Source organism: Chlamydotis macqueenii, chromosome 2 (assembly GCF_036417535.1).
Source record: "Chlamydotis macqueenii isolate bChlMac1 chromosome 2, bChlMac1.mat, whole genome shotgun sequence".
Lineage (NCBI taxonomy): Eukaryota > Metazoa > Chordata > Aves > Otidiformes > Otididae > Chlamydotis > Chlamydotis macqueenii.
The window spans coordinates 155,998,042-156,142,220 of record NC_141557.1 but is presented as its reverse complement, the minus strand read 5'-3'; the positions used below and the strand labels follow the sequence as shown (position 1 = coordinate 156,142,220).

At 43.8% G+C, this 144,179-nt stretch overlaps 1 protein-coding gene across 1 annotated transcript; it reads left to right on the top strand.

The window, feature by feature from the left end:
- The first annotated feature begins 65,641 nt into the window (after positions 1–65,641).
- ST3GAL1 (ST3 beta-galactoside alpha-2,3-sialyltransferase 1) lies at positions 65,642–143,434 on the top strand. Its single transcript, XM_086741300.1, has 7 exons — positions 65,642–65,749; positions 116,990–117,828; positions 128,725–128,921; positions 130,556–130,735; positions 135,211–135,256; positions 137,981–138,100; positions 139,976–143,434. Exons 2-7 carry the CDS (start codon positions 117,517–117,519, stop codon positions 140,147–140,149), a joined length of 1,029 nt encoding a protein of 342 aa, XP_086597426.1. The 5' UTR covers positions 65,642–65,749; positions 116,990–117,516; the 3' UTR covers positions 140,150–143,434.
- The last annotated feature ends 745 nt before the right edge of the window (positions 143,435–144,179 follow it).

Here is a 144,179-nt window from a genome sequence, read left to right as displayed (position 1 = left end):
CTTCATAAGTGTGGATGTTTAAAATAACACTAGGGACCTAGAGGCCCCAGGCTGTTAAAAGAAAACAGATCAGTGGATCTTAGGTGTCACCTCACCTTAAGGTGGACATGTAGAACAGATTCACTAAAACACATGCTGAAAATTCCTTTCTCCACATTGCCTGAGTATGACTCTAATGAGCTCTGATGGATGTATTTGTATGGGTACCCACAATATCGCTAAGGCATCACAATTTTTATTATGACTCATAGTTTCAAAAGAAAAATGTATTTCTAGAGAACTGACCTCAGACTCGTAAAGATCATAGTTTTCTCAAGTCCATTTTTTGTTCTCCCACATAATAAGGTTATATAACACATTATACGGATTATATGACTTGATTGTTTCTGAAGAAATAGTTTGGAGGCAGTTAATCTCACCGAGCTCTTTTATTGCTCATTCACAATAACACAGTAGGAGACCTTTCTTATGCAAAGACCTCAGTGCGCTCCATACTATCAAAATATGTAAGTGTGCTATGGAAGAAGAAAACAGTAATAATATTTTAATGATAAGGTATGTGAAACAGAAAACAATTATAAGATTTAAACGAGGTCACAAAGTCAACAATAAATGAGTGGGTAGAGATAGGCAGGAACTAGAACTCTCTGCCCTTTGTGACCTCAAAACTTCTTCCTCCTATTGGCCAAGTAGTGAATAAAATGGGGGCTTATTTATAGTAACTGGGTTCTTTTAAATGCTTTGCAAATCAGGAACACAGAAGCAATTCCTCAGCCAACATTATCTTATTTCTTGTTTGTTATGAAAAATCTCCCCACATTCTTCAGAAGCAGGATAAGTTGTCCAATAGTGTTTGCATCACCATGGGGTGCTTGGCAGCCATCAGCACTTTGGAAGCACCTCAGCAATGTGTATTTGGGAACACTTTCAACCATAACTTTTCTCTTCCATGTACACTCCTGCCATTTAATGCATACTGGAACATGAAAGAAGTCACCTAAAGATGCTGCTGCTGTTGACTTTAATTTATCCTTTGTGTTGAATCCCAGGAGGGCAGTTTGAAGAGAAAATATGGAGAAGGGAGGTTGTCAAACCATAAAATCTTTTAAACCTTTTTTTTTCTCTTTTGCAATTTCCAAATCCTGTCATAAAGCAAGTATTAGAAACAATCAATCTGATTTCCTGAAAAATGCTACATTAATTATTCGTTGCAGAGCAGACGAGGTCAGAAAGCACCAAGTGCAAGGGGAAAAGGAACTAAACATGTCCAGGTAACCTGCAGAAAAACAGGATCACTATGTTTCTGAAGGTAAAGGAAACAGTGATGTTTTCAGTAAGAGAGCCTTGGCATTAACCCCACAAATGCCTTCTCTGCCCTAGACGTGAGTTATCTGATGGGCTTTCCTGCTGGGAATCTTACTGTTTCTCAGGAGGTGACACATACAATACATCAGACTCTATGCTCCTGCTTTACATACCAGTCCTATATTATAGTAATTTGATAGATGACATCAACTCTAATAGCCAGAGGAGTCTAGGTCTCATTGTCCTGTAAGTGCTCTTTGCCTTTTCTACCTCTTTTTGTGATGCTTCTTCCTAAATAACCTCAAATAGTCTATGAATTAAGCAAACTCATCTTATTAGAAGAGTCTCCAGGGTGTCTTCAGTACTTCAGCTTCTGACTTCAGACCCTGGACACAATCAATGAATGAATCAATAATAATCAATGCACAGAGCATTTCAGCAGGATTAATGACTGGCTGGGAGGTGCTGATGGGCAGAAATTAAGTCAAGGACCATTAATCCCAGCTGGTCATTTATCTCTAGGCAGTGCTTTGTGCCAAGGTCATTACCGCTATTCTAAGAAAAAAATAAAAGGAAGCTGACACCGGCATATAGATATTTTTAACCCGGCTTGTGCAGAGTCAGTTGTTTTGTATGACTCTTTCTATTAAATGCAAGCCACATTCTGTCAAGCACTTCTGTTGCATAAATTGTCCCAGCACCATTTTCTCCATCTGGTGAATCAACAGGCTTTTTCAACCACCTACAGGTGCATAAAGGTGTCCTAGGATTTGTGGAGCCTGGCAGAACACGGTCTCCTGCAGTGAGGATTTACTCACACCCTCTCCCCACTGTGGCTAGGATGACAATGGGGACATGTGCATTTTTGCCAAGGTGCTAGGAATTGTGGCAGCCACTTAATGTGTCTGCAAGTTCCTCAGGAAATCTTATCAGCTCAAGGCACAGAGGGATCACAGAAGCAAAAAAGTCTTCTGAATATCATCTTGGATAAGCCCCAGCATGTTCATCTAACTGCACAGCTATACACACACACAGAGGTAGGATGACATTAGAATTACAAACTTTCCCAAAGTATCCTAAAAATCACTGACCCATGATGTATGGCAGCATACTGTGTCTACAGAACATTTTAAGAGCGAACATTAAGGCTGAGTTAGGACCATATTTGTTGATCGGCTATGTTAACTGCTAGAAAGCTCTCAGAGCGTGTTTGGTAAACCCAACGGCTGCACCCCAGAACATCTGATTCTTCAAAGCACAGAGTATTCCTGTGTGCTCGATGTATCAGTTAATAATTATGAAGTCTGAGCCTCCTCATGTACTGCATAACCCCATAGCTGGATTAATTTTCCTGTCTAAATGCAAACATGGAAGCTCTAAAAATATTTTCAGTGGAGATGACTCTTTTGAAGGGGAAGATACTAGGTGAAAATACTCTGAAATTCTTCTGAGCCAGCAGGTGAAAAGAGCTTCAGTTCTGTTTCCTGATAATTGGGCAAAAATTTACCAGATATGTTACTTGCTTTATGGGAATTTTGGAAATCTTGTATCTGACGGGACACAGTTCAGGCTTGTAGCAAAAGGAAGAGCAGATCAAGAGACAATGTGAAAATTCCCCTGAGAGGGAGGAATTTTACTTTGTCTCATTTGGGCAGAAGAAGAAAAAAGCACGTGAAGCTTGCATTCAGTGCTAACATAATGTCAATAACAGGACAGATTCTTTTGAGTGCAAACATCTAGTTGCCTGGACTGTATCAGTTATAAAATTCAACTACAGAATGAGAGTAGATATACACTATGTGAAGTGGTAGTTACTTTTTTGCATGCTTTTACTCTGCCTCTCCATGGTATTATTTGCTGTAATCCAGTTTTTGCTTAAAACAACAACAGCAACCACCTGAACAAACCAGTTCCTGTCCACTTTCTCTAGGCCTTTCATGATTTATAGATATTGTCTATATGTCTCCTTTGGGCTGTCATAGGGCTGGTGAGAGAAACAGCTATATACAAGTATGTTTTCCTACATAATATCTAAAATAAATTTTATGTTGAAACATTAACAGAGCAAGTGTTAGCGATTAAAAAACATATTTAATGTTTCAACATTGCTAGACGCTGGAAAGAACCAAACAAAACATCGACAAACCACAAATGTCTCATTTTACCAGAAAAGTCTCTATTTTAAGCTATAAGCTTCAATAACTGTGAGATGGGTATCCTGTTTTTGTACACCTCCCCCGGAATAGAGTCAGACCCTGTGCATGAGCTCAGACCCTGGACGATACCAAGCATGCACACCACTGCCAAGTGACTGCACAATGGAGGCCAATTCTGGTGGGTGCAAAATGATTTTGTGGACACTGTCTTGCTGGACATTAGGTAACAACATGTTTCAGATAACCGAATAGCTTACAAGAAACAAGCAAGCTTTGCATTTGCAGAGGGATAACAACCACCACCATGGAGACAAATAGGCAGGATGCAGTAACCACAAACTCCTCTGCCTATGTCTGAGTCTTCAGAGGTGTGAAACCACAGGTGGAAAGCACCTGTCCTCCTATGATGGAGGGACCCACGAAGGCCCCCAAAGTGTCAAGAAGGAGGGGCTGATGCAAAGGACTGCAAAAAGGGTCGCCGCACGAATCCATGTGGAGATGTCCACCCCACCCTCTAAGACAGACTTTCGGGATGCCAATTCTCCCTGGTGGTATTTCCTCTCCTCTCTTTCTCTTTCTACGTCCACCTCACCCACTCTCCCTCTCTCTCCCTCTCTCTCCCTCTCCCTCTCCCTCTCCCTCTCCTCCCCTCCCCTCTCCTCCCCTCTCCTCCCCTCCCCTCTCCTCTCCTCTCCTCTCTTTCTCTTTCCCTCATTACCCTTTGTGTGTGAATGAAATAAAGAGCCAACATATGCATCTGACACCGTTGTGTCTTAATTCTGTGACCAAGAACTCGCATCTCATGATCAGACCTTTATTGGTTTGTGACAGCAAGCTAATTGTGTGTTGCAAGAGAAGCTGATCAGGTGCTATTTTAATGCTTGAAAAAGTTAATGGTTAGCAAATGCAGCAGTTATTTGTGTACACTTTGTGTCATATTGTTTAATGAAACTAAGAGAAAAAAATGAATGACTTAATGACTCAAAATACTGAAGAAGTCATGCAGAACTAGATGGAAATCTCCTGGAGTCTATGAACTGGAAAATGAAGCCTTTACCTTGTACTACAGAAAAGGAGCAAAACTCAAGAGAAGCAATGACAAGCTTGTGTTGTCCTAATTATCTTCACTAATAACAGGATCCTTCTTAGCCTATGGATACAGCCATGCTATAGGATGTTTCTGGTGTGATTTCAGAGTTGATGTTGACACCATTTAATTAGAAAATTGCTACCTCACCCTGTGCAGGCCCATATTAATGTACAAAAATGTATCTCTGGGTTTTGTCACAGCCTCACACCCAATGTTTAAGCCCAAGATATATGCATAGACAGGGGTATTCGATTAGATACAGTGTTTTCTGGGAGCTTTCTGGTGTGTAAGGTGCACTGCAAGTCCCTTTCTTGTTGGTACCATCAGCTCACACAAACCTAGCAGGTATTGCAAGCAGTATCTTGTTTCAGAGAAAAATCAGTGTGTTTTCCAGAGATTTGTGTCCAAAGACAAAGTGAGAGAATGTGGAGATGCTAAATCATAGAATCATAGAATCACAGAATGGTTTGGTTTGGAAAGGATCTTCAAGATCATCTAGCTCCAATCCCCCTGCCCTGGGCAGGGACACTTTCCACTAGACCAGATCACTCAATGGCCTTGAACAAGCTGACCTTGAACACTTGCAGGGATGGGGCATCTAGCACCTCTCTGGGCAACCTGTTCCAGTGCCTCACCACCCTCATAGTGAAGAATTTCTTCCTTATATCTAATATAAATCTACTCTCTTTCAGTTTAAAGTCATTATCCCCTATCCTATCACTACATGCCCTTGTCAAAAGACCCTCTCCAGCTTTCCTGTAGGCCCCTTTTAGGTACTGGAAGGCTGCTATAAATTCTCCCTGGAACCTTATCTTCTCCAGGCTGAACAGCCCCAACTCTCTCAGCCTTTCCTCATAGGAGAGGTGCTCCAGCCCTCTGATCATCTTCATGGCCTCCTCTGGACCCTCTCCAACTGGTCCATGTCCTTCTTATGTTGGGAGCTCCAGAACTGGATGCAGTACTGCAGGTGAGGTCTCACCAGAGCAGAGTAGAAGGGCAGAATCACCTCCCTTGACCTGCTGGCCACACTTCTTTTGATACAACCCAGGATGCGGTTGGTTTTCTGGGCTGCAAATGCGCATTCCTGGTTCATGTTAAGCTTCTCATCAACCAACATCCCCAAGTCCTTCTCCTCAGGAGTGCTCTCAACCCATTCTCCACCTAGCCTGTATTTGTGCCTGGGATTGCCATGACCCAGGTGCAGGACCTTGCACTTGGCCTGGTTGAACTTCATGAGGTTGGCACGGGCCCACCTCTCCAGCCTGTCGGGTCCCTCTGGATGGTATCCCTTCCCTCCAGCGTGTCAACCACACCACACAGCTTGGAGTCGTTGGCGAACTTGCTGAGAGTGCACTCAATCCCACTGTCCATCTCTCTGACAAAGATGTTAAACAGTACCGGTCCCAATATCGACCCCTGAGAAATGCCACTCATTGCTGGTCTCCACTTGGACATCGAGCCATTGACCACAACTCTGTGAGTACGTCCATCCAGTCAATTTCTTATCGGCCGAGTGGTCCATGAGAATGAGAAAGAGGTCCCCAAGAAAGAGGTGTGTTGCATGCTGTTTTACAGCTTGACTTTTCTTTCATATGAGTTAAAACAACCGGCTGCTGAGCTGCCCATTCTTGTCACTGTTCTTTAACTCAGTACTCAGAAAGCCTTTGGCACACGATGGAAGCAATGCCCATGCCCATGCCCAAGCCTCCTCGCTATTGCTGTGGTTGCTCCTGGGAGCAAGGTTGTCCTCATCAGGCTGCAGAGAGTAGAAGAAGCAGTAGCAAATGGTCAAACTAGAGTAAATGACGTGGGAGTAGGGCTTGATAGCAAGGAAGGGAAAGCTGAAATAGTCAGGCAGGAAATAGAGTCCAGCAGCCCAAAACCCAGTTAAAATATCACCCCAGAATGTTTTCTTACCTCACAAATATTTGAGATTGCTTCCTATGAGGGCAGATCTGAGACTTTTTGTGTTGTTTCTGATGAGAGAGGAACTCTGTTCTTGGTTGAATAAATTGTGTTTGCTTAGAGAGAGAGAAAGAGACTTTTAAATCCAAAGCAGTAATTAAATGTGCAGCAATTCTGAGAGTATTCATGCTGGTAAATGTTATTGACATTTCCTTTCTGCTTTTTCCAGCGGAAACAAATTATTAATATCCCATTGTTGCCATAATGAGCTCTTGATAGACATGGAATTTATTTTTTCTTGTGTTGATTTAGCCCTGAATCAGTTTTCACCAGTAACAAAAAGAGATCATTTTGCTTCAGAATCACTGACAGCGAAAGAAAGAGGAGCACAACAAGGGAACAATCGTGAAATGCACGGCAAGGCCCTTCTGCAATCAAGAAACGCACGGCATCAGTGGCAGTTTGCCACCTACTGCCTGAGTACCTGGAAAATGCTGATCTGGGTAAGTTGCAGAAGCAGTAACTGAAACCCAAACCTAATGAGATACAGAGCAGCTTCCTAAATCCTTCCACTCCTACTCCAGGTACTTGGGAATGCGCTAACATGAAGTTCCTGGGTCTACTTCCTGGGTCCTTTGGTATGTGAGCTGTTCTACACACACTTGCTCATGAGTAATTACAGCCTTGCTTAACCCTTTCTTTTAGTGAGGTTTGAGTTGTTTTGTTTTGTTTTTTTTTTTAATTTCTAGAAACAGATCCTTTAAAACATTTAGTGAAGGGCTCTAGAAATCTGGATAACTACTAAATTATCTTGCTCAGCCTCCCTCCAGTTTACCACTGATTATATGTCCTTAGGATGCACTGAGGCAATTACAATATTGATGGGGTTTTAAGAAGAATTGAGTCAAAAATACTTTTGTGCTGGAAAATGCCTCGTTGCTGAGTTAGAAAATGAAAGGAAATAATTTGATAATGTTTGTTATATAAAAAGATAGAAAATAAAACAGTCTCAAATAAAAATACACAATTCAACAGATTGATCTTAGAAGAACAAAACATACCAGGGCTGAAAAGGCTTTTTCTTTTTTTTTTTTAAACGTATTACCTTTTATAGCAAAGCCTGATTTATAAGGAGAAGTAATGTCTTTTAATAGATTGGATGATGCAGATTGAAAAAAAAAAAGATAGTCTCATATGTGTGCAGTCCTCCCTTTTCTTTTAAAAATTATAATACAAAGTGAAAGAAATGTTATGTCAAAATCTGAACAAATTGTTTCTATTTTTTTTTTAAATAAGACATTCAAAATCATCTGAATTCTGCTTTTTAACCTCAAATGTTACTTTACTTGCTGCTTTGGAATGGAAATTGGTTTTACCTGGAAAAAGTGTATTCAATTCAGCCATCCCAGCACATTAAGGATGAAAAAATTTCTATTCCTACAGACACCAGATTTGGATCCAAATGGATCCCTCTGCCCGACCAATGATCTGTCTAGCAACAGAGCAGCCCCTTTGTGCTTCACTCCATTCATTAAGACGTTGGTAATCTTGGTCAAATGATGCAACCGTAACAGAAAAGTGCAGGCCAAGAGTAGCATTAGCATAGCTGCTGTGCCCTCCTGGAGGTAGACAGGCAGTGTGATATATGTGTCCGGGCACAACGTACACCCTGACACTTTATCAGGTTGCCCATGTTACTACCTCCTTCATTCTGCCCTGAGGCAGTGCTCTCCTCAACCCCCTTGGGGTGTTTACACTGTCCTTTGAACACAGTTCCTAAATATTTCTCTACATAATCAGAAAATAAGACAAGCAAATAAAAAAGAGGCTGTAAAGATTTCCATCTGCCTCTGCCCCAGGCCACTGGGCACGCTGCACGTAGCTGAGAACTGCTGCTCCTGTTACTGTCTGCTGGGAACAGCCCACCTTGCAAGGGGTTCAAGCTGTTTTAGGAGGTGGCACCCATGCCACACAGAAACACAAAGTCCTTTGTGCCACTGCATCTGGCTTTGAAGAGAAGTGAGATGTGGAGTTTGTTTGCACAGGGCAATGCAGTGTTTTCTTTGATAATTTTCTGTATGGTGTTCCTTGGGGTTTTTTGGCACAGAAAAATCCTAAGGCAGAACTTACTGGTCATTTGCACTATCTCTAAATAACAGCCTCCTTAGAGAAAAAAAAAAAAAAAAAAAAAAAAGAAAAGAAAAAAGCCTAAGAACATTATTTCTCTGTGCACTGGAGATTGGCTGGATGCACATAGATATCACTACTTGGTTACTTCAAAACTACATTCATTGATTCTTTATTAGTGATAGGATGAGAGGAAATGGCCTCAAGTTGTGGCAGGGAAAGTTTAGGTTGGATGTTAGGAAACACTTCTTTACTGAAAGAGTGGTCAGGTACTGGAACAGGCTGCCCAAGGAAGTAGTGGAGTCACCATCCCTGGAGGTGTTCAAAGAACTTGTAGATGTTGCACTTTAGGACATGGTTTAGTGGACATGTTGGTGTTGGGTTGATGGTTGGACTTGATGCTCTTGGATATCTTTTCCAACTTCAAAGATTCTGTGATTCTATGATTGTTTCCTCTCTAGTCTAGGCTTGTTTTAGGCACTCTGGGAACAGTTAGGGCACTAGAAAAGCTCTCAGGAGCTACACTTGTGCAAAGTGGTTTGCTGGCCATGCTGTCCTCCATGCCCACTCTCCAGAGTGGAGACATTTTTACTCTTTCAGGTATCTTTACCTTGTCCCTTGCTCTTCTGCTACCACTGGAGTGAAAAAGTAACAACATAAACTTGCCCTCACATGAGACCCTATGGGCGGAAGGCAAATTGAAACCATCTTTGCTTCATTACTTCTTGGCTCCTATGAGTGGTCAATCTCTTACTTACCGTGTTTCTTTCCATGTATTTTGAAAGTTTTCCCAAGATACGCTAGCATCAAGAATACATAAGAAATAACTACTAGCTTTAAAGTGATGTACATTTTGGACATCAGCATTTGCAGACAATGTTCAAACCCTTTGCAGACTTTGGATGACACTTGCCTGCCAGAAACATTGCCTGCCACAGCTTTCCTCCCAGAAGCAGATGGCAAAATATTGTGTGCAAAATGCACAATGAAAGCACTGCCAAGGATCCTGCTCCTGTGGTTTGGTGGACCTTCTTATTAGCAAAGAATATTGCTGAGAACAAGACTTTGATAGATAAGGCTGTTGTAATGCTAGTAGAGATATCTGTTAACACTCTGTTATGCAGAGATGCCATTACATTTTTATGTAGCCTATAACATTATTTCCATGTAAAAACTTGACTGCAAATTATTTCTGGCTGCCTTCTCCTTCAGGGGAATCCATGAATACTCTACCTTGCCCCAGAGTGTGAAACCATAGTCAGAAAGTAGGCAGCTGCAAACATTTTGAGGTCTGTGTGTTTCAGGGTATGTAAAGTGACATGATGAGCCTACTCGCCATGGAGAGATGCGACACATATTGTTTGACCAACCTAGGGACTTACGGAGAGAAGGAAGTAGCACTGACAGGGAGAAGGGAGGAGAAGAAACACAGAGGCAACAAAGCCTGTTTCTGTGGAGAAGAGATAGGGACTGTGCTTGAAGAAGACACAGGAACAAAGAAGGAAAGGAAATTGTAGCACAATTTTGATTAATTGAAACCTTAAAGTTCCATTCCCTGATTTACACTTGAGAGTCTACTCTTAGCTTTACCATATGGTGATAATATGAAGGAAGATAGATGTTAGAACTTCAGGTGCTAATATTCCTACTGCTGTGTGGAGATGTGCAGCCTCTTGTTCTCCGAGACAACTGCAGTCAGCAGTTTCTTCTGGAGCAGACGCAGCACACTAAATGGCACAATCAGAGAATGTCTCTATTCCCCTTCCAAGCTCCAAATCAGGAGACATTGGGGACAACACAGGTCTAAGGTGCCCTCTCATCCATAACAAATCAATCATTTTAACAAGTAAACTAAAGTACCTGTTATGGGATGGAGAGGAAAATGCTGTAGAATATGCTTTACTGAAAAAGATCACACTTTTCACATGTTGGTTCTGTTTCTGTTTACTTAGATGAATGAAACCTCGAGAATAATGGGGAGTGTTTGCCTGTACAGAGTATTTTGTGCCTAATTAATTTTATGTATGGACAAGAGCTGCTTCACCTACTAGATTAAGTATTAGTTCCAATGGAACATTTCTTGCTTGTAGTTTGGGGCACAGGGCATTGTTTTATTAGCCATTTTAGATTGCTTGTTGGATTTTTTTATACTTCAATAAAACTTCTGGCATGGTTACTGTTTTCCCTTCTCTCATAGTTGAACAGACTACAATATAAAGTTTTCAAACAAAACCCCTGGAGGGTTCACTGAGCTCCCAAAGACATACAAAAGAGATGAGCACAGCCAGACTTCCAGCAGAAGTTCCTCTGTTTCAATGATCACTCTACTCCTTGCTGCATGACAAACTCAAAAGCAGCATCTCCCAGGACCACGGCACATGCCAGAGAAACATTACTAAGCCACTGATGTAGGGGTCATTTGACTGGTTTCATCTCCCCCAAGAAGCACTATAGGAGAAGTGGAACAAGAAATGAATGCTTTGCACCTTGTCCCTGAGAGGGGACTGATGATTGCCTGGATGGGACCATACAAGACAGTACTAGCCAAAAACGTTTCCTTCCTGCAACCATCCTACAACCTTTGTGCCAATACACTTGTGAGGATAGACCAAACCCTGCCACTCACAGAAAGGACTGAATATCTTGGTGACAGCTCTTTCTTCAACTCCAAATCATGGAAAAAAAAAAGTGCATAAGGAAAACCTAATGTCCAACATCACACAGAGCAGGAGCAGAAGAATCCAAAAGGGCTGAGACCGGTGGAAAACCAGAGGAGGGACTGCTTGCATTAAAGCTCAGTAACAACTCCCTCAGAGGCATGTTAAAATCACTCTACAAACTGATCAAGGAAAGAGCTTTGACAGTAGAGCTTAAGGGCTTAGGCTGAAACTGAGCTCAGTTGTGGGTGATAGGAGAGTTTGGGGAGTAATGTGGGCTTGAATATGCAGATACCTTATGATATAGACATAACCTAAGAAAGCCAGAAGAGCAGCAGAACTCCCACTGTGTACAAATTACCTGCTCTATATATGTCAAAGTATGACCTCCAGCTAGGATATAATAACCAGCTTTCATGCACAGCACTCGTTATATTGTGTCCATTATAAAAGTGCAGCTACATGAAAGTGCCATAGGCTATAATGTTCTCACTCAGAAGAGTTTCAATTTTCTTCCAAGACACAACGTCTCCCTTTTGCGAGCATATTTTGTGCGTCCTGTGTTCATTTTTATATGATGGGGGGAGGGGGATGTGAAGTCTTTCGTTGTTTTGCTCCTAAAACAAGAAAGGAACTGCACACGAAAGATCTACGTTGATCTGGGAGGCACAGCAGGGCAGGTATTCAACAAATGTAAATCAGTATGATAAACACCAGCTGAGGATTTTTACCAGACCACTATAAATTTGCTGGATCAAAGTGTTCATCAATGAGCAAAAGCATCCCACAGAAATGGCCTGGCTGGCCCTCTGTTGACGCAACAGAAGATATAACTAAGTGAGCAAGAAAATTTGGGTTTGCTGTGCAATTACTTAAATAAGGCTTTCTCAGCTACTCGCTCAACTCTTCTTCCTGGATACTAAGTGTGCGATAACTCAGGGAGGACAAGTATTTGACTAAGTAGTAGGAGAAACACCTGTGTTTTTTGTGTAGAAACACTTAAATGGTGTAGAACAATCCAGGCAGATCCTGGTAGAAGTTATCAGCTGAGAACAACTGCACTTCATCTGGTCCAACGTGGCCAGGAAGCCATAAAGCTACCTCCACATGTTGCTAGGCCTGTCCTATGACAACCTACAGATCTCTACCCTGTAGAAAGCTACATCCAAGGAAGCAGTCCTCAGCACCCTTTGTGCAATGAATGTGTAATTAGTAGGGACAAGGGGGTGCAGGATACAACTTATCCAGTCCTGCAGTACTTAAAAAAAACATTGAGAAGAACAATATCCCTTCAGTACCTAGTTCCTTCTTATTAGCCGTAAAGGAAGTGGAGAGTGACAAACTCCAATAGTTTTGATGTCTCCCCAAAGATCTGAGACCTGAGAGTCACTTTCCCTAGAGAGATGCTAGCCTAGGGGAGTGCATGACTTACTTTTCACAGAAGTATGAGGAAACGTGAGGGAAAGTCACACAGGAATCTGCTCTCAGAGAGACAGGACAAACAGGTTTCCACCCCAGGTGCACTAGCTGTTATCTTTCAGATCATGCAAATGTAAGGATTTTGTGATACATCATACACCGAACCTGAAGAGCACTCTTGAAGATTCTCTCTAGGATACAAATGTTTTCCACGCAACCAGGAAACTTTGAGGCTGTCTTGAGCACACACTGTTGCGAAACCCAAGGCAGAGTTCACACCAAACCCTGTCTTGAGTGTCACAGACACAAGGCTGGTGTTTCTTACAGCCTTGATAGAAACAGTACCTGGTTCAAGTTTGAGGAAAAGGGTGATTTCCTCAGGCCAGTTCAGTGTGATATCACCTGCAGTTGCCACTCAACCTGTCTTCTCTGCCTGGCTGTACTGGGTCTGGCTGGAGTGGAGGTCACTTTCCCCATAGCAGCCCTCCTAGCGCTGTGCTTTGTATTTGTAGCTAGCACAGCATTGACAACACACCAATGTTTTGGCTGTTGCTGAGCAGCATTAACACAGCATCAAGGCTTTCTTTCAAATCCCCGCTTGAAGATCAGGGCATGGGAAGAGCTTAAGCAGGGACACAGCTGGGACAGCTGACCCAAGATGACCAAAAGGGTATTCCGTACCGTACAATGTCGTGCTCAGCAATAAAAACTGGTGGAAAGTGGGAGGGAGGTGGGATATACGGTATTAAGGCATTTATCTTTCATAGAAACCACCACACATATTAAGGCCTACTTCCTGGGAAATGGCTGGACATCGTCCGTTCATCGGAAGTAGAGAATAAATCTTTTTTCTTTTTTTTTGCTTTGCTTTCATGCATGGCCTTTGCTTTCTTTCATGAAACTGCCTTTATCTTGACCCATGAGTTTTTCATCATTTTCTCCCCCTGCTGAAGAGGGGGAGTGGGAGACCCCCTGGGTGGGCACCTGACAGCCAGCTAAAGTCAACCCACCACAGTGGCCGACACAGGAGATGGTGTCAATCACTGGTGCCAACCCAACACATGACAAAGAGCTGTAAAACCCAGAGTGAAATGGCCAGTGGTAAATGAGCACAGCAGAAAATCACTCAACAGAAAGAAGGAAAGACTGGGAAAGGCAGGTTCACCTCTAGCTCACCACTACTAAAGCCATTAATGGAGATTTTGTGGTCTTCTGGGTCATCATTGATTGGGATGTTGCAAATAGGCATGCTAGTAGAGACATCACGTGGTTATCTTCTCCTCACTAGGATGAGAGCCCTTCTCTGCCTGCTGGGTGGACTCACTGGCCTCCCTCTGCCTGGCTCGCAGGAGGCAGCCCCAGATCAGATTGCTCTGCTCTGCCCTGTGCTAGTGGCCCTTCCCAAAGGATCCCAGTAACAGCTGTGTGAACTTTGGGAGATGATGGGGAGGTAATAGAAATTCTCTCACACTGCCTGAGCAATACCAGTCCCCTCTTTGTCCGAGTTTCCCAATAAACACTTTTTTACCTCTCTCTCTCTTTATTTAAAACCTTCTTTCACCAATGCGATTGGGTTTGTCTGATTAAGCTCTGTGTGTGTCCGTGTCATCAACACTAATAACCGCTGAACCTGCTGGCCAGGGGTATTGACAGACGTCAGAGCTGTGAAGTTCTACCACTTTATGGAAAAAAAAATTAACCCTGTCCATCCTAGCAATTAAAAATTGGCACAAAACTAACCTCTAGTGCATAAATGCTTCAAAATGCTTTGCTACGGCACTGTTGGGATTTTATTCTACTCAAGCCATCTCTTTCTCTGTTTGTAGTGTGGCTGTAGGGTGGGTTTTTTTCCAATGAGCTAAGGACTTGCTTGGGCAAATAACCCTGTGAAAACAAGAGACTTCCATGATGGTGATGTCCTGGAGGAAGGATACTCCGAAGATAACCCGTACTTTTTAGAGGTGATGCTAGAGAGGCAGAGGCTTGTATTATAATTTTTGACTGTTCTACCCACCCTCCTTCGCACAGAAGCATTTTATTTACAGACTAGCTGCCATCACAAACCTTTAGGATATGCTATTGGGATTCATGGTTAGATGATACAAGATGAAATTAAAAACTATTGCCAAAATTCCTGAGCTCTCCTTACCTTGCATTTCTCATAATGGTTGCTGCAGCAGTACCTGCCCTAGTAAAAGAGCACCAGTAGGGGATTTGCTAATAAGTTCTAGTGCCCAGGAGAGGTGTGGGAGGACGTGCTTGCCGCAGACATCTCTTGTCTCTAGGGGGAAACATATCAAATGTATTTTAGAAAAGGTCTTTCCATGCATTAATTAGAGCAACACTGAGTCACTCATCTCACTACACTGGTGATAGAGATCAGCAAATACTTCCTCCACAAGATTTTGCCATCTTCTAGGGGCTGCAAGTAACAGCACAGACATATGTACACCACCTCTTTCCACTGAGAACTTGTGTGAACTGTTTTCTAAATGCTAGCAGCTTGTGCAGGGTTTAACAGGGAGACTGGATCCTCTTCCCTGTGTCCAGAACAGAGCTCTGGGAGGTGGGGTCTTGATACCCTCCCCATCTGGCTTGATGGCACAAGGATCCCAGTGTGGTGGGACGGCTGATTGGTGTTGCCCAGTACTTGCAGATTATTTCAAGCCAGCGACACAGGCAAGGACTCCTGCTCTGCTGCCTGGCCATCCTCATCTAGCATCTTGCTCTGTGTCCCGTATAGAATGAAGCAGCAGATGAAGGATGAAAATGGCATTTCTGTGCAGTAGAAACTATTCTGAACAGGAGAAAAAAAAAGAAAAAAAAACTGCCAACAACAACAATAAGAAAAAACCCTCAGTACTTTTTATGGGACAGTGTTTCTCCAGAATTCTAGGAGAGGTCAAATGGCAGTTCTGTGGGTACTAGACTTTACTGAAGAAAATTAAACCCACCAAATCTTCCAGGCTGGCCAGAGGGTGAGAGTGCTGCTTCCTTAAATCTACTCTTGCTGCTGGAAGGGAAGGAGAGCAAAGGAAGGAGGTTCACCATCCCTTCTTTCATCCCAGCCAGTCTGCAGTTCCTTTAGCTGAAATGTTCATGACAGTTTTGCTGTCCTCTTGTGACATCTGTGAGACTGTAAAACAGCTTTTCGTAGTGACACATCAAAATGGCTTGGAAAACCTGATGTTTTACAATGGAGAAAAAGTTCATTTGGCCATTTCCATCAGAGTTTCTTAAACAGCTCTATCAAACAAGAAGGTAGAGTCAGTGATTTCAATTACAACATTACTTACATTTTTTTAAACAAGATTTCAGTCCTCTTAACTTACAGAATGTGTGATGTCCTACTACGCAGAAACTGAGGATGGTGTCATAGTTCATTTGAGATTTGGCTTAGGATTTTAGGAATCATGAAGCGGACAGTGTAAGGAAAGAGTATTTCCATAAAGCGCAATACTGTACACTAAAGTCTCACAGAGAAATGGCTACACTTGCAAGCACTTCCTTTTTTTTTTTTTTCCTTTTATAAGTCAAAGCACAAGCTACAGAGCCTAACATATATTTTAGAGCATCACAAAACTCCCTTTGGCAGATGACTTATTCACACTGAAGAAAAAGCACTTTGCCAGGTTCAAAAATAATTAAAAATGCCTACTGCAACTCTAGAAATCACACACTGAACCCCTGTGATACATTTTTCATGAAAAAATACTCCTGAAATTCATTAAACTTTACAGATTTATACCTTCCAAACGTCACCCGAACTAGCAATGATCTAATCTCCCAAATTGATAATTATGTGGAATGACATAAATAAGGCATTTGACATGCAGTAAATACTCCCAGATATTTTTTCACAAAAATAAATTTAAAAAAAAAAAAAGTACTAGTAATTAGAAAGACTGAAGGGGAATATGTCATTTGAAATAAATAAAAAATGTCAGTTCACAAATAATTCAGTGCTTCCATTATTGCACTTTATGGGTTCTGTAGGCCATACAGTACTGCTTGCTGCCAAAGAGTTCCACCCAAAAGGCAGGTTTTAGGGATAGCAGGTATGGAATTTCTGTATCCTTTTTTTTTTTTTTTGTACAGGATAACAGCAACTACTTAAAAGCAATAAAAAATCTGTAGAGTAACTTGTGATCCAGATTGACTGTATTTTTTGATGAGTGTCTTGAGAGACCTTGGAGGGACCTGGTTTTTAAGGATTCACCATGCTCAGCACTCTAAGTTCTTCTGATACAAGAAGCCGTGTACTCAGAATTACTAATCATGCCTTAAAAATTTGGGATAGAAACGTGCGTATTAATGCTTAAAAGGGGTCCATTTTGAAGTCTGCCATTGTTGGCTTCTAGAGAAACACCCACTGCTTATCCTGAAAATCATGTCATGTTTTTGTCATCATTCATGTTCATTGGAAAAATAAATCAAGCACTTAGATCCCAATTACATTGAGGAGATATAGGTATCTTTTAAGGCATCCTTTAAAAATTTGGATCCTGGTCTGTGCCACCATGGAAGTAATGAACATCTACAGGAATGAATAGCCTCATTGAGCTCCAGAGGGATTCCTTCCATGAAACCCTGCTACCGAGCCCAAGGAAAGGATACGCAAACTAGACCTTACCACAGGGGAAGACAAATATTTTTAAAACATAGCCAAGGTGCCAAGATTTGAAAGTTAAATGCTGCCTGTGGGTGATTTACTGGTTTCATGTTCAATACAGTAATAGTCTGGCTTGTCAAACAGGGTTTTGCAACACCTGTCAGGGTTGCACCTACACATTCCTGGGAAAAGCAGGGTAACAAGAAGGGGCTTGAACATTTTGTTTCCTCTGTCTCTCTGTAGTGCAACCAGCTGACTTATTTTTCCTGCCCACGCAGTTTTATCCAGGAGTCTTCTAGGTAAAAACTGGCAATCCAAGTGGAGAATCCAGAATTCTTGGGAATACTTGTCTACACGTGTGGTGTTTCCTTTTCCTTTCATGTATATTCTTCTTTTCTTTAAACTGTTAATATTATCCGACCAAAGCCATATCCTAAAGACAACTTCATGCTTGCCATTGATATTGCTATTGCTAAGGAAGTCCAGGTTTTGTAGCAATTTTAGATTCTCCTGTGTAGAAGGTGACTGATTGGTATTTAGTCTAAAATCAAAATTGTTATAGTCGTGGGGATAAGATAGAAGAAAGCAAATATATATACACACTGGCTTCTAGCATGTGACTGTGGGTTGAGGCCAGCCTGGAAGAACATCCTGACCTCACTGCTGTCAGTGGGGCCACAGAATTTTGCCCATGTACTGCCTAAGATGAAAATGTAAGAAAAAAAAAGGGAAAAAAAAGAAAGAAAAAAAAAAAAGGAAAAAAAAAAAAAGAAAAAAGGGGAAAAAAAAAGAAAAAAGAAAGAAAGAAAAAAAGAACAAAAATAAGCACTTCCCTTCTCAGAAGTGGGAGAGAGGAAGTTTTTATGTGAAATTCCACCTTTCCCTGTAGCAGATGCAGCCTCGCTGAAAAGAGTGCGACTGTGCACGTGTGCATTAAGAGCAAAATGTGCTGTTGGTGCAGCAGAAATCAAGGCATAAGGGAGAGGTAACAGTGGAGGTCAGAGAAGGAAACAGAGAAACAGCATTCCCTCCCCTCTCTAAGTAACAGCTTTCAAAGTGTCTTTAAAACAATAACACCAAAGAAAAGCCACCCTAACCCTTCCAAAGTGGGACAAAAGAGCAAGACTCAGCTTGTTCTGCAAGGAGGCTGGAGAGCCATCTCCAAGAAGGCATAGCTGTTGTTTTTGGCTTCCCCAGGAGTGTGAAGCAGCTGCTCAGCACTGGCAGAGCTGCCAACCCCAGGGCACAAGCAAAACCCACCCCAACTGTCCCTGCTCCCACCGAGGATCTTGACATTAGCAGGGAAGGTGCAGCCTTCCCTCCAGACTCAGAATAAATCCCAGATAGAGTCCAGCCTTCCCCATGGCAAGCAGCAGGAATATAAATTTCAGAGATCTCAACTGGTTCTGCTTTGTATTTACGCCAGTTGGAGATCGTTTCTCCATATCTCACAAAGAAACTTCCTGACCCAGGTAGATTCAAGTTTATAACTGTTTGAAATGCCCCTCCTCCATATAAAATATGACATTTTATAAAACATTTCCTTTATCTGGAGACCTCTGTGGGCTTTGCAAACATGTCACGGTTTTTAAATATTTCTTTCAATGGTTAGTATTTTTCACTGAAACAAAAGACAATTTTCACAAAACCACAAATGACTGTGGTCAATTAGGCATGCTAATACTTTCCACAAACATCTCAGATAGTACTTAAAAGAAAGGAATTTATTTTAAAAACCAACACCTGAAGACAGCTGCTGGGATTTTTTCACATTTTTCATGAATTACTTGGAAAAAAAAATGTTATATGCTTTTTCAGTGTGTTTCTTAAAGGCTGCATCTGCCTACAAAGTGATAATAGATTAAAAGCTGTGAAAAATTCAGGACAAACTGACAGATAAGATTTAATTAGCTCAAAAGGTCACATCCTGGAGTCAGATAATAGCCGAATATATTGTATAGTGTAACTGATCCAGACAATGAATGAATGTTTGATGTTTTTCTTGTAAGTGAATGTTATTTCTACGAGGTAGACATGTTATGAAAAAGCAAAAATCTCCACATAGGATGGGGTGGACTGTGTGATAAGGATGCTGACACAGCCCAGTCCTGCAGAACAGAGGCTGCCAAGGTGCAAGGAGAGTGAGCATCAATCCAGATGTCAATGGAGACATAGTGGTGGCAGAGGAGACTCCCATGAAGGTTTCACCCAAGAGCCCTTGCTGAAGCCCACGCAGCTTCTCCTTTGACCCAGCAGCCTTAGGGAGTGAGGAAACACACCTCCCAAGAAAAGCAGAAGGACTCGCCTCAGGTGATCAACTCCAGGTTGTGAATCCTGGGAAACCTGCAGTGCTCTGTCACTTCAGCTTGGGCATTAGACCAGAAATTCAAGTGATTTTTGGAAGTTTCCTCCACAAGGCAGGGACTGAGCCACCTTCCTCTGAAGGAAGCTAGGCTCAGTGCGAAAGCTGCTGGGGGATGCTGACTCGTTCAGAGCAGATGTTCATAATGCTCACTCATAGCGTTACCAATCCACAAGCTTTTCTTGAAGCACCATGTAGGCTTAAGGCCATTTTTACTTTGTGTTATTCCTTCCTGGAAAACTGAGCTGTAAAAGACTCTTTTGTTGAATCCAGCTGCTCTGACTTGTCACTGCAGGGAGAGCCTCTTGTGACAGGCCAACACGTGATCTCTGCTCTGGGCAGATGTGAAGGTCCCACATCGGTGCCCCTTGCCACCACAACTGGGCTGCATCTGCCTCCACCAATATCTTCTACTCTACCAAAAGAGCCAAGACAGGTAGGGTAGAGAGAGGCTTGATTTGACCTTGTAGCAACGTCTCTAGGCAGGCTGGGAGGGTGCTTTGCCTCAGAGATATTCATGGTTCCTGTTGAAGAAACTTGCTGCTACCTTCACTACAAGTGCAATCAATTTTCGTTCTTCTGTTTCCAGCAGGCAGCTCCCCGCTGTCAGCCCGGCGCTGCTGAGCAGACGGAGCTGGCCACACTGCAGCAACCGTCGCTGCAAACTGAGTGACTCAAAATAGAAGCCAAGGCCTGACTGGTCATGAAAATTGAATTGCTCCATCATCCCTGAAGTGTGGCGGTATCCCTCAAAGACATGGTTGTGCGGAGGAAGGTCTCAGCCTCTGGGAATCTCAGGCTGTTACCTTTTCATTATGGCTTTTTTTTTTCTTTTTCTTTTTTTCCTTAGTAAAATAAAAACTACAGGGCAGCATATTCATCTCCACAGTCTGAATCACAGAAACACAGAATGACTGAGGTTGCACAGGACTTCAGGAGGTCATCCGGTCCAACATCCTTGCTCAAGCAGGGCCACTTGGAGCCAGTTGCCCAGGACCATATCCAGATGGCTTTTGAATATCTCCAAGGAGGGAAACTCCACTACCTCTCTGGGCAAGCTATGCCAGCACTCAGTCAGTCTCACAAAAAAAAGTGTTTCCTGATGTTTGCGCCTATTGTTTCTTGTTCTGTCACTGGACATCACAGAAAAGGCCCCGAGTCCATCTTCTTTGCACCTTCCCTTCAGCTATTTTTATACATTGATATAAGCCTTCTCTTCTCCAGGCTGAACAATCTCAGCTCTCTCAGCCTTCACCCAAATGAGAAATACTCCATTATCTTAAACATCTTGGTGGCCCTTTGCTCTGCCTAATGCAGCCCAGGACACCATTAGCCCTCTTTGCTGCAAGCACACTTTGCTGGCTCATGTTCAGCTTGGTGCCCACCCTGACCCTCAGGTGCTGCAAAGGTGATTTCCAGCTGTCATTTCCCTGGTGATTTCCACCATGCAGTGGTACGTGGGGTTGTTCCTCCCCAGGTGCAGGACTTGGAACTTCCTTTTGTAGAAAAACTAATCCCATCTTTTAGCAATAAGCCCACTGAGTGATTTTCAAACAGAGAAGAAACTCAAGAAGAGGCAAAGTGAAAGGCCAAAATGTAGGAATAAATGGAGCAATATCAAGGAGATAGTTCTCTAATTGAGGGTGCTTAATTGAGGGTGAGTAGCATAGAGAAAGAGACGGTATTTATCTCTCCCTGTCCTGCCTGGGGCCTGTCCAGTCTGCTGGGTTACAGCTGCAGCCAAACCACATACCTCCAAGAAATGACATGAGGTTTGCTCTGTGCCAAAAGACTCCAACACAACAAAAGTTGCTGAGTGCCCTTCCACTGCATGCTGGGTTTTGCAGGGGAAAGGTTGCCACCAGGCACACAGCCAGCATGTCGGACCCCGGGGAGTGCAGAGCATGTGTGCCTCTGTGTGCAGGAGCCGTGCGCAGGTAGAAAAATGAAACAGGGAGAGCCATGATTTCTGTCATGGCTATTTCTGCTCAGGAGAGTGCCCGTTGGAGCTGATACTGGAGGAGTTGTGACAATACAACTTTTCTTACAGAAAAGGCATTGCCTTTCCAATTAAAATGTTTCACAAGCAGTCATAGCTTTAACAAATTACCAATTTTGGAAACATTTGTAATGGGAGAAAAATTGAAGCAAGTTTCAACTTTTTAGTTCTCATTCATTTTGCATTTACAGATTAGAGGAGTTTGTATTTTATTGTGCTGTATGTGTAACAGCAATAGTGCAGTAATCTGGGTTATGAACCCTTTACTCTGTCTTGTTTGAAGTCCTGCGTCTTCTGGGACTAGAGCTGTCATTTTATTCCAGTCCAAAACATTTAGTTTCCTTCTAGCTCTTACACCCGGCTGGGGTCACAGTGGCAGCAAGATGAGCAAAGGTGGTTGACTCCCACTGCTATTCTGTGTAAGGGATGGTTTAAGGTCTTGCAATCATTTTAATCAGCACAGCTAGAAGGTGAATTACTTCAGGGAGAGCTTCCTCGCTAGCTTCTGTAGTTCAAGTATTAGTAAGAATCTGTCTTCCCTATGACTGATGCTATTTCTATCCCTTCTTCTTGTGCATGCACGTTTGCCATCTTGCCCTTCCCTTTCTTTGCAGTGCTGGTCAGAAAGTTGAAGTAGAGACCTCCCTCTCTGCTTTTGGTGGCACTTCTCCCTTTCTACCATGGTCACTTAAAAGATATGGCATCCTAAAGCTTGTTCCTCTCTGTATAATTAATCTCACACATCAGCCAAGCATACTGACCTCCCGTCTCCATTTTCTGGTGCCTTTATGCTCCTTCTTGCTTTGAAAACTGCAACCAGGTGTGAGATCCAAGTAATGACTGGTACCCTTCAACTTGGAGCCCAAAGTTGGCAGATCTGTCTATCCTTTTCCATGTGCTGCCCAGCTCTGCCAACTGGGGCAGTGCACATCACTGGAGCAGAGGTCAAGAAACAGTCTCCACTGTTAATTGTCTGGTTAGTATTGTCCAGTGCTAAGAAGTAGGGCAGTGATGATTACCCACTGCTTCATGCAGAGAAGGTCTCCCATACCAAATTATTTTTGATGATCAACCCAAGGCTTCAGTAGCAGCAAGAGACACACATGAGCTAAGAACACAACCAGTACTATATAATTTCTGTGCTTCCAGCAAAATTCCTTGACTTCACTACCCTCTTTCATACTGCATCACTGTAGCCCAGAAATCCACCTGGCTAAATGTCACCCACAGATATCACCCAACAGAGTATATCCTACAGGAGAAACAGCAGCCTGTCATTTCAGCGTAGTTGAGGAAGCAAGTAAAATTTGGATGAAGGCTGTAAGTAGCAAAGAGCACTGCCCACCGCATCACCTGCAAACAAGACTGAGCAGGAGCTGTGCCCTAAAGGGCATTGGGTTTCTTTCAAGCCTGGTAAGGGAAATGCAGAACACATAAGCACACTGAAGAGCAATACATTGTTTGATCCCAAACGCTGATGTCTAGAAAGATGAGTCCGTAATGCAGCTAGAAAGAAGGAGGTAATTAAAGGAAGAAGAATGGGGCAACAGTGAACTGCTGCTTTCTGAGTCTCTGCCCCTGGTCAGTTAAAACAGAAAAGCAGAACTTCCTACCTGCATAAACACCCTGACCGTTAAGTTTCAGTTCTTCAACCCTCCTTTCTGATTTGCTGAATGTAGTTTCAGACACTGACAATTTCTCAGTAATTTTTTTCTCACCATCCGTTATAATTATTCAGGCTACCAGGTGCATCTGGAATAAATATATCTAGTGTTGTACTTATTATAATAATTAATCATATTCTCTTCACTGTTCCTATCTTTTTTTTTTTTTTTTTTTTGCTGTGAAGGGATTGATATAGAACATTTTGAGATTTAAATTTACAATATGTTTAGATTCAGGTGCATCAAGATGAAAAGTCTTAAGGAACTGGAAAGATACCTCTGCATTACATTGCAGATTCTGTCTTGCCATCTCTCTGAAACCACAGTTGTGAGCAGTGTTTACACATGGAGTGGAATCTATAGCATCCTGGACATACAATAACAATAGAAATTAAATTAAATCTCAAAATGAGTAAGTCAGGAACTGTCTGTTATTTTATTTAAGAAAAAAAAAATCAATCAAACAAAAAATCCCTCTCCCAACCTCCCTCCCCCAAAAACCCAACAACAGCCACACCAATAACCAAAAAAAAAAAAAAAAAACCCACCATGTTTTATTAAAAAGAGTGTGGATGCTAAATAGAATTATTCATCCTGCTGCCAGTTTGGACTCATTGGATAGCAGGAACCAGTGAATCTGGCTTGCTGCAGCCTGCACCACTAAAGCCATTTTCTAGGTGAAGACACTGAAGAACATGTCAGATTTATAGCGCTTTGGGAACGCACACGGTAGACTTTTCATTACCCAGGCCCCAAAGGAGATATAATTTGTTTCAGATATTATGTGCAATAAATCCTTCTGCTTGCTTATTAGTTAATTAAGACTTCCATTTATAATATTTTGCAGTGCCTCCTGTGTATGTCATTGCAATGAAAGTCCAGGTTCTGTGTGTTGGACTGTCAGGGCATCGGTAGCCCTGCAAACTTAGGTATGAAAAGAGTAATGCCACGTGCTGAGGCCAGAAAATAGTAATCAAGGGAGGTCAGAAAAAGCCTGCACCTTTCTTCTGTGCTGTGGACCATCCAGATGGTGAGGCAAAGGATGAGGTGTTTCTTATGGGAAGGCATATGAGTGGGCAGTGTTAGAAATATCCAGGTATAGGAGGAATGACTGGTTGTTCTGATTTACTGGTATTTCTACTATCAAAGTAGGTTTGTAAACCAATTCACATTTGTGCCTCCCATTTTTTTTCCCTCCACTATCCATTTTTAATCATTTCCATACAGAAAATTGCCATGCATTGATGTAAACTGTGAAGGGTCCCACTCATGGGACTTTTCACAGCTTGAACAGAGGGCTTGTCCATGGACACTGCATTTAGGAAAGCAAACAATCCTTCATCATGTATTGTGCACAAGCAAAGTCTTGCTAATCAGCTTTGGGTCTAGCTGCAGAACTATTAGGACACTTATCTTGGGCAACAGATGATTATGCTGAGCACTGCAGTTCAGAAGAGCTTCTCAGGGAAATTTTAACATACTGTGAGGATGATCTGTCACAATAGGAAAATCATTGTTCTTTTATACATTTTCCAGACTTGAAAGAAAGCACTTGGATTCAGCATATCTCACTCTTGAGGTCTTCATCTGCATCCCTGTGATTGCCATCCATTGATCCAAAAATACAAAATTAGTCTCAACCTCATCACAGGGTATTAGATCACAATGTCTGCATCTGGACAGAGAGTGAAAACCCATGGAGCTATTACCAAAAAAAAATTCCATTCCCTTGAATCGGTCACCAAGGAATGCCTGTCATATGCATGTTAGCACTGGTTATTGGAGAATGGCTTGGAGAAGGAAGGAAGGAAGTATGGACCTGTTAGACTTCTGATTTACACTGTGAAAGCCTAGTGAGTCCACAGGGCACTGTACTCTGTTTTGGCTCATAAATACCTTAGTGCCTCACAGACACTGGCTGGATGTCCAAGCCCCAGGTCTGTGTCCTCTCAGCAAGGCTCAGGTGTATTGTGAGGCCTGAAAGCACACGTGGATCCCTCCCTAGGACACACTGAACCCCAGGTGTTCAAACAACAATGTTTACATGTCATCGGGCTTCTCAGGTAAGCACACAAGTCATGCTCTGTCAGCTCTTTCTGTAAGGTTTAGGTGTAGCCACTATTTCAGGACAAAACCATAGCAATCACAGCAAATTTTCAGGTGAAGAAAGCATGGCTTTGCTATGGGCTTAGCTCTTTCACTGTGACACCATCATCATTACATCAGATGATAATCCCCTCAGGAATCAGACGTTAGCAGTACAAAATCCGAATCATAGACTCATAGATTGGTTTGGGTTGGGAGGGACTTTAAAGATCATCAAGTTCCAACCTCCCTGCCATGGGCATGGACACTTTCCACTAGACCAGGTCACTCAATGCCCCATCCAACCTAACCTTGAACACTTGCAGGGATGGGGCATCTTGCATCTCTCTGGGCAACCTGTGCCAGTGCTTCACCATCCTCATAGTAGAGAATTTCTTCCTTATATCTAATATAAATCCACTGTCTTTCAGTTTAAAGTCATTATCCCTTGTCATATCACTAGATACCCTTGTCAAAAGACCCTCTCCAGCTTTCTTGTAGGCCCCCTTTAGGTACTGGTAGACTACTATAAGGTCTCCCAGGAGCCTTCTCTTCTCCAGGCTGAACAGCCCAAACTCTCTCAACCTGTCCTCATAGGTAAGGTGCTCCAGCCTTCTGATTATCTTCATGGCCTCCTCTGGACCCTCTCCAACAGGTCCATGTCCTTATGTTGGGGGCTCCAGAACTGGATGCAGTACTCCAGGTGGAATACTCACGAGAGCGGAGTAGAAGGGCAGAATCACCTCCCTTGACCTGCTGGTCATGCTTGTTTTGATGTAGCCCAGGATGTGGTTGGCCATCTTGGGCTGCAAGTGGACGTTGCTAGCTCATCCACCAACACCCCCAAGTCCTCCTCAGGGCTTCTCTCAACCCATTCTCCACCTAGCCTGTATTTGTGCCTGGGATTGCCCCGACCTTGCAGTTGGCCTGGTTGAACTTCATGAGGTTGGCACGGGCCCATCTCTCCAGCCTGTCAAGGTCCCTCTGGATGGCATCCCTTCCCTCCAATGTGTCGACCACACTATACAGTTTGGTGTCATTGGTGAACTTGCTGAGGGTGCACTCTATCCCACTGTCCGTGTCTCCAACAAAGATATTGAACAGGGCCAGTCCCAATATCGACCCCTGAGGAATGCCACTCATCACTGGTTTCCACTTAGACATCGAGCTGTTGACCACCACTCTCTGACTGCTGTCATCCAATTCCCTCTAATTAGGTGACAAGGAAATATCTTACCCAAACAGTAGTTTAGTTAAGGGTTGGATTTAAAAAAAAAAGCAATGCATAAAGGTAATGCTCAAGAATGTTTCCCCAAAAACTGATTCCAGGAAGGTATTCTGGTTTTATGTAGTGAGGGGGGCTACAATGGCAGCTTCTGGGAGAAACTGCGAGAAGTTTCCCCTTTAACCAGTGCACTCAGCCAGGTCTACTAAGATGGACTTGCCACTGGCCAGGGCCGAGCAAATTGGTGACAGTGATAATGCTTCTGTGATAACGTAATTAGGAAGGGGAAAGTAAAAAAAAAGAAGAAGCAGCAGAAGCGGGGGTAGAGAGGGGGAGGCATGAGCCTTGTGGGCCTTGCAGCCCTCACCCTCTGGCCTCCCACTGAGCAGCCGACTGGGCCCAACTTGGCCCGGCCTGGCTGCAAGAAGTGGAGAGGAGATGAGATGTGAAGAGAACCTGAGAGGCGTCCGCCTGAGCCAATTGTGAGGAATTTCTTGTGAGAGAAACGGCTGCAGACGCCAAGATCAGTGAAGAAGCAGGGGGGTGAGTAATGCGGCTCCTGGCCAAGATTCCCCTGCAGCCCGTGGTGCAGCCCATGGTGGAGCAGGTTGTCCCCCTGCAGCCCATGGAGGTCCACGGAGGAGCTGAGATCCACCTGCAGCCCGTGGAGGACCCCACACTGGGGCAGGCGGATGCCTGAAGGAGGCTGTGGCCTGTGGAAGGCCCTCGCTGGGGTAGCTGTTCTAGAGGGACTGCACCCCATAGAAGAGATGACCCACGCCAGAGCAGTTTCACGAAGAACTGTGGCCCGTGGGAGGGACCCCACGCTAGAGCAGGGGAGGAATGTGAGGAGTTCTTCCCCCAAGGAGGAAGGAGTGGTGTAAAGTGATGTGTGATGCACTGACCGTAACCCCCATTCCTTCTTCCCCCCGATGCCTCTTGGTGGGGGTGAAGGATGTGGAGATAATTAAGAATTAATTATGAGTATCCTGTGTTAGTAAATCACTTCTTATTTGTAACTTTCTACCTCACTTCTAGTACACACTTGCCAAATTTAGACTAAAAGGTGTCTTATATTTTATAAGAAGTCATAGAATCATAGAATCATAGAATCATAGAATGATTAGGGTTGGAAGGGACCTTCGAAGGTCATCTAGTCCAACCCCCCTGCAAGGAGCAGGGACATCCCTGACTAGGGCAAGGAAAAATCAGATTTTGGAACTTACTATGAGTTAGTCTCAGATGGTTTAAAAAACACCGTAAGATAAATGGATGATACATGCCTACCACTGCACATTGATCATCATGACCCAGATTTGGGAAAGGTTCTCATTGCCTTCACTTCATTCCCTGTGGCCCTCTTTCTTTGAATCCTGCACAGCCTCTATGTATAATAAGAACCATCCACAGTGACAAAATAGCAAGAATTTTATTTTCCAGAAATCTAATTTATGACTGCCAGTGGTGCTCTTTGACTAGTGAATGTTTTGTTTAACTTATGTTGGAAAGGAAAGAAATCGACAATTTGCTATGCTACTAGACACGTCTTTGAGAGACAATTGCTCCAGCCTTGCCCTCAGCATGCTGAATGTGCATTAGCAGTGGCAAAAACTCGCAAGGGCCCAAGCTAAGTCCAGTGTTCGTGTTGTTCAGCTGTATCAATGGACTTGTTCAGGCAAAACCTAAGCCACCTTCAATACCTGGTGGAAAGACATGAGAGGAAGTGTCTAAAATGAATTTTGGTTTTGGTAAAGAAGTTGAATCCTAAAAAAATAACCCTGAGAGTTTAGTTGAACTCAAAGCAGAAGAGTTTACTCTGAACAGTTATCAAATGCTGGTCCTTCTTTTCACATCCACAGCAGCTAAGGAATTGCCAAGTATTATCCCCTGCACCCTGAACCACATCAGTAGACATCACTCGCAGCACATGTCTCCAGCACCTAAACCAAGCAGATCTGCAGGAAGGTGACATTTAAGCCTCTCTCTAATGAGCTGTAACAGCAGAGTGCTCCATTTTCTTCAGCCATAATCCAATTTCCACATAGAGAATAATCCACTCCGGCTTCAGACAGGAACTTTATGCATCAAGAGGAAGATTATCACCTTATTGAATGAAGCAACCTATCGCTCCCTAAATAAGCCCTTATCCATGTGTTGCTCTAGCTGTTGGCTGTATGCAGAAAATGACTTTTTGTCACTGCTACTGTCTTTTAATAAATGTCTGTAGTCCCCCTCCACTGTGATGCCACTGCTGCCTACTTCACGGCTACCCTTTTAATTTTGTGATCAGGAAAGCGACTTGATCGCAAACCCCTAAAATGGATTCTGGTTTCTCACTCAACAGAATTCAGGAGGTTACTTCATCTAGTTTTACTCAAGACAATTAGCAGAACTTTGTTTACATATTGGCTAAGAGCCTCTGGAACACCCCGGATGCATGAGGTTAAATATGAAGTGACTCAGTGCTCACAACTCACAAGGTTATTTTGTTTTCCGTTGTCTTTATGGTGCAGACAGTGGCAATATCAGATTGCTGTGTGTCCTGGAGTTTATTTACTTCCATTGCATTGAATTTGTACTGGGCACCAGTCAATTACTTATAATACAACACACTCATTCCTGTTTATACACTCTCCCTCTATCTAACAGGATATATCACTAGGATGTGGAGAGTGATTCAGGATCTTCATCCTCAAAGAATGACAATGGTTTACAACTGCCAAGAATAGCCTCCAAGAGGCTTTGCTACAATTGCTATAGCAATTAAGACAAGGGACTGTACTGCAGACAATTCTCTTCTTGGCAACAAACGTGGACACATTTCTGGGGTCTATTTTAAGGTGTCCAGGGAGAACTGCACCTAGGCTAGTTTAGCCACTGTTTCTAGTGACCTGGACATATACCATGGTTTTAAAACCTGTCGTATTCCTTCTCCTTTGTATATAACATGAGTGCAAGAAATAGGTCGCTGAGCTTCAATTCAAAGAGAACATAATACAGATTAAGCTCGATTTGGGGAGCTTCAGTGTGAAAGTCTGTCACACAGTTGTCCAGGTTCTTACTCCAAGACTCGTCTATGTTCCTGGGAAGATAAGTCCATGGTGTTGGTTTCAAACAGTTAGTCAATGTCTTTTGAAATAAGGGAAATGCTCATAAACTCTATTTGGGCTCTGTTGGTACCTAGTATGAGATCTAGTAATATTGAAAAAAGACAAATGTTATGGACAAGGTGGCTGGAGATATACTGAATTATGAAGAGAGATATCATACAGAGATATGAGCTACAGATGTTTAAATACACATACGTATACATATAAATATTTATTTTCCATAGTGCTCATTACTTTAGTATCAAAGCATGAATTTGGTCAGCACCAATTCCTCTGTGTTATAGGGCAGGCTGAGAGACAAAGACCTGGAGAAGGAAATGGGGAAGAAGAGTGGAGATTTAAGTGACTTGCTGGAGAAGATGGAGAAAGTCAGTAGCAAATATCTACTTCTCATACCATGCTAACAGGAGGATCATCTTACCTGTGAAGCTAATATAGCTTGCAGTTTGTATTAGTAAAATTACACTGTGGTTGAGGTAACCTTACCCTGTCTTGATCCAGTGCTGGTAAGTATGAGCAGTGTAGCACACCAGCCTAAATAACAAGTGAGAAAGTTCCTCCTCAGCCCGTGTGCTTTTCTTCACAGAGGACCCTGGTCCATGCAGTCATCTGGGCCAAAAGCAGCTGTGGAAGCAACCCTGGCAACAGTTGCAAGCGGAAGATTAGATTTAACTGAATGACATTTTGCTTCATAAAGATCACACAGATGGAGAGACCTCTTTTTAAGGAAAGCTAAAGGTCATGCACTGCTTTGGCAGAAGTGAAATTTGTTCACCCTGATAACTCTAAAACTAAACTGTGAGGAATGTAATAAAATTGGACTTAGGACTGGAGGCATTTTGATTATTTTGAAATGCTTACGCATGAGTAATATAGGACTGTCATGGTTTAACCCCAGTCAGCAACTGAGTACCACACAGCTACTCGCTGCCCCTCCCCCTCTCCAGAGGGATGGGGTGGAGAATTGGAAAGAAAGGAAAACTTGTGGGTTGAGATATAAACAATTTACTAGGACAGCAAAGAAAAAAAGAAAAAGCATAATAAAATATACAAATGCACAATTTCTCACTACCCAATGACGATAAAGCCTGTCCTGTGCAGAAATCATGGAACAGAACCAAAAGCAGTCTCAGAACAATCCCGAGAGAGAGATACAAAGAGGAGACAGAGAGTTACCCACTGGCCACCCCCACTTTACATACTGAGCATTATGTCTGTGGTATGGAATATGTTCTTTGGCCAGTTCGGGTCAACAGTGCTGGCAATACGCCTCCCAGCTTCTTGCACTTGCACATTAGCAAAACCTGGGAAGCTGAAAAAGTCCTTGATCTCTTAACAACAACTAATAACATCATTGTATTATAAATGTTCTTCACATACCAAATCCCACACTAAATCCAAAACACAGCAGCTGCTGGGAAGAAAACTGCCTCCATCCCAGCTGAAAAAAGGACAGGGACACATGTACACGACCAAGGAAACAAGGAATTTACATAGCAATTAAAAACATGGGCAAGAAGAATGTAAGTCTGCAAGAAAAAAAAAATTGCATTGCCATCTCAAGGCCACCTGTAAACCAGGACAATGATTTCTTTTCCCCTGCTTTAAGATGTCTCGCACTAGAGCAACAGCAATGCCTGTAACCTCAGAACAGTGGGTGCATGTGATCAAATCACTGAAACTGGTAAGGATTACAGGGCCTCGTCCATTGACTTCAAAGGTCTTAGGAAAAACCCTTGTTAGCTTATATGATATTATTTTTTTTCTAATTAAACTCCCTAGTAGATAAGATTTTGGATAATGAAAGAATTCAGTTTTCCACCTCCAAAAGAAAATATGTATCCCCATATCTACATCAGTTTCAACTAGTCTTAACAGGGAAGACGAGCCCTTCTAAAAAACTAACTCAGGAGTGCTGGTTTCTCTCTGGGTAATGGGTTTCTCTCATGGGTAATGACCATGAAAGAACTCAGAGCTCACAAAATTAAAGGAGCGCTTGTTTTTTTCTGACAGAAATATATACAAAGATACTGCAGCTTGCAAGCATCATTTTAGCCATGCATGCATGGAGTGATCATACAAATATCTCAATTTCTCATGCCTACTCATTTTGCTTGTCTCCTTCTGAGCCCCAGAACGGTTGCCAAATGCAGCAATGACACAGGATTTGGTGGGAGAGTTGCCTGAGCCACAAGCGCAGGTGTCACATGAGGGCCACCTACCTCCTTGCAGGTCTTATAGGGGATGGAAGAGTAGCAGATCTTAAAACAACTCTCACTGTCATGATAAAATACCAAGCAGTCATCATGTGAGGTACAATGCTTCTTTGAAGGTTATCAATTTAATGTGATATTTTGAGAAGACCACCTGCTACCAAAAAGCGTTAAATATATCATCAGAACTTCTACCCTAAGGGAGGCGTATTGTTCTCAGTTGTTTGAGGAAAGAATAGCTTAATGCAAAAATAAATATTTTAAGGCCTTTTAACACACCAGCATGAAATGAGGCCTCATCCTACAATATTCCAAGCAAATGCCAAACCATTTTCATCCTCTGCAAACTCCAGTGAAAGCTGAAGGTCTCAATTGCCTTGAGGAGCTTAGTATGCACAAGGAGGAAAGTCATGAGTGTGAGGATGGACATGTGCTCATTGTGGAAGCTTTGGCCATCAAATAACCTAATTTTGTTTCTCAGATGCAGAAGATCTTTTCTTACCTAAGCAGGATTTATCCTCATCATAATTTGAAACCCAAGTAGCAAATGCCAGTGAGATAAATTGGGAAGTACTGTCTTTCAGTGGGGCTTGCACAAATCAGAGTAGGAAGAAGAGTGGTATAAAACTGCCTACAGACTTTAAATATACTTCTCTTTTATTGCATGAATGTATGATTCAAGGAATCACTTCACCATGCATGAGAGTGGTAAAAAACAGACTGTTTCAGGGGCAGGTTTTGTGTGAAACAATGTCTGAGAACTGGGTAACAGAAAACAGGGTATCTGAAAGCACTTGCACTTACAAACTCTCCAAAGAAGAAAGTATACACGGGTAAGTCAAAGTGTCCCCACAGTATTTGCTGTATAGCAGCAAAACTTATTGGAAGTCTTTCTGTGCAGAGCTTCAGTCCACAGAGCCCAGGCTGCTTCACTGAAAACATCTGGCATTTGAGAAGAAACCTGCAGTACCCCAAAGCAGGGTGCTGAGCCCAGTGGGTCTTCTCTGCATCCCTGTGACCCTGGGCACACAAAGCTCCCTTTCACTGCAGTTGATCTTTGCTGTGAACCTGACAAGAACATCGGTCTGGTGGAGGGCAAAAGACTGGAGGATTTCCAGGTTGAGAAACCATGGTTTTAATCCAGGGTGGAGCCAAAAGTGGAGCAACACCGAAGAAATTACAGCCAACGGGAAAGTCTGATCATCAGTTGGCTATATGTACCAGCTCCTTAGGATCATAACCCAGATCCTTGTGTGTAATGAAACAACACTAGTTGTCATCTGCCAAATAATTAGTACAGACATGTATTTATGTATTTTGCTGATTTGTTGGGACTTATATTTTGTGCTAAGGATCAGGTCCTTTTGGGAGCTCTCAGTCTTCTAAACTAGCAAATTCAGAACTGAATTTAAGTTTATTGAAGGCTGGAAGTTCCATATATGACAGAATTGTTTTAGAGTCTCTATCTGTCTGGTTTAATAGAAATTATTCCCTTTCTTTTGTTGCTCTCAAAGAGTCTTTTAGCCCCAGAAGTGCAGCTGGCTCTAAGGAAATCAGAATGTGAACTCCTCAGTCTGTTGGGTAGTTGGCAGTACCCCTACAAACACACAAAAGAAACCTAGAAAAAGGAAGTGAGATGTGCTTATATCTTCACCACTCATTAGTGCTGCTTTGGGTTGAGAATAACACCTCACTTGCTGTGCTGTGTTAGAGCAAAGTGTGAGCTGAAGCAATTAAGTGCCAAAAGAAAGATCTTGTAAAATAGGACCACCTCCTCACTAAAAGCTCCTCACAAATCTCTTCTCCTGGATTCATTGCTCGGGAGCATGGTCTGCATACAAGCACACTGACTGGCAACTTGTTTACATGGAACTCACCACTTGATCCCCTTTTCCCTCTGTTTTCCCACACTTGCTCCTCCCTAAACCAGTTAGATCTCTCCCTTTCCCTGACTTTGGTTCCTCCCCTAACCCATCCCATCCAAGGTCTTGAGCAATCCCCAGATGCTCTTCCCCTGCATCCTTCCATGTGTCCCATACCCAGGCAGTGATCCATCTCTGACCCGTGAGATGAGCTGAGGAGCTGTTTCCCCTGGGGAGGGTGGCACCTCCAGCCCATGAGGCTCAGACTCTCCTAGGATAGCCCCAGCCCAGCTCAGGGGCTTGTGTCTCTGACTGGGATATTGTAGCTCCCCTGTCTGCCCTTGTGCCTCTGGGTTCCCTGTGTAGATGGAGATGAGTCTTTAATCACACAACCCTATACAGTGCTTCCAAAATATTTCACATTAGATGAAAGAGGATCCCAGGAACGGACCCCCGGGGCTGTCCTACTGCTTGCCGGGCTCTGCTTCTGTGTGTTGCAGCCTTACTATACAGCTCTGAGTAAGATACTTACTCGGAGTATACCATGGGGCATCATACACTGGGTGAGGGGAGAAGGGTGATGATGATGTGCATTCTTTCAATGCAGATTTGGTTGAGAAAAGGCTTAAAGAAGGGAATATAGATGGCTGTCTTCTTCCAGGGTATGTCAGAAATGAAAAGGAAAAAGAGAAACGGGACTGTCCTAAGACAAGGATACTGTCTGGGGACTTGGGACATCTGGGTTTACTTAAAGAGTACTTGGAAATCTTGGTCATATGGAAATGATCTGTGGTCTCTGCATCACGGAATAAGCCTCCAGGGGAGCATGGGACAGGATAAGTCCAGAATCCTGGACCCATGCTACCATGTACTACCACACACACTTTGTCTCATACTGCACAACTTTCAATATCAGCCCTGCTGCCCTGGAGGGCTGTAGTCTGTCCATCTTCCTTATTTGGGGCATTAAACCTAAGTATTGATGCTTCTTTCATAGTGTCCCTTGAGGGCAAGGGAAAGCACTACTACACTTGCTGAATTTGTAACTGTGTGCAAACTGTATTTATGTGACAGCAAATCTATATAACTTTCCTGTGTCCATTTACTCTGTTGTTTAGCTAGCAAGAAAAGGAAGCCCATCGGGTCCTTGCCAAAGGGCACAGTAGTTGTCTCTTTCTCCTGGTTCAGCATGGATCCTTTGCCCTGCAGGAAGCCAGACACCAGAGCAGCGGTTTCCTTGGGATTCTTTTTTTTTTCTTTCCCAAACATGCAAAAAAAGAGTTGGATTCTAACAAGTGGTTTGCTTTTTTTTTTTTTTTCCCCTCAGTAGTTTGTCTTTAACTTTTAACAATCAACCTGATCGCCCTATGTATGCCATGTTTTCCATAAGCATGTATAAATCAGGTAAGTTAAAGGAATGGAAGGAAAGCTAAAGCCTAAGCACAGCTAGTAAGATACATAAGGGGGAGGCGGAGGATCTTGGTCTGTCTGTGCCTTGCAGTCATGAGGTTATGGCAAAACACTACTGTGAAGACAGGCTTTGAGCAACCTAATAGGGTATTTGTAGGGAGCTGGAAACAAAAGTAGTCCCAGAATAGCAATCTAAGACTGTCTGATAGCTCTAGTTTGGAAACAGGGCTAGTGGATCTCAAATTAGACACTGAAGACCATTCTGTTCCTAGGAGATAGGTAAATTCCTAGAAGACTTCCTAATTTTCCTAGTTGTTGGTCACCTCGGTCTTTGCATACCATGATGTAGACTTGAGAGGCATAGGGCTTAGTGTTGTAAATTGAGTACAACTAGGAAAGAATAAAGATGACACAGTTTATAGAATTAAACTTTGCTAGAAAATGGTGATTTGAAATATCCATGGAAATGTATCTATTGCAACAATCCTTGATTAACCTGTAAATTTGAATGGTACTTTTGAATTTGGAAACTGTAGGAGGTCCCAGGACTCTTTACTGCACTGGTAGGTACTAAGGTCTTTAATCAAGCATCAGTTCCCAAGCAGTCCCAAATCCTTAAAAATGTTGTCTTGACTTTTGATTATCACTCCCAAGTCTATTGTAAAAGTTTGTAAAACTCGAGAGCCCCAGGTTGACATGGGATTTTCATACCTTCTGTGCTATCTGAGGTGGATGGAGGAATCTGGAGATTTAGATATAAGATTCCAATGCTAGGAGCTCTGGAAAAAAAAATCAAACCAATAAATGTATAAGAGACATTAACTCTTCCCACGTTGCCTGAATTCAGGCTGAGCCCTCCAGAAGCACAGAAACTCAGTGTCTCCAGGCAGTCTGGGAAGATGAACTACCTAAGGGTCACAAACAAACCTGACTGAAACTCATACAGTGCTCAGATCTAACTGGCTGACCACAGAAGATCTTCTCTTTCCAGCACACTACCTACCAGAGATTTTGAAATTAAAATTTGGTAGTATCAAAGCAATTGGAAATTGAGTTTCAGCCAGCGGTGTTTTTGATCTCCCTTATATCCATTATACTTACCTTTAGAGAGTCATTCCTGACATTATGTTTAGGGAACGATCAGCAGCAAAATCCAATTAGGCTGGAGTTGATTCACCTGAGCATTACCCTGCTAATTATATTTATTATGTAGCACAACATTGCTAAATCCGTTTTGTGCATAGATTGGAGATATTTGAAACAGTTTATTTTCATTAAAATTTAGTAACCGTATCTTTACAATTTTACTAGTACCACTTTAGGGAGAAGATGCTGGCAGGATAGGAAATGTCTGGTTGTGGACAGAAAAGCAACAGATGTAACCCAGCAGGCTGCTGATCCTTTTTTCCACTCTTTGGTGTCTTGCCTGTGTCTCACAGCTCTGCAAAGGAGTCCCACATAGATGAGATGAAGAAGAATTTTACTTCTGGCTAAATCTCTTCTTATGCAAAGAAGAGGACTCAGAGACAGCTTTTTAAAGCCTTTTTTTTTCCCGTGTGTCGTAGCTCAGCCCCTATCGGGACCAGACTACGCAGTCTCTCTCTCACTCTCTCCATCCTCCGAGAGAATAGGGAGAGATGATATAAGGAAAAACGGCTCGAGGTTTGAGATAAGGACAGGGAGAAAATCCTTAAAGTTACCGTTACGGGCAAAACAGACTCGACTTGGGGAAAACTATTCATTTATTTCTAAAATTAGCAGGAGAATGAGACAGGGAACAAAATAACCTCCCCCCATCCCTCCCTCTTCCCAGGCTTAACATTATCTCTACTACCTTCCCGCCCAAGCGGCACAGGGGGGAAGAGGGAATGGAGGTTGCGGTCAGTTCATCACGCGTTGTTTTATGCCACTGCTTCATAGTCAGGGGAAGAACTCCTCGCATTCCTCCCCTGCTCCATTGTGGGGTCCCACCCATACGCCACAGTCCTTCCTGAAACTGCTCTGGCGTGGGTCATCTCTTCCATGGGGTGCAGTCTCTCCAGAACGGCTGTCCCAGTGGGCCCTCCACGGGCCACAGCCGCCTTCAGGCATCCACCTCCCCCGGTATGGGGTCCTTCACAGGCTCCAAGTGGATCTCTGCTCCTCCATGGACCTCCATGCGCTGCAGGGGGACAACCTGCTCCACCATGGTCATCACCACAGACTGCAGGGGAATCTTGGCCAGGAGCAGCATTACTCCCCCCCACTCCTTCTGAACTGACCTTGGCATCTGCAGCTGTTTCTCTCACAATAAAAGTTCTTCAGTACAGGCAGGCAGATGCCTCTCAGAATCTCTTCACATCATCCAGCTCATCTCCTCTCAACTTCTTGCAGCTGGGCTGGACCGAGTCAGGCCCAGTAGGCTGCCTGGCAAGAGGCCAGAGGGTGAGGCCTGCAAGGCCCATGAGGCCTGTGCCTCCCCCTCTGCGCCTCTTCCCCCGCTCAGCTTCTTCACATCTTCTCTTCTCTCTTTTTTTTTTTTTTTCTGTTTTCTCCTTCTTAAATACGTTATCACAGAGGCATTATCACGGAACTTTCTGCTACCAATCGGCTCGGCCTTGGCCAGCAGCAGGTCCACCGTAGGCCCAGCCAAGTCCATTGAACAAAGGGGAGCGACTTCTAGCAGTTTCCTACAGAAGCTACCACCTTAGGCCCCCCCTCACTAAACAAAACCACAACACCGTGTAAGTTTAATATCTAAACATCCTGAAAAAATTTGCCCTAAGCATTATTCAAGCTAGTGTGAAAAATGGGTCTCAGTGAACTCAAGGGTTAACTTCAGCTTGTTGCAGCATATAAGGGGATAGTATCGTTTCTAAATGCCAAAATAATTTTTGAAAAAGCAATTCTCCTGTTCCCAAACCTTAGCCCTACTCACAGTATCCCCATTACTTCTAGGTTTCCCATTCCACTTGTTTTCATGAAATAATTTTCTCCATTCACCTCAGAGCAGCAACACTTGCAAGTAGGATGGGAAGAAGTCTGTTTGCAACAGAGGCAACACGACACTGGTGGACTTGAATGCTGTTGTCATTTAAGATTAAAAAAAAGTGTGGAGGCTGAATGGGTTTGGACAGTCAAGCCCTTCCCTAAAGCACTAATGCTTCATGTAAACATTAAAAAGCATGCAAGAATGATTTTTTTTTCTTTTTTTTGTCACAGTTCAGGATAAACTATTTCTGCTTGGCTTTACCATTACAGTGACCCCTGAGCTATGTAGAACCACCACACAGGGTCACCCCATCCTGTCCCTCTTTCCCTCCCTCCTTGTAATTGTTTGTCGTGGTTTAACCTCAGCCAGCAACTGGGGAGACTGGGATCCAAGGGGCAGCTATTGGCCAGAGTGTCTGAGCTCAACTTCTGGAGGAGTCCAAACTGCACGTGTGTGTGTGTGTGGCCATTGGTGCTTTCTGTGTTCTCTGTGTGTCTATAATCTGTGTGGCCCGCCATGCATGTATCTATATATGTGGTGTGTAGGCACGCTCTGCATGTGTGTGCCTGCAGGGAATACGTGCTCAGCCTGGCTACTGGTGGGACCTGGGGCATGGAGCTGCCCTAGCCTCACCTCCCTCGAGCAGCTGGATCCACCCTGCCCTAACAGCAACCGTTACCACTGGTGTGACAACACCTCTAGCTACAGATGGGAGCTGCTTTCCATCTCTGGCAGCCCAACATCACTGCCCCAGCAGAAAAGGTCAAGGAAAGAAGGAAAGAGAAAGCACAGCTATAAAACCCAGGCTGTGGCAGCAGCTGCATCCATTGGCCATGAGCCCATCTGATCTGTGGGTTTCATAGCCCCTTTCCTTTCTCCTCTGTCTGCACCCTAGAAAGCTCCTATCTTCATAAAGAAAAATGTGTAATTACTCCTCAAATCTAGGCAACATTTTACTCCTTCCCTCTTTCCTGCCTTCTCAGACCTAATCTGTGATCAAATCCACCCACCAAAGTCAGATGTCTTTCCAGGGATGAACTTTCACACAATCTTGGAAGCAATTTTCTAGTTCTGTGGTTGGTGAGAATAAAAAATTAATGCGGCTTGTTCCATGTAGAAGCATCAGTCACGCATTGTGTGTACACCAGATTCACAGGGTCATAGAAATTAGAGATTGGAAAGCCCAGGGGAGAAAGCTGCTCCAGCTAAGGAGCTCTGCAGAATTGTTCTCTGCATCGCATTAAAGCAAGGAAGGGCTTTGGGCATTCCTGAACTGACATGTCGTCCTTGTTTTCTTGTCACCTTCGTCCTGAAACATAGATGTGGGCATTGTCTTGCCCAGAGAAAGCAGCTTATTAATTTTAATGAGCAAGCAAGATGAGTGCTGTTGAAGAACAAGCTCAAATTAAAACATTATTATTGCGTAATCAAACACAGGCCTTTCACAGGGACATTTAAAGAGCCACATCCTTATTTTTGGTTAAAACCTGGACTGAGCTGGCTTAAGATCCATCAACATTCCTGTCTGAGGATCTGACCCAAGTCAGATGTATTTGATTTGATTCTCAGCCTACTACATGCTCTTTCATTACTGATCTAGTCTTAATGCCAATCAAATGGTATTGGAAAAGCTCCAAATGGCTTTGACTGAGTAGGACTGGGCCCTGTCACGTTCCGATTTCGGATGAGAGGAAGGCCCCCTTGCGTTCTAGCCGACCTCAGACAAGTCTGGGAGGCTAGGGGCGGCTGGACCAACCTCTCACACACCGGAGCGTGGTTTTGCTCATATTCTCAGGAACAGAATTAAGACTCAAAACGGAGTCAAGCACCAGGTAACTTTATTTACCCAAGAAAAAGTTCGCAAATGCAAGAGAAAAGAGAGAAAGAAAGGAAAGAGAGAGAAAACAAAAGAGTTTCAGTTGCAATAGCTACCACCATGGAGCTGCAGTGTCCCAACAGTCCAGTTCACTCAGTGGGGGAACGTTTCGTCCAACATTGATTCTGTCAATGTTGATTTCCGTTGATGTGTTGTTTGCTTGATGTTTGTTCCTCTTTTTCATGTTGGTGAATTTTGTCCTTTTATTGTTCGTTTTGTTGCATTTTCATTGTATTCCAAGAGCTAGTTTGCCTAGCCGCACCCCTCACCTGGCGGTGATATGCATGCCCATTACCGTCTCTGGGCCCCTCTGTTTTTTCCTTCTGGCCTCGGGTTTGGGCTCATGCCGGTGGGTAGGGCTAGATTTCTCAGAATCAGCTCTGCATTCATGTCCACAGGACAACAGGAGTTGGCTTGCAAGATAACGGGAATTGGCTTGCAAGATAACAGGAGCTGGCTTGCAAGATAACAGGAAGACTCTAGTAACTGAAGTTCTGTTGTTCGGGAGGTGGTTTGATGTTTCAACAATGTTGAGACAAATTTTTGACACAGTCTTTTACAGGCCCCGTTCAGACCATGTGCTTAAGGTCAGTGTCTGCTCTCAGGTATAAATCCTGCAGAGTGTCACTGAAATCAATTGAGATATAGCTGATTTATAGAGATGACACTGGCAGCAGCAGTCGACTCACTGCAAGAATCTGTCTGTAACCGCAACTCAGCCCAGGGCTCCTGGGATACTCACACAGGTGCTGAAACCAATGCACAACAGGACCTGTTGTCCAGTTATCTTCTGACTCTCGTTTGAGTTCTTTTTGGTTTAATTTTCTAACAAAACAACCATTGGATACACTGATTCTGGAGTGGAACATCATTATTTGATTGAAAAACATCATCCTTGCTGTGATTATTGCCATATGTTTGCCTAGCCCTGTGCAAATGGCCAGCAGCAGGAAGAAAGTGTCCTCCATCACTTCCCAGCTGAGGGTCAGCCAAAACACCCCTGTATTTCTGCGTGAAAACCAAGACTTGCCCTGTGGCATGGCTATGCTGTTCCCACCATCCCACCCCCTCATTCGGTCTCCACAGAAACACTGGTGGTGCCCTCAGATGTTCCCTCTGTTGCGTGATGCCTCCTCCAGACTTCCCAGCGAGGAGGGTGACTTTGCTGCTCACCTTGCTCATGTCCTGAATTCACCCTCCTTCATGGAATTAAAAGTTCAGCAAAGGGGCAGCCCCATGCAAGGATTTAGAGGGTTCCTAAGCTGCTGCTACAATAAATCTTTCACTCCCACTCCGAGTAGTGGAATGCTGGACATGACAAGAAATCCACGAGGAGCAAGACAAAAACATATTCATTAGCAGTGACTTGCTGATGATGTGGTTTCTCTGTCAAAACCTGTGACCTGAATTATCACTGTCTGTGCTGCCAGAGGGATTATTGGAAAATGGATAGCTTTGCAGGGAAAAGAAATCAGAGTGGTGGGCAGGGCATTTATTAAAATAAAAGTGAAAAAAAACAAACCACTTTCTTATATTGCACATAAGCAAAGAGGACATGGTCAGAACATCTGTAATGATGGATCAGGCTGCAGAGTGCAGCTGGTCCATGTGAATCACAGGTCAGAGATGCTGCAAATTGCCTTCATGCAATCTTCAGCTAATGCCCCCCCAAAATGCATTCCCCCACCTGCAGTTATTTGGATGCAGCCCTAGTTCCCTGAACTAAAAAACCACCAGCTGAAGAACTAAAGGTTGTCCTCAGACCATCTCCCATTTTTTTGTGATCATCCTCCCAATGGCGTTCTGCCGAGGTTTAAGGCTGCTGGCATCTTGGAGTCCTCACTCAGATGATGTTCCTGAGTCACTGCCAAAATATCAGAGGTGGAGGAATTTCTGGGGCAGCTGTGAGCATGACAGCCTGTGCCCTGCTCCACTTCTGGATGGATGCACTGCCAAGAGGACAGTTAACAGGCTCAGCCCCACAATCCCTTGGGTCCTCTGAAGGACAAACTTGAGTGACCTGCCAGTCCCATGGTATAAAAGCCATTCAAATCTGACCTGGAGAGCTAGCTCCTTTGCAATCAGCATCGTATTTATCACTGATGCCAGTTCTTCCATTCATCACCTTCCTTTTTTTTTTAATGCTTTTCTCTTCTTCCTTCTGACACCAAAGTTCCTGTATTAGTCACTCTTCTTTTTTATAACACTTCTGCAAACTTCTGACTAAAGGGGAAGTTAATGTGCTGCCAGACACCGATGCATTTTGGCAATTAGAGCAGTCAACAAGCCTTGTGCCTGCCTGCTCCCCTCCCAGCAAGGCTGCCCTTAAGTCAACTCATACGGACCAGAATTTCATACTCTGATGAGTATGGTGGTTTCATTTTTAAAAGAAAATAGGGTGGCCTTCTGGCAACAGCAGCAAAACGAGGATCCCAGCCCATCTTAGCTAGCTTCTTGTTTTCCCCATAAAGAACAATTCATCCTGTTTTATAGATATGAACAAGATGCTAAGCAAAACTCACCAGTGAGAAGGGGAATACTAAAACCTGCTAAATTCTTCTGTCACAATCACAATTTTTGAAAATTTCTCCAGTGCTGTAGAGGCTTTTTCATACTTCTGGTTTGTCCCGTATGGCTCAGTGCAGTGCTGTGCAGATATACCCAAGCCATATCTGAACCCACCAGCTCAGGTATTGCAAGCAGGCTAACCACACTAATGAAGTCTTCCAAGCAGACAATTAGCCCTCCTGAAAAGCAGGATAAACCAGACAGGAAAGTCCAGCTGTCTCATTCAGAACTGTTGTAGTTTCTTCATGTGCTATTGCGCTGCTCTGCGTAGATACCCTTTGACTTACAAGCTTCATTTATTTTGCTGAAATTAATGCAAGAGCATGCAGTTACTATGGTGATGTGGGCTACCTAACTATCTTAGGCTACATCCATTCTCTTTTGTGAGCTGGTTCTTGCTGTGCCTGAAGTTTGCTGGCTCCTGACTATAACCAGACTGGAAGCCAACGTGTAGGAATGGCTGGGTGATTAGGGAATGTCAATATAGCCTAAACAGAGACATGTGCTCTTCAGTATCTTTGGACTCGTGTGAGTGTCTGTATGTACCTATATACTCCATGTACCTTCAGAGGACAAGTACAAAGGACTTGTGATCTTTATGAAGATAGCAGTGACACAACCCATGCCTCCCAATCTCATTGCTCATGCACCAGTGCATGCTGCTTTCATTTTGCCAGGCTCCTGCCTTAAACACAGGAGATAAGGGTACTGCTGAGTTATTCTCTTGACTGCAAAAGGCAAGACTTCAGAGTAGGTGGAATTCACCCTGTGACAAGATCCTTAAAGTCTCAGGAATATCTTTGATGCTGGAACACCCTCTATTTCCAGGGCTTCAGAGGATTGAACAGATACCAAGCACTTACATTGGCTTTCTGCATAAACATAATTTGTAATTACCACAAGCAAGTAGAGAACTTCCAAGAGCTTTAACAATTTGTATGTGCCTAGGAAAAGGGTGAACTTAGTCAAAACCATGATTTGCTGTGAGTTACCCACTCAGCTGTTGATGATGTCTGGCTTTACCCTGCTGCTTGTTCATAATCTCTGGAGCCTCAGATACCTGTGCATTGCCATGGTGATTTTATCTCGCTCAACCTTTTATTCAGAAATAAATCTTTGTGTCCACTGATGGCTCAGTCAGCAGATTTGCTTGCCTGGTCCAGCTCACCATGGCAGACACAGTTGTGCTGTAGCATGTTACGAAAAAGAACGAAGTTGCTCTAAGATTCTGTAACAAGGGTGGTCTCCTTGCTAGGGTGGCACAGAAATGTTTACTCTATTCACAGATTAGAGGACATATATAGAGCTTTCCACTGATAGGAATGTGTCGCTTTGCCGCAGACTGCTTGCAGAAGCACCCTATAATTACCCAAACTGCTCTGTCTGCAGCTGTGTGGTGCCCAGAGAAGGAAAGAGAGGTGGGACCCATTGCACGGTTGCTGTTACAAAAAAAAAAAAGCAAAAAAAAAAGCATAAGCGTAGCTCTGGGAAGTGGTAATGGTGATGGGGAGATGTTGAGTCTTCCTAGCAGATCTGCTTCTGACTTACCTGCTGCTTGGAGCACTAATCAGTGTTAGACCAATACAGACTAGCAGCCTGGAAACATATTTATGTGTAGATTTTGAAAATGTCTGTAGATGCAAAAATTTTGCCAAAATTAGGGGGAAAAAAAAAAGAAGGGAAGGGAAGGTGCAGGAAGGTGCGGGAAGATGTGGGAAGGGAAGGTGTGGGAAGGGAAGGTGTGGGAAAGGAAGGGAAGGTGCGGGAAGGTGCGGGAAAGGAAGGGAAGGTGCGGGAAGGTGTGGGAAGGTGTGGGAAGGTGTGGGAAGGGAAGGTGTGGGAAGGTGTGGGAAGGTGTGGGAAGGTGTGGGAAGGGAAGGTGTGGGAAGGGAAGGTGTGGGAAGGGAAGGTGTGGGAAGGGAAGGGAAGGGAAGGGAAGGGAAGGGAAGGGAAGGGAAGGGAAGGGAAGGGAAGGGAAGGGAAGGGAAGGGAAGGGAAGGGAAGGGAAGGGAAGGGAAGGGAAGGGAAGGGGAATAAAGGAGACTGGGGAATAACGGAAATTGGATGCCTAAGCAGTTGGGGATCTTAAAAATCCCACTTCCTTTCTGCATTTGTAAGTATTAAGTAACTTTGAAAACCACAGCTGAGATTTATGGATGTATTTGAGGACTTTATCTGTGGAGGTTTGTATCTTTGGATGTTCTTCCAATTCTCAATGAGTCTGAAGCTCTTCAGGTGCTCTTCAACGCCCCAGGCAGAGATCAGAGGGACCTGTGAGCTGCAGAGACAGTTCTTTGTGGAGACCCATGAGGGTGACAAAATGTTCATCCATGGTTAACAGGGAGAAAGAGGAATGAATGGCTCGAGCTGTTTCAAAGGTGTTTCCTGGAGATGGGGCAGGGGTGAGAAAGTGGAAAGTCTGCGAAGAGGAGAGGCTTCAATGCATCAAATTCTCTAGCAAAATCAAGCCAACAACTTTAGGATAAATTCACAGATTGTTTTAACCAGTCTAAAGAAGTGCAGCAACCATGCAACAACAAGCCCGCTGGGACACGCACTGATGTATCTGAGCTTTCAGCTTTCCCACACCTCTGCATTTCTAAGTGAACCATCTCCTGCAAAACCTCCCCTTGCACAGGATGGAACAGATCCAGCTGGTTGACATGCTGTGCTCCCTCACACAGGCTTTCCTCTTATCCTTCTTTGTTTTGTTTTTCCGTCAATGAAAGAATTTATGTTAATGCCATTTAAGCTGAAGGAATCTGGCAGCTGTTACTGTGCACTGTAAATCTGCTGCCCTCTGGGCTCAGCGTGGTCCTCCCCCACCCACAGCAGCAAAATAAACCGAGAAGGAGGTGGGCATGAGGTCTGAGCTACACTAATAGGTGATTATTTTGAAAAGCTCATTGGGCAGTCCATTTGGCAATACAGATGTCACCTGCCATTTAAACGGGAAAGGAATTTGCTCTTTTCTCTAGCACACAGGGGTGATTTTTGTCTCACTGAAATGCGATACAGGTGACTGCCCAGTTCAGTATGTACTTGCCTGCTCCCAGCACTGCAGATCAGGAGTCACTGCTGTATTCAACTGCTTAGGGTAAGAAAGAGAAAAAAATGTTCCCTGAAATAAATAAAAGGCAGAAGGCTGGACCTCCAGGCAAAAAAAAAAAAACATCCTGTGTAACCAAGCAGTGCCTCTCCCCTTATCTCTGTATGTCCACATTGTCTCAGCGTGAGTTGCACAATCACCAGTTCACATCCCTAATACAGTGAATTAGGTAAACATGACTCCTCATACACACTGACCAGTCCAACCCACCCACGTCAGAGAAGAACTGAAGTTAGGGTTTGATTACTCAAAACAATTCATAGCCCTGAAAGCCTGAACTTAAACGGAAATGTTCTTTTTTGAGGTGCAGGAATCAGGCTACAGCTAGAAGGCAAAGTATTTAAAACCCAGAACCAAGCACTCCTAAAGCTTTCTCAAGGCTGATAGGACTGTGATGCTTGAGAAACCAAGAAGGTCTGAGGAACCCTGAGTCAGTGAAAGCATAGCTGGTAGCAAGCATTACTATGTAGGGCAAAAAGAAGAGTAATAGTGGCAGTAGGATTAGTAGGAGTCATCACAGTCATCTCCGCTGAACTTCTGCATAATGTACACCAGTGTTTCACCACTGCTTCCCACATCAAGCCCATAGCTTATGGCTGAGCATGAGTCTCTATAGGATGGCACAGAGCCAGCCTAAACTCTAAGCCTTGGGTAAAGATGTGATGGGTGACACCCCATTGCCCTCAGGAAGGAGATGTTAGAGAGTGGGCTTGGCTTTGGCCTGGAAAACTTCTCAACCCACAGCTCTCATGCCCTAACTAGGACTATCCACCTCTTGGCACAAAAATCAGCCTGGTTCCTGTCTCAGAAGGAAAATGGCAGGCCTTAAACTTGTTCAGAAGTTATGTTGTTAGTTGATATCTCTTAGCCAAGAGAAAAGACTTCAAGTACGTAATGTACCCTAGCCCTAGTTAATCCTCCTTGAGGAGGATGTTCCAGAGTAGAGGAGAGAAGGGAGCATGGTCTCCATCCATCAGCCTTGCTAAGAGGCAGCAGCCAATGGCACCCTATCATGGCTGCTAGTTGCTGAGTGTTTGTGTGAGTCTCTGTCAGCATCAAAGGTGGAACAAAACCTTCTCGGTGACTAATTTGATCTTTTGATGAGCCTTTGTTCTCCTTTTGCTGAAGAATTTTCAAGTCTCATCAGTACAAGATGGAGCGCTGTAACCAACACTCAAAGATGTTTAAGCACTGAGTGACATATGAGTCAGGATCCAGCCTCTGTCCCAAAGGTTGGTCTAGGTAGCAGCACACCTCCCTGATTTGTCCTGCTTACTCATTAGCCTTCTTCTGACAAACTTTCACCTTATTTACATTGTAAATATGTTTAGATTCACTTTCCAGACACTGGCCCTCACTGGGTAAGGTGAAGTTGGGGTTGTACATAGGAAGTATAAGGCAAGCTGTGCCTCCAAAATCTACATGCATACCTGCATAAGGAGTGGTACAAAAAGGGTGGGTTAAGGTGAGTTCAAGAGCTCCAAGGCAAAATCCAATTTGGCTGGCAGGATGTGTGAGGTACTCAGAGCCCTGTGCTTTGTCTAATACGGTTTCTGCATCTTGCCTGCAAGCTGAGCATCTGAATTCTCTCCTTAGACACTCAATGATGTGCTGTGATCTGCAGGCACCCAGCACTGCCCACTCCATGAGAGCTCTCTGCCACACCGTGCGGGGCTACCAGTCAGCCCACGTGGCTTCAAAGCGGTAGCAAGGGCTGGGAATGAACCTGCACTGGGGCAGTCTTGCTGCGGGATGGGGAGGAAGCTTTGCTGTGTGTTGGCTTTTCTCTTGGGTTTAGTGTAGCCAAATGAACTTAAAGTATTCTCATTGATTTTCACAATAATGCCAAATTCAAAATGGGTGAACTGGGTCATCCCAAAATCTTCAAAACAATGTTAAAATAATTCGGCATTCAATATTATAAAAAATGTTTGAAAGTTTTGATTTGCTTTCTGTTTTCTGAACCTTCAGGGCAGGTTCAGCACGTATTCTTATCAAAGCTAGAAATAGTACATATAAATAAAAATACAATTAATATACATTTACATTATATCTAAGTATTGTTAAAGAAATATAAAAAATATGTACATAAATATTAACATAACTCATCAAAGCTAAAAATACTTTTTTCTAAATTATCTAAAGATATTCCCCTGTATTGGTTTTTGCCGAGATAGTGTTAATTTTCTTCATAGCAGCTCATATGGTGCTATGTTTTGAGTTTGTGACCAGAACAATGTTGATAATGCAGAGATGTTTTAGTCACTGCTGAGCAGTGCTTACACAGCGTCAAGGCCTTTTCTGCTTCTCACACCACCCCACCATCAAGCAGGCTGGCGCTGCACAAGAAATTGGGAGGGGATGCTGCCGGGACAGCTGACCCCAACTGACCAAAGGGATATTCCATGCTGTATGATATCATGCTCACCAATAAAATCTGGGAGAAGAAGGAGGGAGGGGGACATTTGGAGTGATGGCATTTGTCTTCCTAAGTAAAGAGTGATGGAGCCCTGCTTTCCTGGAGATGGCTGAACACCTGCCTGCCAATGGGAAGTAGTGAATGAATTCCTTATTTTGCTTTGCTTGGGTACACAGCTTTTGCTTTAGCTGTTAAACTGCTCGTATCCCAAGCCATGAGTTTTCTCATTTTTACGCTTCCGATTCTCTCCCCCATCCCACTGTGAGAGGCTGAGCTGCCTACCAGGGTTAAACCACGACACCTCTAAATCAGCTATTTCCAGAAATGAGGGTCTATCGGTGAAACATTGATGAGAAGCTCAAGACAGACAGCAGCTCTCTGCACTGTGTTTGCTCAAACACTGGCAGTGATTTTTCTCCCCTTTGGATTCTTTAATAGATGAAGCCATAGCACAGACCAGTTCTAAAACTACCACACAAATATTGCATGTTACATCAGTAATTTGAATGCTGGATATTCATAAATGACAATTCAGCTTTCCAAAGCTGAGCATTAAAAAGTAAAAGCTATTTCCAGAAGTCCAGGCATAACTGGTGCATGCAATGACATCCACAAATCCACTGTCAGTTAAAATTTTAGCTCCACAGTCTTTAATTTGCAGAAACACACTCAGCCTCTGCATCTGTTACCTTGGGAGATGGAGATCCATCTGAAAATGTCTATAAATTTGAAAAATAACTCTCATAAAAACTAATGTGATTTATGTAAGCACATTAAGGGGAAAATACCCTGAACAGTTGGTTTAAGTGCTTAGACTTCCAAAACTTAATATTTCCATATGGTTACATTGTAATTTTAGATTTTTAGTGGCTTCATACCCTTCTTTGTTAAATTTAAGAAACAAATCAAGGTACTGGCACAAAGAAATTAAGGAATAAAGATGCCTGCAATGAGTGTTTGATTGTTCCCATGTGAAGCAATGATTCTTTCTACAAATTCCCCTAATCCTCTAGGAAGCATTATTCCAATTGTCACAGGGTTGTTTCTGTGATGTTGTGAACAGATGATTATAAAAATCTTCTGATATATTTAAGCAGAAAAATAAGGAAAGAAATGAACATGCTACTTTTTAATATTTTTTTAATGCAGGATTGTATTAGCTAAGTAAAGATTAGTTTCAAAATACCAGACATGCTTTGAATTCTTACTGAATTATTTCGTACCTCTAACACTTTCACATTTGTCCCACAAGATTTTCACGTTTGCCTAGTCTTTACTACCCCTGCAATGAACTTAAAATAGTTTTTTTACCTGTAGCTCTCAAACAGGCTTATGTGCCATTTTTTAACTGAAGGTACCAACATTTTGAAAATGGTTATTTAAACCAGCACAACCCATGATGTGAACTTTCTCAAGTCAACGAAAGTCCACATTATATTGATGTAACTTCAGTTGATTCCTATCAACTAAAACTAAATGGATACAAATCACTTGTAAGAACAATGTGGAGGGAGCTGCAGGAGAGGTTTGTGGTCTCACTTGAATCGTCTCAGCTCACTGACCGCAATAGTGTGCAGCAAAATTTAACAAGAGAAATAAATTTTTGAGAGGAATCTCTTCTCTACCATGATTTATTCTCGCTTTCCCAAAAAGAAAGCCATGGTATGAGCATGTGAGAAGACAACATCATAAATGGCCAATACAATCTGCCCTTATTATCTGTTTTGGACCAGTTTATAGGTAAAGATGAGGTCAATGTGAGAGGTAGGCTGAAACTTGGTTTTCTAACGTAGCCTGTACATCGGTGAGGACACAGGTACAGGTAAGAAAAAATGACAACACTTGTCCAAAAGTGCTGTCCTTTTTCCTGAAAGTGTCTGCAATCAGAGCTAGTAAATCTGATGGAGTGAAGAAGACAAGGATGGAGAGAGAATGGTTAAGAGAGAGGGGAGAGAGGGACAGATAGGGATAGGGCACACCTGAGCTGTTTCTACAGTTTGTGGTAGGAGACTCCCAAAGGCAACCACAGCAGGACTGTGATGGGGAAACTCCTTCTCATTTCTCCCAGCCAGCAAGATGTGCGAGTTCCTACTCAGCCATGTCTGACTCACAGGTGAGTAAGCAATAAATAAATACATTATATTAATCATATTTATCACACAATAATTTTACAACCAGCCATGCTTATAACAGGGATAAGGGATTGCAAAGAGAAAGGATTTTCATTACATTTCCTTCCTTCAGACCTAATAAACCACTACAGAGTGACAGTTAACACACCAGCACTTAAACAGACTTTGTATTAATTAAAGGGAACCTGCTCAGATTCACAAATCCTTTGTCTTTTGTTGCAGAGATTGTATAATTCTTAGCTTGTCTTCTTCAAGTGGCAGAGGAAAAAAAATGCCATCAAGTTTGGATTTGCTGTCTGCTTTATAACAAGACAGATGTAAGTATTTGTTTAAAAATAAAACATCTGGCAGCTCTCTGGCTAGGCTAATGGTTGAGCCTGGTATGATTCGATATAATGCTGGAATGCTGGAAACCAAGCTGGATGGCAGGAGCTGCAGTCCGTGATGCTGCAGGGGCTGTCAATATCAGAAAAATGGAAACCAGATACGGAACAAAAATATCAAAATTAATGGTTATGTAATCTGGTCTTTTTCCAAGGAGACTGTAATTATTAAGGCGTTTTCTCATCAGTGCCTCACACATCTCATTAAAAAGGTACAACCAATAGAAAGTACAGGCTGTGGACAGCATAGGTATTGAAATCCAGCTGTGTCTCCCTAACCAGATTTTCAGTGAACTGCCCCAGTGTGCACTCCCAGCACTTAAGAGTGAGGCCTCCTTGTACACAGACATTAAAGTCATGTATCTGCTGGAGATGCTGCAAGGTCTCATCAGTGCGATGTGCAGAGAAGAAAGCCGAGGAAATTATTCAGAGCTGGGGAAATGATTTAGTCAAAGAGTCAGATTCATCTTGCCTAAATACAGAGGTCTATAATCTAGGCAGTGACATGAGAGGTAGTCAGCACAGGCTTCCTTGATGGTTGCTAGAGAGAAATAGGAATGTTGCAAGGGACATTTGTCTGGTCTGTTTTAAACATCCACTTTAAGATGAGACAAAGTTCACCCTGGAAGGGCTCATTTCTCTGTGCTGACTCCAAAGGGATGTTGACTAGTGCTGTATAGCCATCTGTTGGGAAGAAGTTCACATCTGCTCAGATACTTCCCACGTAAGACATTGAAAAAGCTCAATAAAATTAATTCATCAGAAGCAGATCACAGTGCTAACTTGATTATAGCACAGAGGACCTTCTAAGGAAGACAATTCGGTTTCCAACAGGCATTGTTATCTAGCAGAAACAAGAATTAACAGCTGTAGGATGAAGCCAGATACATGCAAAGAAAATACAAAGTGAGGGGGGTTTTTTTTGTACAATGAGTGAGACAAATCATTGTCAAACAGTAGCAGGAGAAGAAGTGGCTTCTTGGTCTCTGGGAGCCTCTGATGTCTTTCCAAAATACCTGTTCAGACCAATGCTTCTTGTTCTACTTAATAAGAGTTAACTGAATAAACCCCTGTGGACTGTGTTTCTCCAGAAATCACATCAGACGATTTGCGCTGATCTCCTGACTGATCTCTGCCTTAAATTTATTTTAAAACTTGCATACTTTTCTATACCTAAAAGTCCATATTCTCCTTTGTTCTGCAGGGGAAATAAATAAATAACAAAAAATACAGCGCTTCTTTTTTTTTTTTGCTAAAAAAGAGAGCTAATCCCTTTTGAACAGAACTACATTCTACATAGTCATGGGAATGACAAGGATTTGGTCTGCACAGATAGGAACAATTTTGCAAGCAAATAGGACAAGTCTTCTCAGCTACTGTCACTGGAAGCAACAGTTCTTCAGTCTTACCTCCTTCAAACAACAAATGGAGACTAGAGGGATTGAGTTTGTTCAGCCCTTTTCAGGTGGTACCAGTCTCCATAATCTTCTAGTTTCTGAGATCAAGAGAAATGTTTGCCCTGAGCTCTGCATTTCAGACTCAATTCAAATCTTAGAGAATTCAGTAAAACATGTTCTACTGCCTCATGTGAACTGCTGCCAATCAGCTCTTCTGACTCCTTTGTGGAGCAGAGTTAACATAGCACTAGGGCAGCTGGGAGGTGATGTATCTGCTATGCTCTGTCCTTATGTCTTTGTACTCGTTGTTTCCTGCTTTGTTCATTTTCCTTGATATAGAACAAGAAATAGCTTTGTCGGAAGCAGCATCTCTCTTCTCAGTGCTCAGAGACATAAGAGCATCCCATAAGGATGGTGTCTCAGCTCCAGCTACTCTGACTGGAGTATGAGCCAGCTGTAGCAGGAAATGCATGTTTGTACTAAGTAGATCCCTGACTCTTGATGGGGATTGCTAGGAATGATGACAGTGTAAATGACACAGATATTGTCCAATGATGTCTATAGATAGGCTATAATGCAGTGAAGAGAAGGGAAGTGGAACAACAAAAAACCAGCATTGTGTATGCGTTAGGATGGATGTATCTCTGAAGTAAAGAGTGGCAGGGTATATCACTACCTGGATCTATATCTGCCTGGACTTGGACATGGATTTGACAGACAGACCACTTCGTAAATAAGTAATTGGCTGGATGTCCAAGTGGAGAGTGGTGATGAGTGGCATTCCTCACGGGTTGGTATTGGGACCAGCCCTCTTTAACATCTTTGTCGGCAACATGGACAGTGGGATTGAGTGCATCCTCAGCAAATTCACTGACGACTATGTGGTGCCGTCGACACGCTGGAAGGGAGGGATGCCATCCAGAGGGACCTTGACGGGCTAGAGAGGTGTGCACATGTAAACCTCATGAAGTTCAACCAGGCCAAGTGCAAGGACCTGCACATGGGTCATGGCAATCCCAGGCACAAATACAGGCTGGGCAGAGAATGGATCGAGAGCAGCCCTGAGGAGAAGGACTTGGGAGCGCTGGTAGACGAGAAGCTCAACATGAGTCGGCAACGTGCACTTGCAGCCCAGAAAGCCAACTGCATCCTGGGCTGCACCAAGAGGAGCATGGCCAGCAGGTCAAGGGAGGTGATTCTCCCCATCTACTCCACTCTCGTGAGACTCCACCTGCAGTACTGCATCCAGTTCTGGAGCCCCCAACATAAGAAGAACCTGTTGAAGCGAGTCCAGAGGAGGGCATGAAGATAGGAGGGCTGGAGCATGTCACCTACAAGGGCAGGCTGAGAGAGTTGGGGCTGATCAGTCTGGAGAAGAGAAGGCTCCAGGGAGACCTTATAGCAACCTTCTGGTACCTAAAGAAGGCCTACAGGAAAGCTGGAGAGGGAGTTTTGACAAGTGCATATCGTGATAGCACAGGGGATAATGGCTTTATAGAAAGATGGGGAAAATCTCTTTAGCAGGGCCTGTCGTGATAGGATGAGGGGTAATGGTTTTAAAATAGATGGAGGTAGATTCAGATTATATATTAGGAATTTTTTTTTTACAATGAGGATGGTAGAACACTGGAACAGGTTGCCCAGAGAGGTGGTAGATGCCCATCCTGGGAAACATCCAAGATCAGCTTGAATGAGACTCTGAGCAACCTGATCTGGTTGGAGATGTCCCTGCTTCTTGCAGGGGGGTTGGACTAGATGGCCCTGAAAGGTCCATTTCAACCCTAACTATTCTGTGATTCTATGATTCTATAATTCGATGATCACTGAGAAGATCTATGAAGATACCATGGGGAAAAAAGGGAATGTAGCAAACCGGTGTTTTATTTCTTAGACAACTATATATGTTCAGCTCCTAGTCTATTATCTATGTTCTTATGATATATACTATACATACGGCTAATATTGGGATGGAACTTTTAATTATGTGGATGGTAGAAGAAAGGCATGATGAGTGTCCTACAAAATAAAAGTTGAAGGTAGATTCCGGGATGACACAAATCATTATAGGTCTATGGAAGGTGCCAAAAAGCTGATTTATACTAGCTGAGGATGGAGTCCTTCTGTCTGAAGTTATCAATAGATCAAGTTTCTGTGCTCAGGCACACTGTGTGGGAGAGCTATCAACCAGGGAAAAATATCCTTTTGAAGAAATAGTGGAAGACTGGGACAATTGCAAAGGCATTGCAACCTTGCATATATTCATGAAGCTTACTTTGAAAAGCATCCCATTTAATTAACAGTGATGAAACTAGAATGTCAGCCTGCATTGTAGCAGGTTTTTTCCCCCCTCCATATCTTGATCAAAACTTATTTTGACTTCCCAAACTGCTCAATATAAGAAAGGAAAAAGATAAAAAGTACATTTGATGACACAAACTAGCAGTAACAGAGGAAATGGAACAGTAGCTCCCCTTAACGCTGTGGAAACACTACTGTGCTGTACCAGCTAACTTTATTGGTTTTCTTAATGAAAAATGATTCCTCCACCGAAAAACAAACCTTTACAAACTGCTTTTTTGAACAATTTATCTATGGGAAACTTTAACTTTGCATAGTATGTGACTATTTGTGCGAACGTATTAATAATACCAGTTCTCAACAGCACTTCCCATGACAAGCAGCTCCCTATTTTCAGCCTTCTTTGGGCTGGTCATAACTTCAGTGCTCTCGCAGGAGCAAACTGGGCATCCCTTTGCCCATCAGAGAGTTTGGGAATGGTCCTTGATGGTGACATTTGCTAGGGCCAGCAGAATCTCTGCCAGGCTGTTTAACGTCTTTGTTTCTTACTCCTTTTAGCACGATATAACTGGTGCCACTTGCTAGTGATGTATATCTTTGAGCATATGAAACATCAAGCTACATCTACTTCTAGAAGGAGATGTAGGTCTAATGCATTAAGGTAGGTTGTTTTCTCATATAGGAAACCATGTAAAAAATTCCCCAGGAATGCATTAAGCCCTACATGTAAATATCAGAGAATTTGTTCTCCTTTCTCCACTGGAGGCTTTCTTGCATCTTTGTGTCTCTTTGTATGATAGTTAGTAACATTATTTTAATTTAAAGCCTGAATACCTCCACCTGCAGCTGACACTCATTCCTCCCTTCCCTAATATTTACCTCCCAATCAATTAACAGCAATTGGATTCCCCCTCCGCTTTCATTGTGCAAGGCTGAGCAAATTTCATTTGCCCATTTCACAGCTTCATCCTGCTGGCAGCTTACAGCCAACCTGCACACCACACTCTTTCCCCTCCTTAATTGGAAGCAAGTAAAGAGCTCTTATCTCAAGGTAGATGGTTTAATTCATTCCTAAAGGCAAGGTTCACCTCACTTACCTGGGTCTAAAGTGCATCTTGACAACTCCCTCAAATTTGCTGACTACTTTCCAGCTGTGACAGAGGTAACTCCCGCAGCCCTTCCTACACCCCCAGGAGCTGTGCTTTAGCTGGCTACCTCCTCTTCCCAAGTGGTGGGCTTACCTTTTAGCTTGACTTGGATGACAAAACACCTTTCTGCCTCTGTGATAGCATGGAGATGTTCTATGCAGTATTTTAAACCACACTGGACATGCACCCTGCTCCACAGTTGGGGGAGAGGCCCATTTCTGCACTCTGGCTGCCTGCGGAGCCTTGTAGATCAGTTGAGCTGCTGCAGTGGTGAAGGTGAGCACCTCAACACCAGGCAAAAGCCATACATCCTATGAGATGGTAGGAGATTGGGAAAAGTGCAAATGTTATAGAATCATAGAATGGTTAGAGTAGGAAGGGACCTTCAAAGGTCATTTAGTCCAACCCCTCTGCAAGGAGCAGGGACATCTCCAACCATTACCCCTCATCCTATCACAACAGGCCCTACTGAACAGCTTCTCCCCATCTTTCTTGTAGGCCCCCTTGAGGTACTGGAAGGCTGCTATAAGGTCTCCCCAGAGCCTCCTCTTCTCCAGGCTGAACAGCCCCAACTCTCTCAGCCTGTCCTCATAGGAGAGGTGTTCCAGCCCTCTTATCATCTTTGTGGCCCTCCTCTGGACCTTCTTCAACTGGTCCATGTCCTTCTTATGTTCTCATATCTTCTTAAGAAGCTGTTTTGAATCCACTTTTACATAAAGCATCAAAGGCTCTGTCTGGAACTTCTAATAGTTCATGCTGAGCACACAGGGACTTTGGACCACCAGTCTTGTTCCACCCTTAGCTTTCAAGAAACCAGTCAATTGTCTGAGTAGCACTATTTTATCTGCTTCATCAAAGATCAGGTAAACACAATCTACTACATTAATCTTTTCTTGAGAATCACTTCTCGTCTCAAAAAAAACCTTATGAATTAATCTTGTTTAATCTGTCTGGTAAACACAGGTTTGCCTTTTATCCCATTTTGTATTTATGTCCAGATCTTAAATTAATTTTTCCTTCTAAATTTACCCTAAGAAAGCACACTGTATAAGCTTAGATGAATTGTTCTCTAGTTTTCTAAATAACTTCTTTTCACTCTCTTAGATGTACATTATGTTCTGAATTTAGCACCTGTCTAGTGGACAGAAAGACCATTTTCAAGTCTTTGAAATCTTTTGTCCCACTCTAATCATTAAAGCAGTTCCTTGATTTACTCAACTTTGCTCTTCTGCAATTGGGGAATTGTATTTGTAGTCTTGTTTTTGTTTATCTTACGTGCAACTTAAGTGGAAAAATGTAATGATCGGTTACTCCAAAGCCGTCTTTGATTATGGGCTCTTTTCTAATTGCTGATTTGTTAATGCTAGATCTAAAACAGCATTACAGCTTACTTAGTGCTGCTTTGGTGAAGAATTCTGCTAGCTTTTGCACACAGAAATAATGCATCCTAAGTATTTTCCAGTTTACATCTGGGAAATTTATTTCCAGACCTGTTTGGTTTTTTTTGTTTGGTTTTTTTTCTCCCTCTTGTAACATCTCAGATACTCTGTCCTACACCAAACTCCAAGCTATGGTTTAACAGCATCACAACCGCTCACTGTCCCTCCCTGGAGGGGTTCTGCCCACACCATTTACCTGTGCCCAGCCCATCCCACCAGCTGGAAGGGACTGAAAAATGTTATTTTAACCTATATACCTGGCAAGAAAAAACCTTTTATATCTAGCTTATTACGTTGCTTTTCTGCTGTTCCACATAAATGTCCTCTCATACTAAATTAAGCTATGTGACTAATATCTGCCAGGTGTGGTTCATTGCTTTACTCATAATTTTCCCAAGTGGTGTCTTCCACATGCAATTAGTGCTTTGGTTTCTTAGTGTATTTAACTTAATGCAGCCTGTACAGCCCTTGGTATGTGTGCGACGTCCTTTGAGGAAAGATATTTATCTCGAAAACTGCACGGTGTCACAGCTTGTGTGCTTCTATGACATTCAAGAGAGATGAAATGGTTAGCTGGTGCTGATTGGAAAAGCATGTAAGCCTGATTTTGAAAAAGTTCTTTTGTGTTATTGTATTTATTTTGTCTGAGCCACAGAAAAATGCATTCTTGTCAAAATGTTTCTTTAACAGGCTTTGCTTGCTATTCTCCTTGTGGGCTGGAAACTCAAACACAAGCCTAATAGACACTTCAACCTAATCAACAATGTTTATTTTCAGAATTTAAGTCTAATTTCACCTCCTGGTTTATTGCTGACTGTCCTGGGGGATAGCTGAAACAAAATAAAACAAAAAGATGCTAATAACTTCACAGTCAGTTAAGGCAGACATTTTCAAGTCTTTGCTTGGGAAAAGCTGAGGATTTTCAGCTGAAGTGTCTGGGAATAGATGGTACTCCAGGCACTACGGGATCAAGAAGCATGGAGGCAAATCAGCTGAATTTTACTGTTGTAACTTTCTGCAGGAGACGCCTGTACTGCAAAGAAGGGTCATTTATGCTGGGGAGATTGAACATGCTACATGTGCGTGAAACACCTAAAAAGTGTACCATATCCGTCTCTCTTTGTCAAATAGTTACTTACCTTTATCCTCATTTATGTGCTTATGCCATTTGTTTGTTCTGCAGTAAATTATTGATGGTGGATGAATGTTCCTACATGAATTTAACTTCTTGTATCCGGACAGAAGTACTAAGGTTTTATTTATTTTAATATCCATAAAGTGTTTTACTCTTATTTAGTGTTTATTGTTCCTCTCAGACTTTACATTGTCCTTACAGCAAAAATTGCATTTGTCTAAGAGTACAAAAGCAAAGAAGGATTTCATAGCTCAGATTGGGTTTTATGTGAGTTTACTTGAGCTCCAGATTTGCTGAATATTTCTGCAAAGCGAGCTTTTGGTGTTTACTGCGTGTTTTTATGTACTGCAATACTGAAAGGTTTTCCTGACTTTCTCAGATATTTATGGAGCGTAAGTTGTGCCGTGTCACAACCTTCATCCACAGCCGATGCTCCCGCATACAGCACTAATGAGTCCTAGAAGGCAAAAACATGTCTCTGCGTAATAGTTTGGCCTCAAAAGAAATCCTGCTCTTGTCAAAGCTATCTCAGATGTGGTCCTGCACACGGGTGCTGCAAAGCAGATGCTGAGAGCACCGGATGGATGTCAGTGACGCTGAGCTCTTGCAGCTCCTTGCCATTTGAACACCAAGAGCAAGCAGGAAAGGATGTTGTATGGGGGGTTTTTTTTGTTTGTTTCTTTTCTCTTTGCTTTTAATGCACTTCAATGCCAGAGTCTGGCTCTGTGAAGTATGGGGGCTGAGGATGTGATCTAAAAGCCCATTTTAAACCTCTGAGCTCTTATCAGCTGCCTTTAGTAGACTTTGGATTAGGGGAGACCGCCATGGTTCTCTGATATCTGTCAGAAGTGCAGGGTGCTGTTTTGCCTACACTAAATTAAAAAAGCCAAGAAGACCAAACCAGACAAGATAAAACTGTCCATCGATTATGGCAAAGTCAATTGCCATCAGGTAGAATTGTAAAGTTTGTTCTTACTGTATAAAATGCACTACTGCAGTAAGTTACGTAAAATAAGGGTGATGCCTCTTACATGTTCAAATAGAGAACACCTTTAATCTCTTCTGTGGAAATAAGATGTATGGAGACCATCTGTCGCTCTTACAAATCAGAACAAACAAATTTTCTAGAGTCCATTTGTGGTCACATTCTTAGTTTCACGTTCACAAAGTCTTCTTGGAAGTATTTAATCTTTTTCACAGCTTGTTGTGCCAATCAGTAGGTTTGTCTCTGTACAATAGGTAACAAATATGAATTATTAGCTACATAAAAACATGTAGACTTAGCAGTTGTGGTGGGCTGACCCTGAACTGATGCCAGGTGCCCACCAAAGCCGCTCTATCACTCCCCTCCTCAGCTGGGCAGGGGAGAAAAAATATAACGAAAGGCTCATGGGTTGAGATAAGGACAGGGAGAGATCATTCACATATTACCATCATGGGCAAAACAGACTTGACTCTGGGAAATTAATTTAATTTATTCCCCGTTAGAAGCCAGAGAAGGGTAATGAGAAATAAAAACTAAATCTTAAAACATCTTCCCCCTACTGCTCCTTTCTTCCTTAGCTCAACTTCTCTCGCAATTTCCCTACCTCCTTTCATGCCGAGCAGTGCAGGGGGATGGGAAATGGGGGTTGGGGTCAGTTCATCACATGTTGTTTCTGCTGCTCCTTCCTCCTCAGGGGGAAGACTCCTCTTCCCCTGCTCAAGTGTGGGGTCCCGCCCGTGGCAGACAGTCCTCCATGAACTGCTCCAATGTGAGTCCTTCCCATGGGCTGCAGTTCTTCACAAACTGCTCCAGCACATGTCCCTTCCATGGTGTGCAGTTGCTCAAGAACAGACTGCTCCAGCGTGGGTCCCCCATGGAGTCACACGTCCTGCCAGCAAACCTGCTCCAGTGTGGGCTTCCCATGGGATCATGCCTCCTTCGGTCATCCTCCTGCCCCGGCATGGGGTCATCCCTGGGCTGCAGGTGGATCTCTGCTCCTCTGTGGGCCTCCACGGGCTGCAGGGGAACAGCCTGCTCCACCATGGGCTGCACCACGGGCTGCAGGGGAATCTCTGCCAGGAGCAACATTACTGCTCCCCCTCCTTCTTCACTGACCTTGGCCTCTGCAGGGTTGTTTCTCTCACATTTTCTCACTCCTCTCTCTGACTGCAGCTTTTCTTGTGCAGTTTTTTTTCCCCTTCTTAAATACGATGTCACAGGGGCGCTACCACCATTGCTGATGGGCTTGGCCTTGACCAGCAGTGGGGCCGTCTTGGAGCCAGCTAACATCAGCTCTGTCAGACACGGAGGAAGCTTCTGGCAGCTTCTCACAGAAGCCACCCCTGTAGCCACCCCACTACCAAAACCTTGCCGTGTAAACCAAATATACCAGTAAACCACTTGTCTTGTAAAGGGATCCACCTGCATGGAGCTTGGTCCTTCCTGGACTGCGGACATAACTGGCAAGGTCAGCAACCACTCCCACTATGTTAACTGAGACAGCAATTATCCAACCACATTTCAGCCTGTGCAAAGAGTAGTCCCCTTCGACAGAACCGGTGGGGGAAGCTGGGGAGGGAGCATGAGCTGGCCACGCTCCTGCATCCTCTCCTCTCTCCTCTCATTGGGAGCACGGTGCCGCAGTAGCACTCAGCATATCTTTTAGAGCAAGCCAACCATTTCTGAATGACAATTTACTTACACAGGCGAGGAGAAATAGCTTCTTGGCAACTGTGTACACACCAAATGCTGATTTTCTATTTTAACTTCTTCTTCTTGGCCTAGACACAATGGCAATTGGTTTGTTTGAAAGATGACAGGTTACCTACTGAAGGGAGAGCAAATGAGGGGAGAGCAAACCATGCCTGGGCTGTGCTCTCCCAGCGCGGCACCTAGCCCTGCCTCTTGCTGAAATACTTGAAATTGGTTTTGGGCCCAAAGAGCTTTTAAAATAATCAAAACGATTTCTTTTTAATTGCAAATCTGGAGCAACTATAAAATAGAAGTGAAAAGATGGACAATCCAGAAAAACAAGGAAGAGTGTGGAAACAAGTCCATAAAACTGAAACTTGGGCAGATGCCTCTTCCCTTTGCTGTTGCAAGGAGTCAGGGAGGGGCAAGAAATGAAATACATAAAAGGTGAATCACTGGTTATTTACCAGCAATCAGCATTACCTCCTAAAACTGCCACGAGTGACTAAGCTGGCACTCCTAGCACTACATTGTTTAGGAAGTTAATAGGAGATTGGCAAAAAAAAGTCAACCTTAATAAAATAGCCAAAAATCAACATGTCTCATGCCTCCTTCTCCAGTGACACCTGGGCCCAACCCTTTGGCAGCTTTGGGTTAAACAAATTACAGCTCCTCCGTCTCTACGTCAGGATGAGGCTTTCTGAGAAAGGAGAGCCACGGTTCTGCGCACATCTGCTTTACCAGGGTGGGCAAGAGGAGAAAGTGCTGATATTGCTTCATTTCTTATATTTCCTGATCAGTGCCAGTGATAATGACTTCCTTGTTATGGCTTGTAGACTCTAGCACACCGCTGTGTCGATGCACAGGGGGGCTCAAATCTGAGTCTTAAATAAAAAAAAAAAAGGTTTTGGTTCCAGCACAGCATGTTTATAAAATATCTGACAAGACAAAAAAATTGTTCAGCATGGCCTGTAAAACATATGTTAAAAAATCTGCATCATAGACCAGCTTTAAATTATTCATTTTTAATCCCTTCAGCCTTGAAGGGCCTTTAAACATTGACTACTGAGAAGCAATTCTGCCACTGAGGGAACAGCTATAAAATAAAATACTGACTACTTAAAAATATAGAGAAAAGTGCTTTACCTAGACACAGTTTCTGCATTTCAAAATATGAATAAAGGGCTGGATCCCCACTTGGTGAAAGCTGATACAGCTCCTTTGATGTCTGCATAGCTATCCCCCATCAACAGCTGAAAGCCCCGACCCAGAGTTTAAAACAGACATTGTTTCTCTAGGTAAGAAGACAAGCGAGATTTGCATGGTTGGTTCAAACTATTTCACATTCACTGAGCTGTTGAGGAAATATTGTCTGTGAAACAAATCCTGGATTCTTTCCCAAAAACATTTAAACGACACTTCCCAGGGAAATGCTATAGCATAAAGGGGAGCAGCTCCAATTCTCTGGGTTGGACCTTGCTGTGATTCCTGCTGCATTAGTGGAGAACACTTGCTACCTGCACGCTCATTGAGGTGCATCGGTGAAGCTGTGAGCATCCAAAGGAGTTAACCAAGTGTAACTCTGGTATAACAAAGAAGAATAGATTCCAGACTTGCTGTTTCAGGAGGATTTGGTCCTGTTCTCTGCTCCTGGCTCAGCCTCCTGCTGCTCAAGGTGGCACTGGCAGAGACCTGAGGTACTCCTCCATGCTCCACCCGAACTTCTGTGTCACGCCTCCCTGAGACACCCCTGGGGCAAAGACCACACTCTTCTGCCTTGCTCTACAGAAAAGAGCTTTTCTGACCAAAACCAGCCACTGCAGAGCTCTCTGCTGTATCTCCTCCTTGCAACTTGTAACCAAGGCTGCTGTGGCTGGAGGGGTGCAACATGTCTTACCCATTGTGTACTCCAGAGAAATGGTGCAGAGATACAAATGAAAATGCAGAGAAAACTTCATATTATCTCCTGCTCCCTTTCTTCAGTCATAGAATCACAGAGCGGTTTGGGTTGGAAGGGACCTTCAAGACCATCTTGTTCCAAACCCCCTGTCATAAGCAGGGACACCTTCCACTAGACGCTCAAAGCCCCATCCAACCCAGCCTTGAACACTTTGAGGGATGGGGCATCCACAACTTCTCTGGGCAATCTGCTCATCTTGATTGCCCAGATGACACTGGGCAAGTGTCATCTTGATTAACTGTCATTAATTAGGACACTGGCAGGGTGCTTCCCTTGATAGACCCTGTAGACACTCCAGCAAAATGTTATATAGAATCATAGAATGGTTAGGGTTGGAAGGGACCTTCAAAGGTCATCTAGTCCAACCCCCCTGCAAGGAGCAGGGACATCCCCAACTAGATCAGGTTGCTCAGAGCCTCATCCAACCTGGCCTTGAATGTTTCCAGGGATGGGGCGTCCACCACCTCTCTGGGCAACCTGTTCCAGTGTTCTACAACCCTCATTGTAAAAAATTTTTTCCTAATATCTAATCTAAATCTACCTCCCTCTATTTTAAAACCATTACTCCTTGTCCTATCGCAACAGGTCCTACTGAACAGCCTCTCCCCGTCTTTCTTGTAGGCCCCCTTGAGGTACTGGAAGACCGCTATCCGGTCTCCCCGGAGCCTCCTCTTCTGCAGGCTGAACAGCCCCAACTCTCTCAGCCTGTCCTCATACGAGAGGTGCTCCAGCCCTCTGATCATCTTTGTGGCCTCCTCTGGACCCTCTCCAACTGGTCCATGTCCTCCTTATGTTGGGGGCTCCAGAACTGGACACAGTACTCCAGGTGGGGTCTCACCAGGGCAGAGGAGAATATATATACTGGATGATGAGAAATAATTTTATTTTACTGGAGTCATTGTTTTTCTGTGTTAAACTCATGGACAGACCAGGTGTGGTACAACTGGTAGTGAAATGCAGAGTGCTCAGACTTTTCCTTCTCCAGGCACTGCTGCTTTTATAGGACATTCTCCAGAGCCCTCATGGCCCTCTCGTTCCCTCCATCACCTCAAAAACACTCAGCAGAGATCTCCAAACCTGATGCACAGCCTTTTTTGCTGGTGAGCTGTTCCCCAGTGATTTCTTCATTAACAGACCCACTCACCCACAATCATCAGGAAGGAAATGAAGCAGCAAATTCAACTACTTTGCCTGAAGATACGAGAGTCTAAAATGGAGAGGGTTACAGAAGCCATCACCGGTGATCAGATCGGACTCCTCAAGGGCCCTATCCCACCTCCAGCAAAGTGGCAAGCAGCTCCTGGGAAACAGCAGTGAAGAGCTATTTAATAGACTGTTTCCCCCACACAGCAATTCCTTATGTTGATACATTCCTTGTAAAAGAAGCCTAGTTTTTGTGAGGTTGTTTTTTGGTTTTGTTTTGTTTTGTTTTTTTGGGTTTTTTTGTTTTTTTTTTTTTACCCTTGTTACTGTAGATTAAATCCCTTCCAAGTCCTGTTTTTGAAGGATGTAATACTATGTTGCTCTGCGGTATCCAGGGGCAGGATTTAGCACTGGGGTGAGTCCCGTGAAGGTTTTGCTCTGAAGCAGAAAGCTGAGCCTGTCGCAGGTGCTCACAGCTGAATGCAAATGTCTGCACAGCGCCGTACACGATGTGACACCGGTCTGAATTCACACTTAAGCTTTTACTAATATAACTCTATGGAAACAAGCTTGGAGATGATTGATGACTTACAGCTCCTACGTAGTGCGTTGCAGTTTCCAGTGGAAGTATGTTGTGCTGTGTGTAATAAACCAACAACGTGGGCAGTTTCACTAAGTAGATTAATAACCTGTAAACTCATCTGCTTCGCAAAGGGAGTTGTGCACCGGCTGTCCGGTGTTAAGGAACAGGTTTTTCAGAGCTCAGGCATACGTTCTCTCCCCTGACATGTGGTAGGGATGTTCACTGTGCGTGTTACCACTGCCGATGGGAGGACCGGAGAGAAGACCAGAGAGATCGTTTGCTTCTCTGGAGGTGCGATCACCTCCCCACTTCTCGTCTTGCCTCCAGTCTTTGCACATCAACACTAAAAAAGTCAGCTTTATGTTGTTAAATAGTTTCAGCAGACACTTTATCAGTTGAATGTATCTGTCTGGGGGATTCTTTAATGACGCTGTATTCTTTCTAATTCTACAGCATTTTATAGTCACCTTAAAAATGTCTGATGCTGGACCAAAAGAAAATATGCACTACATAATTTTTTTTTTCACAGGTTGCCCAGAGAGGTGGTGGATGCCCCGTCGCTGGAAACATTCAAGGCCAGGTTGGATGGGGCTCTGAGCAACCTGATCTCGTTGGAGATGTCCCTGCTCCTTGCAGGGGGGTTGGACTGGATGGCCTTGAAAGGTCCCTTCCAAGCCAAACCATTCTGTGATTCTGTGATTCTATTTTTTTATTCTCTCCTCTGAGAAGCACCGAATTTATTTTCGCTGTCACCGCTATGATCACCTCCGGGATCCCCACAGCCGGATTTCAGCCGCAGGAGGTCCACGGTGGGGGTGAGGGCACGGGTGTTTCGGGGTGGTGACCCTGTAGGGAGGTCAGGTCTGGAGCAGGGTTTTTATCCCAGCGCAGCTCACGGGGGAGAAAGTTTGGGATGGTGACCGTGCCTCCCCCACCCCTAGCCCTCTCCTCGCCCCCGGGGGCGGCCGGAGCCCCGATGAGCACGATGCGCACCCCCCTTCAGCGACCCGGGAAGGGGGGTGTGGGAGGAGAGAGGAGGAGGGGGGGACACCCCCGGCACCGCCCTTCCCGGCTTCAAGGAGGAGCCGGCCAGGGCCCCCGGCCCCCGTCCACGTGGCTGGGGGCGAGCGCAGCGAGCGGGCGGGAGGCCGCGCCGGGGAGGGAAGGGGAGGGACGGGGCGCCCGGAGCGGCTCCGCGGGCAGCGCAGGCAGACAGCGAGGCGGCAGCGGCAGCGAGAGCAGCGGCAGCGACCGGTCGCCCTTCCCTGGCCATGGGGCTTGGCGGCCCCCCGGCCCTCCCGCGCCCCGCCGTGAGTACCGCGGGACCCCCCCCTCCGCTTTCCCTCTCTTACCTGCAAATCCTCCCGCTCCCCTCTGCTGCCAAAAGCACGGCAGGAGCCTCCCCCTCCCTTCCAGCTCCTCATTCGGCTGTTAAGTTGTTTCGTTCTTTTTTTTTTTTTCTTTAATTATTACTATAATTTAGAAGCCCGGCGCTGGCGGAGCTCGCAGCATCCTCCGGCGGGTGCCCCGGAGCGGGGAGGCTTCGCCCCCATCCAGCCGGGATTTCCCCGGTGGAAATGGCGGGGGAATGTGGGGGGCAAGAGGGAGAGGCTGGAGGTGCCGAGGTGGCTCCGGAGCAAGGAGCACCCTGGGCTCGAGGTTGAGGGGCGACACGCTCCCCGTGGGCTGCCCCACGGCATCCCCCGGTCCGCGAGAGACCGGTCCTGCGGGGCCGCTCTGCTGCGGGGTGGGCGCTGGCAGGAGGGGAGCAGCGGGAGGGACCAGCCTCGCGGAGTCCTGCGCCCTCTTTTCTTTTTTTCTTTTTTTTTCATTGTATTTATATTTTTTTCCCCTTGGGTAGGCTGTGCGGCCAGAGAGGAAAGCCGGTATTACTCCGTTAGAGGAGAAAAAAAAAAAAGCAGACTAGCTGTCTTAAGTACCCGCTCGCACATCTCTGCTTGCAGAATTAATTTCCAGTGGAGTATAAATAACTGTCTTCGAGGTCAGCAGTTTGGTTGTCAGGTGTGTTTTTATTGCACTCGATATATTTATTGCTATAGCAAACACACATCCTGGGTCCTCACTGTGATTGATTTTAGTCTTGGCATAAATGAAAACAAACTGGTAAAAAAATGCCTGGATGTGTATTTACTCATTTGAGACACACAAGATTTTTCAACTCTTTGTAACGATTGGGCTTGTATGTATCCCATACACTGAAATAACTCATTGTATATGTAATTGTAAGTCTGAATTATATATTTGCCTGCTGGGCACACATGTTGAAGGGAAAGCCTCCCTAATTATGGATCTTTCAGAGAGATTGGAAGGGTGACAAAGCCCTTGTAATCTTTTGGGTCAATTTTCATAAGCTCCAAAAGCTCTCTTTGGAAAGGAAATTAAATTTCAGTGTGGAAAAGAGATAGGATATTCAAAGATATAAAAAAGAAAGTCCCTATTCTACTTGGATCCTATCCTCAGGAGTTCATTTACGTTGGTGCTCGTCAGTGACAGAAGTTAAAGTGAAGAGTAGCCTTTAACTGGAGTCTTCCTGCCTCTTGGCAGTTGGGAAGATACTCAATTAGCAGCGCACTCCTCCTGGATATTATTTACACGGTGTTAGCTGGAGGGGTGGCTCTGTGTGAAGCATCTGCTTTGAAGTATTTGGATCGCTACATCCACAGCGTCCCATGCTATCCGTGCCAGCCAGTCCCATCGGACCTGATACGTTCGTCCTTCCTCAGTTTTTATGGCTCGATGCAAAGCTGGTGGTGCTCTGCCCGCTGTTGGTAATGCCTCGACAGAGCTGCTCTCCTGTTAGAAGAAGTTGGGGTTGGCCCTGGGTCTTCTTTCCCGCTTTTGGCAATGGCACAATCATTATCTGCAGGGCATAGCTACACTGGTGATCCTTTCTGGGCTTATTTGGGAACCTGACACGTTTTGATCCATTTGAACACATGTTCAGGCAGTAGCTGGGGATGGGAGAGAGAATGGTTGGATGTGAATAAAAATAAGGTGGAGTTGTTTATTAGTTAAAGGAACTTGCTTTCTTGATTATCCTGGAAACAAGAAAACCCCCATGCTGGTCTGCGGTGAACTGGGCGCTCTGCTCCTCTGCCAGTTTCTCACTTCATTTACTCTGTTTTGGTGCTGCTGTAGGGTAACATTTCAGCCGCCGCAGGTTTAAATCCTCTGCCTCAACAAAGTCCCGCTCTACGGTCCTGCCAAACGAGCTTTAAAGGTAGCACTAGACTTTTAAAATACACTTCTGTCCAATGCACATTTATTTTACCTTTCTGCTAGCAGCATGGAAGAGCATAGTCTCTGAAAGAGCAAAAGAAGAGAAAACTCCAATTCTTTGGTTTTTTGGCTCCTCACTTGGTGCATAGGCTGATCGTGGACAGCGAGACAGGAGACAGCGAGTTGCCCTCTTTGTATGAATTTTTCACACATCCCAGCCAGAAAGGAACTTGCAACCTTGTTTGCACTTTTTCTTCCAAACTTGGTGATATTAATAATGGTGATAACATCACAGTTGAGGAAGGTAAAACTTTTAAAACTAAACATCATTTTATGTAAGACCTTGTATCTGCTTATCAATTTGCTTTTCTGTTTATGTAAAACTGGGAGTAATTTGCAAGGAAATCGGGGCCATGTAGATGGTGGTTCCATCTTCTAGGTTATAGCAGCATCTTTTATGCTGAGTGCATTGCAAATGCTGCTGTTAAATGATAGTAGTAATGGGTTTTTATTAGATGCCTCTTTTAGAAGTATTTTCAAAAGTGTGATGAAGCAGAAAAGTGCTTCTAAAAGCAAAGGAGTGAGAGCAAATCCAGCTCCGTAGCATATTTCAAGCGCTGTTAATCCCACCACCTGGTGGAGCTTTTCACAGGAACTCTGAATAAGAATCTATTTTTTGTCCTGGTTCAACATTGTCAGATGCTACATGTAGAGTTTCTTTAACTTTTTTTTTTTCTTTCTTCTACCAGACAATTAATTTTCTATTTCTTCTATATATTCTGTACTTTGCAGAAGGCAGCATAGGGCTATTGGTGTCTCATCTGAAACAGCACTTGCCTGTAGATATATGAAATGGTGAAGCAGGAGACAAATGTCTTCCTTCCTGCCCTTGTCTTTCCCTCACAACATACTTTTTTCCTTTTTTTCAAAGGCAACATGATGCTGCCATAGAGCATGACTGTAGCTTGTGCACCCAGAAGCTGTTTGTTTTCACCCAGGAGCACTTCTTAAGCAGAAGAATTATTTTTAATAGCAGCCCCTCTTCCAAGATACTCTGTGGAAGGCTCAGTTAGCTTTGTGCTAATAATTTTGATATAAATATTATTGTAGAATGTTTGCTGAACAGTCTGTGTACAATCAAGCTTGCAAGGAGAAGAGAAACAGGTGCATTTTTTGACCAATCTGAAATGATTGATATGGGTTAAAACACGGGGCATAAATTCCACTGAATAAGGCAAAGTGTGGCAGAGATACCTTTGCCCCAGAATGCAGTTCTGGGGGGAAAGGAGGACAGAAAGCAATTCGTTCCTGACTCAAATGTGCTTTGAAGTGCTCTTGATTAAGTTCCTTCGTCTGAACTGACATGTGTGTCCCTCCTCTTGTGCCCTGAGTACGAGATGACAAAGCCTTTGGGCAGGGAGGGGGTGTATAATTTGCAGGGGCAGACAAGAAATCTGTAAACCTTGTAAAATGACAGCTGTTTCTGTCAGCCCATCGCTGGGTATCGCAGAGTGCAGAAGAGGGACGACGTAAATGGTTGGACCCTGCATCTGATGACAGATGTTTGAAGTGTAGCTTTCTTGCTCTGAGGACATCATCTCAATAGAGCCTTTGTTTTTTGTTTTAACTTTTCCATTTCTTTGGAAGTCCTTTCTCCCGGTGGTGTTCTCGATGCACGCTCAGCCTGCCATAGCTTTCTGTCCCAAAGGGTTTGAGTGAAGGATGAGGGAGTGGCTGTGGTCAGAGCCACAGGGTCCAAACCTGACCTTCCCCACCTTCTTGGTTCCTGACGCAGGACTACTGCTGGCATGGAGGTGGCCACGCGTACTCTGGGTATCCCTAAAAGTTCACTGAAACATATCAGTCCTTATCTATCCCCTTGGGGGATCGTTCTGCAGAGCAAAAACTGGCACAGTGAAGTTGAGGTATTAAATTGGATGCAATTTAAAAATGTCTCTGGACTAGATAATTGCTACTGACATTTTCCTAGAATCGATAGATTGTTTAATTTGGGTTTTTTGTTATTTTTTTTTTTAGCTGTGGTACACCAACACAAAACAAAGGTTGTTCCTTTTAAAGGACACTACATTATTTCTGGAGTCTGGATCTTCAATCAATGACTTAATCTTACATATCTGAAATGCTGTGTGTGCTGACACATCACAGTGCTGTACCAGCTAGACAAAGAAATCTAATTCTATCAAATCTGCCAGCTCAGTTAATGTGACCCTGCCAGGGAAGCATAAGGTGTCACTTCCATTTTTTTTTAGATTGGAATCAGGTTCCCTGTCTCCAGCTCAAATTCAATGCATGCTGCACGTGGCCAGATTTGGATTTTTGTGGGTTTTTTTAAGGTAACTGCTTACATACTTGTATGCAAAACCATAGATCAAATTGGAAGACGCCATCTGAATATTTGGGTCGAAACATACCTGTTTGAGTCCTACAGAAAGTTCTTTGGGATTAGTCTTGAAGCAGAGACATGTGTTACTTCATCCTGAGACTTCCGCAAAGTCGTATGTAACGAATGGCTTAGGGCTACCTGCATCTTGAATGGGAGCTGACCTTACAGTATGTGTCTCTTTTACAGTACCTTACAGGGCACCCAGAGCTGTTACTTGGGGTGCGGTAAGGGCATCCATTCCTCTATCTTAAATTCTTTTCGTCTGATGGGATATGGTGATGCCTTTTGCGTGACTTGCCCTTGGGCAGGTGTACAGGCTGCAGCCTGCATTAGTGCAAGACAAGCTGCTGATGCTATTGCTCCACGCATCTAATGCTTTCTTTTACTAGATCTGGATTTAAATCAGTCTGTGCAGATGATTAGCCTTAGATTTTTTGGTGACAAAACTGAGAATAATATTGTTTTACATTGACTGGAAGCAAACCTTAATTAAACAAGGGCAGGACAAGATAATTATGGTTTTGATCAAGTAAGACATTCTTGCTTTTTTATGTACTTAATTCCAGGTCCATTTCAAATTCTCAGGTGGTCAAAATTACTTGTTTTGAAAGAACCAAGAAGAAAGTTTGCCTTCAGAAATGTCAGAATGATTCCTCTGACTTTGATGTGACCTGCATCAACACAACTTATGTTGGCTGATGGCAATACTGAGATTATACCTGAATTTGTTTTTTTGTTTCTTGTCTCTTTGAAACAGTTTTTGTATTGCAGTTGTTATTCTTCGGAAGGTTCACCCAGCTTTTCTCTTCAGGGGCAATTCTGTGCATTTCAAGTGAAGAAAGAATCTGCCCTGCTTCTTGGTCTAATGCTTATTAGAAGAATTAGAAATCTTCCTTCTTGCTCTCTCTCCTCTCTTTCCCCCTCCCCCATCCTCTGCTTTTCCCCTTCAGATAAAATTTGCTCTTGTTGAGAAGCGATGACTGCACGATCAGCTCTCCTGTGGCTTCACTCTGCATCTTACAAATGGACCTGCTGCTCTTCCCAAACAGTTGGCTTAATTCCAGCCTAAAAATTCCCCATGAAAAGTGAAAATGAACTTTTGCTTGCCCTGTATCCCCTTAACAAAAATTCAGCATCTAACTTCAGATGTTAATGCTGAAGGCTAGCTCGTATCTCCAGGTGACCAAGCAATAGCACCGGTGGAAACACAAAGCAGGTAGATGTTAAGTTTGGGAACAGGACATGGAGGCACATACAGCTCAGCAGCTGAAAACACCATAACCTTTGCAATGAAGTTATGCAAGCTATTATGAAGTTATCTCTTGTGCTCTGGAGATCATGCTGTAATGGCAATGCAGAAATGCAAGGAAAAATTACATTAGCCTTTCTAAAAGGTTAGTAGTTAAACAGACCCTTGCAAAAATTATCTTTCTTAGGAAGGCGATATTCAAATATAAACTGGCTCTTAAAAAACACCATGTGGAAATCAACGTCCTCTTTTATGGTGCTAAGAAGAGGAAAACAGTTTAAAAGGGTCGTGTGGGGATGCTGTATAGATTTGGCAAGAGGCAATTGTTTTCTTTTGGGCTACCAGAAATGCCTATGGTGCGGCTTACCCATGTAACCGGGAACTCTGTAATGGGTTCATGGGGAGCGCCTGGGCAGGAGGCGTAGCTGTAGGGCCAGAGGATACGGCTTTGCTTCAATGTTTCATCTCCAGGTGAAAAAATTACCTCCACTGACCTTATTCTGATGTCTGCAACGAGAGGTGCCCCTAGAAATATAACGTGTGTGTGAGATAGAGAGCTGCTTTTAGAGAGTTTTCCTCGTTTCTCTCCTTTCTTGAGTACACACTGAAATATCCTTCAGTCCTCCTGTTCTGATACCCTTCTGTGCTTTTTGTCCCTCTTTTGTGTGCGCTCTTCCTTTCATCAGTCCCATTTCCGCTACTGCTCCATGCTAGAGGAGAACAGACTATTTCCTCTCCCCTTCCTCTGCTGTGTTTTGTTCTTTGCGTGCCACGGTCAGAGTGAGCCAAGAGGTCGAGAGAGCTGGGGACATGTAAACTTTGCATCTGAGGAGAAACACGTGGTGGTGGAAGGACACGCTTGTGGCTGAGAACCTGGGGTCAGCTTGGAGAGCCGAGTTCTATTCTGTCTCAGCTCTGCTCCAGTCTTGCCAGCTGTAAACGACAGCATTTCGGTTTCCTGGAGGTTGCATTCAGCCTGTAAAATGTGCGGAGACTCCAGTAAATCTGTAAACAACGTCCTTTTGACCAACAGCTTGATTTTGAGTCAGGAAAGCAAAGGGGAATCTTCAACCTCATGGACAAAAGAGCTTCAGAGACGCTGGCTTTAGCAATTCTTTGTATGCCACTCCAGTGAGGAATGCAGTCATCAGAAACGTGTAAAAGCATTGCTGATGATACAACAAAAATCACTTATATTTCTGCTTTGGCTACTGCAATAAGGTTGTCACTGTAGCTCTGCAAGGATTGTGCCATTTGGTACTTCTTCCAGGACATGGTTTAGTAGGCATGGTGGTGTTAGGTTAACAGTTGGACTTGGTGATCTTGGAGTTCTCTTCGAGCCTTAAGATTCTATGATTCCACGTTGGTGCGCTGCTTTTGCGCGCCTGGTTCCTGAGACCTTACAGGGGCGTGTAAAACGTCATTGACTCGCTGTGGCTGTCATAGCTGATTTTCTGTGGATATTGCAAAAATACACAAAAATAGATATGCAAAATTAAAAAAAAAAAAAACACTTGAAACCAGAGGTGATGGAGGAGAAGCCTGTGTGCTAGTAGCAGGATTTGTGAAATAGCAGCAGCTGCACAACTCTGTGATGAAACTGCGGGGACGCTGACCGTCCTGCCGTCTCAAATGGCCACTTCATGAGCTTGCTAGGGCGGCGAGATGAATGTGCAATCTGGGAGGCAAGCTAATAAAGCAAACTTATTAAAAAGCATCCTGATTACAGACAAACTTTGCCCCAGGCCACCAGATCAGGTTTGATAGCGCTTATTTAACTGTATACATAGATATGGGCAATATTCAGGTGCTTTTTGGTCCCTTTGACAAACTGGAAGTGTTTTACTCACCTGTAGGTTATGTGCACTGTAAAATATTTGAGGGCAATGGAGAACTGTGATGCATATTCCAGACTGAGAAAAAAATGGGGTGATTTAGGTCTCTTAAAAGTGGGAATTTCACTCAGGTTACAGGAAATAAGTGTGATAGAAGTTGAGGCACTTACTTCTAAGTTTTTAATGATCCTTTAAAATCATAGAAGTTTTTAGGAAAAAAAAAATATTGATCAATATATGTATTGGTCCTGCAAGTGTTGCTGTGATTTGACGTAATGCTCACAATTTAGAGAGTTAAATTACACCAACAACAGTTGGGTGTAAATGCCCAGCTAAGACACTGATTTGTGCCCTACCTGGGCTTCTCCTAAAGCACGGTAACTCCGGTGTGTAAAACGACCAGTGCTTCAAACAGCAATAAGCCTCGAGCGGTACATAAGTGATCGTGAGGCCAGAGAGCGCAGGAGCAGGAGGTGGATGCCGGCTGCTGAAAAAAATACAAGGTTGCTGAAAAACACAAAGTGATACAGTAATTACAGAACCGATTGAAACAGGAAATGAAGGAAAGAAGTTTAGAATAAGTTGCCTCTCTACAAGGCCACAGTCTCTTGTTGATACTGAGTTGAGTGTAAGTATTGGCAGGGGATGGTACTCTGTAATCACAATTAGCATCCCAGCTTGTTCGGAGGGGGATGTCTCTGCTTCACACAGCACCGGGAGAAGAGGCTGGTCGTTTCTTCCTCTGCTGCCATATGACCTGCTGCCAGTGTGGGAAAGGGGCTCACTTCTTGTTGTGGTTTTGTTTAGTGAGGGGGCCTAAGGTGGTAGCTTCTGTAGGAAACTGCTAGAAGTCGCTCCCCTTTGTCCAGGGGACTCGGCCGGGCCTAGGGCGGATCTGCTGCTGGCCAAGGCCGAGCCGATTGGTAGCAGAATAGTCCGTGATAATGCCTCTGCGATAACGTGTTTAAGAAGGGGAAAACAGAAAAAAAAAAAAGAGAGAAGAGAAGATGTGAAGAAGCTGAGTGGGGGCCGAGGCGCAGAGGGGGAGGCACAGGCCTTATGGTCCTTGCAGGCCTCACCCTCTGGCCTCTCGCCAGGCGGCTGACTGGGCCCGACTCGGCCCGGCCCGGCTGCAAGAAGTGGAGAGGAGATGAGCTGGATGAGGTGAAGAGATTCTGAGAGGCGTCTGCCTGCCTGTTGTGAAGAACTTTTCTTGTGAGAGGAACGGCTGCAGATGCCAAGGTCAGTTCAGAAGGAGGGGGAGGAATAATGCTGCTCCTGGCCAAGATTCCCCTGCAGCCTGTGGTGATGACCATGGTGGAGCAGGTTGTCCCCCTGCAGCCCATGGAGGTCCACGGAGGGGCAGAGATCCACTTGGAGCCCGTGAAGGACCCCACATCTGAGAAGGTGGAGGCCTGAAGGTGGCTGTGGCCCATGGAGGGCCTGCTGGGACAGCCGTTCTGGAGGGACTGCACCCCATGGAAGAGATGACCCACGCCAGAGCAGTTTCACGAAGGACTGTGGCCCGTGGGAGGGACCCCACGATGGAGCAGGGGAGGAATGCGAGGAGTTCTTCCCCCGACCACGAAGCAGCAGTGTAAAACAACGTGTGATGAACTGACTGCAACCCCCCTTCCCTCTTCCCCCCTGTGCCACTCGGGGGGGGAAGGCAGTAGAGATAATGTTACGCTTGGGAAGAGGGAGGGGTGGAGGGAGGTTATCTTGTTCTCTGTCTCATTATCCTGCTGTTTGTAGTAATAAATGAATAGTTTTCCCCAAGTCGAGTCTGTTTTGCCCGTAACAGTAACTTTAAGGATTTCTCCCTGTCCTTGTCTCAAATCTCGAGCTGTTTTTCTTATATCATCTCCCCCTGTTCTCTTGGAGGGTGGGGGGAGCGAGAGAGAGACTGCGTAGTCTGGTCCTGATAGGGGCTGAATTACGACACTTGTTGTGCTTTGTTTCTGCCAGCTTAAAAGGAGGACGTACACTTCTCCATTACCTGCAACTGTAAAAGCTCTGGGTGAAGAAAGCTATATAAAGCTAAAATTTTACCAGATCAAGCCAGAAGTGCTCAGTGTGGTCACTGCCTCTATTGTTTCTCTGAGAAGAACTTCCCCCATCCCAGTTTAGATAGTAGCCCTTTGTCCCTGTGGCGTAAAATACCCAAGTCCTGCCTGTGGGGACTGTCATCACACTAATTGACGAACAATCCTAGGAAGTTTGCCCTATTTAAAGTTATTATTTTGGAAAAAGGACAATTTTCCTGTGGGAACAAGCCTGACCAAGAGTTAGTGTAGCAGAAAGTAATCCTTAGATCCTTCTCAGGCCAGTTGTCAGGCACATCCAACTTTCTTCTTTTGTGTGTGTGTGAATTCTTAAAGAAGCTTTGCTCAAAATGTAATTTCCCTGATTTATCTTACCACATGCAAATTTAAGAGATTATCTGTATTTTATGAAAAAGACCCAGCACAGCTTCATTTTGGAAAACTGCGTTTCATCAAGGTGTAACTCTCCCCTGAGGTTGTTCTCAGAGCTACTAACCACACTTTTGGCATGTCTCTGAAACTGGAAAATAACATTATGAGTCTGGCTGTTGCCTGCCAGTAAAATAATTTTATGCCCTTACTGTCTTGCTTGGAAATTTACTGGCTGTGATACGCACATGCAGAAGATACCGGTGTGTGCCTTGAGTGAGGAGCTTCCCATGGAACAGACCTGAGGTAGAACAGGAGACACTGAGGAAACCTGCTGCTCTTCCTACGGGAGTTCCAGGCTTGCTTGGCAGGGGTACGCACACCAAGGATGGGATTACCAGGGTGGTGTGTAATCTTTCCCACTCTCCGAAGAAATCAGTTGGCTTTGCAAGACAGCTCTTCCACAGCGTGGAGCTTAGTGCTATTGAAACTGGTGCCACCTGCTCCCACCCTGCTGACATCTTAAACTATGAAATGTGGCGTTCTGCCATTGGTGCCCGAGGGTCAAGTAAAGGGTAAAAACCAGGCGAGACTTGCTCATTTTGGAAAACGTCTCCTTCACAGTCCCTCACCTCTACAAAGTGAACCGTTCTGAACTTGTTAAAGCCCAGATGCCTTTTTTACCTTTGTATCTAATCAGGTTTCATTTGACAAGTGTAGCTCTTAGAGATGGAAATTCTGTTATTAGGGCACTGACACTTTTCTGAATATTAAAAACCCTCTTGCTTTTATAGCTGTCAGAATCAATCTTTCAGATCTCCCTGTCCAGCTGCTATGCTCTCTTCTGAGCTGATTGCTACTCCTGAGCAGGTACGCGGCAACATCCCATTGACTGGCACCAACAATATTGACTTCCAAGGAAATTAAGGTGTTTCCACATCTTGGACCAAGTGCTGTGTTTTGTTTTCAGTCCTCTCTTCCATCAGTAACAAATGCTGCATGACGGTTTCACCTTTCTCCAAGAGAGACTAGGGTCGCGCACGGTAACCTTGAGTGTAGACTTGTCGTATCTCATGAGCTCGTTAGGGCTTGATCTGCTCATTACCTGGAGACTGTTGAAGACAAGACCAAAAATATCTCACTGAGATGGAGTGGGCAGCGTGGATTCCTTCTGAGGCAGCACAGGGATGTTGCTTAACACGTGTGTTCGAATCGACTGCTGAAGCTGTCATCTGCTTAATGAGACTTACAAAGCTTGTGACTTCTCATAATCTTTAAAACGCAGGGTACTTGTATGAACAGGCTTGTTGATGGTGGTTTCCTTACCCAAAGCCAACAGGATTCTTCAGTCTGTATAGCAGAGTGCTTCTCTTAGAGCCATCAGTCATCACTGTCCAAGAGTCCAGTTAAAGGTAAATAAAGATAAAATTTTCCTTCTTACAGATTTACTCTCCCTTTCCCAAAGGAAATTCTCTCATAGATGTGACAGTCCTCGACAATTCACTTGTAGCTCCTATTGAATTTCAACTTCCTGTCTGAAGTTGTTGGGTCAGAAGATTGTTCCAAGACTTTTTTTCTTCCTCAAAGGCCACAGAGGGTGGGGTCCTTGCCAACAGTACATGGTAAAAGATTTCAAACCTGATGAATAATCTTTAAAGCATGCAGCAGGAACCTGCAGAGTGACTTGGGTGCTGGGAGAGTTAAAATTGATTTTTTTTTTTCAGGAGGTGCAGAACAAAGCAAAACAGCTGTCCTTCAGTCTGCTCAGTAGGCTATTTTGGGAGGCATAAACCATGTAAGCATCATGGCAGAGAGACTAAACTACTCCACATCGAATAAGAATAGTGTTTAGGCAGGCTCATGCTATCCTTCTCAGCGAGTAACTTCATAGTTCCCCATCACTTGTGAGATGATGATCTATACACTTGTGTATCCTGATCTAAATAGGATGGAGACTTAGATCTTAGCTTCTTTAACCAGGATTCTCTAGGTGCACACTCAAACTGGTATGTTAGCAGGGATGTACCTCAAGCAGGATGAATGGCATAGTTGCATGGTGACGCATAGTTTCATCAAGATGGTGAATTGGTTTTTGATTTTACCTAAAAATAAGCAAGGTACTCACTGGCATGTTTGTCTTTTTATTGCCTGACCCTTCAAAGGAGTCAGTGGCAGGGGAAGGGCACAAGTGATTTTCAAATGCCATAGCATTCAATCATAACAATGCTGGAATTCCTGTTGAGATGCTTCCTAAGGATGTTACATGCATCGGACAAAAGCTCTGCTTATCTTTTCCTTTGATACGTACCCGGAACTAGAGACGGATGCTGTAAATCAAAGTAATTAAATGTGCTGATGGCTTGTAAAAGATGGTTGCTGTAGTTCATTTCATGTTTCGAGGGTCAGGAGGGATCTTTAAACACAACTCTGCTGTGCCCATGTAATTTGAAGGGGGTTTTTTTTGTTGTTCTTTTTTTTTTTTTTTTTAAAAATCACAAGGCTTCTTTAATAATTTGTAGGCAAAAATATTTTGCAATGCCCGACATCTTCTGTTGGGTGTTATCAGCAGCACTTCCTTTGCTCCTCAGCTCAGAGTGCTTTAGACAGAGCGGGAGAGGGACATGCTGAAGGAGAATTGCTTTGTATTTAGCAGAATTAGAATAAGCCCAGCAAGCACATGGTTTGTGCTTAATTCCAAGAGCCTGAATCTGATCTCACTCCTACTAATCTCTAAAGGGATTATTCCTGATTTACACCGTGCTGAATGAAATCAGAGTCTGGCCCTGAAAGCCTATTTGTACTTTAGACATTGTCTCAAGGCAGCTGACCTGCAAATATGAAAAAGAAGCTTGGCTTCCCGCAGGTTAATTGTTTAAATTTGTCAAGCTAAGTGGACTATAGCTTGTCTAGCAGGGTTTATTTTAAACTAAAGACTCTTCATCCAGGAAACCATATTGCAAAAACTCAGGCTGGAATCCATTTACCTCCGTTGGACTAATAGAAGATGGTAATCAGAGGACCCTCTTTGGTACAACACAGTGCTCTTTATTTGCGTAGTACCTTTTGTCTGAGGATATTAAATAACTACTTCATTGCATTTCTGGAAGCTGTTCAGCCAGACAAGTCTCTTCAATGACCTGCAGTAACTCTGGTTGCTAGCAGTGAGGTAGAAATAAGCGAGCACATTAGGTCTCTGGTCATGAGCGGTATCTGTAACAAAAGGTCTGCAACCTAGAACGGAGTGAAGCTGTTAGCTGAAAATACTGGGATTTCTGGAATAAAGGCTACAGCATACCTATCTGCTGCGAAGAAAATTGATCTTCATTAGTGCAAGTTCAGCTGGTGCTTATTGAGACAAATACCAAAGAAGGCAAACGTACAGTTTTGGGGTGGGAAAGCACAGGTTGCCTTTAGATCGTTATGGCCAACTCCTTTGCAGCCCCAAATTGATAAACTTATTGTTTACATTTTGATTGTCTGCACACTAATTTTTAAGGCTGTGTTTATGTCGTCCTTGTCTGTACAGTGATAAAAGGAAAGTGCAATACACCTTTTCATAGGGCTGCTCTAACGGAAATGGGTGCGTTATTAGATACCCGTGCACATTCTCACACGAACGAGTCATATTTGTCATTGCTGCAAAGCACAGTTTCAGTGTAATGACACGCTTGCGCAGTGTTTGAACTACCTAAACGCAGCCATATAATGTCAGGGAGCAAGATGGGTGGCCTCATGCGATGGCCCACCTTATTCCCTTTGAAAACGTTATTCTTGAATTCTGTTGTCAGTGTTGATTTCCCAATAACTGTCTCTTTGCCGTGTCTATTTGAGAGGCTCCAAGCTTTAAACTACAGTAGTGCTATATAGCCGTCAAGGTCGTTAATATTTATAAACACTAAAAGCATGGGGGACATGAGTGACTGAATTAAATGTCTTAATTGCTGTCTTTGGGAAGAGATGGTAAATGGCTGTCTCAGCAGATTAGCAGGGTTTATTCGCAAAGGGAAATTACAAGGCACGTACAAGGTGGTTTAGATGACCGTGGACGGTTCTGTGTTTAGGGACCGTCGCGTACCTAAAGCCCATAATTCACCCAGCGTAGTGAATTCTGGGACATTTGTCAAAAAAGGTGCGGTGCAGGAAGATTTTGCTCACACTGGTGCAGTTATCCCATAAAAAAATCTGCTCCTACTGTGGAGCTGAGACACCTTTTCCTGGCTGAAAGCGTGGCTACGTCATTAAATATATTGAACCAAATTTGACATGCACAGCCATCTGACTGGAGAATACTCTTAATTTTCTTTCCAAAGAGTAAGGAAGTCTGCTACTTCATCAAAGGCATAATTTAGCTTTATTGCTAGTTACTCCATGGCAAGTTGTTAGCCATGACTAATGTAAGCCCTGCATGTCTATCAGCAGAGACTGGAGGAGCTAATGACTGTATTCCTGGAGAAAAGACTTCATTGATTCAAACTGAAGTATCTGGTGAGCGATAGTCTGAGGAGTTTGCATTAAGAATAAAAAACCCAGTTGGCTTTGTGTCTCAGTTTGTATAAGGAAACCATGTGGTGAGCTCTCTGTATTTTTCTCTTTTCCACAAAAAAAAAAACCCATCACCATCATCATCTCAGGTCCTCTCTACTTTTCTATATTCACCTGATTTAAACCAGAATAAGTGGCACAGCCATGTAAGCAAACGTGCGATTTAGAGGGGGAATGAAGTGGTGCTGGTTAGCCCCGCACTGCTTAGCAAAGCTCTCTCCTCCCCTGTCCTCTCCTCTGCGGCAATGTGTGCATCAACCTGGGACCGCTGCATTGAAAAGGAGCGATGCTGGAGCTTCCTTTGGAGCTTTTGCCATTTGATTGAATCAAATTGCTCTAAAATTTCTCTCCATCTGTATCCCCACTGTAGGGTTAGAGACATTTTTTCCCTATTCCTCTCTGCTCTCAGCTGGTCCCACTGAGGCTGTTGCCACAGCAGATGTAGAGGTGGGGAAATTTCCAAATGTACCGTGGGCCAGACACGAACTCTACTGCCTTATTGAACTGGGTAATGTTGTTTAGCTGACAATTCTGTAATGTAGGAAAAGCTGCGTATTATTGGCCGAGCACTTCGTAATTTTCTGGTGTTTCTAAAATGGATGCCAGCACTTGGAAATATTGAGTAATTTTTAATTGAAGAGATACGATCAGTAGGTGATTAGTTTGTGAAGTGCCTTGGATGTGTGCTGTGTTGTAGGAACGAGCCATCTGGAGTGAGCCTGTGGTTTAGCTGTTGTAATGAGCACCCACAGACTGCGATGCCGAAATGACCAGCTTTATTACGCAGATGAAGATCATGAGTAATTCAATTCATTTTCACAGATCTAAATGAACTAAAATGGGAACATAATTTGGCCCAAAGTTTTAATTTCATACTCTTAAGTATTAATTCAGAATCCTCAATGCATCTTCCACTATCCTTAATATAATCAGCCACTGCAAATCAGACTATTGAGTTCCTTCCTCTATCTGCAGTTTTTGCTAAATTTACTGTGGCCAGGATTTTACCCCATTTTGCCTGGACGGGCAGCGTGGCCCCTTAGGCTTCTTGTATTTGCTGCTCCTACAAACTGCAAGTGTAGTCCTCTACCTCTAATCTTTGGGGTAGGCTGGCAGGGTAGAGGAATCATGGAATGCTTTGGGTTGGAAGGGACCTTTAAAGGCCATCTAGTCCAACCCCCCTGCAAGGAGCAGGGACATCTCCAACCAGATCAAGTTGCTCAGAGCCCAGTCCAACCTGGCCTTGAATATTTCCAGGGATGGGGCATCAATCACCTCTCTGGGCAGCCTGTTGCAGTAACACAGTCTCACTGGTGGGGGTTACTGGGCAGATGAGTCCCACCATAAATCCGTCTTCATTACAAAGCCCATAGCTTGCATTACTGTGGGATTCCTGGTGATGCTGTTACTGGGTACCTGCAGCAGTAGTGTCTGTGTTGCCAGTCTGGTAGCTGCTGGACTTAATTACTCTGAAGTGGAGATTGATTTGCAGTATCATACCCAAATTAATCCTCCCTCTTTCTGAAATCATCATTACACAGTCTCTTCGCTGAAGTCTGATCAATCACAGTGATGTACAGCGCTAAAACTGGAATCTTGAGTGCTGCCCTGGATCTGACGTACCAAGGAGTGTAGGAAGGAGGGAGGGTGACTGGGGGGAGTGACTGGAAGTAGCTGAAAGAAAAAAAGTTCTTGAGAAGGCTTTGATCTGAAGTTGGATATCTGTGCACCGAGGGGGGAGTGTACTTTAGGAGAAGGGCACAGTCTGCATGTAAGTAGATGTATTCTATTTGATGTGCAAGATCAAGGTGTGGGAGCCTTTAACTGCTCATCTGGCTGTCTTATCTTGCATTTTTCCTCTTAATTTTTCCCTTGTGTTTAAGAATCGGTTTTTCCTCTTCATAAGAATGCTTCTGTGAAGCATTCTTATGCAAAGCCAGATCTCCTGCAACTCAAGCAAGCTGTTTGCAGCACAAGAGAGCAAAGAGGTGCAGGAGTTTTGACTTTGCATAAAACGGATCACTTCTTTTTCTTCTTTTTTTTTTTCCCAAACTTGTTATTAAATGAGCAGTACTTTAATGAAGCATTTCATGGAAGAAAAAGAAAATACAACTGCTATGTCCAGTAGATTGTTCCCAGATCCCTGAAGGAAAGAGTATTTACAGATGAAAGCCCTTAGTGTTTCCTGTGTCATTGCAAAGCAAATAATGAGCAGGACTTGAAAAGCTCTGGTATCTCCTGGTTTGAAGTACCATCCCCTCTCAGAACATCAAACAACCATGCCAGCACTTTTTCATGGTACCAGATGACTAAATTTCATAGCCAATTCTCTCCCAACTTAATGCTGTTAATGACTATGTGAATGAGACTTAAAATGTTTAAAATCTCAGCTTCAACATTTGAACTTAAACAAGTCTGTGCAGGAAGTCTGTTGGGAAGAGAAGCATCGGTTTAAAATAGTTAAGGTTTCCGGTTTTTACTGTGATTTCCCCAAAGCCATGCAATCTGCTGCAGACACAGGAATAAATTGCAGGAATCAGGTTCTTACTGTAAGCACGGAGAAGTGACGTCCTCTGAACACTGGCTCGTGATGAAGAAGCCAGCAATCTCTCTCTTGGCAAAAGGTGAGTCACTTGGGTAATTCCTTTTTTAAACAGCAGAACTGGATTCATGCTTAAAGCAGCCTCAGACAGCCAAAGAGGAATAAACTTCAGGTTAAAACCTTGTGTTTCGTGTCATTACCTTCTCCTCCTTGCTTTTTCCCCTGCAGTGACAATGTGTCAGTGGATAACAACGGGAAGGGGAACTATGCCACATGTGGGAATAATAAAAACTAGCAAGGTCTACATTGTGAGGTCCCAAACTACTACAAGAAAAATGGGAGCACCTCTTGTGCCTTCTAACGTACGGGAAAGAAAAATAGAGACAGGTTTAGATGGAGCATTTGGGCAAGCTGAGCACAGATTTTCCCTGCACAAGGTACCTCTTGGAGCAGGTGAGGAGATAGGTATATACACAACTATCTATCAACCCATCCTTGGTCAAAGAAAAACACTCCTGGCTGACTGAAGAGTGTTATTTATGAAATATCCAGACTATGTCTCTAACACATTCTGCTGATATGAGCCTGAATCACTCGCCTCCCAGTTGCACTTTCCAACAACATCTGGTAACGCTTGGCCTCTCTACCTACAGTGCTGCTGCAGCCACTGTTTTGAAAATACGGGTTTCAGTGACAGTATTGACCTGAGCCTGTTCTTAACTACTGTAAAATCACAGGCTGAGCATTGGTGACCTACAGTTTCAGGGAAACAAGATAACATTTACTTTATCTTTGTTCCAACAAAAGGCAGTGATAGGATCTCTGATTCCAGCCTTTGAAGGGGTCCTGTTTGTAGAGATTAAATAAATAGAGCCTCTGCTCATTTTTGAAGTGAGCAAAAGGGGATAGACTTTGGATAGGACACTGGACTGAAGACAGGGTTTCATTTCTATCTCTGATGCAGAAGAGATGGGAACTCCAGTTTGGTGTGGTTTTGCCAGCTGTAGACTGTAGCTGCTACTTTGCACGTTTTTCAGAGCTTGTCTGGTTTTAATTAATATTTCTTTTCTATCCCTTTTATAAATGTGCTGTCACACAAAAAACATTTTTGGAACAGAGCTGAGTGGGTCTGCAGGGTATACAGAAGTATTGACAATCGACCGTTGAAGAGCTGAAATGCAGATGGCTTATTCCGTGGGGTAGTGACAGATGACAAAAGTTTAAAGTAATGAAGACATATGGGGAACCTTTGGATGTGCAGTACAAGAAGACTCTAGTGGGATAAATAACACTACGGGCTCTTTTTTTTTTCTCTCTTTAAGGGTTCTCCACATCCCATGTTGTGCAAACATGACTGATGAGATGTTAAAATATGCCAGAGTAATATTCTTAAAGACTCCACTATTTTGGATGGGAAAATAATTTAATGCTTACTTGATCCTAAATACAGCTGTTTATAAAATAAAAGTATGCTTCCTTTTGCTAGACAGATGTTTTATGGTACCTGAGCTCTCAATATAAGAAAGCATTAATTAATGGTTTTGGTTTTGTAAGCTACAACCTTTTAACCTTTGGTATACGAGATGAGAAGAATGAACATGGCTCATCAGTAGCTGTTGGTAGGTAGTACACGTGGTTGCAATGACAGCATGTGGCCGGCAGTGTGATGAGAGTAGGTGTCCCTCAGCAGGATTTGGTGGCCCTGCTTGACAAAGAGGTGGAACATTCTCGGAGTGAGTATCAAAATGTGACGCCTGCCCATGAAAGCAGAAGTGAAATACAGCCATGATGACCTTGAGCAGCAAAGGGTGCATGGGTGTGGGAATGAATCAATCCAGGTGCACAGTAGTGCCCCATGGGATCATAGTTTGGAGGGCTGCCAGGCCCAAACTAGCTGCAAAGTCATCAGCCTTTCAAGCAGAGAACCTTGGTGGGTGGAGGAATTACTGCTGCCTGTGATCTGAGGTGCCATATGGACCACAATTACTTTGGTACCTACTCAGAGATGTTACTCTCATATGTCACTTGACATGCGGTGATGGAGAGCGGAGGTAGCTGCTACCACAATACTCATGTTTTCTTCTCTGGCAGGATGAAACCTGGAACAGTGTTATCTCTGTCACCTCTTGGTCACAGCACTGGGAAGGGGATGGAGATCTGGTGATTGTAGCCATGCCAGGGAAGGTGGTTTCAGGTTCGCAGGGCTTCCCATTTGTAGCACATTCCAGTACGTTTTGTTCCCAGGCATGTCTTTATTTTTCATTTCTGTGGCTTTTCATGCAAGAAAGCACTGAGAGCGCTGTCATCCTGGGTGTCTTGGGCTGATGATGAGGACAAAATGGATGAGGGGAAGCTATCAAGCAGAGTCGGTGCTCAGAGGAGGAAAACAAGAAACAAATAGCGAGAAAAAAAAGCCTGGCTTCTGGGACTCATTTCCTTAGGAAGTACAGCAGGGAGGAAAAACATGTGGGATGACTAAGATATGAAGGAAAACCATGCTTGTGTTTGGCAACAAGCCCTGACCGTCAGCGCTGAGGGTAGGGCTTGGTTTCTGCATCTCTCTCCAGGTCTAGCTCACGTGTGGCTCTCATGAGCAAGACTCCTGCTTCGTCTGTGCCCTCTCAGTGCTGCTGGCTGACAGTGCTATTGGCAGAATCAATACTGGGAAAATACTGCTATGACCTTGTAATTTAGAAATGACCTTGCAGAAGGAAGTATGTTCTCCGGCACTGCCAAGGGAATTGGAGCTTCATTTTCTTTTAAGAATACTCCGGTTTCTTTTAATTGCGAGAAAACTACTCGCCTTATGAAATGAAAGGGAGTGCATGGAGGATAGGCATGGGGAGGGGGGAAGCAGTTTGTGCTCCTTCTGGAGCAGACAACTTTTACCTGTCTTAGGACTTGGCTTAGAGTGCAGGAGATCAGTGTGGGATGCATCCGACCACGTGCAAGCATCTGCAACTCATGCACTGCTGTCAGAGCTGGTTATCTGTCCTCCTTTTATAGGTTGCAAAGAGAAGTAGGTACTTTAGCATGTGGTTCATCGCATTCTAGAGGAAACATCTCAAAAACAAGCTCTGGAGGTGGGACTTATCCCTGTTGACAGTTAAGGAAGCCTTGATGATTTGCTCAGGTGTTGAGGTGTAAAGTTAGATCAGACAGGTCCTGCTCTGCCATGATGAGGAGTTGGATCCCGTTAACCTCATTGCTAGGGATGCAAGTGCCATGGCATAGAGGCTGGGGCATCTAAACTGAGGGAGCTAATGTGGGTTTTGTGGTTTTCTTGTTCTGTGGAGAATTGAAGCCCTAAGGCTGTGTCTGTTAGGTAACCTGATGGGAGGTTTTCAGAGTCTGCACAGCACTGAGTTGTCTGCACCTGACTGAAAGTCAGTGAGAGCTGTGCCTGCCTGCTTCTTTTATGCCGTTTAAATATATATATATAGAGTGTTATCTGTTGAAAAAATATCCACCATGTAGATGTTGTCCCTTGTAGATGATTGTAAAAAAGATGGAGAAGCTTCTTTATGGTCCACAGTGAACAGGATCTGCTCCTCTTTCTGTAGGAAGGAAAAAAGTATTACTGGCCTGATTGACTCAGAGCTGCCCTGCACACCCCAGGACCCAGGCTCTTTTTCGTAAAAGCTTACTACATATAAAAAAAAAGAAAAAGAGTTAAAGCCCAAATAATCAATCATGCTAAGATGCATGGCTTAGCTGAAAATAACCCAGCCAGTGTCTTCCTGCTGTGTGACCCTCCTTGTATCCTCTCGTAGATGAGAGGTCCAAACTGACCTGATCCCTGACGGCCACATGTGCAGTGAGTGAAGCCTTTTGCAAGGTGTTTGTTTTCTATATGAGACAACAGCTTCTTCAAGTATTTAATGCTCAGCCTTGTCCCCTGCTTGAAAGGATGCTGTGAGCGCTCTGCCACAGGGCAAGCATGAGGATTTTTTTCTTCTGAAATGAAAGAATCACAACATTTAAGTTCCAGTGAGGCATTGCTGCTTTATCAAAGTCTAGTTGACCCTGAAACTTGTCACCACACTACAGTTTTGAGTAAGCCAGAAAAGCAGAGTTTCTGGTATGCCAGACATTGAATCTCACACTTTGGGCTGTATTGCTGTCTCCAAAAATTTGAGGAGGAGATGGCTTTTCTTGTCTTAAAGAGCCTTTAACAACTTTCTGGTGGTCTTCTGCTGATGATAACCTGGGGATGGAATTTCTCCTGCACAAGAGTCTGATCAGTTGTAATTTCTGTGGCAATTTCCCTTTGTTCACGCTGTTCAAATGCTTTTGTCTGATGTTTTGTAGCAGAGGATTCATGAGCTCTTTTTTCAGTAGGAAAGCTCTGCTGTGTATGCAAGTCACTGTTGACATTATAACACGTTTGCCTTTAATTTGATAGCCCCGTTGCTCTTACATATGTTCACTGTCATTGCAAAAAGTGCTTTTATTGGCTTTTCTCTGAAAGGAATGGGGGATGCAGAAGTGAAATTTCTTTAGTAGAGAAACATAATTTCTGCTATTTGCTAATAAATAACTATGTAAAAGAATAAAGCTAAAAATATTGCTGATTCTGTAGAAAAGTAAAAGGACCACACTGCCTTGCAAATGCAGATGTGGGATGTGAAAACATGATTCTCGTTCAGAAGATTTTGGATTGTAATTCTGCATCACACCTCTGCCGCCCAGCACTCCACTCTGTGTGTCTCTGTCTGTTCAGCTCATAATATTTGGAGTATTGGTGACTAGCTGGACAGCTATAGCCATAGATATGATGTGATCCAAAATCCTCTGAGACACTGAAATACTTGGAGGCAAGGAAAGATGTTGCTAAAGAGCACATGATGTAACTGGAAAGTCTGACCACAGAAACCCTAAATGTCTGCTAGAGGCACTATTTGTTTAATTACCTAATTTTAGATATTTAAGGAGCTAAGTTAAAAAACCCAAATAACTTGAGTTGTGGGCAGTTCTTTTGACGTCTAAAATGACTGTGATGGATGATCCTTAGGCTTTCAAAACACAGATCCTTCCAGAAACAAATAAACAGACAAACAAACTTCTACTATATGCCATTTTAGCAGGCTGATTTTTTTTTATTATTATTTTGGTAGCTTTTAAATCAAAAGTTACATTTCAGGTTGCTGGAAATGCTAAGTCTGCTTCACAGTGATCCTTTCCTTATTTGTGCTGAACCTTGCATGAGCATCTGGTTTCACAGAGTCCCCCAAATTACCATCCGCCTGCGTGTATCTTTGCACTGGGATGGCTCTCCAGTGCTCTGGCTACTGCCGTTTATCAGTGCCAGACCTCAGGGAGTGACAGCTTCCCAGCACAAAGAACTTGTCCTGTAGCTCTGATTTTGCGTTATTATACTCCAGTTTTTTTGGGGTTTTTTTTACCCTTTTTCCCCCTCTGATGTGCTGCTGCTGAACATGCTGAACCTGTGTCCTGATAAGTATCTTATTCTACCCTGAAATTTCATGCACAGGAAGCATCTGGCTGTTCTCTTGTTGTGTGGGGCATTCTTTCAGCAGATTATCTCTGTTCCTGTTCTGCTTTGTTCAGGCACAGAGCTCTGAAAAAGTAATTTGACTAACTCAAGCTCTCTGCAGATCCAGATTACGCATCTCTCCCTGCTCTTGAGACGCAAGCAATTCCTGCTGTGTCCTGCTCGGAGCTGACTATTTCAGGTCCATGGACCTTTGTCAGGTTTTCTTTTCCCCTTTCTCATTCTTGACCATTCATATCCCCTAGAAGAGGAACTGGAAGTTGCTAGGAGAAGGTGAATCAAAAGATGGTCAACTTCAGAAAGCAAAGTTTGGGATGGGATTTTTAAACATCCACTTTAAGTATTCACAGTGCAGGGGGTGGTTTTCTCCCAGGGCTCTGTGTTTGCAGTTTTCCATTGAAAGAAAAGGGAAGTTAGCTTTGGTTTTGCAGGAGTAAGAGAAAACAGGTGTCTGTGGCTTCCTTCCGATTTTACACTGTTTTGTTTTGTTTGGTTTTTTTTTTTTTTCCATTTGGCACAACTGCTCTGCACAGACTTGGCAGGTACTCGGCTCTCTGTGCTTTCTCTTGTTGAGTCAACAATAAATCCAGCCAGAGGAGAACAGCTTAATGGCCTATAGTAATCATCTGGCCAAAATCATAGCTGAGATATTCTCCTCTCTCCAACCTGTGTAGGTCCTGGGTTTGCCTCCTTTCATCCCAAAGGGGACAACATTTGTGTGTGTGGTGGGGTATTGGAGGGGCCTTGTTATGCCTTGTTATGTGTTCAAGGCCAGGTTGGATGAGGCTTTGAGCACCCTGGTCTAGTGGAAGATGTCCCTGCCCACGGCAGGGAGGTTGGAACTAGGTGATTTTAAGGTCTCTTCCAACCCAAACCATTCGGTGATGTTGGTGCAGGTGATGTTGGTGCAGCAAGAAGTGGCCAGGACCCCTGGGATCCCCACATCCGTGGTGAAGTGTGTGCCTAACATGGCCTCTTTAGGAAAATAAGGAGAGCATTTAACTGGGATGTTGTACCTTTTCCCAGGGTAAAACTAATTACTCAGTTTCAGACAAATGAGTTTCACTTTGACATTGGAGCTGCAGGTTTTAGTCTTGTAGGTTCTTGCTGTATTGATTGTAATAATGTTGTCATTATTATCTTAATGGTGTTTCACCAAAACAGCCCCTTTTCAGGTTGGGTAGGAATGTGGGATCTCTCCCTTCACCTTTTAAGTTGTTTTCTAACTTTCCTATTAGCAGGAGAAGCTTTGAGGTGTGATTCTCAGTGCTGAGACCAGAAGATCTATTCAAAGAATTCAACACCTCATGATTTCTGCGGCCCAGATGAAGGGTATTTAACGATTAGGGCTGCTGACCTGCACCTAACCCCCCAGAGCATGCCCACAAGGAACAAAAGCATGTGGGAGACATACTTATTCATTACTGTGGACACTCATACATTATAAAGCTTCGTGTTTACTTGAAGCCTGGGTGATAGGGACTCCATTTATGCTGTGTTTGGCTCTTAATCATTATGATAATTTATTATGCATCATCTCTGATAGGTAGATTAAGTACAAGCATGACAAAACCTCCTACTGGATTGCTGCTGAGATCTGCCCAATAAAACCAACGTTAGGTTTATTTTAATTTTGTTTTGAAACAAAGTTCTTATTTACCTATTACCAAAGCGTGCAATTACTTAAAGACATTATTTTTCTGTTCAATGATGAAATAAGCCCCAAAGTCGTATCAGTGAGGTCACCCGGATACCTGCAAATGAGGTCTCTCAGCTTAGCAGCAGTTTGCTAATTACTGCTGATAGGGTGCCCTGTAAGCAGCAATCATTAGCAAGATGCTGTTTGGCTGCTGGCAGTTTCCAGCCTGGGTGAACGGCGCAGGGGTGGTTGTGCTGTTCTCAGCATTACGGAAATCCTGAAGTAAGTGATAACCCTGCCGTCAGCACGGGCGAGCGTAAGCAGAGCAGGCATCCTGACAGAGGCCAGGCAGTGTTGTTTAGTTCACAGCGCAGTCTTTTCGAACTGCAAGAATTTATTTTCCCATTTGGGGCCCCTGGGCTTGACTTTCAAAATGAGAACCGTATTCTGAGCTTTTTGTTCCAGCAGAAAGTCATCTCACTTGTTCCTACTGAAGTTCTCCTAGTGCTGCAAAAGAAATGAGGTTCTGGCCTACGCCTTAAATTTAATTTTTTGCATTTGCTAGGTCGGCTCTTTTGGTCAGCCCTGTGTTCCCTGGTACAGGCTGTGGCTGTGCAGGGAAGATCCCACTGTATTAGCACAGATCTGCTCCTTGTGTGTGGCTGCTCTCGCTGCCTACAACTGCTTCAGCTCACTTTGTGTGAGATGTCTCTCTTCCGAGTGAGTAAACCACAGATGCGACTTCCCACATGATTACCAACTTTTATGGAAAGCTTATGGCTCCCTACGAGGTCTCCTCCTCCGCTCCCACTGTTCTGCTGCTTTTCTGAAGGCAAATTAAATAGGGCTATTCCTATCTGACTCAAGCCATTGAGTTACTTAAACAGATTGACCTGACTTAGGTTTATCAATTTCTTTAATGAGGTATCCTCTGCAACTTCTGCCTGGCTTTTTGCCATCCTTGTGATTAGAAAAGTTTATTTTGGGTTCTCTTTGTTCCAGGTGGAGTCATTGCCAGCCAGTTGGCTGGGTATAAGCCTGACCCTTAGCCACTAATAATGCTTTAATTTTAATTTTTAAATCTAACAAAGGCACTGAGAAATTACCCTGCTTATAAATGTAAGGTTTGAAGAACATTTTAACTCTACTCGAGGAGCAGCACTGGAGAGGATGCTTCTTACCTCTGGCTCCATGGAAATAATCTTGCAGAACAGAAAGAGTTTCAAGATTAAGATGTTGTTTCTTGCAGCCTGGGTGAGATGCCTTCTCACAATCTCCTTTTAAAATGACAACAATGACAGATTCCACCCAAGCTGGAGGATAACCATCTCTCTTGGCAACCTCTTTACAAAGTCAAACCTTCAGGATCAAGTGGTAGGTATCTGTGAAAGGCTTACCCAAAGTGCAGGGGAAAAAATCATTATCGATGCATAGAGAAACTGATGTGATTCTCCAGGGTGAATATGCACCAAAAAATGGCTGAATTATTCTGGATTTATTCTGATAAAACTGCACTCTGCCCTGGAGCATCTCTCCATGGTCTTTCTTGGTGCTGATGGTCCATCTCTTAAAGCTATTAAATTGGCTTGTGCTAGGGAGTTGTTTTAGTTTTTTACCTTCAGGCAGTGTTGTTTATATGTCTTACCTCAGTCAAGGACACATCCTCCACAGGACCTGGAATCATGCCTTTTTGAAGGCCTTATTCAAAGCTACAAGGAGGCTACTCTTCTTATGCTCCAGATCCTTCACCTTGAACCTTCACCCAAAGGTACCCCTCAAGCTTTTCCTCTCCCCAAATAAAAAACCCAACAAGCAGTACTGGCTGCCTTCTCTCAGGGCACAGATTGTTAATCCTGCAGGTGAGATCCTCAGCAGAGCCCTCAGCAGTAGGAAGGGAGGATGTCCCTCAGTCTCCTTCTCAACAAAACTGATGCTTGTAGCTGACTTTTCTGCAGAAGCCCATCTTGTCCACGTGTGTTGGGCACAGTGCATAGAATGTGAAGACCTCAAAGAAGCACAGGCAGAGGAATGCCTACTTTTTGGGTGCCTATTGCGTACAACCAAGATAGATGGCAAATACTCCTGCCAAGATGCAATCAGCAGGGACATCACCATACATGCCTCTGGGAATGTTATTACTACTACTATTACTGGTTTGGTTTGTTTTTTTCTTTTAAGACAAAGTCCCTGCAGAATTTAAGTGCCAGTGCGCAAAGAGGGTTGCTTCCCAGAAGGGGTGAGGTGCACAAGTTTGCACTCAGGCATTCTTTTTTGTCCCTTGTTGTTGTCTCTTTGACCCTTTCCTGGAGCAAAGTCTATCACAGCTGACCAGGTTTGTCAGGGACCAATTTCACCTTCGTCCTTGGCGTGCTCCATATATTCTGTTAGTGAGGGCAGGTTCCCAGCTCCAGTGACGTGTTGGTTTGCTCTTTTATCCTGGTAGAAAAAAACAAAAGCAATTTAATACAAGGTTGCTGCAAAAGAAAAGCCTTCTGCTCTGGCAAATAAACCCCTCTGCTACTGCCCCTCCTGCTTCAGACACCCAGCCTAGCGCTGACAGCATTTTAATCTCAAATGCATGGTTCGAAGAGCAGGGCAGGGAAACCCAAGATAAATCTTGCATAATAGATGCCTTCCATATAGAGACATATCTTAATCCCCGACAGAGTGGGGAGGAGGGGGAGCGCGTGTGACTCCAGGCCCAGGGAATAAAGCGGGATGCGGGGAATTGGAGGCCATCTCCCGGCACTAGCGGGGATGCTGCATCACAGATCCCAGTCTCCTGGCTGTGGAGCAGATCGCTCTGGTGTGTCCTGGTATTTATTACCCACTGCTATTGGAATTTTATAGACCTGACTCAGCGGAGCATTTGCATCTGCATTATTTAAGTGAGTGGGAAACCCACTCTGTCTTTATAAAGTTAGATGTGCGCTTAAGTGTCTTGCTGAGCTGGGATTAATTTAAAGAAAATAAATAGCTGCTTCCTGGCTTGGGTAGCAAGCAGTCTGGGGCCAGCGTTTGCAACCTGATTAGATTTAGGGTGTTTTGGTTCTCAGTGCCTAACTTGAGATAGCTCAGCACGCAAGTTTGTCTGAAAATACAAGCAGAGCCGTAACCACATTGAACCACACTCGACAGCCTGGACTTTAACTTACAGAGTGTTTTTCCAAGTGTGCGGTCCAAACAGTTGGATAATGAATGTAAAGCTGTCCAGAGGGCCATGTATATTGGATTTGCAGGCGGTCTTATTGAGTTGTGGTCAAACTGACCACAGATAGACCTGTTCTGACTCAAGTAATCGGGCAGCAGTCTGTGTGTGAGCCATGGGAGTTCGGAGAAGGTGTTTCTTCTGTCTTCATACGTGCCCAGTGGCCTGACCCTGGTGTTCCTGTGCTGGGCTCTGAGAAATCACCCATTAAAATCAAAGAGGTTTTTGAGTGAATAAGGAGTTCAGAATGTATCGCTGTGGATTTTAGTTCCTTTCATTTATTTTCCTTTGATTATCAGTACAACACTTTACTTTTGCACAGTGTAATATTTTATTAAAGGCGCATTTGTAGCTAATAACATTTATGAAGAGGCAGCTTTGACTGAAACTGCATCTGAATGTCACTTAAATAATGAATAGGAAAGCCATATATTCATTAAAATTTGAACAATGATAACTGCATGTCTGTTAGAGTCCCCTTTTTGATGGATATGGCTGGCAGCCATTAAAATACAGTGGGAATTCTTGTTCGCCGGCTCACAATGGCTGATAATAACACTCTTGATAAGTATTTGCAGCTCAAGACACTGAATTTACAAAAGGGATTCATAGCAGCTAACAGCAGCTCTGAAGATTGAAATGTTATAATAATTCAGCTCTACTTTTTCTTTTCTTTAAGTCTCATGTGTAAAGAAAGGATTTCATTTCCCCATCAGTCTGTAGAGTTTGTTTTCTGCTGGCCCCTATGAGAAGCTCCTTACTTTTTGAATTTAAAATATTAGCCACTATCCCCAGCTGGTGCAGACTGGTCCCAGCATTGCAGAGAGAGGTTGAGACTCGTGCAAGGAAAGTGTGCACCTTTCCTGGGTTTCTCTGCCCATCTTCCTTTCACGGCTAACCATGCGTAGACGAAAAAAAGACAGCACACAAGTAACATCGGATGTTGTTTCAAGTGACTTGGCACCTGATTTCCAACCGCTGTGACTAACATGATCTTTAATATAAATAAAGCCATCTAACAGATCTTTAAAACATGCCCATCCTTGCCCTGAAGACAAGGCAGTGTTCAGCACCCTGTCCCAGACACGTTCTCTCTGCACAGACAGTGTGTATAGTCACTTGTGACCTTCTAATGACTCGTGACCCTCTCAGCCTAGAACATAGCACTGGTTTAAAGGAAAAAAAAAAATAATCTACTTTTCATCCTATTTTTAATCCAGAAGATTTGTAGAATTTAGAAATGGAAGTGACCTACAGGGTCATCTAGTCCATTTTCTATGCCCCTCCACTCTTTCTTCCAAAGCCTTCGTGTTTCTGGGCTTTTTCATGTTTACAAATGCATTGCTGCTGCCGCTGTTTCTCCAGCTCAGTGAGGCGTGGATGTCATTCGGCTCTAACAAGGAGACTCACGCGGCACTTTGAAGTCAGAGGAAAATATGGAAAAATCCTCTTAATAGCATCTATCCCAGAAAGTGACTTTGCTTAGCTCCCAGTAAATATGTGGTACTTCAAAAAATTTATTAACTGCAGAGTCTTGTAACTCTTTGCTTAGGCCTACAAAGCTGACCCGACAGAGGCAGTGTAGTACAGTGGCTAAGATGACTGACAGATTCATATTCTTCATTTTGACCTTGACAAACTCACTTAATAGAGCTTTTCCTTTCCACCCTTGTGCGTTCTGCAGGGCAAGGTTTATCTGAGCAAAAAGCGCTTACTAAGCATCTGTAGAGCCCCTGCTGTGCCAGGACCCTGCGCTTTATCTCTCAAGCCTGGTCAAATAAAAAATAATAAGTTGGTCTTCTGAAGAGAGAGGTTTTTGCAAGAATCTTGTAGGACTGGGTTTTTGACTGGCACAAAGCATTGGAGTTCTTAAGGATTTGGGAAGCTGCTTGAGTTTAGTTTTTCTTCTGTCACCAAGGATATAGTCTGTTGACTTCGCTGGTTCTTTCCCCCATTCCTGTGCTCAGTTCCGATCTGGCAGCGGGAGCTGAAAGAGTCACATCCTTGTGCATTAAACAGGATGCAATGCCTAATTACTATCTTGATTAAATTTTGTGATTAAGTGGTCTGTAATTATCTGTAGGCTCAGACTTTCCAAGATATTACTCAGAGCTGCATTGACTGATCATCTGGTCAGGGTTGAGGTGGCACTGCATTGATTAACTCTTACTTTAAGAGGAAACAACGCACATCTCTACATGCGCTTAAGCTCTGTGGAATTTTGTTATATTTCTCTTCACTGAGCAATACGTAAAAATCTATCAAATGCAAGGCTAGATAGATAATAAATGTTGAGAAAGTATCTATAAAGGGATGTATGTGTAAAATATGTTAATGACTCCTTGTTTAATTTCAGAGGACAGAAAAATACAGATTCCTGATGCATTTCCAAAGTATGTGTAAAAACCAGAAAATAAATATACGATAGCGATGTAGCTTCCCCTTGATAATGAAAGCTATAGCATTTTTAAAGCTAGGGAAGAAGTTATTTTAGGGGTGATTGAATCAAAATCTCTGTCTTTCCCTGTCTTCTCAGAACAAACAATCCATGCTTTTTAAATTTTACATATTTAATATACTATGGCATATTGATAAATAATAATAATTAAAAAGTAATACTCCTTTTATCAAAGAAAGGGCATTCTGGTAGTCAAATGTTGTTTTTCAAGCTCAGTGCAACTTGCACTTAAAGACTTGAATATCACCCAGCAATAAAAGCGTGGAGATGAAATCCACTTGGATAAAAGTACAGAGCAATGCAACTTGACAGGCTGAGTCCTAAAGGGCAGAGTCTTGGATCCAGCGATCCCTCTCATTTTGAATAATTGCTGTGCAACACGGAATCAAACATTTATTGCTGAGTACAGGCGCATTTGCTCTCCCTGGTGACCCTCTATAAGCAAATGTGCAATACGATTTTATTACCAGGAGTGCATTTCACACAAACAGTTTGCTTTACAGAATTAAATAAACCCTGACAAAGGACAGTCAATACTATTATTTTGCCTTCCTGCATTTAAATGCTGTCTTCTAGACAGTTCAATAGCAAGCCAGGAGAGAGAACGGTTCAATCTAAATGATTCATGTTGAGAAATTCACCTTTGAGGAAAAGCCCACAAGAGCACCAAAATGAAGGGGTTACTTCTCTGTAGACAAAGCATTCAGACTATTGCCTTCATCTGCGCAGACCGTTGCGATTGATGGCTAGTGGGAATTAGGTTGACTGGAGAAATCATAGCCAAAAAATTCATTTCCAAACTGGAACAGCCGAGCAGTGGCAAAGCTTTGATTTTGCTGCCAATGCAGCGTTTGAAGAGCGAAACCATATTTGTGGCTGTGGCTGAAAGAGCTTCTGAGAGACATTTGAACCCAGGCCATGAATTGATGTACTAGAAGCATTTTTCCATGCGCAGGAAGAGGACATCTCAGAGCGCCACTTGCCTGGAGAGGGGCTGTGACCAGTCTTGCCTTTAGGCAGAGCCTGTGATGGGTATCTCTTCAGTGCAATTAAAAATAAAAGCATCTGGTGCCTGGCTTGTCATGATGACAGCATATTGCACTTTTGTGGAGGGACATTAGAGCCACTTAAAGTGCCAACTAGTGCCTTATTTGTAGTTAATGTATTCCTGCAGTGTTGACTCTCCCTTTCTAGGACAAAACTAGACTAAGCAGAGTCAGAAAGGTTAATGGGTTTGGCCCTTTTCTTTCCACCAGGGTTATGAACACAAGAGGGCTAAGGCATCCCAAGAGCAGGAGCTTTGTTGTCATCTTCATAAAAACTTGAGAACTCCACTCACAGATACAGATCCAGCACAACTCCCTAAACTCTAAAGTTGTGTAATTTTTCATATTCAGGTACACGCTGGTGGTGTTGTCCCCCCACAACACCATGCTTTGTACAGTGATAAATATATATTGGATGTGATTGGTAGTACTGCATGGACGCAAGAGTAAATTCTTAAATGCTGATTTATAGAATCATAGAATAGTTAGGGTTGGAAGGGACCTTCAAAGGTCATCTAGTCCAACCCCCCTGCAAGAAGCAGGGACATCCCTGACTAGGTCAGGTTGCTCAGAGCCTCATCCAGCCTGGCCTTGAACGTTTCCAGAGATGGGGCATCCACCACCTTTCTGGGCAACCTGTTCCAGTGTTCTATAATCATCCCATCTATTATCATCCCAAGACCAGCAATTGGACTTAAACTAAGGAATATAAACACTGGGTGACAGGCACAATGGGACTGGCTGCTCAGACTGTGCCACCAGTTTATCCAGCCATTGAGAGCCAGCACAAAACAGCAGAGAGAAGCCACCAACACATTGCAGACATCCTCAGCTGTTGCGGATCTGTCAGTGGTGCAAGGACAAGAGGTCCTGGGGCCCCAAATCAATTGGGATATTCTGTTCATGCTCCACGTGGTCCAGGATCAAGCCTCCAGTTCCAGGGAGCAGAACTGGCACAGAATGCAGGATGACAGCCATCATGGACCATTTTCTGATACTCTAACCCCAGGTTTGGAGCAACAGCAAAGAAAGGTGGGGAGGAGATGTGTCATCTCAGCACTCTGAGTGTGTGGCCTGGCAGAGGAGTCCTCTCTACCAAAATTTTCTTTGTGATCATTTGTGAAGTAAATAAACTGCAAGCATCAGACGTGGCCAAATGAAATAGAAGGTACAGCAAAGCTGGTCAAGGGGAGTATAACAAGGAGACTTTTAAGTCAAGGGGACTTTTTCTTTTAAAAAGTTGGATAATTGATGACCCAGAATTTCAAGACAAAATTTCTGACAAGTGAGTTTGATCTGAAGAAAATCTGTTATTCACTCAAAAGCTCCTGTGCCTTGCCAACTCAGTAATGTGCTGCTGGGACAGGTAGAAAGGGCTGCTTTCCAAAAATAAGCAGATATTATGCAATAAGCTTAGTTATGTTAATAACTAAAAGACGGATGTACTATTTATTATCTGCTTTCAAATCCAAGTAGGCAGTCATACTGATGATTACTGATTTTTTTTTTTTTCCTCTAATAAAGGGAAATGTGTGTGGAAGGGTAGAACTCGGTATTTAGCATTCTACTTTTCATTCTACATTGCAGCTTGATAACCGATGAAAGATGCTGGCACATGTTGCTAGGAGCTTTTCTGTTGGCTTTGTGCTTTGAACCAGGTCTGACAAGCCGCATCAGGAGTCCTTCACAGGACCCTTGCTCTAGCTCTAGAGTAAGATGACTCTTGCAGGATCTGCTTCTGAAGTTCTCATTGAAGTGAGTGGAGTAGGTCTGGATAGAAAGCACCCATCTTCATACTGTTATTTTGTGATTTTTTGTCTTTATTTGATTGAATATAGGAGATGTCCTGCACATAATGGGCACTGTTGTAAACAGGAGCAATCTTAAGATTCATTCTGAATTTTTTTTAAAAGGAAGTATAAAATGGCTGGTGGAAATCATTTGGAAGACTCAACTGGCTTTATGTGAACTTGGAGCAGGCTCAAAATACACTGATGAGTACAGCAGTGAAGAAATCTGTTTGTTGTCAGCTAATTTATCTTTCCCCCTGCACTCTGGGTTATTCACACTGCCTCTCTTAAGGCACTTAATTTTGATGTCTAAATTAAGAGCCCAGTAAATGAGAAGGCGACACTCCCCACATTGCCAACAGAGGGAGCGAGCCCCTGCGCCTCTGTTGCTCAGTGAAGGAATTTAACTTCTGAATTCCAAGTGTGAGCTGAAAGTGTGAGATGAAGGTGTGCGTCCCAGTGCTGGACCAGAGCTGCACATCCTGGCTCGCATCCTGACCTGAGAGCTTTTCCACCTTTGTTCACCCACTCCATCGTCCCTAGGTGACTTCTGTTAATGACCCTTCGCAGGAGCGCCACTGTCTGCATAAGGAACCCGTCTTAAGCACCAGATTCGTGTCTCTGCAGCCTCAGTGACCTAAAATGGGTTGTGCAGATGTGAGTAGATGGACATGGCTTCCCCGACCCAAGGAAAGGCCGTATATAAAATTTGGGTTTGTATGCCTACAAGGAGATACATAGCTAGAAATCAAACAAATAAAAACCTTGAATTGATAATATGTATCCATGTCACATTCCAAAATGCTCTTGAACAGGGTGGGTGACAATAGCATGGTGTCTCCTAGGTGGAGGTGGAGGCAGCAGATAACCATGGTGGCTGGAGCTCAGCTCCTGTTGCCAGGACCCAGCAGCTCCTTTGCAGCATCACCACAGGTCACTGAATCACAGCCAGCGAGCCAGCTGGTAGTGCTCTCCTTGCCTGCAGATCACTTTATCCCATGAAGTGTTTCACATGCTTTTTTTCCCCTCCTCTCTCTCTCTCCTTGCTTTTTAACAGATGGCATTGAAGGACTTTTACCTTTTTTTTTTCCCCAGTCTTTTTTAGGCTTTCCCTGCCTCTCATCATGTCGCGGGTGATGCCCCTGACAGCTGACCGCTGACTTCCGTGCCAGCAAGCTTTTTTCTTGTCCAGAAACCAATCTGTTACAGGGCTGCCTAATAACCCCCTCCTTACCCCCTGAGCGGCTACTCCATCCTTTTGCTGGAGGCACCAAGGATGGGGCACGTAAAAGTCCCTGGGAGCAGCAATCCCTGCCTCCCAGCTCAGCGCCCGTGATGCTGCCTTTGCCAAGCAGCACGGCAATCCGGGCTAAATTACCGAAGCAAAAGCTGGCTGAAGCGGCGCAGTGTTCCCCTCTTCAGAGACCGACTGCTCTCACCTGGCGTCCCTCAGCTAATCATATTGAGAGGAGCCATTGTTTATTTTCCTCCGTCCTTGTCTTCCTTGTTTTATGGTAAATTAGAGCAGGCAGGCAAGCCATCCATCAGCCTATAAGTGCTGCAAGTATTTTGGCTTTGTGCTAAATAATTGTGCATTTTATTGCTATTTACACATTCATTTTCCTAGGCAATAAAATGCAAACTACAATCCCCAATACTTTTTATATTTCATATCTGTACCGTGGCAGCCACACAGGCTTCAGCAGCAGCATGCAGCCTGCTACCATAAATTCACTCTTATTTTAGTAGTTCTAACATTTATGTATAATTAATGTGAGATATCTTACACAGTAATACCAATTATTGATTTTTTTTTTTTAAAGAAAAATAAATTACTTTTTTTTCTTACTACTGCCATAGCAACACAATTATGTTGCAGTGGCTAATCTTGTCCAGAACAGTGGAAGAAAAGGCTCTTAAAAACTGCGTTGATGGTAAAGTTATAAAAAGCAGCACATGACCCCTTAACTCCAGAGTTCATAGATGGGGATTATTGTGTGGGGCGTGAGGGGCAGTAACTCAAATTAGCAGCTCTGTTGGTGTCAGCAAAGGTGGGTGGGAATGGGAAAGCTCTGCAGAAGGAGCTGCTGTAGGCATTACAAAATGAGTGCCTGTGGAAGAGGCAATAGGGTTTAACGTCCCAGTGCAGCAGGTGCAGTGGGGGACACAGCCTCTCTGGGGGATCCCCAAATTCCCATCATTAATGATGGAGGAGTGACCACTGTGACTGCAGGTTGTGCACTGCCGGCAGTGCCGATGGGATGCAGCACTCTCTGTATGATTAACATAAAAGAGAAGCAGCTTGGGTCACCACAAACACATGCACAAAGATGTGAATTGGACCAAAGAAGCCTTAAAATAATTTTTTTGTTGTTTGAGTCTCCTGCTATCTTTTTGATGTTAGGATAGCTAGCCATGCATTTGCAAAGTAAATTGTCCTTATCAGTAGCCCCTGCATGGCTTGTGCTTCTTTTTCAGGCCGACTATGACCCATTATGTCAGAAAGTTTGCTAACAGCAGCATCAGATTTGACAAAGAATGATGGGAACAGCAGCCAACTCCATTTTAAACTAATTTTTACCCCTGCCAGGGACAGCTGCCTAACAAGTGCTCAGAGGACCCAGGCTGAAACACAGCCCTGAAGGAGCTGAGGGTCAGAGGTGTGAAGGGGGCTGTAGAGGGCAAAGTAATATTTCTGTTCCTGCTCCGGCTTCCCACTCCTAATGATTTACCTTAAAAAGGCTGAGCAGCAGTGGGAAGGGGATGGAGCAGGTTTGCGGAGCAGCGGAGTCAGGAGCAGAGTCGGGAGCTGGGCATGGATGTTGGATTTCTGCCCTGAGCTCTGTAAGGGTGAGAATGAGATGGATGCCCGCAGGCTCGCTTGCCCCTTTTCCATCTGTAGAGAAGAGCTGACAGCACACCTTATGCACGGCGGTATTTGGAGGAATTACAGAAAAAAAAAAGGCTTGTGGTGAAGATCTGTCATGGGGGTTGAACAACCAGCTTGTTATGTGCCACCTCCCCCTCCAAAGGTTTGGCTCCAGGTTAATCCTCCCATAGCAAACCAACCTCGGTGGATTGGGAAATGAAAACAGAGAAGATAAGTCCTTTTTTTGCGACACCTTTCCAATGTGCTTCGAAACTGGTAGCGAAGCCCTGTCTCGGCTGGGGTGTGTGCAATGTGTGTGTATGAGCATGGGAAGAGATGCTGTCAGACCAAAGCTGGATGTTGCTAAAAAGAGGGATAAATTAGGTGTTTCTTGAGAAACAGCAGCCCTGAGGGTTTCTGATCTGACTTCTTGGGGGTGTTGAGTGGCTAAAATTCTGGAAACTAGTGAGGGGTGGATGCTTAGCATCTCTGGAAATTCAGCCCTCAAACATCTCAAGTGGAATACCCCAAATGAAAGCTGTGAGCGTTTTGGCTGTTACTTGTTTGTCAACATGCCGCCACAAATGCCACCCAGAGTTTGTCACTTCAAACCTGATGTTACCAGGGATTTATTTTTATTTATTTGTCTAGGACTATTAGGGTTTTTCTTTTTTTCACTTGCTCATCAGGAAGACAGCTCTATTTTCCTTTACTAATTAGCTTGTTATTTCTGCAGTCATTTAAAGATGCCTGGCCAACTTGAAGTAATGTGCAACACCTGTCAAGCCAAAGGCTTTACATATCAGGGCTGCACAGCCTGGAGACAGGAGAACATGTACAGGCCCCGTGTGCTCTCACGAAGCCGTATTGTCTAGGCTTAGGGCAGATACTGCCCGCAGAAACCTCACCTACATGCAGAGGAACATTGCTGATGGGCGTCTGGGCAGTAAAGGGGCTTTATTCCTCCCCAGTGCACTGGTGGGGCTGCAAAAACTTCCTCATTCTCTCCATCTGCTGTGACAATGCTGTGGAGTCTGGCCAGCAAATGTGCAGCTCACCTTCATGGTTTTTCTAAAGCTATTTTTCAAAAGTAAATCCTGTTTTTATCCTACTGGTGTTGAGCAGGTTGAGCTCACGTTTCACCCCATAGATGCTTTGCAGCCCCAGCCCTGCTTTGCAAAGGATGAATTAGAGAGGGTACCTGTAATACGAGCCATGGGGAAGAGGGGTGATGTCCCTCTCATTTGTTTCAGCCCTTGCTGTAGAGGGTTTTTATCATGGTGGGAGGTTGACTTGGTTCAAACAAGCAGAAATTTGGACAGGGGGTAGATCCTTGCGTACTGCCCGCCCTCCTTTCACACAGCAGCATGACCCATATAAGGGTTAATTCCAGCTGTAAACCCTGTCAGCAGAGCAGTCAACCTCCTCCCAGACCCTTCCTGCTCCCAGCTAATCCAGACAAATCCTCTTTCTTCCTACCTACTCCTCTTTCTTCCACTACATTGGGGTAAAAAGATGGGGACAAAAGAAAGTTAGGGAAGAACACTTTAGCCATTTTCGTACATGCGTGAAAACAAAATCAGTCTCCCTCAGGTACAGTATGGCCACCACTATCCATATGGACTACGTGCCTATGGCTGCATGCAGCCTCCTCAGCCTATGTGCTCCTCCCCGCTTGGCCACCTGGCCTGCAGCATCCCAGGACCACCATCCTATTGTTCCCAGCATAGTGTCATGTCCTGGAAGTAAGGGATGGGATCACAGGCCGAAGCTGTTTCCCAGACTGTCTGCATTTGGAAGCAGAGGGACATTCTTCTGGGGTTGTTTAGTCTGGAGAAAAGGAGGCTCAAGGGAGATCTTACTGCTCTCTACAACTACCTGAAGGGAGGTTGTAGCGAGGTGGGTGTTGGTCTCTTTTACCAAGTAACTAGTTATAAGATGAGAGGAAGCGGCCCTAAGTTGCACCAGGGGAAGTTTAGATTGGATATTGGAAAATTTTATTCACTAAAAGCATTATTAGGAACTGGAACAGGCTACCCGGGGAAGTGGTTGAGTCACCATCCCTGGAGGTGTTTAAAAGACATGTAGATGTGGCACTTAGGGACTTGGTTTAATGGTGGACTTGGCAGTGTTAGGTTTACGGTTGGATTCAATGATCTCAAACATCTTTTCCAGCCTCCATGATTCCATGATTCTTGCCCCTCTGCATCACTGTACAAGCTGGGGTGCAGCTTCAGCAGCAGGTAGATGCTCCCAGATGCTACAAGGCGATGCTCTGTGGTCTTCTCAAAGAGTTTGGTTTTGATTCAGGGTGGAAGATTCGCGGCATAGTGTTTCATCTGAAGGCTGGGCTTGTTTCAGTTTCTTTCTTTAAGACTGTTGACTCAAATGAGAGCTTGGGGAGGAGGGCTTTTTTTGCTTTTCTCTGAGCCAGGGATGATCTTGTACTGATAACAAGGTGCTCGGAGAGGGAGGAGAATTTCCTGTACTGGCCGCTTTCAGAAAGAGTTGAACAAACTTGTATTAAAATAGTTATGTGTAACTGGTTGGTGCCGCCTTTGCACTGGAGGAAACCTTTCAGCAGCTCACCCAGCTGAGCCTCCTACGAGTCTGTGAACGAATGTCCCGAATTAAAGCCAGACTGTCTCAGTTTTGGATGTCAGCCAGGAGCTACACCTCGCTGAGTAGCTGTGAGGGATAAGCAGTCCTCTCCTAGGCTGCCTTTCTGGCTGCTAGCTCCGTGAACAGAAATGACTGCATGTATTTGTAAAACTCAGGCAAGATAATTTTGCTTCCGTATGCCATGTGCTGTCACAGTGAGCCCCGTCACCGTCTGTCTCCCACGCTTCCCTTACTGTTTGTCATACGAATCAGCGATGCACCAGACCTGCTGTGCACGTAAATCAGAGCAAGGTCAATGAAATTCAGAAGTAAGAAATACAGGAGGCTGTAAAGTGAGAATGATTTCCTTCAGCTGCAAGTTTGGAAATGTCTCTGCAGCAGCGATGCTGGTCACTGGGAACTTCATCTTTTAAACAAACATCTAGGAGCAATCCAGCATTCTGTTGAGGTATGGGATCCCCTGGTATCCCCTTTCTTTTTCTAAGGATGGGAACACACAAGCTAAAACAACTACCATGTACTGGATCAACCCCTCATAGCTGAGTGTGACAACACTTCTGGGGCTCAGGACTCTTGTCCCTTCTTAGAGCAGCTTAAGAACGATGATCCCCTTCAGCCGATGCTCCATCTCCTCCATAAGAAGTCATAGGCCTGTTCTCCTCTGAGAACGTTTAAGCTCTATATGTAATGACTTCCTTTTGGATGCAGTCATTATTTTTCAGCATTCATTTTTTGGAGCAAGAGAGATGTAACAAAAGAGATTAAAAACTCATCTTGCCCTGTTTAAAACCAAGCCAAGCAGAACAGCGTATTTTCAAGAGTTTCTTGGTATATAGTTCCTGGCAAGTCTTTGAGAGGTTTTAATTAAAGGTGAAATGACTTTTCTTTTCCCTTTACTTAATAATGGCAAAACACAAATAGAAATCCTGTAGGTCCCACTTGCAAAGCAAACATTTTGACACAAATTGGTGGCTCATTTAAAAGAAAACCCAGAGCCCCAGGGCTCTGCTGCCTGTGGTCATTGGGGACTGTTAGTTTTTAACACTGTGCCCATTAAAACTGGCCAGGAGTTTTATTGCTAGGGCAAGCGGTAACCTTTTTGTTAGCTTGTTTTAAAAGTTATCATGAAACTTTTCATTGGAGTGAGAACAGGATCCCACATTCGTTGCAGTAGTAATATGCACAAAAGCTTACAACAGAAAGAAAAAGCCTCCCTGTCCCACCAAAAACAACAGGATGTTTTAGATGGGGAAAGGATATTGCAATGCATATAGGATCTCGTTTTCCATGTTCGAATGGAAGACGTGATCTGGAACCCAAAGACAAGATTTAGCTTTAGATGTTACTTCTCTTTGGGTTTTGTCCTGACGTAGTGCTGATACGGTTATGGTCACTCAGGCTGAAGCAAAAGTTTCTGACCAGCGCCAAACCAGCCCGTGGAGGACTGGTGATTATCTTTTGTTGATGTAGGAGACAAAGTTCTTGGTTTTCTAGTGCATCACCAACTGGGTAGGTGTTGGGAATGGTTGCTGGAGAAAAGTAAGCAACAGGGGCTTCCCCATCCTGGTTTGATAATCAGAGCCCAAGAGTAGAGCTCTTCCCTCTTCTACTCTTTGTCACAAATAAAAAAAGTAAATCCAGGCTGATGTTTCCAGCATCTGGCCTGCTATGGCTTGATTTTGACGTAGGATGTAGTTGGCAGCACTACAAAGGGTGAGACCAAACCAATATTGAATGGATCATCACTTTCTTGTGTTAAAATTTCTGCTTTTACAAAACCGATGAGTGATAGTATGGTGCCATTTTAGAACTGAAAATTTTCATACTAAATAAATTGAATCTTCCTTTGCTAATTATTTCTCTATGGATAAGTGATACTTTGAATTTCTCTTTGAACCAGAAAATCCATAAATATTCAAAAATTACTGGCTACCTTAGCAGTCTCCCTTTTTATGTTTTAACCATCTAAGTAAGGCAGGTGGAAAAGATGCCGTAGTTTTGTGCGTGTCCATGTGTGTTTCTCCAGCATTCAATTATCAGCATCCACATAATTCAGTATTAACATTTTTAATGCACTTCAGGATGCCCACTCGAGTGGCTGTATGTGCAGCTCTGATGTATGCAAATCCATTTTGCATGCAGCTCTTGACATATTTTCATATTCAGGATTATGGGAAGCCTTTTCTGTGCCATTCTGATGTATGCTAATCTTTGTTTCTCTAAAAACACTTTAAAAGTCCAGGAAAAAAAGACAAAATTTCTTCTTCACTGAAATTCTGTGGTTTTTCTGTACCCAGACTACCACACAGTCCAAAGCAAAACTTCCACCGATGGAACACCAAAGGACCATATTGATATTGCCTTCTCTGGGCAGCTACTTCTATCCGTCAGCTATTAAAGACAACCTTGGATAAAAGGCAATCTGAATAATTTATTTCTTTCTTGACTGTCAATGCCATTGTAGATGTAGGGCAAAAGTTGGAATGGGAATGTCCCCGTATGCACAGAGGCTGGATGATGCCTGGGCTGGGAGCAAGAGCACGCTTGGATCCAAATAGGTGAAGTACTCCTATTAGGGACGTATAAATGATCAGTCAATTAAAGTAGCTACCTAATGGCTTTGTAATTCTGGCTTGTAACACAGTATGTTAGTTATCCAATGTGTTACTTATATCTGTGATATATTTTTAATGTATTATTTAATGACTCCTTATAAACTTCTGTGGCTGCCAAACTCTCAGAAGTGTGGTCAGTAAATGGAAAACTCAAAGTATTATTTTGTACTTGTCATAGCTTGCGCTGACTGCCAGGTCCAGAATAGGCACAGATGCTAAAACACCTCTGAATGAGATGCTAAAACACCTCTGAATTTAATTGTGGACAGCTTGACACATATGCCTTCCTAGCACCAGAAAGACTATATGTAAATCCCAGGTTAATGAAGGATAAAATCCCTGTGGTGTCACTAAACCTTCTCCAGAGTGAATTCAGTCTGTCTGATGAATAAATGTTTAATGCAGAGTCGTATCAGTTGGTGTTATCGACTGGAAGAGAAATGCTGATGGTTTAACGAGGAGCCCATCAATGTGAACACGAGTTAACAACCTCACAGTGCCAACAGCTGCTTAGTATTTCTTCAAGGCAGGAATACCAGCGAAGAGAGTCAGAGATGTTCTCTTGGGCCTGGAAACATGTTTCCTAGATTTGGGGGATTATTGACAATACCACCAATATTATCGTTATCATCTAATCTTTCTCTACATTTAGAATTGTAATGCCATGAGGGTCCCTGCAGTGTGTTAATCACTCTCCTAACTTCAGAAACCAAGATTCCTCACAACATATTCGTAGAATCACAGAATGGTTAGGGTTGGAAGGGACCTTCAAAGGCCATCCAGTCCAACACCCCTGCAAGCAGCAGGGACATCTCCAACTAGATCAGGTCGCTCAGAGCCCTGTACAACCTGGCCTTGAATGTTTCCAGGGACTGGACATCTACCACCTTTCTGGGCAACCTGTTCCATTGTTCTACAACTCTCATTGTAAAAAATATTATTTGAAAAAATATTTGTAAATATTGAAAAAATATTTGTAAAAAATATTTTTTGAAGTCTGTTCCATGTCAACAACTGTATTTATAGTCACATATGTTTCCCTACAGTTTTAACAAAGAAATAGGTTGATGAATATTTTTGAGCTGAATACTCATTGACAGGCTAGCAAAACACCTACTGCCAATGCGATTGAGTTCCACCTTTAGTTTAGAGTGTCCTATAATCTGTAATAATCCTATATCCTCACCTGTAATCCTATAAAACTGAAACTAATGCATGTACAGGCATTTGCTTCTACAATACCTTTAGCTTGCCTCTATTTCTGCTACTGCTGTTGCCACTGTTAATTTGTCTTTCTGTATTTGGATTACCTGAAAGTAGTGTTCTCACTGTCTCGGGGTAATTAGCAAGACCTTAAAAAAAATACATAGTCAGCCCTATATGAAGTAAAACCAAAAAGAAGAGGTGCTAATTTTTTTCACCCTTCTTTTAGCAAGAGTAAAAGCAGAGCTCCTTTTTTACATTTTGAACTTCTAAATGTTTTGCTTTCCTTTAATTACCATAAATTACACATTTTGTAGAAAAGGGTTTTTTTGCAAAATGAAAACTAGAATTTTTCATTTAAAATGTCAAAGATCCTTCTACTTTGAAAGTTTCTTGAAACAGAAAATCAAGATGGAAAATAATTTTATTCACAGAAAGACTGAATTTTGACAAACTGATCCAAAAAAAAAAAAAAGAAGAATAAAGAGGAATTAAAAAAAAAAAGAATAAAAAGGAATAAAAACAAACTGTGCTTGAAAAACTCCTTTCCAGCTCTATGGTTGTCCTACCATGAACCATTAAAGAATTATGCTAGGTGCAAACACATATGGATGCCCTGGAAATCCTCTTGACAGCTCCTTTTTCACAAGCAAAGGGTTGCAGAGCTTTGATCTCAGCCTACAAATCACCTAATAGCACGGGAAGGATTTGAGAGTACAAGGGCATTCTGTCCACCATGGACTCTTTACCATCAAAAGTTGTCAACAGGAATCAAACAGCATTTTTTATGTATACAGTTGTCTACTTGGATGTTTTTAAAGAACTCTTCAAAGCAGAGTAACTCGCGGAGATAAAGTGAATGGATTTTAGTGAGTGAGGGAATTTTACTGTAGGATTTTCACCGTAGAGTTATCGTTTTCATTGCCTCAGCTTTTGGCTCTCAGTGTGCTGGCCTAGATAAAGACAACACAAAAAGTCCCATCCCAACCCGTCGGTAGATATTGGCCCACCACAGAAAAGCTCTCATAGTCCAGCAGGCTAAACCTATGTGTCTGTCTGGCATTGCAAACTGCAGGATAACGAAGTAAAATAATATTTTTAAAGAGCTTATAGTGATATATTTGCTATTTAAAACTTTACTGTGTCTGTAGGGAAGGGGATTTGGAATATATGAAAGAAAACGAGGGGCAGAATCACCACGCCCAACCTGCTGGCCACACTTCTTTTGATGCAGCCCAGGATACGGTTGGCTTTCTGGGCTGCAAGCACACATTGACAGCTCACATCCAGCTTTTCATCCACCAGTACCCTCAAGTCCTTCTCCTCAGGGCTGGTCTCAATGCCTTCATCCCCAGCCTGTATTGATAGTGACAACTGGCCCAACCCAAGTGTAGGACTTGGCCTTGTTGAACCTGATGAGGTTCACATGGGCCCACTTCTTGAGCTTGTCCAGGTCCCTCTGCATGGCATCCTGTCCCTCAGGCATGTCAACCACACCACTTAGCTTGGTGTTTTCTGCAAACTTTTCTGCAAACACAAGAAGGACATGGACCAGTTGGAAAGGGTCCAGAGGAGGGCCACAAAGATGATCAGAGGGCTGGAGCACCTCTCCTATGAGGACAGGCTGAGAGAGTTGGGGCTGTTCAGCCTGGAGAAGAGGAGGCTCCGGGGAGACCTGATAGCGGTCTTCCAATACCTCAAGGGGGCCTACAGGAAAGATGGGGAGAAGCTGTTCAGTAGGGCCTGTTGTGATAGAATAAGGGGTAATGGGTTTAAATTAGAAGGAGGTAGGTTTAGATTAGATATTAGAAAAAAATTTTTTACAATGAGAGTTGTAGAGCACTGGAACAGGTTGCCCAGAGAGGTGGTGGATGCCCCATCCCTGGAATCGTTCAAGGCCAGGCTGGATGAGGCTCTGAGCAACCTGATCTAGTCAGGGATGTCCCTGCTTCTTGCAGGGGGGTTGGACTAGATGACCGTTGAAGGTCCCTTCCAACTCTAACTATTCTATGATTCTATGATTCTATAACTTGCTAAGGGTGCACTCGATCCCACTGTCTATGTTGTTGATGAAGATATTAAGCAGTAGTGGTCCCAACATGGACTCCTGAGGGTCACCACTTTTCACTGATCTCCATCTGGATGATTCATCAAGGAGAGCTTTGGGATCATCCAAGAGAGTTAAAACTTTAGCCCAGGTTGTAACGTTTCCGAGTGATTCTTCATTTAGAGTATGATGCAAGCTCTGTTGGTAGGAGTAAAACCTTGTTTCAGACCCATTTCTGGCTGCAGTGGGTCCCCAGGAGTGGGGAGATGTGGTCCTGTAGCCCTTCAGGAGGGGTGGTTGGAGCATCCACCCTTCTCCGTGCTCAGCTCCTGTCTTCTTGCATAGAGATGGTGGACAAGCAAGGGCAAAGACTTTGGAGCTAGACTGCCTTTCATGGCACTTCCAGTCCTATTCAAAGCAAAAATTCCCACTTGGCCTGAAGGTGTGAGTAGGAACTGTAGCCCGTGGAGGACAGCGCAATTAATCCTGGATATTAACTTTAAAATTTCTCCAGGCCAAACACTACTTGCAGGAATCAGCTTTTGGTATGTGAGGGAGGAGGAAGCTTTTGCTGCTGCAAACCCCTCTGCAGTGTTGGAGGACAAAACATCTTCACCCTGATGGGAGGAGGCAGGGATGGCAGCTCTCAGCGTCCAAGGGTACGGGCAGGCTCATGACCCTATCCAAGCCAGAACCTCCAGCCCTTTGCTCAAGCATCAAGAGGGAGTTTTCATTTCTAGAACGCTTAGCAACATACTGGACGAAGTCTGCCAAGATAAAGATTTATTTTGAGGCAACAGAATACAACTCCCCCACCTAAGTTTCTGTTAATCTTATACACGTCTTGCACAAAAAGCTGTTTGCTTACCCTGACTGCACAGACCTGTTATGCACGTAGGCAGGGCAGGCTGTGTTAGGGCATCAGGGAGATCTCCTCTCTACTTGGCCAGCCCGAGCCTGCCAGCAAACCCGCTCACTGATAAGACATGTAATGATTTTTTTTTCAGATCACTGGCACCTAAAATGCCATGCAGTTTTGCTCCATAAACCACCTCCAGTTTTTCTTCTGTTCACTGTGATGGATGAAACACTGTCCAATAGCGGGCTTCAAATTCAAGAAGCATAGAGGAGTTACTGCCTTCAAATTTGTCTAAACCTACTTTTTCTCGTGGCTTAATGTTCCTGAATGGTTTTGTTTTCTAGGCAGTGTTGATATGATTAGTTGGAGTTGCATGGGGTGAGCTCTTTAATAAATCTGAGAGTGGTATGCCAACCAGCTTGCCCAACTTCAATGCTGCAACCCTGTTGACAGTGGCAGTCAAATAGATTTATGCTTCAGAGTGTTGCCAGGGATGGGGCAGAAGAGTTACAGATCATTTTCTCTCTGATGAAATGGTAGGTGGGACTTGAGGCTGCTTTTCCGTGGCTGTGGGTACACCTATGTCATCCCTCTGAGGATGTAAAGATTGACAGGAGAGAGGAGCCACTTAGCTCTGAGAAACAAAACACAATCTAATTTTAATTAACTTATGGATGGGAAAGGGGGAAGTCATGTAGCAGATGGTGCTTTTCCAGAATTGTATCCTGTGGTGGCTTTTGGTGTCTGAGAAGGACGGGGCTCACCTTTGCCTGCCAGCACCGTGGGGCCAGTGGCAGGTGGGAAGTCACACCACGAACAGGCTGAAGTCGCAGTGGCTGTGCTGGGGCACACGCAGCATCCTCTCATGTCTCCAGCCCTCGTGTGGCCTTCAATACCTGCTGAGACTGATATCCTGGAGATGGACTAGAGGTCTTGCATGGGCTCCCAGTATCATCTGGTTAAGGGACATTCAGGTTCCTGCCCTGTGTTTAACTCCGATGGGCTGCCAGGCTGTCTCATAATTGCACAATCTATCTCACGTAGCAAAAGCCTCATGCTCAGAGGTCTCTGGCAAGGTGTCAGACCAGTGAAGTGTTTCTTTCTAAATGTCAGCCAGCTCTGGGCAGTGGAAGGCAGCCAGCGATGAGCCAGGGCAGGGCAGACAAGCCTGTGGTTTGGAGTGAAACAGTCTCCTCCGTTGTTCCTCTCCAGGCCTAAGCACAGACCTGAGGTGGAAATTTATGTGCGTTTTTCCAGGTACAGGCTTTTTACTGCCCTGGGATGACATCTTTCAGGACTGCTCTGGGCCTTTGTGGGTGCAGTAAAGCAAGATTTAACCTTCCATCCTCTCCGAGGCCAGGGCTTTGAGACCGAGGGTTGCTCAAGTAGTTACTCATGAGGAGTGCGGATGGGAAGAAAGTCCCAAAACAGCAGGAAGGATGCTTGAGGAGATACTGTTTGTGTTGCCAAAAGGCTTTATAATAATATAGCTGTCGGTGGCTTAGCTGGGAAACTAATTCATCTTTGGAGCTTTTGCAAGGGGGAGCGGTGCTTTTGAAAATGGGCACATGCAGTTCTGCTGCTGAGACCTTTCTAGCACAGCACAGTCTCTTGAAGTTGAATTGCAGCAATTCAATTGAATTGCAGCAATTCAATTCAATTCTCTACTCCTTGAAGTATACAGTTTCCAGCTGTAAAATCCTCTGAGTTGTAGAAGGGTTGTACAATGGCCACCATCAGTCATGAGAGAGCTGCAGCAGGTCACGTTGTCCTTCTCCATCTTCTGCTGTGGCAGGTGGGTATGTGGGTTTTGAATCTAAAGGACTTCAGGACCTTTGAACTGTTCAAGCAGTGAGTGGAGAGCTGGAAATATCTCTGTACAAGGATGCTGTTCCCTGTTGCTTTTGTGCTGTTCTGCCTGACACTCTGTGTCTGGAAAATGCTGATGACATCAAACTGGAGAAGTGCATTTCACACCAGAGTTTTAATGGGAGTTACGGACCAGAAGGAAAAGCTGGATCCTGAACTGTCGGCATCTAACATGAGCTAACAAAGATCTCCTCAGAGTGGTGCTGGTATTAAGTACTTCTTTGCTAGCAAGATAGGCATCAAAAAGGGGTCAAATTCTACCATAGTGGGACATTTACAGCTCAGGGGATGAGAAGAAGTGCAGTGATTTTTTTCTCAGTGTTTTTTTCATTATTGTTTTCTACATGCCTTTTGTTTAAGACCCATCTTTAAAAAAAAAAAAACAAGAAACGAAGCATTCTGCAAATATTGGCTGGTTAATCACACAGATCTTGTGTAATCCCTAAATGCTCTTCCCCTGCACCCCATAACGTGTCCCATGCCCCCATGCAGCAACTCATCTCAGTCCCAAAGGTGCTCTGGTGTTGATTTATCTGGATGAGTTTCATGCTTGGGGCTGACACTGTCCTGGGGCAGCCCTGGGAGGGATGAAATCAGGGTGTCTGCTCTTTGAAGTCCTTATTTCAGGTTCCAACCTGCCTTAGTGTGCTCCTCTGGGCTTGTGCAGTTGGGCCTTTGATGGGCTGATGGCTTGTGGGATGGGCCTCAGAGCCTTCAGGGCAGGGTATTATTTGGGTTGCCCCTCTTGTCGTCATCTCTCTGTGCTCCTTTGTGGGTGTGCAGATGGGCTTTTATCACATAACATAACAAGTGCAGTGAGAATACATTGCATTTTGTAGGTGGATTTGTAAAAAATTTTCTGAAGGTGTTAAGAATTGCTTTATATTAGTCCATTGAACTGATGTGTTTTTATCCTTGTCTGCTAATTGCCAAACTGGCAAGGGACCAGGGACATTCTTCAGATTCTGGGCTTACAATATGAAAAAGATCTACCCTGGGGAAAAAAAAAAAAAAAAAAAAAAAAAGAAAGAAAGAAAGCAAGAAAGCTCTTTCTGTTCCTTTATTCTAAAACATGAGAAGACAATGAAGACAAAATAATTGCAATGGATTGATCTTATTGTATTTTATAATATAAAATGTAGACAAAAGACTAAACTCTGCCCTCCTTTATAACCGTTTAATTACACTAGACCCACTCCTATGCTTAGGACAGAGCTTGGAGGAGCCTGCCCATTCTTCTGAACCTGCCCCTCTCTGTTCTTGCCCGGGACACGCCATTTCGCCTTTTCCCTGTGTTGCATGTCACTGGGTATCGGCAGTTGGCAGCATAAATATAAGTTATCCTGGCATGTGCAGGGGTGTCACACACAGGGACAAGGGTATGTGTAGGAAAGGGGGGGAAGTGGGAAGGTAGCAAGAGAAATCCAGATCACACATAAGACCTTAAGCACCCAATCACTTAAGGTAGCTTAACCTGCTGCTTGCATGAGCTGAGCTGGGAGAGCTGCCCACAGCGTAAACTCTGTTTAACTCTCCAGGGACCGTAGCTGGGCACGTAATTTAAATATCCATACCCGAAGTCCCCAGAAATTGTTTCTGGGTCTAAGGCCAAAACAGCCCATTCACAGATGTTGTAATGCCAAGGTCACACCAAGGCATGTTGATAAGGACCATGGCTGGTATCACACTACTTACTTGTAATGGCTTAAATGAACTATCGCAAGGAGTATCAGGTGGTAAAACATTCCCAGCAGTTAAGGCTGGCAGCCCTGCCTGGTTTCCCACCCTGGGTGCTGCTTTGGCATCATCCCTGCCCTTCCAGCTTCCCAGCACCTCAGCAAATCCCATGGAAACCCTTTTGCGAAGATTTATGAATATATACGAGCGGAGGGAGATGCTGGGAGGGTCTGAGATGTGGTACAAGATTCTGGGGAGTGTGAAGGTACTGATGTCTGCGTCGAATCTAACCTGTGTTTTATCAAAGGAAAAAAAATGATCCCAGTCCAAGTCATAGTGAGCTCGATGAAAGCATTTTCCATTCCTTTCAGCCTTCCTTTTCCTTAAGCCCTAAATCACATTTATAGTCCCCAGAACCTTTCTGTCAGGTTATATATGTATTTTTTTTTTCTCTCATGAGTATCTATAAGAAACATGAGCATTCATAGGAAACTGTAAGTAGTGAGAATTAAAATAGAACATCCGGTGTATATTTCCACACTGGAAAAAGTCCATGGGAGTTCTTCTGGTTTCTCACTTTCCCATCACGTGCTATAAAAGATGGGATGATTAGGAGTTTGGAGACACTGCAGTCCACTGCATAAACGCTGGTTTTGTTGTTTGTTTTGGTTTTTTTTTTCCCAAATTCTAAATATAAGTTTAACCTTAGCTCAGTTACAAAAAAAAAAAAAAAATCTGATTAAATGGATATTTGTTTTGGAAGCCAGTATTGCTTCTTTTATGAACAATACTCAATTTTATAGGCTTTTCCAAGAAAGGCTGGATAATCCTCCTTCCTCCTCCACTTAAAAAAATAATAGGAGAACAGGAGCTGTGTTTACAAATACTGAATTGGCCAAGCGTTAACAGCAGTAGGGGTTTGACCCACCAGCATTGCAACGCTGGAATTATCTGCTCCATAAATGGAGAATCAATCTGCTTCTGGGATCTGGCATATTTTAGAGGGGGTTTAGAGGCTGTGTTTTTGTTTATACTAACAACTGCATCCAGGCTGGTAAAGCAAATGTGTTTGGGGCTGCTCTTTGGCACAGAGACCAGCTGGCACGGACTGGGCCGTGCATGGGGCCATGGTTTTAAGCTCCCTCTCTAACTCTCCAAGGCGCAATGGCAGCACCTCCACCGCCTTTTGGGTTGTGATTCCCAAATTGTACCCGGGAATAGTTTGTAAGGCTTCTGGTTAGCCCCAAAACTTCCTTCTAAAAAGTTAAAGCGAGCGCAGGGTTGTTCCCTGGTGCTGTTTGATTTACTGGTGCAGGCGAGCCCGAGCAGCCGGGGTTAATAAAGCTTTTTGTTATCCAGCCTGACCCACTTGTCAGCCCTTGAGCTCTTGTAAATGCATTTGTAGGGGCCAGACTTAAAATAAATCTGGAGGCATTTGGCAAACAGCAGCTAATTGAACGCCACACGCTACCCATCACGTGCTGCAGATGGGAAACCTGGAGCAGAGCAAGGGCTTAAGACCACAGCCTGAGGCTCCAGCTTTTGGATTTGGCTTTACAGGACTCGTTAAATAGTCACACGCCGCCTCTAAAAAAACAGGCCTGTGCTGTCTCCACAACACCATGTCAAACCCCTTGGAAAGGTGGTTCAGCCTTGGGCAGCTCCTTGCGAATCCTCAGGAGGAAAATCAGCAGCAAAGCCAGGGATGCTGCGCCCAGCCCAGGCCCGTGGCCACCAGATGCACTTCCCCTGTGTCTGCATGAGCATCGCATTTGGGTGACGAAATGAGGGGGATCCTGCATCAGTGGGGCACACAGAATGGGTTAAAATGAGGGTTTTTCACAGGCAACAGTTGCAGTTTTGCTCTTTGTTTGCTGGCCTGAAGCCTGCAGCTGAGCAGTGAATGAGACTTCTCTTGCTGGGCTTCTGCTTGTTCATAAATTACACATATTCTGGCACAGTTGCGTCTCTGATTTTTTTCTTCTTCTTTTTTTTTTTTTTTAAATCAAAAGAGTGTTATTTAAGCAATGGCACTTTTGGGGCTTTTTGCAAACATCAGAAGTTTTAAAAACCACAGCATGTTTTTCTTCACACAAAACAATGACATCGTGGGAGGAAAGGATCCATTTTTTGCCTTTTAAAAACTTGTTTGCATCACTGCTACCAGGACACCAGGAGGGGAGCAGCTCCAGGTCCCTCTATCCCCAGACTCGCGGAGACAAAGCAGCTCCTTGCCTCTCCGCTTGGCTCGGGGTCTCACAGGAACTCTCTGAGATCACAGGCTGCCCTCACCTACCCTTCCTTGGCAGAAAAAATAATAATCCACGGAAAATAAAGACCATTTATACTTTTATTTCCCCCGGCTGTCCCAGGATGTATGAGCTGTTCTTGCTTGGCTTTCTCTGAATCACGAGTCGAGCCCTATCCTTAAGAAATTAAGGCAGTTGGAAGGAGGAAGAGAAAGGAACTGATTCCTCTTCCTCCCTGTCCTGCTCCTCCCTCCTTTGCCGGGTGCTTTTTGTTCAGCTGCTTTGAGTTATGAGTACTTTCCTGCCTGTCTGGTGGCTATCAAGGTCAGCCTAAGAGAAGGAGGTGAGTCATTGCCGTTCCAACGGCTACAGACTGTAACTTAAATAAGGCTGGAGCGCTGAGGCTGATTCAGTACAAAGGGACTCGGCGTCCGCAGGTCGATGCTCTGCCCTTTCGGAAATTTCACCCTGAAACTTCGCAGTATGCAAGTATAGCAGCAGAAATTGCAGCTGGTGCTGCTGTGTCGAGGGCTCTGAGCTGATCAGAAGTTTTAGAACAGGCAGAGAAAAGCAGAGAAATTAGGTTGGGAGGAATGCAAAAAACTTTCTGACAATAATTTTTCTTTCTTTTTTTTTTTCTCTGTGTGTGTGTCTCCAGGCTGCAAACTGCTCTCCATGGCTTAAATGGACATCAAAGCACGTCTCTCTGCAGTAGCGTACATCCCCGGATGATCTGATCCTTCGTGAACTAACTTCCCAGAAAAAAAATAACCACCCTCTTTTTTCTACAGTTTGCTTGTTTTAATTTATGGCTTGCTCCCACACAGAAAATCTAAATTTTAATGCTGATATTGCTCCACTCTATATCTTCTGGTACGTGGAAGGACAAGGGTCCATCGTCATTGAACCCTCAATCGGGAGAGGTTAGCAGCAGGTTTTGGAGAGGTGGAAGAGATTTGGAAGCACTGTGAGAAGGTGAAAGGAAATACCCAGCTTTGCCTTTTTCAAGCCTATTTGGAGGAAACGAAGCTTCTTCCCTTACACATGGAAGTAGTGGATTCAGTGTGTTCAGCCTAAGCCTGTGGCGGAAATTGGCAGGCACCTGCAGCATCCTTTCTTTTCTGCCTTACGTTGGATTCTACATTGTACTTGGTCAGCAGCGACAGCAGAACCCAAGCAGGAAAGATGGTCGTTGTAAGGAGGAGAAACGTGAAAGTGTTTACCTTCGCCTTTTTGCTCATCACGGCAACGTCGTTTCTGCTGAACTACACGCACCAGGTGACCACGACCACCTGGGACCTGAGACATCTCGTCATGCAGTTTTCAGAGCAAGTCGAAAAACTCTTCAAGTACCCCAGGAGACCATGCAGCTGTCGCACCTGCATTTCTGAGCTGGGACATTCCCTCTGGTTCGATCAGAGATTTAATTCAACTATGCAACCTTTTCTGACCTCACAAAATGCCTTGATCCCAGAAGACAGCTACAGGTGGTGGCTGGTAAGTGGGAGGTGTGGACACAGCCCAGTGTTCGCGCAACGGTGGCAGTGTCAGGCTTCGAGCAATGCCGAGCAGATAGCGAGAGACGGTGCCTGCTGAAAGTATTTGCCGTCTTAGCTGACAAGGCAGGCAGAGGTGGAAGAAGGTGGGCGTTTGTGCTGCTGTTTAGCTCGCAGGGGCTCGGAGTGCATGTTTGCTTGCTCTGAGCTAGAAAAGTCCGCGGCAGAGTTAGGCAGCGAATCCAGAATTTGCAAATGTTAATATTGCCTTTTTTCTCCCTTCTTTTCAGAAGAGTAGACTTCATAAGCCGTGTTGTTTCACTTCAGATGGTAAAAAGGGCTTTATCTGTCCATCCAGGTAGCAAAGCAAATTTGTTGTGAAGTGCATAATTCCCCTGAGGCTCTCCCTACCGTAAGACATGTAAATAATTAGGAGAATTAAATGAAAAATTATTCACCCCATGTGTATGAGAACAGTTTCCGTTGTGGCTGGTGATGTAAAGCAGATCTGTAAAGTGCATGAGCGGCCACGGGTCACCGGGAAGGAGCAGCCCCTCCTTGAACAAGGTGGTCCAACCAGCCTGATCCAAGCTTCAGGAAAGCTAGTGGATACCTTGTTCGAAAAGCACAGAGGGGATGAAGGTGTATCCTGATGTTTTGCCTAATTAAAACCCCTTTTATATTCTTCTGAAACAAGACATTGATTGAATGAATTGCTCATGGGCTGCTGCTGAGCTGCTAAAGTGCAGGTTCTGACTGCAGCAACCCCAGCCAAATCGCAGTTTCACTATGACTTGCTTTCCTCCTCTTCAGAAAAAAATAGACTCCCTGTGCCTTTCTTTGAACACACAGCAGCCTGCAACTCAGTGTCCTGTGGCGAGCACAACCCTTGGTGCTGAGTTTGGGGTTTTCAGCCCTTTCCTGGTGCCCTGGGGAGGCCCCTCCGGCAGGCACCCACTTTCGCAATTGAGGCATTTCAGTTTTGGAGGTGTCAAGTGCTGTGGGAATGAAGCTGTGTCTGTTTTATGACTTCTCACTCCACCAACTGTTGCATTTACTGGTGAAAAAGAGATGCCACTGAACTCCAGTGCCTTTAACTGTTGCATAAACAGTGCCCTCATTTAATGATAAAACCCTCCTTTTTGCTATGTCTCACATACTCCAGGCGTTGCATCCTTTCATGTGCCCCTTGGCCATGGCTCAGATTTCCCATCGCTTGTATTTTTTTCTAGCAGCCCCTAGATACTTTCCCTTCTGGTCCCCACATTTCCTACCTAGGCTTTGCTGGAGCCATAAAAAGGGAAGATGGCAAGCTCAGGTCCCAGTTCCCCTTGCCTGGGGTGAGGTTTCATCAGGGAGCTGAGCTGATCTAACAACTGGCAGTTATTGGAGGAGGGGTAATACCCCAAATTGAGCCCAGTAGGTGAGAAGATGAGGTTGTTCATGGACACTATGAGTGTTGAGGCTGGTTGTGAAGTGCTTCCCAATTGCCTTTAAAAACAGAAACTGGGAGCACTCAGCACCTCGAGGAGGTGCCGGGAAGAGGGAGAGGTGATCGGTCCTGAATCCTGCCATCGGTGTTGGGGCAGCACTCAGGCTGAGCAGTCCTGCGAGACACAGCAGCATGGGCATGGTGCCTCTACTAAGGAGTCTCTGCCCTGAAGGGCTTGCAAATCACTCTGAAGTGAATCATAGAATGATATAATCATAGAATAGTTCGGGTTGGAAGGGACCTTTAAAGGTCATCTAGTCCAACCCCTCTGCATGGAGCAGGGACATCCCCGACCAGATCAGGTTGCTCAGAGCCTCATCCAACCTGGCCTTGAATGTTTCCAGGGATGGGGCATCCACCACCTCTCTGGGCAACCTGTTCCAGTGTTCCACCACCCTTACTGTAATTTTTTTTTCCTAATATCTAATCTGAATCTACCTCTCTCTGTTTTAAAACCATTTCCCCTCATACTGTCACAACAGGCCCCGCTGAAGAGTTTCTCCCCATCTTTCCTGTAGGCCCCCTTTAGGTACTGGAAGGCTGCTCTAAGGTCTCCCCAGAGCCTCCTCTTCTCCAGGCTGAACAGCCCCAACTCTCAGCCTGTGTTCACAGGAGGAGCTTCTATGAGGACAGGCAGTGAAGCTGCACTGCATTCTGCACTCAGACCCCACTCTGATTTAAGCATAAGATTTCAATGCATTCTCTTTAAAAAAAAAAAAAAAAAATTAAAAAGGAAGAAAAAGCTTGGAATTTTCAGTACAGAAGTCTGAATTTCTGATTCTCCTTGTAGTGAAACTGAAAAAAAAAAAACCCACACAAGTATCTCACTTCAGCTCAACCTGAAATAGATTGGGGGCGGGGGGGAGGGTTGTTTCGTTTTCACATAAATTAACAACTAGGGACTTTCAGGACAGACCGAAGTCTTCTTTTTCTTCCCCTCTCAGCCCAAATAAAATTGTCCATTAATTGTCAGGGCTGTCTAACCCTATTTTTAGTTTTTTCATTCATTTTTGGAATTCAGGTCAAGTTCAAAGGGAGTATACCGCTTCAGAACACATAATCAAAGTAGTTTTTTCTTAGATGGCAAAAATAAATTGTCTAAGATTTCTACACTTTTTCCAGCATTTTTTTTTCAGCCAGAATTTATCTTCAACTAAAACGTGTGAAATATTTTGCTGTCCCCTGAAACTGCATTGTTTATTGGAAATCAGTTGCTTACTGAAAATACTTACCTTAAACTATAGTAGGTGGAGAAGGTGCCTTGACTCCTCTGAAAGATGTTTCTGGGTAAACTCAGGCATGATGTGGCCTCAGGTCCTTGTTGCAACCTATTTCCTATACACATGTTGCTTCGGGTAAGCCTTTCCAAGACAGTCAGAGTCATCTCTAGAGTAAGAAATTCCCAGGTGCATCCTGACTCTGCTCCCTTTCCGCTGTGTATTCTTAGGCTCATCTTCAAAGTGGTTCTGAGATTTCTACCAGCCTTAAAACGTTGCTCATAGCCATCTTTTACTCTCGCTTGCTTTAATAATTTTTGACTTTTTACTATATTTGTACTTAAAAGATGAGGCATGAGGAGATCTGAGATTGCTTAAATTTTATTTCAGGGGAGAAATGACGTGCATTAGCTCTCAGGAACTGACTTTAGACAGTGTGGTGGTTTTGTTTTGCTGTAACTGAGACGACAACGACGGCACTGGAACTATTTATTACAAGGCTCTGACTTTCCTGTCACAGGGAGACCCATGTGATGTGCTTGGACTAAACACAGGCAGAGCCCTTGCTGGAGAGCCGCCTGTCTACCAGGCTTGGTCTGCCCTTCCTTCCCATTGTTGCTGTGTATGTGAATAAGGATTACTCATTCAGATAGTCCCATAGCATTAGTATGCCTCCACTTCTAGGAAAGTGAGGACTAATTTCAGAATCTAATGACCAATATTTGAGATTAAGTGACATCTGGGGGCAAATGATGGGGTGGTTTCACGTGCTTAGAGCTCTTCACATGGCTGTCAGGCTGCTTCTTGGTTTATTTGGAGAATATATGGTTTAAGCTCTTCCAACTTGGTAGGATGTGGCCTTTTGGAAGGAAATATTCCTGGCTGTTGTGAATAAAATTGCATTGTCTGTGCTGGAGTTGGCAGTACAGTCTGTGCGGGTGGGAAGGAGCAGGGAAGAGAAGGACAGTGCCAGCGGCTTGTCCTGGTGCACAGCCGGGCTGCTTCTGGAGAAGGCACCTGAGAACGTACCTGGGTGTTGCTGTATTCACCAAAACAATGGGGCTGTTGTCAGGGCTGTTACTTGCTTTTCATTTGCTTAAATCTACCCAGCTGATCAACTCTCCCTTGGTTACTTTAGTCGAGTAACAAACAATGGCCCAAATTCTCCTCCTGGGTACACCCCTGTGACTGCTCTGTGCTTTTTGTGACTTAAAGATGAATTGGAGTCCTCTGTTGGGGTGATCTGGGCATTAATAATACTCCAGACTATAACTAGCATGTTAGAAATGTCTTCCTTACTTTCCTTCTTCCTCTCTTCCTTCCTTCCTTCCTCCCTTCCTCCTTTCCTCCGTTCCCTTCCTTCCTTTCTTCTTTCTTCCTTTCCTTCCTCTTTCTCTCTCTCCTTCTCTCCCTCTTTCTCGTCTCCTCTACCTGTGTGTGTCTGTCTGTCCATCTCTCTTCCCTCATCTTATGCCTAGGTACTGTGAGGGTCTCAGTGTTTTGGAAGTTGGCATTTGATGTTACGTGATGCATTTCTTTCTGTTTATATTTTCTTTCCCACCTGCCTGAGCTCGTTCACCTGCATTTTTTTCATTGTTGTTCCATAACACAAATGCTGTGAGTATTTCCACCCGTGCAGAAGGAAAGAGGCCAAGAATTATATGCTGTAACACAGCATAGCATTTATTTATAGTTTTCTTGTTTTATTTTCAGGGTTTTGTGGCATTGTTTCTGGTGGTCAGGAAGTACAAAAGATATGAGATCAGAACCTGCTGTTCTAAATCCGAAATAACCCTGTTGAGGCTGATGGATTAAAGCTGTGATAAGTAAAATCAGGCGCAGAGTTCCTCGGCAATCTTATCTGTAGCACATTGTTCATAAATACCACGTTACAACAATTTTTATCTCATGTCTTATGATATTTGAGGGTTTTGCTTTCTCTTTTTTTGGAAGAAAGCTCAGCTCTTCGGGCCATGTGATTAGCGTATCTAAAAGAAAATGTTAGCTTTTAGTCCTTATGTTTGTTGGAAAAAAAAATGTAATATTCAGCTTAAAGATTTTTTAACCAGACGGCGAACAAAAGGGCATCCCCAGCACATGCGCTGGGGAAGTCGTGGAAGCTGCACTTATTTTTAAGCAGAGCTACTTGGCACCTGAGTCATGCACTGTGAGTGCTCTTTGTAGAAAATTTGCCCAAATACTTTGATCACCAGAAGTCTTCTTTAAAACTGGGACGCTGTCTGTGATACTTTGAAAGCAACACAAAGGGCTCAGTGCTCTGAAAGTAGCGTGTTCACAGCAGAAGGTGGCACCGAATCCAGCCTGGGTCCCAGCGCGTGCCACATGCCCAGTCCCACCTGGTGTCCTGCTGCTTGGGTGCAGCTATGGTGTTTAGATCAGCCTTGGATGTACTGGAAGACAAAACTTGACCCTGGGCTACATCTTATCCCTGCTGCCAGCCCTTGCATACGTCCAGCTGGGCTGCAGCTCCAGGGTCTCCTATGGTGAGGAAGGATGGATCTGAGGGTGGTCCAAGCTCATAGGTCCCTCTAAGCACTGTGAGGGCACACAGAGCCGGTGGAGGCAGGGTCTGTGCTCCTTAGAGTAGCGTGGAGGTGACCTGTACCAGCCATGGAAGTCAGAAACCATACAACTTGGCATATCCATATTATTGTGTGTTACTTACATTCATATTTGAGAATGCATGGTTTTTGACAGACAGAAATCATTAAACAAAGCCTGAACTCTTGAAAGCCCCTATATTCTTCCCCTCAATCTCTTTGATGCATAATAATTGCAGGACATTAAATATAACAATTGTAATGCCATATTTTGCAGACCAAGGAGGCATTTTTAAAATTGGTGGCTTCCTTTTAACCTATCCTTCAGTCTGCAAAATGGAGATTACCTGTATTTGCCCCACCAGGCTGTTGCTAGGATTAATCTCTATACAGTGTCCTATAGCTGGGAAGCGCTGTGTGAGTATTAATGTCTCCGAACTGCTGCCGCGAGGCAATTAGTAGCTGTGCGAAAGAGATTCTCATGGGGCTTTATTCCCTCTTTATCTTTTAAAAGCAGGTAAAATAAATTATAAAAGCCACAAAAACCAGTGTTGTACACACCAGCTTCCCCGGGTTGCCTGGCTATGTGCTTGCAGGAGGGTTGCCCCAGCAGTGCTGGCTGCTGCCAGAACCACACCCATGCCTGGTGGTCCACCACGAGAGTTGTGTCTCCATCCATGCTCCATTGGAATCCACATCACATTGGTGATTACAGATAAAGCAGGATATTTTCTACCTCCTTATAAGTTGGAATTTTGAAAGTGTATTTGATACCATGCCAAACTTCTCCATGGATGTGAGATGCACAGGCACCAGGAGAGCTTTCCTTTGAGGCTCTCCTGACTGTAGCTGTGTCCTCACCACTCCAAGCTACTAGCTTTGAGCAACCTTGGCTGAAATCACACCCTCCTTTTGCATCCCCTTGGCTGAGTTTTGGATACTGCTTCTTGGCAGTCACTGGCAATGTGATGGTACCAGAGAGCCAAGGGAAGCCTTCCAAGATGTTTATAAAAGCAACAAAGTCCCTTATCACCCTTATTGGAGGTGTGCACACAGTGATGAGAGAAGGATTGGTTGCCCAGAGAGGTGGTGGATGCCCCATCCCTGGAAACATTCCAGGCCACGTTGGATGAGGCTCTGAGCAACCTGATCTAGTCGGGGATGTCCCTGCTCCTTGCAGGGGGGTTGGACTGGATGGCCTTTGAAGGTCCCTTCCAACCCAAATCATTCTATGATTCTATGATAAGGAGCAACAAGCTCTTCCTTGGAAAGTCATTCAAGGGTAAAGAAAGGAAGTGCATAAAGTTCAAGGGTTTTGTTTTTTTTTTCTCTTGCCTTTTTTAAATAAGAGGATGCAAAACCAGCTAGTAAACTTCTGTATGTGAAGTGGGGAGTTTCTAAGGCTAGGAGGACAGGGTATTTTGTCTTCCCCATGAAGATTATTAGGAAACTTCTCAATCTGGACTCCCAATTACAGTTTTTAACAACCTAAGGTGAAGAGTTGACTCTCAAGTGCAAGGCAAATATTTTCTGGAGGGCAGCTGAAGTGTTAAGTGACCTAGTGATATATGTAGACACAAAGTGGTTTAAGGTGCTTTTAGAACTTGGGGAAGAGGTCAAGCTGCATGACCAGACACAGCTGTTGCTTGCACAAACTTCTGAGAAAAGCAGCCACTTCACTCAGGACACAGAGGTCAGGTATTTCAGTGTATTGAAGGCCACTTCTAGCAGCTATATCCACACACATATCCCTGGCACACATCTACGGCACTTGGAGGGAGGATGCTGTCCCAGCAAAGCCACATGGCACTGCCATGACTCTGCCTTGCACGGCATGAACAGACTTTCACCCAGTGCTTTTGTCGATTTATGGGGAAAGGCCAGACTGATGGGAGCTTGTTAAAATAAATAAATAAATAAATAAAGGACAACATTACTCAAAAAAGGGTCAAAAATTTGGTGTGGGAAAGTGAACTATGATTGACTTGTTATTTTAATGCTATTAAAATGGTCTTTTTCAAGAACTCAAGTAAACATTGTGCAATGAGGAACTGGCTGCACATTAAGTCTGAACTTTTAAAAGCTGTATCTGCCTTGGAGTTAACCAGCTTCATTGCCTGCTCTGCTCTGTTTTGCTGGAATGTCAAAGACCAATCAGTGGTGATTGAAGATTAGGCTTGAAAAGTGTAGTCCAATCAGATAATCACTGAGGAAATTAAAACAGGGTGTTTTTAATGAGTTCAGGGTGGATGTCTTATTGGATGGATGTTCAGTGCACGGTGCAATAAGGTCATCATCCTATGTAAGGTCTTTGAGGGAATCTCTACCATAAGTAATAATCTCTGCTGTGGAAATTGTGTACAACCGAGGAATGGTAGGACAATGGTGTCCTGCTTTCTGGTTGATGTTGTTGCCCATATTTTAACTTCATTGCAATAGAGTTACTCTAGACTGATAGCAGCATAGCAGAAAGAAAAGGCAGATTCCTGTTCTGTGTAAATGGAAGTGCCTATCCATAATAATGTTTCTTATAATTTTAATTAATCAAACAGAAGTCAATACTCCAGTTCCTTTCCTTTAAGTATGTGTCGTAGTTCAGCCCCGATCGGACCAGACTACGCAGTCTCACTCTCACTCCCCGCACCTTCCGAGAAAACAGGGAGAGAAAATATAAGAAAAACGGCTCGAGGTTTGAGATAAGGACAGGGAGAAATCCTTAAAGTTACCGTCACGGGCAAAACAGACTCGACTTGGGGAAAACTATTCATTTATTACTACAAACAGCAGGATAATGAGACAGAGAACAAGATAACCTCCATCCACCCCTCCCTCTTCCCAAGCTTAACATTATCTCTACTACCTTCCCCCCCAAAGCAGCACAGGGGGGAAGAGGGAATGGGGGTTGCGGTCAGTTCATCATACGTTGTTTTACGCCACTGCTTCGTGGTCAGGGGAAGAACTCCTCACATTCCTCCCCTGCTCCATCGTAGGGTCCCTCCCACGGGCCACAGTCCTTTGTGGAACTGCTCCGGCGTGGGTCATCTCTTCCACAGGTGCAGTCTCTCCAGAACAGCTGTCCCAGCGGGCCCTCCACAGGCCACAGCCTCCTTCAGGAATCCACCTCCCCCGGTATGGGGTCCTTCACGGGCTCCAAGTGGATCTCTGCTCCTCCGTGGACCTCCATGGGCTGCAGGGGGACAACCTGCTCCACCATGGTTGTCACCACAGGCTGCAGGGGAATCTTGGCCAGGAGCCGCATTACTCCTCCCCCTCCTTCTGAACTGACCTTGGCGTCTGCAGCCGTTCCTCACAACAGGCTGGTAGATGTCTCTCAGGATCTTTTTTACATCTTATTCACTTCTCATCTCCTCTCCACTTCTTGCAGCCGGGCTGGACCGAGTCGGGCCCAGTCAGCTGCCCGGCGGGAGGCCAGAGGGTGAGGCCTGCAAGGCCCATGAGGCCTGCGCCTCCCCCTCTGTGCCTCTGCCCCCGCTCAGCTTCTTCACATCTTCTCTCCTCTTCTTTTTTTTTCCTGTTTTCCCCTTCTTAAATACGTTATCGCAGAGGCGTTATCACGGAACATTCTGCTACCAATCGGCTCGGCCTTGGCCAGCAGCAGGTCCGCCCTAGGCCCGGCCGAGTCCACTGAACAAAGGGGAGCGACTTCTAGCAGTTTCCTACAGAAGCTACCACCTTAGGCCCCCCCTCACTAACAAAACCACGACAGTATGCTATCATTCTGGCTATTTTAACTTAAAAAGAGGGCTCAGGTGCTTAGGATATTCTAAAAATTATCTTCTTCATCTGAATTTTCTCAGGCAAAATCAGTTTTAGAATAGTTTTTTGGTTTGTTTTTTTTTTCCCCAGAATAACTATGTTCTTAAAAATGTTTTGGTGCATGTTTGGTGGTTTTCCTTTTCATTTGTTAAAGACAGTTAAAGTCAGTTCACCTGTATAGAGAGAGGATGTACATGGGTGTATGCACGTAAGTGTTCAAATAATTCAAATTAGGTTTGTTTTTTAAAAAAGTTGGATTCTTCTGCATTATACACGTGATCCTATACTCTACGATATCTATGAAAAGTCTCCATTTATTTTGAAGGCTGCAGGCTTTTAAACATTAAATGTTTCTCCTAAATTCAGTGTTTTTAAAAAGGGTTAGATTGAATTCATAAAGAATACACAAGAGTTTAGATATGTGAACATGTGTTTGCAGCATCACACACAAATTTAGAAGAAGGTAACCTTTTGCACTTAAATAATTGAGCCATCCACTGAATAGTGACATATGTGGTAATAATGGCAGTGCTTGTCTGAGCACCCTAGTTGCCTTATGCAGTCCATATATAAGCATATAGGTTAGCGAGGATTGGCGGGAAGATTAAAGACCACATTTCTTTGTGGTCTTTGTTTCAAGTTCTTGTCCCCAGTGTTGTCTTGCAGCTCTGAGCTCCACAGACCTGTTGTTCAATGCAGTGCAAATCAGGTTGCTTTACATCAGTCTGCAAAGAGAGAGCATGAAATTTAAACAAAAATTACAGTTACATATCTGTGTGCGTTTGTGTGTGAGAGAGAGAGATAGCAGGACAAATTAACAGTTACTGGTGCAGTTGAGGGAAACTCATCAGAAGCTGAAGCCAAATTACCCTAGGCCATTGCTGGGAGTTGTGGGAAAAGGTGTTTCTCCTCCCTCCCTCCTGCTTTTCCTTGCCCTGGGCTGGCAGAACAAGGGCAGAGCCTTTTGACAGATTTTGTGTTAGGAGCCGTTCTCCCTTTGTCAACTTGTAAGCAAGCGGCACCAAGAGGGTGGGCAATGCTTTTTGTGAGCCTGCCAGCACTCCCAGTCTCTTTAGTAGCCCTCAGAGAAGCAGAACCCCAGAAAGGGAGTGTCTGACCATCACCTGCCCTGCACCTTGCCTGTACCTTCCCAATCCAGCCATTGTTTCCACCATGCACCACAGAGCTGGTACAAAAGGGTTTCCCTCCATGGCAACTGACACAATGACCAAGGTCCGGGTGGCTTTCTTCATCCTGGAGAATTTTCTGGATGTATTTACATCTCCAGGGCTAACTGTACTTTACCGTAGTTTCCTGTGCACTAGCAGCTGGCTCCTCCACAGTCCACAAAAAACAGCAATAAGATCTCCCACTTCCACTTCTGGCATATGCCAAAATTTGTGGAAGGGATGTCAGCCACATCTATGCTCTGTCAGGTTCTGTCCTTCCTAGGAGAGCTGGAAGAAATCTTATACATGTCTTAACAGAAGATATCTGGCCCAACATGGGATTAGACTTATAGACACAAGAGGAACATTTATTCTGCTAGGGTCAGTCTTGGGGAGAATGCATGATCTGTTCCACCATGACTAGATAGACTGTAGGGTGAGGGAATCCAAGGACAAGGAAGAGAAAAGAGAAATCAAGTTTTAAAAAGTTAATGGGAAGGGAATTTCCACTTTTTTTTTTCACACTTCTGCTCTCAACCTGAAAGCTTGTAACATATACTGCAGGAGACAGTGTCTGCAGGTAGATGCAAGAATGGTCTTTGAGAAGACATTTGAAGCTACATCTTGCTCCCTGAAAAGCTAGCTCTATTGATAACCTGAACTGATTTTTCTCCCTAACAGAAATTGCAAGGAGAGAAAACTCCAAAGAATATGAATGCTACTCTCAAGGAATTGTTTGAGATCATTCCTGGAGATGGGGATCCATTGCAGGAGCGAGGCACTTTCACATGCAGACGGTGTGCTGTTGTGGGCAACTCTGGGAACCTTCGGCAGTCTCAGTACGGCCAAGATATTGACTCCCATGACTTTGTGCTCAGGTGAGTAGGCACCACCTTGGCTCCAGATGTCTCTGTTGTTTAAGATTCACTGGTATTTTCTGGGACAAGTGAGCAAAAAAGATTTCAGGAGCTATCTAGAGAAATCTGGTACTTAAGGCAAATCTAAGCTTCAGGGATGTAAATCACATGTATTGGAGATATGACCTCAAGTATTAGCTTGGGAAAAAAAAAAAAACCAAAACAAAACCATGAATAGGTGTTGATACTGTAAGCTTGTTCTCCACTATCCATAATGTGTTTAAAAAAAAAATCTGAAAAAAATCCAGTTTTGAGCAAAAGTTATTTCTGCATCCCGTACTCACAAGTGATCTTGTGCACACCTAATTGACTGTATTGGACTTTACTTCCTTGGACTGGTTCATTCATCCCAGTGGGGTGGGAAAGGCAAAGACACTTTGCAATGGACTGGAAAAAACTGGTTGGCTGCAGCCGCCTTGTAAAGGGTCTCATCGCCTCTTCCTTCTGTGGCAATGAAGGTTGGCTATTTTGTTCCACTGAGACATAAACGGCACCTAGTTAAGCAGAGCTAACCACCCAGAGGGCAGCCAAGATATCTGGGATGACTAAGTTCATCTCCAGCATATTGTCCAGCTGTCATACAGAGCTACCAGTACAACACAATTTGGGGAGCAACGCAGGGCAGGTCAGTGGGCCTGGAAAGGAGGGATTGCTATTGAAAATACTACATGTGGGATTGTACTCTCAGAAACAACACAACCTTTAGCAGGAAGCTGTGCACTGAAGTTAAGAGTGAATTGGCAGAAGACCAGCACTATTTGAAATGTGAAGCCACCTTAGGCCACTTAGCCTCCAACGTGGCTTGGACATGCTGTGGAGTCTTTCGATGACATCTAAATGTTCACAATAAATCATTTCAGGAGTTGCTTCATCACTTGCATGCCTTGCCCTCTGCCAAAAGTACCTCCCCAAAGGCAGAGGAAGCCAACGTGCTCTTCAGATACACACAGGGAAGTCCTGCAGGTTGCACATCTGAGGCAGCTGAGATGCATTTATGCTTAACTCTGTGTCCCTGTCAGCTGTAGGTCTTGCATTTGTCACTGTGCTTTGGTGCCTTTTCATGGGAGGACCACAAGAAATATTTGCTGCTTCTTATCACACATAACATGGTTTGTTACCTTGATCCTAGACATCCAAATACACCTGTACAGATTGGGGTGGGGGTGAAACTGCAAGAAGTCAAGCTAATGAACTTCAGGGCAGTATTTTTCTCTCCTATGGGAGGCTTCAGCTTTACGATGAAAGGAGATGTGAGACCTCATGGACTCAGTGGTCTTTTGACTAGCTCTCTGCTGACTGTAAACCCAGGATGTGCTCAGAGATGTGCTTGGCAGAAACTCCCATTCAGTCCGAGGAATCCCACACTAAAGCTGAACTTTAATTTACTTTTAATTTATCCACTGTAGATGATGGTCATTTCAGCCTGCTATGCCCTGTCAAGGCTATCTGAAGAGCCTGCATACAGCACTCTCCTTAGCCGTGGGAGCATTTTCCTGCTACCTCAAGCAAATGATGTGGGGAAGAATCACATGCTTGTATCGACCTTATTCCTCTCCCACTTCCTCACTCGCTCACTTCTTACTTTTGTGCTGCAGAATGAACCGTGCCCCCACCACTGGGTATGAATCAGATGTTGGGAGCAAGACCACTCACCACTTCGTTTACCCTGAGAGCTACAAGGAGCTGGCAGAGAACGTGAGCATGATCCTGATCCCCTTCAAAACCCTGGACCTGCGCTGGGTTGTCACCGCTCTCACCACAGGCACCATCAACTTGTGAGTAAGGGCAGCCCTGAGTGAGCAGGCTGAAGGGGTGGGAGCCCCAATATGTTGCTGTAGAACAGAAAAGCCCACGCTGGGCAAATCCTCACTTCTGATAATGCCTAGTATAGCTTTACAGACCCTCTCAGGTCAGGGTTCAGTGCTGAACACTTGCTTTCTAGGAAAAGCTTGATGTTATGATGCGCTCTTTGAGGCAAATGTCCAGATCCAGCTCTTTGCAGCCTCATACAGTCGTCTCAAAGAAATGAAAGGGAGGTTTTTTTGCTGCTGGAGGTGACAAGTTTGAGCAGTGTCTTCCTAGGCTTTGGTATTCAATGCCTCATTTTGGGCTTCTGCTCATCCTTTTTCCTCTCCAGTCCCTTGGGAGTACAGTGGGTGCAGCAATGTTTCTGTACCCAGATGTACCCATCAGAAAGCCATCTGCAGAATTACATGTTTGGTGGTTTATTCATTCAGGAGTGGTCCTAGACACCTGGATTATCCCACCTGAGACACTTGAGTGGCCATGCAGTCCTCCAACATCTATCATCCCACTTGCAAAAGAGGACGAGGAGACAGAGAGGGATAGGCAGGTGGCTCACAGAAGGCAGTGAGGGCAGAAGCAGACTGAGATACTTGGTCTCCCATCCACAGCATCCTCCCCTGGATAGGTCGGTCAGGAGTTCTGTCTGTCTTTCCTGGTGGAAGGTGATTGAGAGCTGTGCAGAGGAGACATCATTGTTTTGTGTGTCACCTGTGTGCCTTAGCTTTAAATGAACATGTTTTACCTGGCAATAACCACGCTGGTATTTATTCTCCATTTCTTCTTTGTGCTTTCAGAAGTACATATTGTCCTGCTTAATACATTTATGGCAGCACTAGAATTAGAAATGTGAACAAAACACAAGTTTCTTCTGGACGCCTGCTAGCAGATTCTCTCCCTTCCTGTAAGCTGGCTTTTCCTAATCCAGAGAATGGAATACGTGACATTTGTACTGTGTGAGGTTATCTGCTGGATGTAAAGCCACAGCCTACTGGGATTGTTCGGTGGCACCCTGCTACACATAGGCAGCAACAGCTGATCAGCTTACTTTATTCCAGAAATAAGTACTTCAAGACATTTCAACTTTTTTTTTCCCAATTTCAGAGTCTCAGAAGATTAAAAACTTGGAAAACTATATTCCCTTAGAACACAGAACCACTTCACACTTTTAAGGGAAACTTTTTGATCGGACAACAAATGAAGTGTTATTTCTTCTTTTCTTCTTATTTTTACTCTTTGTAAATGCATCTTAGATCCTTTTCACTTCCTATTAAGATTCTCTTAACTTGTAACAAATCTGGTTTAGTCTCTTTTTACCTTTTTTTTTGCCAGCAGCACTTAGTATATACAGTCATAAGATGTCTTGAAAAAAAATCTGTCTTCAGAACACACTTGTATCTCAGAAAAATCAGCCCTCTTAGAAATATTGTTTAAAAATATCACCTTTTTTGGAAGGCTTAGTTTTTTTTTTTCTTTTAGAAGCTGTATTGATAAAAAAGGTTGAGAACCTCTGCCCTTAAGCCTGGATCCAAATTCTATCAGAAACAATGGAAAGCTCCCAGCTGCCTTCAGTGGTCTTTGAATGGAGCCCCATGCTGCATCTTTGTCAAATCCATGCCTGTGCCAGGAAGAGGCACTCACAAGAGGGCCAGTTGCTGCCATCATCACCCATCTGTGTTTCCATCACTGTCACTGTTCTGTGCCCCAATTGCAAAGCTTTTCACTGTTTCTGTTGAGTATTTACCCTCAGAAGTGGTAGCAAGTGGGTTGCAGCAGCAGAGTTGAGTGAGCCCTTAGCCTGTCAGGAAGGTAGAACTGATTGACTACAAGGCAGTCACAGCACATGAAAAGAAAAACATCTTTGCTTAATAAATTACAAGATATATTATATATTTATAATTAGATTGTATACATGAGCTTTCTAAGCATCTGGTGTAAATTAGTGTATGAGTAGTTAACCCCATGGAAGAAATACTAGTATTTTAAGATTTTTGCCATACTCAAAGCAGTAAAATTGCATCATTAATAAGCTGGTACATGCTGCAGCAATAAAACCAGAAAATCATAAGCACACAAATCATAACAATACACATAACTTAATTTTAGGCTGGCAGAATAAACCTATGAGCATGCGTTAGACACACAAAGTCAGACACAGTGTATAAGGAAATTGTTGATTGTACATTTGTAAACAGGAGAAGGCATCAAAAAAAAACCCCAAAACTCATCTGAAATGTGGTATTTTAGAAGAGAAGAAATACTCACTTCATAGTTAAAAAAGGTAAACATCTTGTATTATGGTTCAAAAGAAAAGCCAGACTGGAGATGGCCTTAATATTAGACTGATTGGATAGCTGAATGATTCTCTCAGAGATGTCTTATTTGGCTGATGGATGTCCCATTTCAAAGTGGCTCTCTAAGACCGCATTGTCCCAGAAAAGACCAAGAAAATACTTCTGGGACAGAAAACCTTTAGGCCCTCATCAGTTGTATATTGAGCCTAGTTGCCTTCACTTGCCTTCTGCAAATCTTCTAGGAATCTCCATGGTGAAAAAACCACCATGTATCTCCGCTTGGTTTGGTGAAGAGTAATTTCTGTATTCCTTAAAATTTTCAACATCTTCCACTTGGGTCAATGGTACAGCAAATGTCCTGTACAAGGTGGCCAGTGATACCCACAGACTTCTCTAGAGCCCTGCCAAGTGGCTTATAGAAGATGTTTTCCAGATTATATTAATTCCACCTGTAGCCACCTTCATCACAGGCTTCACCCTGTCCTGCTCCTGTGTGATATTTACTGGGTCACTAACTCCCTGTCTGCTACGCAGCTCAGTTTTTATATCATCATAATGATGTAGGTCTCCATTTGGTCTTTATCAGCGTGCCAATACTTTCTGTGCAGTTGTATGAAATTCTGCAGCCAAATGACAGCAGGACTTGGCTATTGCTTCTGAAAAAATGAAATACCCCATAATTAAAATGACTAACATGTCATCTGACAAGAGCTATGGCAGTCTCCTGGTTGGATTAGAGCTGTCTGCAAATGTTGTCTTGAATATTGCATATTGTTCACTTTGGTCTTCTACTGTACCTGGCTAGAAGCCCATGAAGTATGGCTTTTTTGTTTGCTCCACATCATCTTTTCAGAAAAGACTGGTTGTTTATTTGTATAATAATGAGGAGATTTTACCAGCAAACAAGCCCTTTATGTCTTCATAACCACAAAAAGGACACTGGATCACCAAGTCTGCTTCTTTGCTAAACAAGGTCAGGTATGGGAAGCAAATGCAAGAACAGATTTGCTGAGGGCAGATTAAAAAGTCTGTCCGTTGCCCCATTAGCATCTTGTGTCACATCTTGGAGGGCGAGAACCGATGCATCGCGTCTTCCATTGCATCCAGCCTGAGGCAGGGATCTAGTGTTAGGGATGCACAGAAGTACCTAAGGAGATGAGGACATTGCCAGGTCACCATTGGTTTGGGAAGACTTAGACTAATATTTCAAAGTGGTGATGATCCACAGTTCAAAGAGAACTAAAACGTTAATGATAGGAATCTTGTTATTACCCAAAAAAACCAAGAAGAAACATTATATTGAAGTAATCGGAACTTTTGGTGATCCATCACAACCCACCTAAAAAGTATGCAGGGCATATTTTGGGATACAATTCAGTTACAAAGCCAGTTCAGAATTTTCTCACTTGAAACAAACTCAGGGAGATTTTTGTACAGCACTCGTGATGAGCTGTGCCATGCCAGCATGTGCTGTGCATGAGATATGGGGAAGAAAAGATTTTTTTTTTTGTTTTCAAGCCATGACTCGTGATTTTGAGCCAGTCATAAGGTATGACTTGGAAGTTTTCTGCTGGGAACTGCAGGAAGCCTTCAGCATCCCCCTGGGGAGGAGGGGAATAGCTTGCTGCTGAGGGGATGTGTACTGGGAATGCTAGAATTGCACATAACCACAGAAATTATGAACTCTGCTACCACCTACTCTGAAAATCATGCAGTAGCTACGATTATTAGGAGGGGAGAAGTCTCCCCCTGGTGGGAAAAGGTTTTTCTTTCATGAAATTAAATTGAAAGCCCTTCCCGTCATCAAAGTGCAAAGACTGCAACAGTCATGGGCCAAGCGTTAGAAGTCATGGGCTCCACATAATATTGACTTTACAATATATTTTCAACTAAATCTTTGGTGTCAATAATTAACTTGAAAATTTAGAAAAGTAATGGCTTCATATAAACTTGCTTCAATGACACCTCAGTTCTCTTCATGCTGTATTACTTAATTGCAGCCTCATTTTCCAACAATTTTGTACATTTATTGCTTTCAAATAATTTGAATTTATTCCTGCACATGAAGAATATTCTTTCTTTCTTGGAAATACAGGAAAATATCAATATGTTGGGCTTTTACTAATCTTGGTGTTGTTTTTTTCTTCTAACAGCACATATGTTCCAGTTCCACGGAAAATCAAAGTCAAAAAAGAAAAGGTGAGCAATGCTGATTTGTGAATTTGTTCTGCTAATCTACTTGTAGGTCTTTTGCCTCTTTGGGACACTGCAGGAATCCAAGAAACCCCTTGAGATTCATAAAAATTGTAACCAGAATTCACACACTTTACAAGACTTGGATAAGGTAAAGGTTTAGCTCCTCTGTGCCATTCAGGCCATAGATCAACCACTAGACAACTGAGGCTGGAAAGAAACTGCTCTTGTGACTATACCACTGCATGACCACTCTTCTGAAGGTTGTGTTGCTTCCTCTGGTACTGCTCAGGGAGATTTAAGGTGCACTGTTGGCCAACTGTGCTCACTCTCCACAGCAGTTGCTCTGTTCCCACTTCTTGCAGTCATTTGGATGTAATGGCACTTTGAGCAGTGGAGAACCTTTGGCGTTTTTTAAAAATAATTTGATTATTTGAACATCAAGGATGTTTCTCACACCCGAGTCAGATCTCTGAACAAATGAACTCTGAACAAATAAGGCTGTGTGTTTTCAAGTCAGTAGAGAATTCAAGGTACTATCAATGGCTCTTGGGGAAGGTCTTAGCCCACAGCTGTAATAACTGCCTGTACCCAATTAAACAAGCCTGGAGACCGGGCTGAGGCCAAGTCCATGCTGGTTTTGTCCCAGTTGCATTAATATTCTCCTAGGCAATCATAGAACCACAGAATAGTTTGAGTTGGAAGGGACCTTTAAAGGTCATCTAGTCCAACCTCCCTGCAAGAAGCAGGGACACGTTCAGCTAGATCAACTTGCTCAGAGTGCCATCCAACCTAACCTTGGGATGGAGCATCAACCACCTCTCTGGGCAACCTGTTCCAGAGATCCACCACCCCCTTATTGTAAAAAGTTTTTTCCTTATATCAAGTCTGAATGTTCAAGTAAGGTTTGCAGGATAGCACAGAGCAGGGAATATTCCCTGTTTTGCACAAGGACAGAACTGAGCAATGTGGACACAATCTGTGCCATGCCACTTCCTTCAAGGCTAACAAAATACCTCTGACCCATCTTATTTCATAGTGTGAATCTGTAGAAGGCAAGCGGTCAGAGGACCTCACTTCTCTGAGAAGGTCAAAGAAAGATGGACAAACACCCTCCAGCAGTCAGAAGAGAGTCCATCCCATGCATACTGACTCATTGCCCAAGTATGCTTGGGTTTAATAGACATGGCCTACTGCTGGAGGCAGAGTTTCCCATGGGGCAGGATGGTTGTTCCTATGTTGCAGCTTTAGCCACTGTGCAAAGACTTTTGTTGTTGTAGCCGCATATTTTGAGGACATAAACAAGGCAGGCTGTGTTGGGAGAGCTAAAAGACATTTCCTCTTCCACAGACCTTCCAGCAGAATAAAAGTCTCATTCTCTCAGCCTTTGGAGAGGCTGATTTTCAGAGGAGCTCAGGCTCCTAATGTCTGAAGGGCTGGTAAAGTATGACATTAGCCCCAGAACATTAAAATTACAGAGTAAAGCACATGTCCTTCATTCGGGAGGCCAGGTTTTGCCAACGGCAAATGAGACCTTTAACCAGTATCAGTTTATATCCCTGTGCTTCAAACCATAGATCTCTCAGGGTATTAAATAGTCACTTAGCTCATCCCTACCTGATGTAAGGAACACATTAACCTCTGCAAAACTCTCGTGAGATGCACTATGGCAGGCTGTTAAACTCATGTCACAGTTGAGTAGCACCAGCCCAGGGTATGGCAGGGACATGAGAAGCTTGTATTTCTTCCCACACCATGCAATGCAAAACACCCTGTGAGAAGCGATTACACACGGATACAATATCAGCAATTAACCTCTGACTTTGTAAAAGGAAAATCCCTGCAGGTAACCAGATAGCACTGAAACGCTGTCACTCTAGTTACAAACACAGCGTGGAGGGAAAAGCCTCTCTTCACCTGATTCAGGGAAGGGGGTTGAAACCAGGGGCTCCCGCCAGTCCTTGGATTTACTGTACACTCTGGTCTGATCTTCAGTGCTCTGTCACCATTAGATGGCGTCATAATTTCCCCAGGAGATAACCAAGTGCAGTTTATGTCTTTTTTTTTTTTTTTTTAAAAAAAATAAAGCAGATTAAAATAGGATGTTTGGGAAACAGGAGAAATGCAGCTGATGCAACCTGGTTGGCCACCTGACAGTGTATGCCTGAGCCCTGGTTTCCTTAGATCTGTACCTATAGAGATACCAAGACATGGTTGGTGTATTCTGCAGAAGATGCAGCTGCTCCTATGTTCCCAGCCAAATTACTTGGACTCAATGATCTTAAGGGTCTTTTCCAACCTAAATGGTTCCATGATTCTAAGAAATCTGGCATGGCATCTTACACTTCCCTTGCTCAGGCCTCCAACTCCCCAGAGCTCACCTGTGTTAAATCAGGATGCTGCAGGAAGAGTTGAATGCTTGATTCTCTTCTCACTTGTGCCATTTCATACCCATCGGTTTCAGCGGGAATCATCCAGGATTTACATTAGTGTAAGTAGCTGGGATATCAAGACCAAGGAAGGAATATTCATGTGTAATTGCATATGGGAAATATTCTTGAATGCGCTTAACTACGGGACATTGTTTTTCCCTTTCACTTGTCCTCAGGGAATAACTATCATTCCTTTCTCCCCTACTCCCTTTCCCCAGTGTCCTTTAGGGATGACATGCTACTATTGTTTTTTTTCACAGAGTATTTTACTAATGAGTCTCTCTCCAATTTTGCCTAGATCCTGGTTTATAATCCAGCTTTCATGAAATACGTCTATGAAAACTGGCTCCAGCATCATGGGAGATACCCCTCCACAGGCCTTCTCTCTGTGATATTTGCACTCCACGTATGCGATGAGGTCTGTGTGTGTTTGGATATATAGATGAAAAATCAGGATATTTCACACTAAAGTTCGAGAAACATGCCCTCACTACTCACTCAGCCTTTATGTCCCCCTCTCCATCTTCTCTGCCATTTGCTTCTTCAAACAGATGCAGAGTCCTCAGTAACCTGCAGATATGCCTAACTGACTGTGACTGATTTTTGTAATGTCAGCAATTGGTAGGGTTTAAGATGCATTCCAGGGGAATATAATTGAACATAAATAGTGAGATTCCACTTGGCATTAGAAAACATCTAAATACATATGGTGTCCATGCCCATTTTGTTAGTGGAAGCTCAAATTATATTTTGTCTCACTGTTTAGGCACCTAGAGTCATTGGTGTTGCCCTGGGCAACACTGCCTCCAGCTGCCAGGCCAGGCCAGAAAAGTATGAATCTCTTGGCCTTGGCCTGACATCTACCTGCCTTGAGTAGATGTATTGAGTATGCAAGGACATCTCAAATGGCACGTATGTTTGGGCAACTGCATTGAAGTCTTATCTGTCTAATCAGCAGAGCCAAGAGGCTGATTCAGCAAAGCAACCTCCTCCATTAGGGGAGCAGGATTGCTCCCGGGTCTCCAGTGACTGTGTTCAGTCATCGCCACTGACTGTAATGGATGCTCGGGCACCTGCATTTAGATATCTAAACCTTAAACATATTCCCATCTGAAGAACCTTGATGATCAGCTCTTACATAAGCCAATTTGGGGAGTGCAGGTGGTCTATTTTCAAACCCAAGCTTGTGGGTTTATACTGGAGCTTATGGTAAATGCCTCTGCTCCAGCAGTTACTTGAGGAAATTCCCTGGCCTGAGTGATGCGAGGTGTTCCTAGGTGATTGGAGACTTAGCTAGTTAGTGTAAGGCCAGGTCAGCTCTACAAAATCCTGCAAGCATGGGCTTGTCAATATGGGGAATAAACACTATACTGGCAAAATCCCTGGCCTGTACACAGGTCTGCTGATGAAAGAGAGTTTCTGTCACCTAGGTGTGCATTGCTCAGAGAAGTGATGGAAATACTCCTAATGATGCTGGCAAAAACTGTACCATAACCAAAGCAGATAGGATGGGTGGCTTGGGTGGAGCCTGTTTTCTGGTAAGCGGGCAACGAGCAAGATTCTGACATTATCAAAAATAACTTAAAACGAGCTTGTATTTTGGTGTGTGCAAGTGGGGGTGGGTTAGGGCACTTGTTTTGTGGGTTATGACCTGTTCAAACCCAGCCACATTGCCACTCTCAGCTGAAATAAGCCAACGGTGATGTTTGGACTTTTGGACCAGAGGAGGCAGGCATAGCCATCGATAAATGAGCTGCTGGGAGAGGAAAGGCCATGAGAGTATACACACAAAGAACATGATGTCCATCTGCCTCTCAAGTGACTGCAAGTGTCATATAATTAAGCATACAAGTGTGGGTTGACATGGGTCATCATTTGGAAGACTAGGAGCAAAACTAAAATTTTCCGCTCTTTATGGCCTTAATCAGGTAAAGAGGAGATTCTCATCCCAAATCACTGACCATCATGCATCACTAAACATCATGCTTACGGGACAAGAATGTGTTTTTCATATTGCTAAACAAGAATTCATGGATAGAAATTTCCTTTTCTGTCTGGATTCAGGTATGGTAGTGGTCTCAGCATAGCTTAGGATGTAACATCCATTGAGTAGAACTTGGGCCGTTATTTTGTGCTTGCATCATCTCATGCAGCAGAATAGCTTGGCACACCACCGAGGTCCTTGGGTGCTGCTGCCTCTAGATAAACTGGGAATCAAGAGAGTTTCTTCAACATTTCAGATGAAGACCAATTGCCTTCCTGGCCATAACACTAGTTCTCTCTTACTTCCTAGGTGAATGTGTATGGTTTTGGAGCAGATAGCAAAGGACACTGGCATCATTACTGGGAAAACAACGCTTCAGCTGGAGCTTTCCGGAAGACAGGTGTCCATGATGGGGATTTTGAGTTCAATGTAACTTTGACTCTTGCCTCCATTGAAAAAATAAATTTTTTCAAGGGTAGATGACCCTGGCCACGGGGAGAAGTGGGGGCTGCAATTCCAACATGCAGCAGAAGAAAGCTCAGTGAAGATGATCTGGGTGCCAGCCAGGTTTGAATGCATGAATCTGTGGTGGATTCGGAGCGTCTCACTGCTGCAATGCTCACCGCAGGGAGCTCGGCCGAGGACCGGCTTCCACGCTGCACATGATTTCCTATCTACAGAGAGCTGGGAACTACCAATCAGTTGTGGGAAAAAAAAATGAATTTCTGCTTAGGCTCTAAGGTTTGATTTCTGAATTACTGATGAAAAGGTCTGCCTGTTGCAATTAGGAGAAATCTGGGCACAGGAACTGCTGTTTGTGTGTCCGTTCTTTCCTCAAGTAAGGCAGGAGATCCTTGAAGAAGAGTGAAAACGACTTCTGGAACTTGAGACCTACTAGGGCAGCTGTGAACATCATAGTAAGGATTACCTCAAAGAAATTAATTCACTTCTGCTGTTGATCTTCTTTTTGAACTGTCTCTTCTGTTTCCTCTATTACTTCTGATTTCATGCTGTGTTAAGCAAAAACATGATGAAGTTGCCTGGAGTAGTAAATTTTTCAACCGTTGCCTCATTCGGCATTAGTAGTGTCTAGAAAATACAGATCAAATCATCTCTGATCACATATTATTTACTATTGCTTCCTATACAGCCATAATGAGAGAGAAAACAATACTGAAAACTCCAGCAAAAAAAAAAAAAAAAGGCCTTTTTAGCCAGTTCTTTGTTTGTCTTGTTTGGTTATATATAATTTTTATTTCTTTTTTTTTTTGGTGTAAAATACTCTGGAATGTTCATTTTTATTTAAACAGTGTAAGGTTGGAAAATGAACTTTTTTTCTTTCAGTCATTTATATGTGCCTTTTATAATTGTGCAACAGATGTGATTTTTTTTTTAAAGATGACAAACCCTAAATTAAACTTTTTTATAAAAGGGGGGAAAATTAACCAAAGTTTAGCCTCCAAGTGGTATACTTTTGTAGTCAAAAACAATAATAACAGCTCCTATATTGTATTTAAGCAAACACAAGCAAGACTAATTTTTAAAACTTTTCCTCTTATTTTTTTTTACAAATTTAGAAAGTGGTGTCTCTTTGCAAGGTCTCCATTTGAAATGGAAGAAATATAATGGGTTGGGATATCAGCTAGCAATACAAGAGCAATCTTTCACCCCATAGCAGCATCTACAAGGACACAATCTACACAAGCTGATGCTAGAGTGTATGCCTGACTTCAAAATTATGTGCATCTCTGGAGGAATGAGTGTATTAATATCAGTATCTAGGCAGTGAGAGGAGGGAAGTGACAGTGGAGATTTTATATCCATGGATTTTTGCTGGAATCAATGCATTTAATCCTCATGGACAGAAAAAGTATGAATCCAAGAACAAAGTTCAGGTAATGAAGAAGGGGGAACAGTGTTTTTTTCTTCCCGTTATAATGAAAATAGGATTCATGGATTATTGACCCATTTTCAGCTCTGCTGAAGCCAATGGAGTTCTTGTCACAGACTTCAATGGACTTTAGATCAGACTTAGAAAAAATGGCACATTTTGTTTTTAATGTGTTATGATGGCTGGAGTTTGTGGCAATTTAGAAATCATCACCTGAATGACTTGTCCTTCATGCGCCAGTTGTGGCAGCATGTCCAAGCTGATGAGTATTTGAGCTCAGCGAAAGCCTCGCCCTTCAACCAGTGATGTGCCTCAGTCCAAGATTTATCCCCTGGTCTTTCCATGCTAGTTGTTAACCATGAATTCCCCTCCAAGACAGCAATTCATGGCAAAATGGTCAGCTGGAATACACGTATTTTGGGCCACAGTACTATTCGCCAACATGAACTACTTTACCCGCATGAATATTACTGAACTCACAGCATATAAAGAGAAGAGATGCCATACGTCTGTGCTCTGGTACTGAGCTCAGGTACACATGACTCTTCAGTTTGGCAATACAGAAAGGGCAGGATTTTCAAATCCTTATGCTAAGACCTGTTCATGATCCTCATCCACCTAGCATGGTGGCCAGCAGAACTCACCTGCATGTCACAGAAGCAGCAAATTCAGTGGGCTTACTGTCTTCTACATGTCCTTTGTACAAGTATGAAACATTTCTACCTGAACCATGTTTGTTTTAAGCATTTCCACTGTTTAAGTTATTGTTAAACAATGTCAGATGTCACAGTAATGCAAGCAAAGCAACTTTAAGAGGACAAGGCTCCATGGAAGACTCCAATGGTATCTTCATCCCATGGCTGGATTTTGGAGATACTTTATTCATCATTAACACCTTTTTTTTTTTTTTTTTTTTCCTCATGGACAGATGTCAGTAATTCAGAAACATTTAATTACTGTTTCAGTCATTGTTAGAAAGACTTGGAAGAAAACTCATGATGGTTTGATACTTAATTCCCATTGAGTTTTTAATCACAGATGGCAGTTTGAGTTCAAAGAAAGTGGTAAAAAACCTATCTTCTAGTCTGTGTTGTTCTGAAAGATTTCTTTTGCTGTCCAAATTAAATATCCAATTTTCCTTTGAATATCCTGCCTCTGATAGCGCATATGAAACATCATGGCTCATACTAACATGGACAGATTTAGTGTCTTTATCATGGAACAAGCCACAATTCCCATTTAATTTTGTGTGTGACAGCAAGCAGTAACTGTGTACCACCAATGTCCATTTTTCAGAGTGTGATGACAGCAAAGAGTGGACCTTCCTAGCAGTAGCAGTATGCCATCACATTTCTATTCCAGAGGAACTTTTCCCAGAGTCCTTTAGGCAACTGACTGTTGTGTCAGGTCTTTGTCTCATTTTCTCCACTATTTTTCTGCTTGTTCAAATATCTTCAGAATAAGGAGACACCAAAACAGATGATGTTGAGAGAAGAATTCATTTCCATTGCCAATGTTGAAGACTGTCTGTGTTCCTGCTAGAAACTTTCTGGGTTTATTTTGCTTAAAAAAAACAACAATGGAAAACATTTAGCGACATGTCAAGGTTTCAGACTCTTGGACTGTATTTGCCACTACTGCAAAGTCCTCACTCCCTGGGTGTGTGTTATGTTTTTACCAAAGCCAAATCTCTTGAGCACTTTTTTTCTCCTATGACCAGATTTTCTTCCTATTGTTCTTTGACTACACAATCAATTATGATAATATATATTTTTTTTTTTTGCTTTGATGGTGGGGAGTCTCACTCAATCATTCTTTGACATTTTATTTATTTAATTTTTCAGTATGATATGAATCAAAATAAATTTTTTATTGTAATCAAATCAAAGGTGTTTCTCTCTGTGTGTGCTTCTTCTTCCCACGATATTTCCCTTAGCTCCCAGAACCTCCTCTGTCACATAACAGTGTAGAGAAGCCTTATTCCCACCCATCCCTTTGGTAACATCAGCAGAGGAATGCATGCTTCAGGCTGCTGGAAAGCTTGTGTTCATGGGCATCACACTGCTCAGCTTATGGCAGTTATAATGTCTCTGGAGAATAAACTTAAACTTTATATGTCTGTAGTCTTCTCATGGATCTATGCTATATTTAGGTTATATATAAGGGAAATTAAGGTAGACTCAGAAATCAGTGACTTGAGAAGAGATTCAGTTTGCCTGTTCTCTGGGGCTGACAGGCCTGGCTCCTTCCGTAGGAGAGATGCTGAGGGTCCACACCAGGTCCCTACTTTAACTGCCTAATTTAGCTGCTATGATCACATAAGCACTGTAGTTATGGATGGCCTAAGCTGTCCATTAGAAGAACCCAATCCAGGAGTTGGACATCTTTGATGTTGCAAAGCCAGCCCTCAGTGGGTACTGGTGTCAGCAGGTGTCACTTCATCATGCCACACCACCTCATCTGCATGACCATTGCTTTACTTGAGGACACTCCACCTTTACTATTTCTTATGGACTTCATAAGCTGTTCAGTTTCCTTATGCTCCATTTCCATTCATCATTTAAGGGAATGAACGAGGTACACAAACTATCATTGATGTAAATTGTCCATTGAAATGCAATC

What these genes read in the sequence shown, in the direction of transcription:
- ST3GAL1 (XM_086741300.1), top strand. Translation starts at nt 117,517, where the DNA reads ATGGTCGTTGTAAGGAGGAGAAACGTGAAAGTGTTTACCTTCGCCTTT. An exon ending in TCCCATGACTTTGTGCTCAG is followed by an intron (nt 128,922 to 130,555) that starts GTGAGTAGGCAC and finishes TTTGTGCTGCAG; the next exon opens with AATGAACCGTGCCCCCACCA. An exon ending in CACTCCACGTATGCGATGAG is followed by an intron (nt 138,101 to 139,975) that starts GTCTGTGTGTGT and finishes CTTACTTCCTAG; the next exon opens with GTGAATGTGTATGGTTTTGG.